We start from the raw sequence: 129,589 nt of genomic DNA, 5'->3' as shown, positions 1-129,589 counted from the left end.
CCCCTGCTTTTGCTTCCATCCTCCTCCATGGATGGGGCAGTGAGGATACAAACTTGAGTCCAGCTGGTGGTAGTTATTTGCCTTCATGTCTCTAATATTTCTCAACTCTTTTCAAACCATGGCCCCCTTCCCACCCGGTACCCTTTCTATGGGACCCCAGCCCCACCCTGCCCTACTGGTTGGTCCCTTAGTCTCTACTGTGAACTCCCCTCCACCACCACCACTTACAAGATCTCCACTGTGCCCCTTAGAATATACTGGTGGGGGCTGGAGCGATAGCACAGCGGGTAGGGCATTTGCCTTGCACGTGGCCAATCCGGGTTCGATTCCCAGCATCCCATATGGTCCCCCGAGCACCACCAAGAGTAATTCCTGAGCTCATGAGCCAGGAGTAACCCCTGTGCATAGCCGAGTGTGACCCCCACCTACCCCCAAAAATAAAAGAATATCCTGGTGGCCCCAGTTGAGCATTGCTGCTGTGTATCATCAGACAATCAATGTCAACTATTACCCAGCCCCCACTCTGCAAAGGCATGGCTGAGATGAGAAATTCACGCGAGAGAACCCTCTGTTCTTTCTATAGTCCAGATGAAGATTTCTTGTTCTCCTGGTTTTCTTGTTCTCTGGGATCCATTTCTTCCTGTTCTGTTTATTTTCATCAATATATCCCTTTTGCCATACTATGTATTATGTTGATTACTTATTTTCTGCCATAAATGCCCTATGAGCAGGGATATGTATTTGGTTTGTAACTGGAACCCAAATACCTGGGTTATAAGGATCAAAAATGCTGTAGAACGAATGAATGAATCAATCAATCAATCAACCAACTGCCTTTTGCCAGCAGGACTGGTATTTAGCCTGCCTTTTCACTAAGAATGAGTCTCTTGAGGATCTCTATTTTTTGCAGGGTGAACCACACCTAGAGGTGTTCAGGGCCTACTACTGGCTCTGCACTCAAGAGTCACTCCAGTGGGGCTTGGAGACCATATGGGGTGCCAGGGATCAAACCCAGATCAGCTGCCTCCAAGACAAGCACCCTGCCATCCTATATTTCCAGAAAGTTTCATTTCTAGGTCTTATCTTTTGTTCCCAAGGACCCTGTGAAACCACCTTCTTGGTCCTTGGTTTCATCTCTCTTTACTTCTGAACTACAAAGATTTACTCCAACTACCTACTGGGAAAGCTGGCATAACATACCTGGTACTTCTATGAATTTTGTAAGGGAGGATTTTCTGATTATCTTATTTATTATCTGATTTTCTGATTTTCTTATTTCCAGAAATGGCTCTTCCACTTAGCAGTGACTTTGCCTCTCCAAGACCCAGTTTTTCCATCTGCAAAAATAAAATTGGAACTATCAATTTTGCAGGATTTCTTAGAAACATAAATAAGAAGACATGTGTAGGTGACCTGGAGTCTGGTAAATACCCTGTTCGTCACTGTATCACTGTCATCCCCTTGTTCATTGATTTACTCCAACGGGCCCTAGTAACATCTCTATTCATCCCAGCCCTGAGATTTTAGCAGCCTCTCCTTACTCATCTTTTCCAATGATTGGAGGCTCTTTCAGGGTCAGGGGAATGAGACCTGTTATAGTTACTGGTTTTGGCATATTGAATATGCCACCGGGAGCCTACCAGGCTCTGCCTGTGCGGGTGGGATACTCTCAGTAGCTAGCCAGGTCCTCAAAGAATGAGGATAGCAATAATTCTGAAAGGCTGGTAGAAAACCAGGGAGCAGGGGCCAGAGAGAGCACTGGGGGGAAGGCACTCGCCTTGAACACAGCCGACCCAGTAGTGAGCACTGAGAACAGCCAGCCAGGGTGACCCAAAACAAAGCCCAAAGAAGCTGATTTATGAAAAATATGAGAGAAAAACACCCGTCTTTTTCTTATTTCTTTTGCTTCTTTGTTCCAGAGTCATAACTGGTGGTCCTTGGAACTTACTCCTGGCTCTGTACACAGGGCTCACTCCTGGTGGGGCTCCAGGGACCAAATGGGATGCTGGGGATCAAAACACATTTTATTTACCAAGTCAGCCATGTGCAAGGCAAATGCTTTAACCTGTCTATCTCTTCAGCCCCAACACAGGAACTTTTCAATAAGTTGTCTTGTGTATTACTTTTGTTATTGTTCACTTCATTTGACACAGTAATTGTGAGAGTCATCAATATTTTGTCCTTTTATGACTGGTTAATTTTGTCTTGGTTTTGGTTTTTGGGGCCTCACCCAGTAGTACCCTGGGTTTGCCCCTAGCTTTGTGCTTTTGGGGATTACTCAGGGGACCAGGTATCAGGTATTGAATCCGGTCAAACACCTGCAAGACTGGCCCGCTGTACTATTCCCTCACCTTCTCAAACTTTTTAACTATAAGACAAAGAGGCAGAGAGAAGTGACTTAAACAAGGTCACCCCACTTTGATGGCAGAGCAATGGTTTATACCCAAGCATATTAATTCCAAGACATCTTTTTTTTCCTTTTTCTTTTATGGTCACACCCAGCAATGCTCAGGGGTTACTCCTGGCTCTGCACTCAAGAATTACTTCTGATGGTGCTCACGGGACTATATGGGATACTGGGAATCAAACCCCAGCCTGCTACATGCAAGGCTAGTGCCCCTACCCACTATACTATCTCTCCAGTCCCCCAAGATGTCTTTTTTTGTTTTTTGCTTTTTGGGTCACACCCGGCGATGCCACACTCAGTGATGCACAGGGGTTATTCCTGGCTCTGCACTCAGGAATTACTCCTGGTGATGCTCGGGGGAGCAAATGGGATGCTGGGAATCGAACCTGAGTTGGCTGCATGCAAGGCAAACGCCCTACCCACTGTGCTATTGCTCCAGCCCCCCCAAGATGTCTTTTTACTGGACCATTCACCTGGCTGAGGGCACAAATCCAGTTCTACCCTTCATGTTTAAGACCTGTCCCTAAGAGCCCCAGATTTTTTCACTCCCACTTCAGACCGGATTCCCCACTTGTCTATTTAGTCACTCATTAATTTCCCAGACTCTGGCATTTTAATCTCCAGTGATTTCCTGTCCCTGTCCTGAGTCACTGTTTACAACACTCCCCCTTTTACTACCCGTATTGCCCTGGCCTCATCCACTGCCTTTGAGGAGCAGTGAGCCTGCTGTCCTCTGGAGGACTTTCTCAGGCCCTGGTCCTGATGCAGTCTGCAAATACATGTTTCACAGCAGTGCCAGCAGGTGCGCAGGAGGAAAGGCAAACTTGGGGTCCCTGCTACATCATGGCCGAGGGTCCCACTAGCTGTTGACCTCGACTTTATCCCAGGAACAGGACTTAGAAGGCCAGAGAACTATGAATTACTAATGCTGGCAGAAGCTTTGGCCATCCACCCCCACCCCTTTCTCTCTGCCGGAGGAGGGCAAGCCTATCTATTCCCAGGGTGCCAGAGTGCATTGCCCACAGCCAACCTGGGCTGGATCCACAAAGGGTCCTTCGAGCCCTGCCAGGAATGATCCCTGAGTCCAGCACCAGTAGTCAGAACTAAGCACAGCTGTATGTGCTCTAAACGAATCTCTCAGAGCAAAAGGGAATGCCCTGCCACGGAGGCAGGGGGTGGCAGCGGGGGGGCGGGGGGGGATGGGGGTGGTGGTGAGAGGGATACCGGGATCATTGGTGGTAGAGAATGGGCACTGGTGAAGGGATGGGTTCTCGATCATTGTATGACTGAAACATAAGCACAAAAGTTTCTAAATCTCTACTCCCAGGTTAGAACACATACACATGGCAGTAGAGCAGGGACCCATCACATCTTGGTTGCCCAATGCTTGCTCCAGGTATGGACCCAAGGGGTCTCCAAGAGACCTGCATGGAAGGGGGGGTGGTCTGCGGGGAGTCTGACCCTGCCTTAGAAAGCTGGACCCTAAAGGGAGCGGCTCTGAGGATTGAGTGCAGGGGTGCTTGGTGAGGACATTCTCCACTTCCAATGCCCATGGTCCATGATGACCCCATTCAGGAGGAAATGACCGGGTCTGAAGCACTCCATTTCTTCTGCACAGCAGACAATGGGGACTAAAAGAACTAGAACGAAAGGGCAGCATCCTACAGAAAATAGCTTCACATTATACCAGAATCCCCAGAACAAAGAACAGATCAGGCAGCTTTGATCTGGTGCCCCAAGTTCTATGGAAATTGAAGACTAATGCAGGGTGGGGGAGGGGAACCCTGAAGCCGGGTAAAAGAACAATGTCAGAGCTGGACTGTGCTTGCCCCAAAGCTGAATGATAAGAACAGTTTGTCCTCAGTTTACCCTTCCCCCAAAGCCTCGCCCTGTTTTGTTTTATGCTTGCAGATAAGATGGAGGGTGCACGGTGGACCTGCCCACAGGGGAATTTTCTTATTCACTCTGATGCCTCCTAAAAATGTGCTTCCCTGTCCTCTTTATTTTAAAATGCCTTCTTGCCACCTTGAAGACAAGGTGATTGCTTTGAGGATAGTCTGTCAACTTCCAACCTGCCTGCATGTTGCCAGTAAAGCACTTTTTGGACCCACTTTTTAAAAGAGGCCAGGGGGGGATAGCACAGCAGGGAAGGCACTTGCCTTGTACACAGCTGTCCTGGGTTCGATCCCTGGCACCACATAGGGTTCCCCAAACCTGGCAGGAGTGATCCCTGAACACAGAGCCAGGAGTAAGCCCTGAGCATGACCGGAATGGCCCCAAAACAAAAATAGAAAAAATATATATATATGATTCAACTTCTCCCCTGGATGTCCTTCTACCATTGAGCAGCAACACTAGCCGCATCTGGATACTAGATCAGTTGCCACACTGTGATTGGACCCAGGTGCCTCAGACAGGATGGGGGCAGTGTGGGAGAGCTGGACATGAGCTCCGCAGCCAGAGAACTTTCCAGGACAGCTTACACTCAGCCCAGACAGCCCCTGTGTGCCCTTGTTCTACTGTACTGTTCCTGAAAAATACTCACCCCTGCTATCTAAAACACTTTTGAATTGCCAAAAAAGAAATAGAGTGGAGTTCAAGCCCAATTCAGTCAGCTTAATCAGTGACTGAATAAATAGCAGTACTCCTACATTAATATATATATATATGTCTATATATATACATATATATCTGACTGTGCTCAGGACCTACTCCTGGCTTTGCACTCAGTGGTTACTCCTGGTGCTGTTCAGGCAGGTGCTTTACCCACGTGGTGCCAGGCAAGTGTTTCACCTCCAACCCAACTTACCTTCTTTAAAGTTTGATTCAAATGTTACTTTGCCCAGTACTGACTATAGGGCTGGAGTAATAGCACAGCAGTAGGGCGTTTGCCTTACACGCAGTCAACATGGCCATTCCGAGTTCGATTTCTCCACCACTCTCGGTAGCTTGCCGGGCTCTCCGAGAGGAGAGCCCGGCAAGCTACCGAGAGTATCTCGCCCGCACGGCAGAGCCTGGCAAGCTACCCGTGATGTATTTGATATGACAAACACAGTAACAACAAAGTCTCCAATGGAGACATTACTGGACCCGCTCGAGCAAATCAATGAACAACGGGAGGACTGTGATAGCGACCGTGACTACAGAAACAGACACAGGGGTCTGCTTCCCTCCCCTCTATCTTTTCTGGGTTTCACTCACCTCTAGAACAACTACATGAATGTTCCACCTTGTTCAGGGCGAAGGGGCGACTCCCAACACAGCACACGCTCGAAAGCAGGTGGGGGCCAGTCACAGCCCCGTCCCTGTACATGCTGTGCCGTGAGGAACGGTTACAAGGTCCAGTTGAAGGGGACCATTGATGCGTTTGTTCGCAGGAGGGAGGCCTCAGAATGGGCTACCTTCCAGAATGAAAATAATGGTTTAGTTTCCCCGAGAGCACAGCGCTGCAACTTTTATTGGAATTGTGGGTGTTCGTTGCCTCAGTTTCTCTAGTTTCAGCAGAAGGAGCCTCATCCACCCAGGTAAGAGACTGGGGGGGTTCATTAATTCATTCATGAGACCTGTGAGTCTGAACCACCCTCCTGCTATGGGCACTACTAATCTCTCATTGAAAGTCACCCCCATCACCAACACAGACTTCAAGGCACACAAAATCTATCACCAACAGAACTCAGTAATGCCCAAACGCCAGCCTCGATGTCTCAAACCAGCATTTATCCTCCTCCCTGCCATGATATTCTGATAGATATTTGGGCTAACAGTAACTAAAGAAGAAGACATCAGGGATAGAGCAAAAGAACAGTGGGTAAGGCACTTGCTTTTCATGTGGCTGACCTGGGTTAGATCCCCAAAGCCCTGATTACCATTGAGTCTGGCACTAAAACAAAACAAAACAAAATTAAAAAGCAGAAATTCCTCTGATGTCTGAACAGTTTTCCAGATAGATTTTTGATTGCTTTGTTCCTCTATGTGCTTTGTTTTATTGATCAGCCCGTTATTCTGGATGAACCAGAACAGCAAGGAGTTGGTCTATGGAACTGAGCTTACCATGGGAGGTGGGGAGAAAGGGGGTGGGGTAGGATAGGCTGAGGAGTGGTGCCCAGGGGAGACCCTGAGACAATGGTGGATGGAAGCGGGCACGCTAGTGGAGAGAGTGGGGTTTGTTACATACATGAAACCCTGTCATGAGGTTTGTTACATACATGAAACCCTGTCATGAATTGTGGTGTAAGTCATAGTGCCTAAAAAAAAAAAATCAGAAGCAGAGGAAGTGGCCGAGTGCTCCCATGGCCTCTTCACCCCAACCTGACACTCAGGCTCACAGCTGGTGCTGCTTTAAGGAAGCAAGGCTGTTGAGGTTGGCAAGACCGTGTCTTTCCCAGAGGAGGCGGGTGAGTAGGGAGTGGAAATCTTTGTATTTTGTGGGAGCTCTGCAAACAGGGGTGTTTGTGGAACTAACCACTGGCCTTCCAGCTGCCCTGGGAGTGGCTCCTGTTCGTGTGGACTTTCTGCCCTGCGAGTGTCCAGCGACCACTGCCCGCACGGCAGAGAACCAGGGCACAGCTCCAAGTCAGAGAACCATCACCAAGTGCTCCTGAGGGAACATCCCGCTCCAGGGAACGGCAAGAATGCACCGGGGGTGCCCAGGCTCTCACAGAGGCAGGATCGGAATGCAGCACCTGAGCCTCACTGGGCAGAAAGAGAAACAGTAACTTAGCAAACAAACAGAACCAGCTTGGGGGCCCACAGGCTTCCGACCCGCATCCTCAAAGTCCAAAGGTTCTGGGCCACCACTGTGACCAGGAACCAAAGAAGACTGAGAGGGGAAGGTGCTGACACCTGCCCCCAGATCTGCGCTGGCTCCCTCAACTGCTCTCCCACCACCACTTTCCCTATGGAGGGTAAAGCCACAGCTCCAGCACCCACGGAAGGATCTTGCAGCCCCACTCCTGTATTACCGCCCTCTAGCGGTCAGAACTCGGAGCTGCGGGGCCACGGACGCTGTGTGTCGCCCTCCAGTGGTCAGAATGTGAAGTTGCTGTGCCAGGTCCACCACGTGCAGCGCCCTCTGGAGGTCAGAGCACAGAGTTGCGGTGCTGTACTCTCGCGGTCAGGGTGTGGAACTGCAGGGTGGCGCTCTCTAGAGGTCAGAGCATGCCTGTTCCTTAGCCCACCTGAGTACCCCACACCAGACTTAGCTCTCTGCTCCAACTCTGCCTGCATGGTACCTCAGTCCCTCCCCTGCACCCCATCCAGCCCTGCCCCAGACTCTGCAAATGCCAACTACCCAGAGGCACCGAGACCTCTGGGAATCGCCCCACTTCGTGCAGGGTGTGGGGCAGGGATGGAAGCTGAATTAACCTCAACCTTCCAGATTCCCACTAGAAGCCTCTCCTCCCATTCGCGATCACTTTTAGGATCCAAATACTCTGAGTACAGCTGAGCCATTCTTCACCCTGGGGGGAGAGGGGCCACGGGAGCTAACATTAAAAAAGCGAGACCCACATGACTTGAGGGAAAGATTCCTAGTTTGGGGGATGTGATGGAAGGGAAACTCAGGACACTGGTGCTGGGAAATGTACACTGGTGGAGAGATGGGTGCTGGAACACTGTATGACTGAAGCCTAATCATGAACAGCTTGGTAAGGGTCTATCTCACAGTAATTCAATTTTAAAAAATGTTTAAAAGATTACTAGTTTTGGGGGTTTAAAAAATTTGCTTTGAGGTCTGAGGAGACATTACTGGAAGCCCAAAAACGTGAATTACACTTCTGACCTGCAATGAGAATGAAGCTTTGAGATGTAACTGTTTGCTTCTCTACGTAACAGGGATATTGCCTACTTTATCTTGATCCTAGAGGGATGTTTCTGAGGATCAAATAAAATACTGGGTTATAATTTTAATTCTGGAGGTCTTCGGCTGCCGGAGCGCTGGTCAGGGCGGGGAGGGAAACTCAACCCGCTCCCTCCAAGGGGCCCCTGCGAGGACAGCCAGGCACAGGGGCAGGAGACTCTGCCCCAGATCCTCCATCCTCCAGTAGGCAGGGGTCACACCCACCAACTGGCCCCCTGGTGCCGTGTAATCCCATCAACGGCCAAGACCCAGAGACTATAAAACCCAGCTCCTGGAAGCGCATTCGTGGCTGCGCAACATCTTATTATCTCATTCTTACTCTGGACAAAATGGCAGGCTATCAAATGTAACTGCCCACACGGCAGAGTCTGGTAAACTTCCCGTGGCATACCCAATATGCCAAATACCAGTAACAATGATGGGTCTCATTCTCCTAACCCTGAAAGAGCCTTTAATATGACACTTTTTAAAAAATCTCAGGGCTAGGACGAAGGAGATGTTACTGGGGCCTGCTTGAGGCAATCGACGAACAACAGGATGGTTGTGATTGTGATAATTTTCATTTGGGGGGGAGGAAGGTGTGGCTTGGGCCATACTCAGCAGTGTTCAAGGATCATAACTGGTGATGCTCAGTGACCGTATACGGTTTTAGGGAAAAAACCTGGTCAACTGCATGCAAGACAGTCACCTTTCCCACTGTACTAATCTCTCTGGCCCAATAATTTGAATTCTAACTTCAAAATCTCCCAAGCTTTCCCCACTACATTACTTTCACTTCGTTCCTTCTTACTCTATTATATATGTGTTTTGTGTTTCCAAATAAATTATAAGTTTACCTGGAAGATGACTTTTGTAATTTTTACTATTCAAAAAATATTTGAGGGGCTGGAGCAATAGCACAGCAGGTAGGCCGTTTGCCTTGCACGCAGCTGACCTCGGTTTGGTTCTTAGCATCCCATATGGTTCCTGGAGCACTGCCAGGAGTAATTCCTGAGTGCAGAGCCAGGAGTAACCCCTGTGCATCACCGGGTGTGACCCAAAAAGAAAAATAAATTGAGACTACTCAACATGATATAATCACTGGAATGGCCACAAAGAAGTCATGTCCAGCAATAGAGGTTTCCTCCACAGCACTAACCTAGAGTCCACTTACAAGAAGTTGCAGAGAGGACACTGCTCTGAGCATGCTCAGTGGCCCTGCAGCTGCCACACCTGCACTTGCTGTAGTCCAGAGGTCATCACACAGTGTGTGGTGGCACTGGGGATCCTGGACAGCAAGGCCCCTGGGATGCGACTTATCGCATGTGTGTGGCATGGGGGATGGAACTCATAGCTTCCCACTGTGGCCACTGAGCCACCATCCAGGCACCTGTTCCCCCAGATGCTGGCCCCGGGACGCATCTCCAGCTGCATACATGTGCCCACATAGTCTAGTTTATATCCCAGGGTGCAGCTCGATGATCTCAGACTGACATCACTGCCAACCCAGATTCCCTCCCAACACCTCACAACTGAAACCTGTGCTGTCTCCCCCAAGCCACTGCAACCCAACATATGTCACAGGGCAGGGAAGGGGCTCAAGGGGCAGAGCACATGCTCTGGTCCCCAGTACTGCACAGCTCCCTGAATAAACAACGACAAACAGCCTCCAGCCTTTCAGCTTTCTTCCAGAGGCCAGCAAGAGAAGTGCTGGGTAACCACTGAGTGGCCAGCCCTGCTCCTCGTCCTGGCCAGCTGGCTTCCCTCAGGCCAGATCAGCTCCTAGCACCTAATGCTCAAGTGCATCTCACCTCCAAGGCCCCAAGCCACTTTGTCCTTGAGGACAGAGACACTCCGATTCCCAGTTGATTAGCGTTGAGACCAACAGATTTAGAGCTGCTTGGAGAGCAAGGGAAAATAAACAGAAGCATGCAAAAAATTCCAAGACAAGTTGATTTGGTATCGATTTTAAAAAATTAAACAGTATCTCAGTTACGGTCCTCCCGTTGTTCATCGATTTGCTCGAGCAGGCCCAGTAACGTCTCCAGGCCAACCCGAGTTCGATTCCTCTGCCCCTCTCGGAGAGCCCGGCAAGCTACCGAGAGTATCTCGCCCGCACGGCAGAGCCTGGCAAGCTACCCGCGACATATATGATATGCCAAAAACAGTAACACAGTAATCTCAGTTACAGTAATTTTTTTTTTTAGCTGCCAACCATGTAAGTACATTTTTTTTTGATTTACAATTTTTTGTGCTTGGGTTTCGATTATACAATGATCAAATACCCATCCCTCCACCAGTGCCCATTTTCCACCACCATGGATAATATCCCTCCCACCCCCACCCCTCCCATCTCACCCTCCCTCTGTGGCAGGGCAATCCCTCGTGTTCTCTCTCTCCTTTTGAGTGTTGTGGTCTGCAAAAGAGGCTTTGAGTGGCAAACATGTTCAGTCCATAGTCTACTTTCGACATGCATCTCCCCTCCTGGGAGGATCCTCCAAACACCCTTTATTTGGTGCTCCCTTCTCTATCTGAGCTGCCCTTTCCCCTAGAATGCCCGGCTGGCCTCTAAGCTATGGAGTAATCCTCCTGGTGTTGATCTCAGCTATTCTTGGGTATTAATCTCATATTTTGTTTCTTTATATTCCCCAGATGAATGCAATCTTTCTATGTCTATCCCTCTCTTTCTAACTCATTTCGCTTAGCATGATACTTTCCATGTTGTACCATTTAGTTACAGTAATTTTAATACAGAAGCAATGGATGGTGAACACCCTCCCCTGGAAGTCTTTTTTTTTTTTTTTGGCTTTTCAGGTCACACCCAGTGATGCACAGGGGTTACTCCTGGTTCTGCACTCAATAACTCCAGGCGGTGCTCAGGGGACCATATGAAATGCTGGGAATCGAACCCGGGTCGGCCACATGCAAGGCAAACTCCCTACCTGCTGTTCTAGTGCTCCCGCTCCTGGAAGTCATTTATTTTTAATCCTTACAAATGACTAGGTTTTTACCACTAGTGAATCAGACTCTAAAAATATCAGACTACACTACAGGCTACAGAGAGTCCAGGGATTAAGGTGCACATGGCTGCCCTGGGTTCAATTCCTGGCATCGCTTATGGTCCCTAAGCACTGCCAGAAGTGATCACTGAGCAGTATGTGGCTCAGAAAACAATCAACCAAAAAGGTGGTATGCAACTGAGGGTCCCGCCTTCTGACAGAACTCTGCTCACTCTCTCAGTGCCTACTCTATCTTTTCCACTAGTGTAAAATGTACACATACTGTGTGTGCAAACACACACATACACACACTTGAATGTTCAATACAGCAATCTTTCTCCTAACGGCAGTTTAATCAAATTGAGAGCTGTGGGACAAAAATAATGCGTCCCAAATCCTTCTTCTATTCTGAAATCCAACTGCTGAACTCGAAAAAAGTTTTTTTTTTTTTTTTTTAATTTTTGGGTCACACCCGGCGTTGCACACAGGAATTACCTGCTCATGCACTCAGGAATTACTCCTGGCCATGCTCAGGGGACTATATGGGATGCTGGGAATTGAACCCGGGTCACTTCTGTGCAAGGCAAACGCCATACCCGCTGTGCTATCGCTCCAGCCCCTGAACTTGAGAAAAGTTCTGCCCAGGAAAAATTCTATCAAGAACTTCTCAGTTGATATATGGCAGGTGTTGTCAACTAAGTTCTATCATATGATTTAAGGGAGTTAATTTGTAGTCATTTCCTTATTTGTACCTGGGTAATTCCTTTTATTATAAATTAAGACATTATTGTAGGGAAGGAGTGAGAAGCTGTAACAAGGAAAAAATGTCATTCTTAACTCTCAATTCTTCAGAGGAACTGTGAGGGGAAAAAAATCCGTATTTTAGACCAGGATTATTGCTTTTCCCTGCTCCCAGTTCAGTCGTCTAGACACTTTTATTTACTGTTTCAAAGCACAGCCAGCAGTGCTAGGGGCTAACTTCTGGCTCTATACTTAGCTCAAGGATCATTCCTGGTGGGGTTTGGGGGACCAGATGGGGCTACTGAAGATGGAACCCAGCTTGGCTGCATGCAAGGCAAGCATCCTATTTGCTGTCCTCTCTAAGGTCTTAGCCTAGGAACTTAGGGAGAGTTATCAGTTAAGTAAATATTCCCCACACTACCCTTCCCATCAGCCTGCCCAGCTCTGTCCAGCCAGAACTAACCTGTATAAAGAGGAGTTACACTAGCCCTGTTGTATAATTTCTCAACTTCCAAGTCTATAATCTCTAGGATTGTTACGTTAGGTGCTAACAAAACTTTTCTTCTTAAATCATTTTATTTTATTTCAAATTATAATGGAGAAGAGAAAGAGAAGCTTGTCATGAGTCAGAAAAACCCACTCTTAGGGAGTCTGGGGGTATCTGGGGCAGGTGGGGTGGGTCAGCTGAGATGAGGAGAAAGGCATCATGTCCAAGGGATCTGGATGTGAAGTCCCCAAGTTTTGTCTCGTCTCCGCCGCATCACCTCTCCAGAGACTCCCAAAGGCCTGCATCTCCACCTCTGGGAAGGAAAGCACAGACCACCCCAGTCACCCTGTCCAGACTGCGCTCTCCAGCAGGGCGTTCTCACAAACAGCTCGGTTCCAGCCATGTTCTGGTGCAGGAGTTCTGGATCGTGATGTTTCTCCTGGAAAGGCAGGCTTCTTGGACTCCCGGGTGCATCCTGGCAGTGGGGGGACCTCAGACCTGACACGCACAGTCGCTCCTTCTCTGCGCAATCCTAGTCCCGAGCTCTCCGGTGAGGCGGGCATTTCTCAAAGTTTCCATGGCAAAACACGAATGAGAGGGGGCCCATACCCTGTGCACTGTTTTCGTTCTTGTGATGATAACCTGTGTCAGCCCGCCTGAACCAAGAACTACCTGGACACTGGCTTTCACATCCTGGGTGTGTGGAGAGAGAATTCCCGAGTCAGAAGTCAGCAGCAGAGGGAAGGCAGGCGCCTGCCCATGCAAGACTGGCTGGGCGGCAGCCACACTGGCCTTCGCCGGCCTTTGTGAAGTGGGGTCTCTGATGGGTCTTCTACCTCTGTCAGATTAGCACCCACATCCTGGCACCCCCACCACCACCATCTCCTGTGCAGGCCTTTGGAACTGAACTGGAACCACACCTCTGTCTCTCCTGCTGAACTGCCTCTGGACCCCGAGGGATTCTTGGCCTCCATAATCAAATGAATAAATTTTTTATAATAAATCTGTAAAATTCTCTCCCTCAATTCTAGAAAATTCTGCTTCCATGATCAAAACTGACCCTGCAATGCTTCCTATTCTAGAAGCACTGCAAATTTTAGTGAGTAAAAAAAGGGTGAGATCAACAGCAACATGAGCCTCAGATCCTCTATCAGGGAAGAGAATCTCAGCTAAATTAGACAATACTATCTGCTGTTCTATGTATAAAAAAGTGATTCCCACCCAACACTTTGATTCCTTCCTCCATGAGGTTTCTCATATCCTTCCCAACTCTCTATTTTAAGAAAAACTATGGCTCTGTTCTGGAATCTCCAGGCAGACAGAATTTGTTTCAGATACCGGAATTTTCTGAAAGTGTTAATATCACTATTCTTGAAAATGGCAATGGGGTCTCTGGAAAGAAAGATGGCGGCCGCACGGGAGCCTTGTGGACAGCAGGTTTGAGCCGCGGCTGGGGGCGGCAGGGACCTCATGGGAAGGGGGGCGTAATGGGCCGTCCTTCACGCCCGACCAAGGTCGCCAGCTGCCCCCCACGAGCGGCTCTCCTGCACGGCCACAGCCCCGGAAGCACAAGGACTTAGCACAGAGAACCACCCGCTTGGAGCAGAAAAGCAAATGTTAAATGTGTTAAACCGCGCCAGCATGCCTGCCCGGAGGGGAAAGGGTGTTGTCCCGCTCGCCCGCTCCTCTCTGCAAAGAAAGATGGCGGCCGCACGGGAGCCTTGTGGACAGCAGGTTTGAGCCGCAGCTGGGGGCGGCAGGGACCTCATGGGAAGGGGGGCGTAATGGGCCGGCCTTCACGCCCGACCGAGGTCGCCAGCTGCCCCCCACGAGCAGCTCTCCGGCACAGCCACGACTCCAGAGCACAGAAACCAATCTCTTAACTATCTAACTTTTAATAGAAATTCTTCCAGGGTTAATAAGTAAAACAGCAGAAATCCAAAACCGCGCGGCCGCAATAGCGGCCGCGCGACATCATTTTATTCTTAAACCAAGTTGTAGAAAGCAAATCATTTCACAATGCTGATGGGGGGGGGGGAGGGTCGTAAATTCTAAACAATAATTGTGCATTTTCTATCGAAACAATGTATCAAAGTAGATAGAGTATTAACTAGAACTCATCTGCCTCACAGGAATTGGGAGGGATGGGAGGTGGGGTTCTATTGGGGTTCGCGGTTAAAAATAAGTATTGGTAAAGGGAAATGTGTTTGATATTTACATGACTGAGACCTAAACCCGAAAGCTCTGTAACTTTTCCCACAGTGATTCAATAAAGAAATAAATTAAAAAAAAAAAAAAGAAACAATTACATTAGAAATAAAAAAAAAATGGCAATGGGGGCCAGAGCGATAATACAGCCGGTAGGGCATTTGCCTTGCATACAGCTGACCTGGGTTCAATTCCTGGCATTCCATATGGTCCCCTGAGCACTGTCAGGAGTAATTCCTGAGTGCAGAGCCAGAAGTAACCCCTGAGCATTGCTGGGTGTAGCCCAAAAAGTAAAAAAAAAAACAAAACAAAACAAAACAAAACAACGGCTCCAGTTTCAAAACAGAGCTCCATAAAAGTAGCACTGTAGCACTGTCTTCCTATTTTTCAGATTTGCTTGAGCGGGCACCAGTAATTTCTCCATTAATCCCTTTCGCGTGCTAGTGTAGCCCAATGGTGTCTGCCTGCTCCAGGAACATGAAGTGAGACTTGTTGTTATTGTTTTTGGTATATTGAATACGCCACGAGTAGCTTGCCAAGCTTTGCTATGTGGGCGGGATACTCTCATAGCTTGCCAGGCTCTCCAAAAGGGAAGGAGGAATTGAACCCGGGTCGGCCACGTGCAAGGCAAATGCCCTACCAGCTGTGCTATCACTCCAGCCCTCCATATAAGTAGTGGCTATAAAATATTCATAGTCAGGGCTGGAGTGATAGTACAGCAGGTAGGGTGCTTGTCTTGCCAAACCAGGTTCAATCCTCAGCATCCCATATGGTCCCCAGAGTCCTCCAGGAATGATGCCTGAGCTAGGAGTAAGCCCTGAGCACCACCAGGCATAGCCCAAAAACCAAAAATAAACTAAGATAAAATTAAGTATCTGTAGCCAACCCCACTACCCTCCCTCCCCACTGAGGAGGTTGGTTTTCTCAACCTCCATGCAAGAACCAGCGCGTGCTTCTGAGTTACATTTCAATCATGAGTGCAAACAGTTCACATTCTCTGAAGAGACCATCCTGGGCTGGAGATATAACTCAGGCGTTAGGGTGTTCACTGGGTCTTCTGAGCGCCACCAGATTGAGCCCAAGAACGGAGTCCAGAGTGCTCAGCTAGGTGTTGCCTAAGTCCCACGAACCTGTCCACCCCACCTACACACACACACACACACACACACACACACACAGAGCAAATAAAAAGAAAGAAACCATTTCAACAGAGGGATGACAAAGGAAGCATATCAATGAGAAAACATCTTTATTCCCTCAGCGCCCAACCTGAATCAAACCTTACAGTCACAACTCTTAAAAGGAAGGCTACAAATTTAGTAAATCCCTCACTGCGTGCCCTTTCCTCCCCGAGTCCTTACCCATCTACAGAAGTACATACTAAGATATATCTACACCCCTCTCCCCTCATCCCTAGGATCAGGTACAGGAGTCAGCAAACCTGATATGCAACGCCCCAGGACTGACATGACTCTACAGGGAGATGCCCCAGCACAGCTGGGGGCCCTGGCTATGGGTCATGTTTCCCCGTCATTTCCTTTTGAAATTTTGAAGTTGCATTAACATTCTTGAATTCATTTATTTTGTCTGAACCCTCTAAAAGCTCTCGGAGCGTGTCCACATGCACGGGCCCCATGGGGCAGGAAGGAGAAAGCTTCCCCCTCCTCCATCTGGGCCCGTCGAGCATGTTCCCGGTCAGCACGACTCCCAGAATAGCCAGAGCTAACAAGAGAAAAAGTTCACAGATGAAATCAAGGCTCTGAAAGTAATACGAGACCATGTAAAACCTGAACTCCACAAATCCGAGATATAATGAAAGACAATGACTTGACAAGGAGAAGCAGTAGTGAAGTGATTCTACTTCCATGTGGGCAATTCCTTTCATGGCCCCATCGACAAAAAAAGACCATCAAACAATGAACTTCAGAACCTTAAAAAGGTCATTTAAAAACCCTTAGAATTGAAGACTTCAACATGTCTCCATGTGTCCCTCTATGCTGCCCGTCTCGCCTACAGAAAGGGACCCAACTCAGACACTGAGCCTGAGGAGACGAAGCCACACTGGGCTGGTTTCTGGGGAAACTGCATTGTGGGAGCAGTCTATAAAAATGGGAATGAGAAAACCAAAGATCACAATGATACGCGATTCTCTCCTTCCCACTACAATCTTTCTTTGATTTTGCTCTCTGAGGAGTCAAGATAAAACAAGATCACTAGTCACAGATTCCAGAAGTAATCGGACTTTACCTCATGACTAAGGTGGCCAAGAGTAACTACTTTTGCACAATAAAAACAAAGGAACTTTTAGATCAGCAGGACTTTGGGGCTGTGGCTCCACCGTGGTCACTACGAAACGCATGAATGTTAGCAGACACTGCAGGAGGCGACGGGAAGGCCCACATTAGAAGGTAACATGGCAGAGCGGAGGACAAGCTAGACTTTAAGGAACAGGTTCTACTCTGGTGGGGGGAACCCACATAATTAAGTTTCACGCTTATAAAATCATCTGAATTCGGGAGTAAGAGGCATTTGGTTGAAGATACAATTCCATCTGCAGAGACTAACTTTAAATTTAGAGAAGAAAAACACTCATTGCATTAATATTATGGGTTGGGGTTTTATATGCAGTTCCTAGATCCACCTACTGGTTTTAGTTTTGATACAATTCATGGCCGTGAGGAGAGGCCCCACAGCCCTGGCTCAGACACAGTCTCTGGCTTCAGAAAGTCCATCGGTCGTGGAGCTGGCTGTCACTGCTCAGTCTGCTCCCAGCAGCTGCCTCTGAGCTCTGGCCGTGCCGTGTGGACGAATCCTCGCCATTTAAGCTTTTCCTACACACAGGACACGTGTCGTGCTGCAACAAAGAACAGTCCTTGTCAGTGATGGCCTGAGCAACTAGAAGGCGACACAGTCAGGACTGGCAGGCGTGAGTGAAAACGAGTGTGAGAACACCTTTCTGGGTTTCTACTCTAAAGCACAAAACAACTATTATGTCTGATGGCTGCCATCCTCCAGAGGCCATTGCACAGTCAGGTTTGGGCCCACAGTGATGAGACATGTGGGGCCTCACAGGATGGGGGTGGAGCTGGCCCTTTCCTCCCCGCCTCAATGACCCGCCTCAACGAGACCCCGAGCTGCCGCCCACAAATGGTCTCTCTGGCTCCTGATCAAGCTGTTTAATGGCCATGATCCCAGAGACTCAGGAACAAATCTCGGAACCCAGCAGGCATTGTTAGAAATTCCTCCAGATTTAATTGTTAAAATTTCAGAATTTCAAAATCGCACGGCCACTACTGTAGCCGTGTGACATCATATGTTATTCATAACCAGCAATAGAAAACAAATTGTCTATGGTTGCCTTTTTGGCAGATCTGAGTGTTGGGTTAAAATCCCAAACAATAATGGTGGGTCTGGGGTTGAAATACTGAATGAAATCAAAGTGGAGAGAGAGTAATGTGGAAATCATCTGCCCACAGGTAGGGGGAGGGTGTCGGATAGGGGGTATACTGGGGTTTTTAGTGTGGAAAATGGGCACTGGTGAAGGGACAGGTGTTTCATCATTGTATGACTGAGACTTAAACCCAAAAGCTCTGAAACTGCTCTCACGGTGATTCAATAAATAAATTTATAAAAAAGAAAAAAAAAGTAAGTGGAGTTCATGTCCAATTCAATCAGCCTAATCAATGGTTGAATAAATAGCAATACTCCTACATTAAAAAAAAAACAAAACAAAAAAAAACCTATTATGTCTATTTGTTTACTATAGAAGACCTAAGTTTTCCTCATGGAAAACACTGGTTTCCCTGATTGCATTTACTCAAAGAAATAAAAAAGCATTAAAATATTCATGCTTGGGGGCTGGAGTGAGAGTACAGCACATAGGATGTTTGCCTTGCACAAGGCCAACCCAGGTTGGATCCATGGCATTCCATATGGTCTCCAGAGCTTCACCAGAAGTGATCCCTGAGAGCAGAGCCATGAGTGAGCTTTGAGCATCGCTGGGGGTAGCCCAAAAACAATACGTAAATAAAAATATTCATGCTTTAGGTAGATTCATTTTCTATTCACCTGAATTAATTTGTACTGTAACACATTCTAAAGTAAATATAATTTAGAATTTTTTGTGATCTCTCCCACTGCTTAACAAAGAAAATCGAGGGGCCAGAGCAACAGGGTATGGGCAGGGTATTTGCCTTGCATATGGCTGACCCAGGTTCAAGCCCCAGCATCTAATATGGCCCCAGGAGGCTGCCAGGAGTGATCTCTCAGCATAAAGCCAGGGCCAAGTGGTGGTGGAAAATGGGCACTGGTGGCAGGATGGGTACTTGATCATTGTATAATTGAAACCCAAGCAAAAATTTTCTAAGTCTACAACTGTACCTCATGGTGTTTCACTAATAAAAATTTACAACACTACGTTGGGAGGATCCTCCCAGGATGGGAGAAGCATGCTGAAAGTAGACTATCGACCAAACATGATTGCCACTCAATGCCTCTTTTGCAAACCACAGCACTCAAAAGGAGAGAGAGGGAAATGCCCTGCCACAGAGGCAGAGTGGGATGGGGGCTGGGGGGTGGGAGGGATACTGGGATCCGTAGTGGTGGGAAATGCTCACTGGTGGAGGGATGGGTGTTTGATCATTGTATAATTGAAACCCAAGCATAAAAATGTGTAAGTCTGGAAAAAAAAATAAATAAAATGTTTTTTTAGTGGAAAAAAAATTTACAACACTACACAACAACACTGTCCTCCTGTTGTTCAATGATTTGCTCAAGCGGGCCCAGTAACATCTCCATTCTGAGATTTGTTGTTACTGTGTTTGGCATATCAAATAGGTCATGGGTAGCTTGCCAGGCTTTGCCATGTGGGTGAGATACTCTAGGCAGCTTGCCAGGCTCTCTCTCCGAGAGGGGCGGAAGAATCGAACCCGGCTTGGCCAGGCTGGCTGTGCACAAGGCAAACGCCCTACCGCTGTGCTATCGCTCCAGCCCATAATAAAAATTAAAAAAATAATAACAAAGCCCGGGCTAAGTCCTGAACATAATCAGGTGTGGTCACAAAGCAAAACAAAAATAAACTGGCAGGCTTTAAAAAAGGTTGGGGCATGTATTCTCATACTGTACACTAGATTCTCAGGTCTAACATACCAGGATGCTTGGGGAAAAAAGCCATAGTACAGCGGGGAGGGCATTTGCCTAGCACATGGCCAACCAGGGTTCGATCTCCAGCATCTCATAAATAAATAGCAATACTTCTATATTAAAAAATAAAACCAACTATTATGTCTATTTGTTTACTATAAAAGACCTAAGTTTTCCTCACAGAAAACACTGGTTTCCCCTGATTTCATTTACTCAAAGAAATAAAAGCGCATTAAAATATTCATGCTTGGGGGCTGGAGTGAGAGTACAGCATGTAGGATGTTTGCCTTTCACAAGGCCAAGCCAGGTTTGATCCATGGCATTCCATATGGTCTCCAGAGCACCACCAGGAGTAATTCCTGAGTTCAGATCCAGGAATAAGCCCTGAACATCACCGGTGTGACCCCAAAAGCAAAAAAAAAAAAAATTAAATGTGAAAAAAAACAAAAAACCAGGACGCTGTGCAGATCAAGCCTGAACAGATTTCCCTAGGGTGGGGATAGTGGGTTGTGTGGAAGGCAGAGGTGGGCAGGGCAGCATGAACCACACCCGGCAGTGCTCAGGATGGAACTGGGTCTTATGCACGTCACCCAGTTCCTGATAAGGCAAGATCATACCCGAGTAAGATCTCTCCGGCCCCAAAATCAAACTTCAAAAAGAAATGAGAGAATCTACATCTAGACCAGAAGCCCATGGGCTCTGACTTCCTGCCCCTGGTCAGAGCTGGTCCGAATGGAGCCATCAGGAACACAGGTTGTCTCAGCAAAGCCTCGCCTCCTCAGCGCCAACATCCCCGGGTGGCAGCCGCAAACTCACCAGCTCTAACCAGGGCACAATGCAGCTGCTGTGGAAGAAGTGATTGCAGGGCAGCTGCCGGACCTCCTCTTCCACTGTGTAATCTTCTTTGCAAACTGGACACTCCAGACCTGTATCTGGGGAAGGAGGAGATGCCTCTTTAGCAAGCAGAAAGGAAGGGAAAATGAATCCAGTGTCTTGAACCAACCAAGGAATGGCTACAGAAGGCACAAAGGGTCCCCAAAGTTTTGCAATAGGAAATGTAAGTCACATTTCAAAGAGAGGTGGGTGGGGGTGGGAGTGGAGATGTTAGACATGGTAGAGAGCCACAGAGAGAGGCTGGGGGACAGAGGGCAATCAGGGGACACAGGTGGAGGGTAGTGGGCACTACTGAAAGGATTGGTGTTGAGCACTGTGTGCCTGAAAATCAATCATATTTTTGTAACTTTGTGATTCATGGTGATTCAATTAAAAAAAAAAATTGAAATAACTGCTTGTGTTTTACCTAAAAAAAAAGGCGGGGGGGGGGGGGGGAAGAGGCCAGAAGATAGCACAGTTCGTAAGGGCTTGCTTTGAACATGACTGACCCAGGTTCAATTCCCAGCATCCCATATGGTCCCCTGAGCACTGTCAGGATGATTCCTGAGCATAGAGCCAGGAATAACCCAAGCAATGCCAGATGTGCCTCCCCACAAAAAACAAAAACAAGAACAAAAAGGAGGTGGAGGCTATAGCCGATAAGATTTAAAAAAAGACTGAAGGGGCTGGAGCAAGAGCACAGCGTGGAGGGCACTAGCCTTGCACACGGCCAACCCAGGTTTAATCTCTGGCATCCCATATGGTCCCCGAGCCCCACCAGGAGTGACTTCTGAGTGCAGACCCAGGAGTAACCCCTGAGCATCATTAGGTGTGGCCCTAAATAAAATCTAATGAATTCTTTTTTAAAGAAGAGAGAGAAGTGAGGGGTCTGAGAGGAGCTGCCCTGAATCCTGCCCAGCTGGTTCAACTCCCTGACACCACACAGGGGACCCCAAGCCTTGGGAGAGATCACTCCTAAGCAGTGTTGGGTGTGGCCCAAAACAAAGAGGGCTGACAAGTGGGTCAGTTCAATTTTCCAGCCAGGTCTAGCCAGAGCATGGAAGGACTCTTCTCCAAGGGGAGGGTGGGAAAATAAACTCAGATCTTAAGTGAAAGCGGGAGAGCATTTTACAAAGCTGTGCTCAGCTCTGGCAGCCACTGCCCCCAGAGGCAACACAGACCACTGTCCATCACAACCAACAGGCTCAGCAACCTTTAAGTGGTTTAACTGCCTCAAGCTCCTTTACCCTCGTGTTTTTTATGTGGCACATCCTGGCAGCCCTAAAGCCCACCTCACGTGTGCCAGAGGCTGGGGCTGTAGTTCGGCAGCAGAGCACCCACCCTGCATGGGGCAGGAGACAGTCCTCCCGGAGAAGAAACTGCTATAAGGCGCACCAGGAGCCAGGTCACCAATTGTGACACCGGCTGGACGCTACAGGAAGCCCAGCACCCAGGCGCCCTTCCCTCTCACCCCCCTCCTGGCTTTTTCTTACACCCCAGCTACTACAACAGCTTTCTGGGTAGCATCCCCGATTACAGGCCCATCTCCTCAAGACTTACGCTAATTTTCTAAAGAGTAATGTCAGAGTCATCCCCAGTTCATGTTTACTTGTATTTCAGCGTGTGTTTCCAAGTAAATAAGTTCAAAAGCAAAAACAGCACAGTGCCTCCTGACTCAACTCAGGACCCCTCAATAACAGCAACATCATTTCTGCTGCAGTAACAATGCACCGACTTTTCCCCCTTGGGTTTTGGGCCACATCGCAGGGATGCTGTGGACTATTCTCGGCTTGGTGCCAGCGGTTTACTCCCAGCCTTGTTTGGTACCAGGGATCAAGCCCAGACCTCCCACATGCAAGCCTGTGCTCTAACCCTTGGAGCTATCTCCCCAGATTTCAGCCCGTTTTCTAAACTGCTTCTAAACTAATCTCTGCGAAAGATTACTTGAATTCTTTCATTCCTCCATTTGGGAAAAAAATCAGAAACTCCAATCTAAAACATCCAGCTCTCACTACTCTGCCAGAGTCAGGTTCTCTACAGCAAAGCCCTTGCCCTCTGTCTAGCACGCCTTCTTCTACTCCTCACACAGATCTCCTCAGGTCTAAGGTCACTCTCCTGAAAAGGAACATGGGCGTTGCCCAGGAAATATCTGTTGACCGAGCCTTAAGAAGGAGTGGTTGTTGGGCTAGAGAGATAGGACAGCGGGTAGAGCCAACCCAGGTTCAATCCCTGGCATCCTATATTGTCCCCTGAGCACCACCAGGAGTATTTCCTGAGTGCAGATCCAGGAGTGAACCCTGAGCATGCTAAAAACAAAAACCAAAAATAGGAGGAGGTGCCCATTTCTAGCCCTCAAGTAGGAATTGGAGGCGTGTTACAGCTGTACATTGAGATTCCAAAGTAAGAAATTGTTGGAATTTTGAACAGAGACCAAAAGATGACCGAATCCGTATAAAAACAAACCTACCAACTTGTTCCTGAGTCACTGGCACTGTTGGCAGAGATGCGATCTTTTCCTTGTCAGCTGGCGGAGGGCCTGTGTTTTCCAGTTGTCCTAAAAGCTACAGAAAAAGAAAAAGGAAATGATGAAGCAGCAGACATCTGACCACCTCTTGGAGGACACTGCTCCAGCTGGGAACAAACAGTGGTGAAGTTAGACAGATTAGTTGCGCTTACTGTGGCCAGGCTCTGACAGGCTGTCTCCCTCTTTCCTGCTGCCAGAACACTCACAACTGCTTTATGATTTCAGCCAACATCAGTGCCAGCCCAGGGACAGACTCGACACTGGCAGGTTCACCTCTGGGCATAAAGCAAGAGGCAGCAAAAGGGCCTTAATGTTGTAAGACTAAAGCTTGTTGAAAAGTAACATAACTGGTTCAAAAACCTCATTCTGCTGGAAGGAAGGAAAGGATGGGCGTATGGAAAGTAGCATAAAGTAAGCCAAGAAACAGGTAAATCACTGCCTATCAGAAGAGTTGGATATAAATGACATGCCTTGTAGTCTCAGCAATCCACAAGGGAAATGGAAAAACCAATTAAATTAAAGTAAACAAGTGGAAGCACTTATACATGGCATGGAAATATCTTTTTCTCTGCTTCCTTCCCCTACTTTGCTCCATCTAGCAGAAATCCCTGCTTCAACATGTGAGCAGATCCTCCTTTTTGTGTGTGACATACAGGTAAATAGGACTGAACAAAAAGCCAAAAAAAATACCAAGTACTGTTTGTTTCAAAAGTGCTTTATTTCTGCGGAGGTGAAGCCATCTTCTAGAAAGTCTCTAGGCTCTACAAGGTACATGGATGCTGAGCTAAACCCATAAACCTTTGATCCTTTTAGTAAAACAGAAACCCATCAGCCCAAAACATTAGTGAAAGCAGAATGACTGCCATTTCCGAAAGTAGCAGAAGGAAAGCAGGAAGTCTGTGGAAGCGGGAGACACATGGACAGACACCCCAGAGGCAGCTCCTCACCTGGGTTACAATGGCATCAAGCCCTGTCTGACCCCAGGCATAGTCCCCAGGGTTGGAGTGCAGCGTCCCGCTCCTATACGGGAGATGAGACAGACAGCGTTAGATGGAGCGGCCAGGCCCCCGACACCACAGGGAGAGCCGGCAGAGGGTCGTGCTGGCTCTGAGCTGGAAAGTCACTTGGCCTCTAGGATCAAGGACCAAAGAATTCCCAGATACTTTCCAGGCCAAACTGATTATCCAGAGATTCTCTCATTCTCTAGAAGCATAAAACGTGAAATGCACCTACAGTACCATGTGACAAACTGCCGCAGTGACTCACTGCCTACTGGCTAAGAGAACTCTGTCTTCTTCGTTCCCACGTACTCTCAACATAGATGGAGCTGCTCCTACATAGTTTTCCCCTCATGACTAAGAGGAAAGTTAAAATCAACAGCTGGTGTCCCTCATTCGAAGAGGCTGTGTGGACAGTGAGATTTCAAGTTGAGAAGCAATTGCCCTGGAACAGTTAGCAAACAGTAGCAGCACCAGCAGTTACTATACTGTTAGCATCTCCTCTTCTTGGAGCTGCTGGGGACCCCTCTAGGAGTGCAGACTCTTGGTGTGGAATGTATTTAAAGAAACGAAAGGTTGGAAAAGAGGGCAAATGGATGGACAGAGGTCACTCTGAGCAAAGAAGTTTTCTGGGCAGACTCAAAGGCAGCAAATAATTGTACAGACAAGAGGAAATTCCTTCACCCGCAGCCTACTCTGATACTGATAGCCCTTTGCTTCTCCTCACCAACCTTACTTGGAAAAAGAAATCTAAGTGGTATGCTTTCAACTTCAGAAATCTCTAGCAAATAAAGCCTTCCTATAGGACCTAAAATACCCAAACATCAGATTCCAAACTAACAGGGGCCATCTTACCCCACCTCAACACCCTCAGACCAGAATCTGAACAGAATCATCCACAGCTGCCTGGTCCCCCTCACGGAGCAGGAGCCCCCTTGAGCTGCATGATGAAATCATGATCTGATTGCATCTGGGCTAGGGGCCTGCCACTTAGACCTCTGTACTCACCCATGCAGCTCCTTCTTATTCCTGCTATGGCACAGAAACTCTAGTACCTAAAATGATGCTACTCCGGCAGAGTAAGACAGAAGCCAATTAGCTACTTACCAGGAAAAGGGGTGTGGGGATCCAGGAATTGCAGAATTTGCAAAGAATTCTGCAAAGATCTGTTGTATTACTCTGTTGGGAGAGAAGAAATTGGATTAGACAGACTAATCAAAGTTCCTAGAGCTCTCCCTGTCTGAGCAATCATCGATTCCCTCCCCCAGACCAAAGTGGCGTCTCACGACCACATTTGTATATCTGGAAGAGCGTGACTCTGCTCACGGCAGGTTCCTGGGCTTGGCTCCCTTAGGGTCCCTTTTCCCATCCCCCTTCCCAGAGCAACACTGAGTCTGTGTGTTGTGCAATGGATTTCTGTGCAGGACACTACACTGAGCCTTTTAAAGCCTTCATCAAGAATAATTCTCATTTACAAGCACATATCAGCCCTCAAAGGATGCTTCTTCAAATCTACAACACAAACACACAGACACACCTGGCACCTGTCATACAGAACTGACAATGGCATATTTACCCAGTTCATTATCCCAATGAGTTGCTGGTGTTTATTCCCCAAAAGTAATAACAGGGTAAAGCCTCAGCAAAAGAAAAATACAAAGGGAATGTCCCCATTGCCCCCTCCCCATCCCCGGTCTCAGATCTCATTTCCTCAGTGATATACTCTCCCTCCCATCTAAATATAACAGACAAGCTATGCTTTTTATCCCGTTGGTTCCCTGTTCGTAGGCTAATCAATAAAACAATGCCAGCAGACAGTATTAGACTTCACCATGTCCTCAAGTTTCTCTAAAAACTACACTATACATCCTGGGTTGTACAAATTTGTACACCCACAAATCATACATCTTCTTCCATTACTGGTTAACTTAGTTCTTTTAATTTTGTTGGGGGGGGGGGGTTGATTTGGACCACACTCAGCAGTGCTGGAGGTTATTCTGGCTCATGTTTTCAGATTGTACAGTGCTAAACAATCAGGACCTCTGATGCTGGGCACATGCTCAGTCCACTGTACCCCAAATCTTCCTTTTCTGTTTTTGGTTTTGGGGCCGCAGTGGCTGTCTCAGGACTTACTCCAGCTTTGTGCAGGGGTCACTCCTGGCAGGACTCAAGGGACTGCGGCAATGGGAGATACAGAACCCAGGCTGGCTGTGTGTACTAGCCCTCATACTTCGCAAGTGGCAGAATAACTTCCCAGACTCAGCTTCCTCCTGGCAGTAAGGGATCCCTTGCTCTGGACAGAGCCAAATCAAGCAGCCCAGAAGAAAGGCCTTGCTGTAATGGCAGGCAGACCTTTCTCCAACAGTTAGCAGTGGCTGGCATCTCCACTGAAGCTCATGAGACCCTGGGAAGAACCACCCCACTAAAATAGTCTTAATGCACTAAAGCTGGGAAGTAGTATTTGTTGCCATTAGGCTCTGAGATAATTATGCAGCCAGTATAATTAACTGGGTCTGTGACACCCTGCAGAAGGTGCTACCTTAACAAAAACCTATAATATGAGAGTAACATTATAACCAGCTGGAAGAACCTTGAGAACAGTGTCTAGGACAGTTTAAAAAGCCTTGAAGAAAGATAGTACGACAGTGTTTCAGATTATGGGTGAGAGTTTAAGTAAAGTGGAGAAAATAATAGTGGAGAAAATATTACTGAAGACTAGAGAAAAAGAAGTCCTTGCTTCAAAGTGGCAAATGTTTTCTGCCTCACATAATGTGGAAGGCAAATTTGTGCTATGAACTGGTAGCCTAGCTAAGGAGAGTTCCTGTAGAAGAATTTAAGGTGTTGTACAGCTTCTTGCCACTTACATTTAAATACAAGAAGGAAAATAATTTTAAAGGATGGTCAAAAAAAAAAAAAAAAACCCAGATCAAAACTGGGTATTCTAAAAATCCCCAGTCTCTCCAAATGGTATGACTTCCAAATAAAGACCATTCCAGGAACTGCCAAAAGGAAATGGTTCAAGATGAAGGGTAGAGTGAGCTCTATAAATCCTGTGACACCCTCAGAGAGATCCAGTCATCTTCAACAGCATTTCCTACATAGCTCTCCGTGTGCCTTAGGATAGTCCAAGGCACAAATGGTAACAAGTTTGTAAACAGCACAAAACTTGGGGACCAACCAGCAGGACAAGGAGGCCATGGTCTTAAGAGGGCTGAGAAACCCTGACAAAGCAGCAGACTTCTAGGAAGCATTAAGAGTGTTGTGTTCACTTCCTGGGACTGCCATAAACTCCCAGATTAACAGGTTTCTCACAGCTCAGGAGGCAGGAGACAAAACAAGAGGAAGGTGCTTAGATCAGTGTCAAAGGCTCCAGGGTGGTGGCTCCATGCCCTCCTTCAAGCTCTAGGTCGATCCTGGCTTGCAAAGCTCTGCGGGGCTGTTTTGTCTGTATAGCCTGTGTCCCAGCATCTGTCTTCTCACAAGAATACTAATTTCGAACTTAAGCCTGCTCAAACCCAATCTTATTCTATCTTATTAAGATCTTATTCTACCTGGATTAAACTTTACATGACTACTTCCAAATAAGATCATATTCACATCTTAGGGGGTTATGATTCCACCCACTATAAGCACTGTAATTCAGCAATCCCAGCATAAGTCCAAAGTAGAAGGAAATTATCTAGAAGCCATCTGGGGTGTGGCTTTTGTCTCATGGTATGAATCTTATTCCCATTCATAGGAGAGTAAAGGTTAAAGAAATAGTTTCAGGGCAGGAGTCTAGTACAGCGGGTAGGGCGTTTGCCTTATACACGGCCGACCCAGGTTCAATCCCCAGCATCCCATACAGTCCCCTGAGCACAACCAGGAGTCATTCCTGAGTGTACAGCCAGAGTAACCCAACCCCTGAGCATCACCTGAGATTGACTCAAAAAGAAAAAAAAAAAGAAAGAAGAAGAAATAGTTCCAACTGAAAGGCACACTTGGGGCCCTCAAAAGTCTCCTGGCAAGAAGGCAGCTCATAAAACTAGGCAAGTACACATGCAGTCTGGTCCTCAGAAAGAAGAGGATGACAGGACAGCAGAAGCCAATCTAAGTTGTCCTACACTTGCCCAAATATCAGATTTGCTAGGGATCAATCAGTGATTTCCTTGTGCTTTTCCCCTCTCTGAACAGAACTCTCCACACTAATCAAAGAAATGCCTGTCACTTCTCTGTGTTCAGGGCAGGTGAGATAGTAGAGTGGGTAGGGCACCTGACTTGCAGTCAACTTGGATTTAATTCTTTGTACCACATATGGTCCCCCATGTACTAACAGGAAAGATCCTTGAGTGCAGAACCAGAAGTAAGTTCTGAGCACAGCTGGATATGGCTTACCCCCACCCCAACATAATAAGTCTTAATGTAGATGCAGACTAACAGCAATAGCACTGTAGCACTGTCCTCATGTTGTTCATCGATTTGCTCGAGCGGGCAACTGTAACGTCTCCATTGTGATACTTGTTGTTACTGTTTTTGGCATATCAAATACGCCACAGGGAGCTTGCCAGGCACTGCCATAACAGGCAGTATAGCTCTATTAAGCTAGACAAGTACAAATGTGTTAATACCCAATAAGATGCAGCAAAGAGAAAGAACGACTGACAAATATGAACACTAGTGAAATATAAATGAATCCTTAGGCTTATCACAATCTGAGGAAAATTTCTCCCATGCAATTTTTCTTTGTTTTTTTTCCATAAACAAAAAACCCATCTGATTGCTCATGAGATCATGCTGAAAAATGCAAACTCAGCAGTATACAAACAAGCAGAAATGAATTTCCCAGTCACTGAAACAGAATCTCCTCAGTTGTAAACTGATAAATGAGTCTCCCGGCACAGGTCAGGTTCATTTAACTTTAGATAAAAATGAGTCAGTCTTTTCAGGACAGGATTATTAACCTGGATAAGCCACAGTATCATCAAAACCGCAGATTAGGGGGCAAAGCAAACATTTTAGAGACACACTCAGTATTTGCAGAATGAATACACAATGTGAGATATATTCTTTTCTACCTAAGCAAAAAAAAAAAAAACCATATAAGTTATACTGCTGTCAATGAAAACCTATCTTTCAGGAGCTCTTTACTGATCCCCTGGAGACACCCTGACATACTAGATCTACTTCTCATTACTTTCATTTTCGGCTGTTGTTCTAAGGTCACACATGGCAGTGCTGCAGGCTACCCAGCTCTGTGCTGGGGGCCAGGCAGGGTACTGCTCCTGGTGGAGTTCAGATCTACTTGACCTCCCATATGCAAAGCATGCATTCATCATTGAGCTGTATCTCTCCAGCCCACATATGACTCCAAAACACTCCGCACGTGTTCTACTCTGTTATGCAAGAGGGCTGGCACTGGTCTCAGAGAAAGTGCTCAGATATAAGTTGTTTTGTTTCAGGGGGAAGGTTTTGGGCCTAACTTGTCAGTGCTCAGGGCTTACTCCTGGCTCTGTGCTCACGGATCACTTGGTGGGACTCAGAGAACCAAATGGGGTGTCAGGTACTAAACTCAGGTCAGCCACATACTGTCGGATAACACTGGTTTGTCCTTTCTCCCTTGCCACAGGGAGCTTAGGTTTGTCAGGTTACACCCATCAGTCACTCCCATTCCTCTGTTTATCTGTAAACTCTTTTGTGCTCACCTCCCCAACCAGCTAACCACCTTTTCCCCCAATCATATTCTGTTAACCTATAAGATCAGATCCTTCTAAGGACACTGAACTTTTTAAGTTATGTCTTTTACATAGTTTACCTTAAAGCAATGTCCTTTCTGTATGAACACAGGAAGAAAGTCAATATTATGCTTTTGTAACTTGGGAGTTGATTGACTCCGAATAATATTTACTCCTGGGCATCTGCTTTCCTGACTCAGTTGCCCTTAGTTCCTAGCACCCCAAAAGCTGACGAGGGTCCTGACGAGGGACTGAATGGACCCAGGACAAGCTGTGAGCTACCCTGGCTTCAAAATGGGCCAAGGCAAAGCACCACAATACTCAACTATAAGTTGAGGGTATGATCATGGACAAATGTTGCCATGATCCAAAAGTAGCGACAAGATTAGGACCCTGCTGGAGTTAGGAAGACTAACCTGGTCTGAGGACAGCTCTATATATAGAGAGAGAAGCTGGTCGGTATCAATTGCAGTATATATAGATATAGATATAGATATAGATATAGATATATATGTATATATATATATATATATATATGCACACATCATTATCACTATCCTCCCGTTGTTCATCGATTTGCTCAAGCGGGCCCAGTAGTCTCCATGGTGAGACTTGTTACTGTGTTTGGCATATTGAATATGTCACGGGTAGCTTGCCACGCTCTGCTGTGCAGGCAAGATACTCTCGGTAGCTTGCCGGGCTCTCTGAGAGGGGAGGAGGAATTAAACTCAGGTCGGCCGCTTGGGCCACGTGTAAGGCAAACACCCTACCACTCTGCTATCGCCACACACACACACACACACACACACACACACACACACATATGTATATACTGCGGAATATATAGTGAGATGTCCTCAGGAAGAACCAAACCTTAAGTTTATATCTCTTACTGTGCTCAAATAGAATGACATTGCTAGAAATATTAAAAGTAGATTTACTACAACTATTTAAGTGGATTACTAGCTGAGGAAATAAGAAAGTGACACACCCTCCTTGGGATCCCACCCTTGAGTGGATTTCCTAGTAATCCAGAGTAATCTCTTTAGATGAGATTTTATCCTTGAGTTAATCTCCTGCAGGAGAGGCTTTACCCCTCTTGGGTTTATTTGTTAATGTTCAACCCACCTTTGTATCACTACGTGATTGCTATTTAAACTAAGACTGTGAGAGAGGAGGGAGGCAGAGTCAGATTCGAAGGCTGGAAGGAGAATGAGGGGGAAGCAAGAAGGAAAATGAAGGGAGCTGGAGAGAGAGGGGAAAGGGAATTGGAGGAGTCTGGAGAGGAGATTGGAATAAACTGCAATTGATACCGACCAGCCTGGCCCTCATTCTTCCTTTGCCTACCCATCTCTGTCGGCCTCCTGGAGTGGGGAAAACGAAGATCACTGAACGAAAGCAGCAGGAGAGACAGAGAACATCACCGCTCTTTAGAAAATACACAGCATACTGTACTATCTTGACAGATGCCCTCCCCCTTCTTAAAAAAAGACAGCTACTTACTAATTTTTAAAATATATTTTATAAGTGTGGCTAGAGCGATAGCACTGCGGTAGGGTGTTTGCCTTACAAGCAGCCAACATGGCCGACCCGAGTTCGATTCCTCCGCCCCTCTTGGAGAGCCCGGCAAGCTACCGAGAGTATCTTGATAAGCCAAACACAGTAACAACAAGTCTCATGATAGAGATGTTACTGGGCCCGCTCGAGCAAATCGATGAACAACGGGAGGACCGTGATTTTATAAGTATGCTTTGTAAAACCTACATTTTATAATTCACTATGACGTGATAGCTTCTGAAGCACTCACCAGTATTCATTCTTGGCTTATTTGGACAAACACCACAATATTCACTCATTTGACATCTCTCTTTTCCTTGGGTTTCTGTTTTGCTTTGTTTTGTTTTGTATGACTGTGGGGAGGTGTGTGTTTGGGCCACATCTGGTTCTTCATAGGGCAGATGGAATTCTTTGGGTTGTCGGAAAAGGAGCTCAGGTCAGCTACATACAAGCCCTACCCACAGTACTATTGCTCCGGCCTCCCTCCTTTTACCTAATTTTTGGATCCTGTTACAAAAATCTCCCTTTTCACCTTTTCTCACTCTAGGAAGCTATCCATCTAATTTAGCTTCAGAGAAAGGAGAAACACTTGTTCTTCCCATGGATATTTCCTGTTAATAATCAAGGGATTTTCATAGTTCAAGAATAACACTGGAATCTAATTTCCTTTCTACTTCACAGTTTTATACAGAACACAAGTTAACAACACATATTTCTATCCCCACAAAAAAACAACTTTCATGACCATTTATGAAATTCTCTTAATAAGCACGAACTTGACTCAGACTGATGGGTCGGACGCACATCACCCAGTGACTGTGTAGTGGCTGACCATTGCTCTGGGATAAATTCTTTCATTGTCATCTCAACACTGTGCCAACTGCTTAATAAAGTGACTATTCTCTCATCTTTTCAAGAGCATTGGCTTATTTATAAGCGACCATCTACTTCTCTAAAAACTCTGGGGTTCCTTACTCCAGTAGAAAACCTTTTCTGTTTATTTTTATAAATCGGTAAGTGGCACCTCAATTTTAATTCCTCAGGTAAAGTGATGCGAGTTATGCCAGTGCAGTAGGAATTCGATCCAGCAACTGCTGCAAGAGTGTACCATGATTCTAGTGCTCACCAGCAATCTGCCTGGTACAATTTTCTGAAGTGATACTTCCACGCCATGAAAGAATGAATGCTATGTATAGGGCCTGCTTTTGAGTCTGCTAAAACAAATATCCAAATACCCCACTTCACTAATTCACAAGGGTTGTATACAATAAAGCTAATTTTGACTTTATAATAAATAAATTTTACAATTAACAATAAAGCTTAATTTTACTATGGGTTTGTCAACACAGTTTTCCCCAAAGTGCAATATAAAATTCTGGCAAAATGAGTATTTCTGTTGATACTTCAGCTGCCTATTATTGACTGCTGGAGTTAGTTTACTGTCATTATATTATTTTATATTGCATCTTTTTTGATAAGATTTATATTTTGTATTAATAATTATAACTGCTATGTTGAATAAATGTATAAATGAGTCATTAGCATGTTGTTTCCCCCATTAGAATATAAATTGACATGGAAATAGATGATTCATCTGATGAATCTATAATTGCAAGCTAGAAAAAAAATTAAGAACCAATAATATTCTCATCCTCTTCAGAAGAGAATTGCTAATGTATCTAAGTACAAGGAACATAAAACTGTCAATGAAATTTATTAATATACTGGCAAGGAAGAATGTTTCAAATGTGGTTCAGGAGATGATCATGATGAATAATGGCAGCTAATAAGAGAAAGTGAACATGAGGATTTTCAAAAAAAAAAAAGAATATTTTGATCGAAAACAATGATAAAAATGACTCCTTTGAGGCATATATCATTCTGGACAAATTAAATGCACAAATGATAGCTAAATAAACCAACAAATATGGTGTACAATGCAAAATTACTTCTGCATTCAACAGCAGAGGACACCACAGTCCTGGAAGTCTGTTACGACAGATAAATGCCACCCTTACAGGCACATTACTGAGATATGTCTCCAGACGCTACACCAGGGTGAACCTCACATCCGGGGCAACATGGAGGGGGACGGATGAGTTCCTTCACCCCCTAACAGAGCCCTGACAGCCAAAACCTTCCAGAACTCAACAGCCACCAGGCTCACGGCCGATCTACACACACAGGTTCCAACAAGCCTCATCCATGAGTTAATCTGCTGGAAAAACTCAGGTATGTGAGTTTTGTAACAGAAATCTCCAGGTTCTCACAGAGTTTGGAATGGGTGACCTCCCCCTACTCCCAGTGTTTCTGGTAGCGTGGCAGTCATTGCCTCTGGTGCCACATAAACTCATTCATGGTCATAATCCAGAGACTCACAAAAAATCTTGGAAGAGATCAACAAGTTGCAGAGATACTTCCAGACTCCAAAATCACTATCCAGTTGAAAATTAAACTCCAGGGACTAGAGCAATAGCACAGCAGATAGGGCATTTACCTTGCATGTGGCTGACTCGGGTTTGATTCCCAGCATCCCCTATGATTCCTCAAGCTCTGCCAGGAGTAATTCCTGAGTGCAGAGCCATGAGTAAGCCCTGTGTATCGCTGGGTGTGACCCAAAAATTAAAAAAATAATAAATAAAAAAAATCAAACTCCAGCTGTATCACCCTATTTAAAATTTTAGAATTCCTGGCATACAAGGCCACAAACGACATCTCATACTTTACAACACTGATATACTAGAAGTAGCATACCACACTGGATGGAGTATAAAGTAGAAGGTAACTGATCATGATAAAAAAAAAATTAAAAAAATATATAAGCACACATGGCTCAATCTGTAACAGCATGTTAGTAAATCTCTTATACAAGGGTTTAGATACAATGATCTTCACACACTTTCTTCCTCTTCTTTTTTTTTGGGGGTCACACCCAGCATTGCACAGGGGTTACTCCTGGCTCATGCACTCAGGAATTACTCCTGGCGATGCTCAGGGGACCATATGGGATGCTGGAAATTGAACCCGAGTTGGCTGCGTGCAAGACAAACGCCCTACCCGCTGTGCTATCGCTCCAGCCCCTCACATGCTTTCTTCTAAGGAAACTTTAAAGTCATTTTAGCGGATTATTCATAACAAGCAGTAGAAAATAAATTATTTAGGGCCTGATATTAGGGCAGGCTTGGGTGGTGGTTGGGAAAATCCAAAATACTGGTGGTGGGAAAATGTAATGGTAGTGGGATTGGTGTTGGAATATTGAATGTAATAAGTTATTGTGAACAACATATATATATTTATGTAGGAGTCCTGCTATTTATTCAACCACTGATTAGGCTGATTGAACTGTACATGAACTCTACCTTACTTTTTTTTCCATTTTTTATAATTTTATTTATTGAATCACCATGAGAGCAGTTGCAAAGCTTTTGGGTTTAAGTCTCAGTCATACAATGAAACACCCGTACCTTCACCAGTGCCCATTCTCCACCACCAAAAACCCCAGTATACCCCCATCCCACACCCTCCCCCTCTCCCCCTACCTGTGGGGCAGATGATTTCCAAATTACTCTCTCTCCACTTTGATTACATTCAATATTTTGACATGAGACCCACAATTATTATTTGGGACTTTACCCCAACATTCAGATCTGCCAAAAAGGCAACAGTAGACAATTTGTTTTCTATTGCTGGTTATGAATAACATATGATGTCATGTGGCTGCAGTAGTGGCTGCGTGATTTTGAAATTTCAAAATTTTAATTAAATCTGGAGGGATTTCTTGCCAAAACCTGCTGGGTTCTGAGATTTGTTCCTGAGTCTCTGGGATCATGGCCATTAAGCAGCTTGATCAGGAGCCAAAGAGGCCATTCGTAGGCCAGTGACTCGGGGTCTTGTTGGGACAGGGAGGAAAGGGCCGGCTCCATCCCCATCCTGTGAGGCCCCCCGTCACTCGTCACTGGGGGCCCAAACCTGACTGTCCAGTGGCCTCTGGAGGATGGCAGCCACCGAACCGCCAAGGGAGAGCAGGTGGAGGGACAGCACACTTTCCCCCCGGGGTATGAACAACTTTTAAAATTAAAATTTAATTTTATAAAAAGGCACATTACTTACTACAGGTGTGATGCAGGTACCAGAAATTAATTTATATTGGTCCAAAAAGGAACCATATATCAAGCATGCCATGAAGCATGACTGGTTTTTGTCTATTCTGAAGTATTTATATTTTTCTGACAATACGTAGAACTGAGCTGGAGCAATAGCACACCGGGTGAACATTTGCCTTGCACGCAGCCGACCCGAGTTCGATTCCTCTGCCCCTCTCGGAGAGTCCGGCAAGCTACCGAGAGTATCTCGCCCACAAGGCAAAGCCTGGCAAGCTACCCATGACATATCCGATATGCCAAACACAGTAACAACAAGTCTCACAGTGAAGACATTACTGGGTCTGCTCGAGCAAATCGATGAACAATGGGAGGACAGTGCTACAGCTCTACTTAGAACTGAAGATTGAACCCAGATCTGGCACAGCTTGGCAGAGCATGAGGTATAACAAACAGCATTTCTGGGTGTTTGTTCCCAACCCCCAAACACCCGAAGTTCCATTCAAAGAGAAAAGCATGAGGTCACTAACATATTTTATAACCACAGAGACTTCATTCATTGATTCACTCACTGAGTATTCTGGGATGGACAAGAATGACATGCCTGTCTTCTTAGGGGGGCGGTTCTCATGGGGAAGAGCAGCTAATCAAGCACATCAAAATCCGCTGAGCTCTGCAACTGTGAGCCCTCAGAGAGGACATGCAGATACCTGACTGCCGTGGAAAGGCTGCTGGGCTGGGGGAGAGCCAAGAACTGAGTCTCCTGCAGCCCCAGGAGACCAGGATATAATGACAGATCTATTTAGTAACTTAAATGAGTCTATTTAAGCACAAGTGCTGGATAATGAGGACAGAGGAAAACCCATCCAGACTATTTCAGTAACATGTATAGAAAGCAATGGGCTTGGGGCACAAAGAGGCAGGAAGTCTGGGTCTGATCCCCTATACTGCATGCAGTTCTATCCCTTCCTGAACACTGCTAGAATCGCCCAAAAAAACAAGCAAAAAACCAGAACTTATGACCCACACAAATTCAAGAGCAGAAATATGTCCATGGTTTATGCATTTAATGTGATAAGATTAAAATCCTCAAAAAAATTGCTAAAACGTTACAGAACATAAAACGAACGTTAACGATCCTATGCTACAATAAGCTAAAGTAACAAACAATTTATTCAATTAGCTTAAGTAGCTAAAAAAAATCACTAATTAACACACACTGCCTGACTCACACCAAACCAATTCTGTTTTGTTTTGTTATTTTTTGAGCCACACCCAACAACAGTGTTCACAACTTATTCCTGGCTTTGCACTCAGGAATCATTCCTGGCAGTGTTCAGAGGACTATATGGGGTTCCAGGGATTAAATTCAGGTTGGTGCCATGCAAAGAAAGCACCTCCCCAGCTGTATGATCTCTCCCACCCACAACCCTCTCCCCTGCCATCTCTCAATGCAAAGGAGAGAGCAGCCAAATCCGTGCTGACCCAACTTTCTTTACCGAAGCGGATGGAAAGCACTTGTCACATTATCTAGTGAGTAGGATCTTCTTGGCAAGAGGCACAGAGGTTGGGGACCAGAGAAATAGTACAATGGGAAAGATGCAATCACTGGCACCCTGTATGGTCTCCCAAGTCCATCAGTCCTAGCACAGAGCTAGAACTAAGCCCTGAGAATAGTTGGATGTGGCCCAGAAACAAACCAAAAACCCGGTGGATTGGGGGGAAATGTTTTAGAGTTAGGTACAGGACTATGAAAAAGACTTCCATTTCCTTGTAAACTGTGCTACATAAATTACTTTCCCCTATCTCTTCTGAGTCAGTATGGCATGAACATGAGAGACAGAGACAATCATCAGAGAGAGCCAAGCCTGATAGGGCTTAGGTATACGAGCTTGACGCAATACTTACTGAAACCTTGTTAAGTGCAAGAAATGGACAGAACATAAACTATTCCAAGAATAATCACATTGTGGTGGGATTTTTTGGAGAGGAGGGGATTGGATCACACCTGACAGTGCTCAGGGCTTACTCCTAGCTTGGAGCACAGGGATCACTCCTGGTGGGGTTCAGCAGACCCTATAGGGTACCAGGTATCGAACTCAGGTCAGCTACATGCAAGGCAAGCAAGCACCTTCCCCACTGCACTATCCCTCAGGCCCTCGTGTTGTATTTTAATGCACAGAATAGAAAAGAAAAATTAGAGTAATTCTCCCCATTCTCATTTGGCATTGAAAAATAATCTTGAAAACATTTTGTTTCTAGTAAAGGAACCCCAGCAGAAGCTGTATTTATCTAATAGACAAATATTATCAAGTGATCTGTCACTGTCACTGTCACTGTCCTCCCACTGTTCATCAATTTGCTCGAGCGGGCCCAGTAACGTCTCCATTTTGAGACTTGTTGTTACTGTGTTTGGTATATTGAATATGTCATGGGTAGCTTGCCAGGCTTTGCCGTGCAAGCGAGACACTCTCAGTAGCTTGCCAGGCTCTCCAAGAGGGGTGCAGGAATCGAACCTGGCTCGGCCAGGCTGGCTGTGTGCAAGGCAAATGCCCTACCTACCACTGTGCTATCAAGTGATAATCAGAAAATACAACCTGATCACTTTACTCTGACACCCCAACTCTCTTTAGGCACTGTGAAAAAAGGTTGCTTCCTGAAATGCTTAGATTCTAGAACTATTCGGACAAAGTAAGATTATTTGCCTATCAAAATGAATGAGGACTTAAAACAAAATCCACGACAGCCAGAAAGATGTGACAGGGGTTAAAGTGCTTGCCTTGTATACAGCTAGCAACTCAATCAAGTTCTATCCCTGGGCACCACATATGGTCCTCTACCAATGTCAGGAGTGATCCCTGAGCACAGATCGAGGAATAAACCCTGAATATAGCTGGTTGTGCCCCCCAAACCAATCACTATATCACTGTCATCCCGTTGTTCATCGATTTGCGCGAGCAGGTGCCAGTAACACCTCCATTCGTCCCAGCCCTGAGATTTTAGCAGCCTCTCCTTACTCGTCCTTCCCAACAGTGCCGTATTGAAGGCTCTTTCAGGGTCAGGGGAATGAGACCCATTATTGTTACTGTTTTTGGCATATGGAATATGCCACGGAGAGCTTGCCAGGTTCTGATGTGCGGCCCCAAACCAAAACAACCAAAAATTCATGATGCCTTGTAAAAGTCATATAAATAGCATTATTTTAGTCATTATAGTAGTAATTCAGGCAAGAATTGCTAGTTTTAAAGAAAAGTCAATATTCTGTCAGTAACAGTATTGTGAACCACCATGATTAGTAGGTAAAAAGAAAAAAGTGCCTGTGACAGGAGGCGACTGGAAGGCAGAAGGAAACTGGGGACATTGGTCAAAGGAAGTAGGCATTGGTGAAGAAATTGGTGTTGGCTCCTGGGAATATATCCCAGAGAGGCAAAAATGTATAGTCGAAGTGACATCTGCACTTGTTTGTTCATTGCAGCACTCTTTACAATAGCCAGAAACTGGAAGAAACCTGAATGCCCAAGAACAGATGACTGGTTAAAGAAACTTTGGTACATCTACACAATGGAGTACTATGTAGCTCTTAGAAAAGATGAAGTCATGAAATTTACATACAAGTGGTACAATATGGAAAGTATCATGCTAAGCGAAATGAGTCAGAAAGAGAGGGATAGACATAGAAAGATTGCATTCATCTGGGGGATATAAAGTAACAAAGTATGAGATTAATACCCAAGAATAGCTGAGATCAGCACCAGGAGGATTACTCCATAACTTAGAGGCCAGCCGGGTATCCTAGAGGAAAGGGCAGTTCAGATAGAGAAGGGAGCACCAAATAAAGGATGTTTGGAGGATCCTCCCAGGAGGGGAGATGCATGTGGAAAGTAGACTATGGACTGAACATGTTTGCCACTCAATGCCTCTTTTGCAGACCACAACACCCAAAAGGAGAGAGAGAACACAGGGGATTGCCCTGCCACAGAGACAGGGGGGATGGGGGGATGGGGGTGGGAGGGATATTATCCATGGTGGTGGAAAATGGGCACTGGTGGAGGGATGGGTATCTGATCATTGTATAATTGAAACCAAAGCACAAAAAATTGTAAATCTACAACTTTAAAAAAAATAAAAGAAAAGAAAAGAAAAAAAAAAGAATACAGTTATGTAAAAAAAAAAAAGAAAGAAATTGGTGTTGGAAGGGATCAGTATTGTAATTCATGGTGATCCAATTTTTTAAATCATTAAACAGAATATAGGCCAGAGAGATTACGTAGAGTGGGTAGGGCACTTGCCAAGTGATCCTCCGAGCACCACCAGGAGTAATTTCTGAACGCAGAGCCAAGAGTAATCCCTAAGCATTACCAAGTGTGATTTCCCCCCACCCATTCATTCCCCAAAAATAATTTTTTTAAAAGAATAATAAAAGATTTTGAGGATTGGGTGATAATGTATTTATGCTAATTATCTACATTTTTTAACTTTAAAAAATTAAATTAACGAACGGGCCCTTTGGCTACTGAACAAGCTGCCTAAGCCATGATCCCAGAGACTCAGAAACAAATCTCAGAACCCAGTGGCTTTTGGCAGCCTGCATCTCTACATTCTGTGTGTCCTGTGTACCGTGAGGTATGTCTCCCCTCATCCCCATCTCAAAACTAAAATTTCATGACTAGTTTTCTAAACTGGATAGAGAGATACCCAAAGTCAGAGATAAACCAAAAGGATAAAGTTTGAAAGAAAAGTCAGTTTTCATTCTTCCTATGAATTTAAAGCATCTTTTGAGACAAAATGCTGAACAGGTTATGTATTCAAACCTTGAATCAGAGGAAAGATCAAACTACAACTAGAGATCTAGGAGTCTGTGGCAGTATTCAGCCATTGTCAATGGCAATGCAGGAAAAGGGGACCCCAGAACTGGGGGTGGCGGGGGATGGGGGAAGATGCAAGAGAACAGTGTAGGCGAACAGTAGTTGAGGGGTTCAACAACAGGGTCCCAGTCAGGCAGTGAAGTGAAAGGAAGCTACAAGCAGTTTGCTGAGCAAAGGATTTGCCTCTGAACACTGCAGATCACTGAGAGTCTAAGAATTCACGATCTTTGTCCCAGACAATCCCATTAAATCTGATTTCCCATATTCTATATTTGTTCAAAGAAGTAATGTCTGCAACTGACTCTTAAAATTTATGAAACATAAGATGAGCTAATGGAAAATACAGCTGTTTCAAAGCCCTGGCGATCACTTATGGAGAGTAAGGGTAAGAGAGTGCCACGTGGTGGGAACACTTCATGGCCTCTCATACACCCCCTCTCCAACAGGACTTTCTCAGATGATGGAAATGTTCTGAGACCTGCTCAAAGACAAGTACAGTGGCTACTGAGTTATTAAATGGGCTACTGTAATGTAAAATTTTTGAGTTTGGGGTTAGAAAGATAGTTCATTAGGTAGGATATTTGCATTGTATGTGACTGACCCAAGTTTGATGCCTGGCACCCCATATGGTCCCCTGAGCCTGGCCAAGCGTAAATCCTGAGCACAGAGGCAGGAATAAACCCTGAGCACTGGCAGGTGTGGTCCAAAACCACCACTAACCCCCTATCCCCCCAAAAGAATTCTGAGTTTTATTTACTTTTGATTCACTTAAGTTGAAACATATACATGTGGTTAAGTGCTGTTGTATTAGGTAATGGAACACATGAGATTCACATGTTCCTGAGTTCAAGTTTTGGCTTGGCCACTGATTCCGGTTACTTTATTCCTCGGTCTCAGTTATTTCTAAACAAAATGAGAACAGCAATAGTACCTAATAATTCATATGGATTAAACAATTGAGCAGAAAAACATGAAGCACAATCAGATGTATAAGCCTTTCTAATAATAATAATAATAAACCTTTTTAAATGAATGTTTCCTGATCCCACTAAATGGAACTGATGGAATCAAGAGCTGTCATCTGTTGTCACCATATTCTCAGAGTCCAATACAATGTCCCAGCATAAATAACACTTAATAAACATTTTTTGCACAAATATTTCTACACTCACAAACTGTATTTACCCTTATGACATTGAATATTAGGTTCACCAATACAGACCCCCACTCTGTCGAGGTCTAATGCCAGCTAATATAGTTGGTATCCCTTTGAGTATCTTCAGAGATTCTGATAAACAATTTAAAAATGTTTGTTTGAGACCCATTTTGTTAGTCTTTAATGACCCTCTGTCATGGTTCATTAACTGGTAGCAATTGAATATCGTGATTCACTTTCATTTTCACTGTCTCCAACTTATATCAAAGGTAGTCTAAGAACCTTCTGAAGATTGGTTGTGCCAAATGTCATTCATTAAGAGAACTTAAAGAGCCAGAAGTGTGGTTCAGTTGGCCATGTCCTGCACCCCCTCTTGCCCTACCCCCAGCCCCTCCATCCCCAGGACCTCAGGAAGTGGTTCCCGAGAGGACTCAGGATGTGACTCAACAGTATAGCAAAGGTTTCACATATGTGAGATCTGGGCTCTATGCCCAGATCTATAAAACACACACACACACACACACACGAGAGAGAGAGAGAGAGAGAGAGAGAGAGAGAGAGAGAGCGCACAAACAAGAGGGGGGGCATGGAGGGGAAACTTGGCACTTACCTTTCAATAGCTGGCGATCTCTCTGGACGAGTGCTTCCTCGCGATCTGTATCTCCGAGTCATTGGGACCCGTGGAGGTCGACTTGGTACCCAAAAGTCAGTGTGAGTTTGATGGCCCCTCTCATTAGCTCTATTATCTTGGTCCAGTGGATTGCTACTTAAAAATGGTCTAAAATCTTGGAAAAACATGGTGTGGTCCAAATGGTCCCAGAGCTAGTAAAAAACAAAATAAGCGTTTTACTGGTATCAAGAAGGACAAAAAGAGGAAAAGGAAGAAATACTGAAAAAAAAAGAGAAAAATGACTTTAACAATTCAAAATTCAAATGTTCTGCACTTGAGAAGTATGCTTCCCAATTTCATGGAAAACAGTCTTTAAAGTTTATGTGAACACTGGTGGAGGGTTTGGTGTAGTAGCTCTGCAAGTATAAAATAGCACCTTTGAAATTATTGTAAACTATGACACCTCAAGAAAAAATAAAAACGTTCAAAAATAAAAACAAAAAAATTAAGATGTATGAGAGGAAAAAACATATTGAGAAACATAATTTCCCACATAAACAAGTCAGTGGTCTAACTCTTCCATTAATATTGAGACCACAGACACTCTCTCTGATCAGCTTCTCCTAAATAAAAATATAAGTCTAAAGCATGGACAAAGTCACACTCACTGTAAGATAATCTGACTGAAATAAAATGGATATGTCTACACCCTTTTTTAAAAAGACTTCATCACCACAAAGTGGAGTCAAGTGTCAATAAAGTATTTTCCCTCATCTAAATGTAGCAACAGAACAAGGTGCAAGTCACGCTAAAGCAGGGCAGGGATGTCTAATTCTGTTGGACAACCACTAAGAGTATGGGGATAACTGGCACAGCAGATGTAGTCAATGGGGAAAGGGGCATGGGAGGAGATTCCCATAAATTATTTTAATTTTCACTAGTACCCTTTAATTTAAGAGTTCCACAGGAAACTATTTATTTCATTCTATCCAACGACTTACATATACTAATCTTTCTGTTTCATACCTAAAGGAAAATTCCAAATAAACATTTAACAACAAGGACATAAAGCTGCTCAGCTTATGACCGTAAGTCTTAAGGCTTCCCAGTTCCTCCGCTCCAGACTGATCCTTTCCCCTGGGAGACATGCAGCTGTCTCATCCTCATACACTGTTTATCCTTGCTGGCCTTTTTAGTGTCAGTGAAAATGTACACAGTGAAATAAAGTATGAATTATGAAAGTTCCTTGTGGAAAGCTCCTGCTGTTTTGGCTCTACGAGTTAGTGCAAATAGCTGCTAGCTACATTTATTTTCACACATTTAAAAAAAAAAGTTTGGCCCACATCCAGCACCGAGTGGTTCAATGGGCAGCAGCGTGCAGGGACCAATCCTAGGGTGCAAACTATAAACTCTAGTCCTTGGAGCTCTCTCTCCAGCCTCACATTTTTTTTAATTTATATTTTCTTTTGAATAAACATCTAGAAAGTATACAGTTTTTTTTTGTTGTCACAAATAGCCAGTATGAACATTCTTGTATGTGTTATCTATGGCAGAAGTATAAGACTTTGTCTATTTGTCATCTATTATCAAATTGTTTCCATAGTGTTACACCAATTTATACATTCACTGAGAGCATAGTTTCCAGTGTACCATATCCTAGCACTTACTTTCATAAAACATGTGTAATTTTTAATTGTTTGGCATTAGGGCCCAGAGAGATAGCTCGATGGGCTGAAGGCAGGCTTTGTAGGCAAGAAGCCTGAGTTCGATCTCCCAGACCACACAGCACCCCACCACTGCAGAGTGACTACACTGAGCCAGGAGCAGTCTCCTGGCACCATGGAGTGGGACACTAAAACAAAACCAAATAGTGAAGAGAAGTCCAGCTCAGGGAAGCTTCTCCATCAGGATGAGGCATTGTACTGGACCCCAGCACTGTACAAGCTCCCCAGAGCAACACCAGACAGGAACCAAAAACAAAACAAAAAAAAAGTTTTGAATTAGTATAGGGCTAGGTAGTACAGATATTTGCACAGAGTAATGCTATGGATGGAGCCTTGGCTTGCATGTGGTTAAGGCCATTTCAAATCCCCGGCACCACACAGAGTCCTCTAAGCACTGCCAGGATTCCTGAGCATAAAGCCAAGATTGTAAACCCCAAGTACAGCCAGCATGACCCTCCCATCCCCCCACAAAAAATAAGCAAATTAGGACAAAAAATAAATAGTTAATATATTTGTCCCAAAATAACAGTGTGCACTTACCACAGACCACAAACTAAAAAGGCACACCACACAAGGCCAGAGAAATCGTACAGGAACTTGGGCACTTGCCTTGCATGCAGCTGAGCCCCAGTTCTATATCTGGCACTACAAAGGGTCCCCAGAGCACTGCCACTAGTGATCCTGGAGCCCATGGGTGTATGGGCACCTCCCCCTCACACACACCTCCAAAAAGAAAAGCACATCACACAAATATATATCAAATCAACACTAAGGATAAGAACAGCTTCAGCTCATTTGCCTCTCAGCAGACTTAGGTAAGTATAAGGGGGAGGGGGGGCGAGGGGGGAGCTCATAGAACAAAAATGGGTATTCAGGACATGGCTTACATAAACAGAGAAATATAGAAACAGAGAACACTATTATAGAGTTTTGGTGAAACATTTAAAAGGACTCACAGAGACGATTAATTTTGATAAATTTTGTTTAGAAATGCTACCTGAGAACAGGTAAGAACAATACTTCTGATATACTTCTGAAAATATGTAGACTGAAATGTTAATATATTGCAGTATTTTTTTTTTTAAGGTATGGATAGTAGAGGCTTGAGAGACAGTATACACAGTACAGCAGGTAGGACGCTTGCTTTGCATGCAGCCAACCCAAGTTCGATCCCCAGCATCCCACATGGTCCCCTGAGCACTGTCAGCTAAAAAAGCAACATTCACAGCATGGCCTTACAGGTAACAGGTATAGTGAATACAACTGCATAGGATACAACTGTAACCACTTCACAATTCTGGCTGGAAAAAAAAGAAAATACAGCAAAAGTGAGCATACATCTTTGTTTATATTATTAATTAAAATATTAACTGGTTTCTACATATAACTTTTCTCTAGGAACATAGCATAAAACATTTTAGTCTGTGAACATTATCTTAAGTTTTTCTAAGCTCTTTGCTTATCTAAAATAACAACCTTTCAAAACTCTATTACTTCTTGACATGGTGGTAATACTGGCTGAAATTTATTAAGAACTCTGCATAGCAGGCCCGCGGACCTACATACCAGGCACAGATCAACTATTCCAAATCTTTATAGCAACACTAGGAAGCAGGTATGATAATTTTCCCCAAATCGCAATTGAGAAAACAGAGGCACAGAAAGACTAAATGATTCTGCCCAGGTTACACAGTGAGTGGGAGAATCAGGATTCCAATTCACGTCACCTGTTCCTACCATATCTCCCTATCACATTCATTACCAATTTTCCTAAAGAGACAAAATAATCTTCCCAAAGATGAAGTCATCCAATCTCTCTAGCAGTTCTTGCTACATCCCACATCATCCCACATCCTACATCATTTAACCATGCACTCTTTCTTGCTTTCTTGTCTCCTCTATGGGAGCATTTGCTTGTCAGCTAAATGACAAATCCCTTATAGGCAAAGCAACCAGTCCATTTGTTTCTTGCTGTTACATCTAGAGAGTGCTAGTCTAAAATAACCCAAGATAAACGTCATAGCTATTTTTTTAACCCTTGGCAATTTTTATAATATTACAAAGACAGGTGATGTTTTCCACTTTCTAAATGTAAAGAAAGTACTAAGAGAGGAGAAACCGGAAATACTTAGTCATGATGACAAGAAAATCCACAGTGGAAAAACAACCACACCCTTCACACAAACCTTAAAGAACATGAAGACACAGACTATGAGTTGGCAAACTGCTTATATCACCTGAAAGACAGATGGTTCGCACCAATGTCCGATTTAGAATTACTAAAGTTAGGAAACTGACTACATGTATTTATTTTTCTTTCTAATACATCTCCTGGTGATTCATAGCTAAAAACTGACATATGAATGATGCTTCCATTTCCCAAAAGAGAACTAACACTTAAGAAAAATCAAATGGCATTTCTTCTGCATGTGTACCAATAAGAACAATTTATGGAATCAGAAATCACACACGGCGGGGAGGGGGGGGAGAAGAACACTAAAATCAGAAAGGCTTCCAGGCCTAGTGAGCAGAATAAACTCTTTAAATGATCTTTTTAAATTCATTAAATGAGAAACTCAAAATGTGAGTTCAAAGACAGGCTCTACTTTGAATTACATGCAAATCAACCCTTGGAGCAAGGCACTTCAGTGCTAATCCCCAAAAAACCCAATACTGCCAGTATTAGAAGGTAACACAGAACACAAATAAAAAAACAGGATTATTACCCAAACATGTTATCAAGCTGTAAGTGTAAATAGAAAAACAACATGAAAATATGACATTTAGATAGTTCCCAGAGCACAGTGTTGTCTGAGCTTCCAATTAACCCTCATTTTCAAATACTGCAAAACACTTTTATACTCAAATGAATACTAAAAACAAACAAAAACCAATCCTGATAGCTCTCCAGGAGGCACTTGAGATATCTCTGGGAAAAGGTTAACTTAATCCTAAAACACAAAGAAATTCTGATTATGGAATTTAACTTTGGTTTTTCTTTTAACATGTGCTAACTTTCTATATACCAAAGCAAGTTGTGCAGGAACAAAAGGACAAAAATCTATGTTGTTTGTTTTTTTTTTTAATTTTTCTCAGAAAGAGCGAGTGTGTCCCCAAAAGTTTAGTCTCTGAATGATTTTAAAAAACAACAAAACTTATTCGATCATTGTATAACTGAAACCCAACCACAAAAATATGTAAATCCACAGCTGTACCTCATGGCATTTCACTAATAAAAATCTAAAAAATATAAAATAAAATAAAATAAATAAAATAGAGGCTAAAAAAAAGCCAACAAAACTTCATGTCACTGCACTGTATACTTAAAAATGGTTAAAATGTTAAAAAATAAAATTTTATTTTGGGAAGAAGCACACCTGGCAGTGCTTAGGGCTTCCTCTTTACTCAACATTCAGAGATCATTCCTGGTGGACACAATGGCCCATCTGGGGTACCGGGGATCGGATATGGGTTTGCAAGACGCAAGGCAAACACCTTACCTGCTGTACTATCATTCTGGTCTAAACATAAACTAAAATTTTTAAAAAAGCAAACCACTAAAGCCTAAACAAGAGACTTTTGGGTCAATAGATAAAGTGGGGGGGGGGGGGGAGTAACATTGAATATAAAATTATATTTTAAGGATATAAGCTGTCTCATTTTGTATCATTTAAGATTTTATAATACATGTATTTGAATTACATGATTTGAATTACATGTAAATCAACTGTTGTAGCTTTCCCCCCAAAAATGCAGATGCTATTTTATATAAGCACTGGGCATTAAAAAAAAGGTTCCATGTGGAGAGCAAGTATGGTGTCCTGAGGCTGGTCACTCACTGCAGTCACACCTGATTCCCACAGTCACGAGCAGCCACTGTAGGTATCCTGTACCCAGTAGAAGACCCAAGGCCCTTTCACTGTGACTTCTGTGACAACTCATCCTGCTCTGCTCTTTTCTTTACTGTCCTGTCACTAAAGCAGAACCTGCAACATGGTTATATCACAAACAACAGAAGCTTTTTATTCTCACATAATAAAGTAGTCAAGGAGAGAACTGAAAACATTAACAGGTGAAAAGAGGACTTTGAAGCTGTTAATGTCTCCAAATCCAAGATTTACCAAATACCTCATGCAAAGTCCCACTATCAAAAACACAAATCTCTCTAAGTAGCCCTGGCTACTCTGGCCCACATTCTTCCATACATTTTGATGTGTTGTTGCACTGGGAAGTAAAATTCTATCGTCATTTTAATACCTACCCACTAGCTAAAGAATTCCTATACCCAAAGGAAAACTTACCTCTGCAAAATGTGTTGCTGTGCTACTGTCTATCCGGCTACCACCACCACCTAAAAAACTGAAGCGAAAAAGAATGAGTAGTGATTCTATTCCCAGGAACAAGCTCCCTCCCAGAGGCTAAATATAGAATGGTTCAACAAGAACAAAACCCAATAAGGAAAGACAACTCAGCCCAACATGACACCTACAATTCAAATTATTAAGAACTGGCATGTGGATTAATCTATAAAAATCTATGAAAATATTACAACCAACTTTAAAGGCAAGGAAAAGAAGTCAAGTGAAAGATCAGACAGAGGTGCCACAACATCTCAGTTCCAATCTAACCTCCGAGGAGGAAGGAACATTCTTCTGAGCAGATGGTGCTCAGGCCTACAGCCCAACCCTGGGGCCTGAGGAGGTTTCACTGTAGGCCTGAGGGTTGAGGGTCACCTGGGACACTCCTGCAGTGCAGGATCTGGGTAGAACCTGGGAAGCTACATGCTCAGGGACAGATTCAATTCCTGCTGTTCTCACTCCCAGCTCCAAGAATAATATATTCTTAAAGGGGCTGAGAAATAAAATAGAATTTTCAAAATGGTGTTTTACTAAAAAACCCTTTTATCATCAGATAAACACAACATTTGAGACCAGTTAATATACTGGAATTGTCACTGTCACTGTCCTCCTATTGTTCATCGATTTGCTCGAGCAGGCCCACACATGTCTCCAATCGTGAGACTTCTTGTTACTGTGTTCGGCATATCAAATACGTCACGGGTAGCTTGCCAGGCTTTGCCGTGCAGACAAGATACTCTCGGTAGCTTGCCAGGCTCTCCAAGAGAGGTGGAGGAATCGAACCCGGGTAGGCCCGGTCAGCCACATGCAAGGCAAACGCCCTACCCACTGTGTTATCGCTCCAGCCTTAAATGTAACCACACTATGGGGTCTGGTTTGACATTAAGAATTCTTCTCATAGACAGGGCTGGAGCAATAGCACAGCGGATAGGGCATTTGCCTTGCACGTGGCCAACCTGGGTTCGATTCCTAGCATCCCATATGGTCCCCTAAGCACCACCAGGGATAATTCCTGAGTTTAGAGCCAGAAGTAACTCCTGTGCATTGCTGGGTGTGACCCAAAAAGAAAAAAAAAAGAATTCTTGTCATAGTTAATCCTATTAATTTCTCATCTTTAGCGGGGATAGTTTCTCAAATGCATTTTCTTCCACTGAGTCTTTTCTGAACTCACCAACCAAAAGAAACTCCTCCATACCATTCTAAATTCTGATTTTGGGTTTCAATTAACTTTGTATTATAAATATACCTAAGACTTGTCTCAGCCATGGCCACCCTTACCCTCCTTTCATAATGATAAATTCAGAGGGGAAAGAGTGCATCTGATCATTAACACAAATATATCTAGAGTATTTTTACCTCAGACACTACCAGAGGCCTCATCACCTGTAATTTAAATCAAAGCCCTTTAATTCAGATCGTATATTGATAACTCAAAAAGGTTATTAGTTAATATCACAAACGTAAGTAATAAATACCTACTTGATCCCAAAGGCTAAGAAGAAATAGTATATCCCACTGTCCCCCATGAAGTATGTAAAGGAGAGAGAAAATCAAGTGAACACACTGGGGGAACAGAGATAGTAAGAACTACAAGAACATCAAGCTGTTACATTCAATTCAAGAGATAGACATAAGCAAACAAACATGTACTCTCACCCCAGAGACATAAAGTCTACAAACTACTACAAGCATCTTCCACTTCAGAACTAAAAATACGAATTTGAGCAATGCCTAAGTCCACTGAGGAAATGAAACACCCCAGTTAGTCTGAAATGGAAACTGAAAGAGCCAAGCCAGTGTCACTCTCTATGCGATCAATTGCAAGAAACAGCGTAATTAGAAAACATTTCACTCCTGCATTTGCTTCAGAAACTAGAAACAGTTTTGTGAAAACCTTCAAACATGGAGGAAACCTCTAAGTAAAAACCTATCTACAGTAAACAAAATAAGTGAACGACCACAAATTGCTAGGAGCCTGACCAAACCCGGGGCTGACCAAACTGTGCTCAGGAATGGCAGGCTCATTCCTTCTTGTCTCCAGAAGGAAGGTTCTCCAGGGCCCCAACACCCTTGACAATTAATGCTGCCTTCTGGAGTTCTTTTACCCATAAGCTCCCTCAACATTCCTTTTCCTTGATCCTTTGTATATTAAGAGTGATAGGGCTGATCATAGGAGGGACAATGAAAGAACCAGAATGCTCTGAAAATTATCACAACACATGAAAACTTGAAGGTGCCCCTAATACTGAACTATTTAGTAACAAATAGGGCCCCTACCCCAAAGTTAAATATAAGGACCACTTCTTGTTAATACTTAACATCAAGGGCTGGCAAGACAGTCCAGCAGGTAAAGTGACTGCCTTGCACATGGCAACCTGGGTTCGATCCCCAGTACCACATATGGTCCCCAGAGCATGCCAGGAGTGATCCCTGAGCACAGAGTCAGGACTAAGCCCTGAGCATCTGATCATTACTACAAATATATCTAGGGTATTTTTATCTTGGATATGATCCACAAACCAAATATGCATGTATATTTAACATTTACTACTTACCATTATAATTACTAAATATTAGGATCAACAAATATTTATAAACTTTTCTGAAAGAAATGATTCATTGCGCTGCCTCTGAGACACTAATTGTAAGAAAAATCTTTAACTCTTTAAAACACTAATCTTTCAAAGAGACATAAAAATTTATGCATGTGAGTATTTGCACAGTCAGTCTCTAACCTACAAAGGCACAAATTAAAAAGAAAATGTTAAATCATGGGAGAATCCATAGAATTATAGTTCCCTGCTAGAAAAGACTCATCCTACAGTGAATCACTCCCCCTCATTTACAACTATACTTTGTATACAGGCCTCAAGAAACCAAGATCACTATTTAAAAACTCAGAAAAAATAAACCCATTAATTGCAACCCCCACCCCAAAATCAATAACAAATATGACCTTTAACACGTGCAGAGTGTAAATTCCTAAAATAAATGTTTGATGAAATTATAAAACCACAAACACAAAGCTATTTCAAGTTAGTATGCCATCTACACAAAACCACTAATTACACTATCATGCTAATTTATGGATTTGGAGTTGGTAGTTATTTAACTGGATCCTGTGCCATATACTGCCCTAGAAGCTCTAGCTCTTTGGATATACCACCAGTCATTAATAAACTTAAATAGTACATACTGTAAAATGTGTAGCTTTTCCTAGTTGTGGAAGGGACCTTCAACTTTAGGTTCTGCCAATAGCAACAGTTAAGAAGAAATCATTTACTGTCATTGAAATCCTCAAAGTCAGTCCCAAAATAAAAGAAGTTCCAGATTAGTCGGTACTTCAATTATCCATGCAATGTTCAAGCAGTCACAAAAGAGTAATTGTGGGCTGCAGCAATAATACAGTGGGTATCATACTTGCTTTGCAAGTTGCTGACCGGGTTTGATCCCCACCTCACCATATGACCCCTGATCCCACCAGGAGCACAGAGTCAAGACAATGCCCTGAAAACCAATGGGTGTGGCACCCCCTCTCTGAACCATCCCCAAAAAGTCCTTTCTTTCAATACTAGTCTACTTTTTTTTTCATAGCTTGATTCATTAGCCAAGAAGTTCTATTTGGTATTGTCACTCTCAAAAGTATTTCTTTTTATAGGTTCTATACCTTTACTAAGACTAATAAAAGTCTATTTCAAGTATTACAACCCAAGTTTCTGTTGAATATTACAGTAGTAAAACAGCATCTACTTGACTGCAATGATTGTAGTGAGAAAGGAGTCCTGGCCAGAGAAAAAACTCAATAGGCTGAAAGTTTGCAAGCCCAGATTTGATTCCTAGCACCCATCATATTGGCTGCTGGAACACTGCCATGCGTGACCTCTGAGAAGAGAGTCAGGAGTAAGCTAAAAATAAAAATTTAAAAATTAGTGTCATGGCCTGGGGATACAGCTCATAGGCAGAACACTTCCCTTGAATGTGTGAGGTCATGGGTTCAATCCCCAGCAAAGTAGAAAAAAAAATTTTTTTAAAAATGTCATACAAAAAAATAAGAGTCCCAAAGCTTCCTCATAGCTAAATGGGGACAGAGAGACAGCACAGGAGATATGGCAGTTGCCTTGCACATGGTTGAACACACTTTGATCCCACGCACCACATATGGTCCTGAGGCCCTTCAGGAGTGATCCCTGAGCACAGAGCAAGGAGTAAGCCCTGAGCACTGCTGGGTATGAACCCCAAACCAACCAACGAACAAAAAATACAAATAACTGTTTCTCTGGCTAAAGCAGTCACCACTCCCAGTCTACCAAAAACATCACTGTCACTGTCACTGTCCTCCCGTTGTTCATTGATTTGCTTGAGTGGGCCCAGTAACATTGTGAGACTTGTTTCTGTGTTTGGCATATTGAATACATCACGAGTAGCTTGCCAGGCTTGGCCATGTGGGCGAGATACTCTCAGTAGCTTGCTGGGCTCTCTGAGAGGGGTGGAGAAATCGAACTCAGGTCAGCTGTGTCGGCCGCGTGCAAGGCAAATGCCCTACCCACTGTGCTATCGAAATATGGACCTGTAATTTATCCTCAGGCAACAAAGTGGTCACTGAAAGCCCATCAAGAGTCAAAACAGGAGCTGGAGTGATAGCACAGCAGGTAGGGCGTTTACCTTGCACGCCGACTCTGGTTCGATTCCCAGCATCCCATATGGTCCCCTGAGCACCACTAGGAGTAATTTCTGAGTGCAGAGAGCCAGGAGTAACCCCTGTGCATCGCCGGGTGTGACCCAAAAAGAAAAAAAAAAGAGTCAAAACAGGGGTCAGAAAGATAGTGCAGTAGGGAAGAAACTTATCTTGAATGTGGCTGGCCCTGGTTCATACTGCATATTATCCCCAAGTCCCACCAGGAATGATCCCTGAGCAAGATGCCAGGAATAAGCCTTGAGTACTGCTAGGTGTGGCATAAACACTAACACCCCCCGCCCCAATAAAAAGATTTTTAAAAATCCCAGAAAACAGATGAAAATTTACCAAATTTATTCTGAATGTAAATGCCAAGAAATGCCACAATCACAAGCAATGGGTCCCATCACATGCCCACCGCATCCCACTTTCCTTTCTTTTGAGAGGGGAAGGGGATTTTGAGCCACACCTGGTGGGTACTCTGTACTCAGGGATGCGTGTGCAGTACCAGGGATGGAACCAATGTCAGTCATATGCAAAGCAAGTACTTTTCCCTTTGTACTATCTCTCAGCCCACATTTCAAATGTACATTTTTTTTCTTTCCCTTCCATCTGTCACTAGCCTGCTCACTCTCACATCCTCCCCTATCCCTCAGCAGAGAATAGGATCATAAAACACATGCATCTCTATTCATTCAGGTGATTCTGAAAGAAAATGATTTTTATACCAATGTGGCTGATTTATTCATAAGTTTATACATTACCTGGAGTCATCTGTCACTTCTTCAATAAAGCCTGATTCACATCTGGGACAAATATATTCCTAAAAAAGAAAAGTCAATCTTTCATTAAAAATATTCACTATACATGATGCTGCTGTTTAATGTTCTACGTAGTCACTAACTCCCAGGATAGTTCTTTCTATTATATTTGGTAAATAAAGAATTCCCTAAGATGTCTTCAGAATTGCTTCATTAAGTGGTTCACAATGGGAGCTAAATGGGAGGAAGGCAAAGATATTTTTTTTCATTTCTTTTTAAGTTGAATTTTTTAAGGCAGAATAAAATCATTACTCATTTTCTTTTTAAACTTAATGAAAAAGCCCCGAAAGATATAAAGCAATAAAAGATTATAATTATGATGGTTTCAAAAACTGCTACTTCTTACTACATATATATTGAAAACAAACTAAATCAGGAACAAATCAACCTGTAGACCAGAGATTTGTAAAGAAGTTTTGTAACATTTCTATTCTACTTTTTGATTATCAATGGTTCCAAATAAAACCTAATATCCTCAGATATTAGTCTATAGAAATTTTTATTCAAACAACCAAAACAATTCCATTAGTTTTGTATTTCTTTCAGTACATCTGTAATGAAAAATGTAAAATTCTAAGACTGTTAAGGGTATATATAACTGTTGCATTCGGAGATGGTGGTTCTGTTGAGAGCAAATGGAGCGTCAGGAACAAGGCTGTTTCTCATAAACATTGTCTTCGTAAGATTCAGCTGTAGTCCGACCTTTCCACATTCACAGTCAAAGTCGTTCAGCATTTGTGCCGCTTGGCTAATGTTTGGTGTTATTAGAACGATGTCATCAGCAAAGCGAAGGTGGTGTAGTTGCCGACCATCTATCTTCACTCCCATCAGTCGTCGCATGATGTTCTCGAGGGTGACACTGAAGAGTTTTGGTGAAATGGTATCACCCAGCCGAACCCCTCTCTTGATATGGATGATTACTTCTTTGTAGAATGGTGAGATCTTGGTAGTGAATCTGCAATAGAGCTCACGAAGGATCCTGATGTATTGAGTTTGTACGCTCTGATTGGCTAGGGCTTCCATAACCGCTTCCATCTCAACAGAATCAAAGGCCTTCTTTAAATCAATGAACGTTAGACAGAGCGGCATCTTGAACTCCCGAGAAACCTCAATGAGCTTAATAATCGTGTGGATATGGTTGATGGTACTGAATCCTTTTCGGAATCCGGCTTGTTCACATGGTTGTCCTTCATCTAGTGTTCTGCTAATCCTATTCAGGATGACTCAAGTGAACAGTTTGTAGATGACAGACAATAGGCAGATTGGGCGATAGTTGCCAATGTCGTGGATGTCTCCCTTCTTGTATAGTAGTACAGTCCTGCTGGTTTTCCATTGGGATGGAATCTTGCATTCAGACAGGTAGCGTGTGAAGAGTCGAGCCAATGTATTGATGAGTACTGATGGTAAGTTCTTCAGGTGTTCAGGTCTGATCTTGTCTGGGCCAGGTGCCCTTTGTCTCTTTACCGACGAGATGGCATGTTGGATTTCAGAAGGGAGAACACTGGGAACGACATATCCATCATGTGGTATGTGGTATGTGGGCAAGTGGACGTGGCCATTAAAGAGATCTGAGTAGAAGTCATGAATAATCTTCTCCATTGCCCTTCTGGAAGATGTGATAGATCCATCATGATGTCGGAGGGCAGTCATCTTGGTTTTGTAGTTGGTGAAGGACAGGCGGGCATTACGAATGCTTTTCCCAGCTTCTGCCGCATCTACCAGTACTGCTGCTCTCCTGTTTTTGAGGTCATCCTTGATGGCTTTTCTGCACTGTTTTGCCAGTTCGGATGTTCGCTTGTGGTTGCCTGAGGCATGTGCCAAGCCACGTTGGCGAATAAGTTCAAGAGTGTTCGAAGAAAGGCGGTTTTTTGTGGTTATCTCTCTCTTGGCATTCCTCACACAATCATGGAGGTGCTGAATCATTCGATCGTATTCCTCATCAATGTTGTCAATGACGGCATCTTCCCATGTTGCCGCAACAGAGCCAAAGAGCTCCCAGTTGGTGGTCGTTCTGGGAGTCCTCTTCTTAAACCTTGCATTCTTTTCTCCTCGTTCTGTGAGGTAGAATTTTGCACAAAGAAGACGGTGGTCTGATCCCGTTTGGAATTTTGGGACAACAGCAACATCAGTTAGGCAAAACCGCCGATTGAATATGATGTGGTCTATTTCATTGTGGAACCGTCCATCGGGAGACTCCCATGTCCAACGTTTAGATTCAGCCTTTTGGAACTGTGAGTTACCATGGAAGGTTTTGGTTGACATGATGAACTCAGACAGTCTGTCACCCTGTTCGTTCCATTCCAGGCCATGGGTCCCGATGTGGAGTTCATCGACTGATCTTCTTGGTCCTATCTTGGCATTAAAATCACCGACAATGACCTTGTAGAAGGTGTGATCTTCTTTATAGAACTTCTCCAGCTCCATGCAGAACTTCTCAGTTTCTCTTTCACCATAACTGGATGTTGGTGCATAGACAACAAAGATAGAAACTGCCGAATGCAACAGTTACATATACCTAGGTCGAGAAATCAACATGATAAATGACCTGGCACCTGAATTGCGCAGGAGGAAGAGAGCGGCTTGGAATGCCTTCAAGAGCGTTGAAGAAATAACTAAAAGGACAAAGAACCTCCAGCTACGAGCACATCTCTTTGATTCCACTGTTCTTCCTGCATTAACATATGCCTCAGAGACCTGGACCCTACGAAAACAGGATGAGAACGCTATTCGGGTCTCTCAAAGAGGAATCGAAAGAGCTATGCTTGGAATATCACGATTCACTCAAATGAGAGATAGAATCCGGAGTTCTGATCTTCGTCAACGCTCAAGAATCAGGGACGCTGTCTCATTTACCAAGACATCAAAAATCAGATGGGCTGGACACATAATGAGGTTTACAGACAACTGCTGGACTAGAGCGATTACTGATTGGATTCCACGGGACATCAAAAGATCACGTAGACGCCCACCTACAAGATGGTCAGACTTCTTCGTCAAGACCCTGAATGATCGGTTTGAGGCTCTGCATGTTCCTAGAACGAACAGATACCATTGGGCTACGCTAGCACGCAACCGGGATGAATGGAGACGTTACTGGCACCCACTTGAGTAAATCGATGAATAACGGGGATTAAGTGATTAAGTGATAAGTTAAGGGTATTCCCTTCAGAGATAGTCCTGTTGTTGGTTGGGGGGAGATAGTTTTGGTAGATTTAAATCAATCTAGGGAAGACATTTTCAAGTATTTTCTTATTCCTTATACTTTGAGAAATTTGATTACCATATGTAAGCTCTGTTTGATGATTCACACACAGTCAGAATAGTAATTCAAACAGCCCAATGCTTTCTTCAAAGGGATAGAAAGAGGGACCAGAGTAAGCCCAAAGGGCTGAAGCACATGCTTTGCACACAGAAGGTCTGGGTTTGACCCCCTGTCCCACCAGGAACAGAGTTCTGGAAATCAAGCAGGCATTGCTCAAAATAAACAAAAAGGGGTAATATGAAAAACAAGACCAAGGTGGGAGAGAAGCTGGCAGCTGAGGTATTCCAGGTAGGTTTGGTTGGCACCAGTCCCAACTCTCTGGAGCCTCTGCAGAATGGAGGTAGAATGAGTTCCCTGCAAAGGCCCAGTGTTCCACCCACCCACATCCAGTGCCTGCTGCCACCAGATAAACAGCCTGGCTTCATGACTGATCTCGGAGAGATGCCAGCGGTTGATTGTCCCAGTTCTAAAGCTCCTGAAGTACAAAGCTACACACACAGCAGTGCAACATCTCCAAACATTACAATACTGACAAGCCCAGTGGAAGCAAAGAAAATTAAGTGGGAAAACTGCGTAGAAGCCCAGTAAGTTCAATGAGTTAAACCAGTAACACAGAAGTCTCAACTAGCATGTAACAGCTCAGTAAATCCTCAACAATTTTCGTAAGACCATTAAGAGATATAAGCTGTCATAAGCAACATAGAGTAAAGTGATTAGTGTCTCTTAAGGGAGCAGGCTTGGGGAATAGGTGGGAAACTGGGGACGCTGGTGGAGGTAAGGGAACCTTGATGGTGGAACTGGTGTTGGAATACTTAATATCTGAAACAACTATATTGTGAATAACTTGTAAATCAAAAGGTTTAAATAAAATTTTATAATGTAAAGAAAAAGAGAAAGACCAATCCTTTGTGTCAAGACAGTTTGGTAGGAGTCCAAGACACAGTCAGCAGGGAAGGCTCCTGCATTTCATGCAGCCAACCATGGACTCTGTCCAAACCCCAGCACCCATACAGCCCCCACGCACAGAGCCATAAGTAAGCCCTGAGCACAGCTAGGTGCACCCCAGCCCACAACCCAGGAAAGATTTGTTTGATAAAAAAAGATAGTCTTTTAAGTAATATTTTATTTAATAAAACACCTGCTATAATTCATGCACATTGGCAACATAAACAAATGTCGGTTTGCCTGAAAGTCTCAAGGCAGGAGTTGTCTGATAGTGTGCAAGAGAGCTGGAGGGGAGTGCTGGGCTAAGTGCAGACAAGGATGTGCCAGATCACAGAAAGCTCTGAACCACTAAGAATTTTCTACCCTGTGGATCTGAAGCTTCCAGTCTTTCTCTTCACTATATTTAAGGGCAGAATATACTCATAATGAGCATGCTGCAAACTACTCCAGAAATAAAATGATCTGGAGACAAAACAGATCCTGAGTCCTTCCCTTGACTCCTTTACCTCCCATCTACACAGGCAGTAAAATACCACCTTTACTCACACTAAGAAATTCATCAACCAAATTCAAGTGAGATTGATTTAACAAGTTGACACTGAGGCTGGAGCAATAGCACAGTGGGTAAGGCACTTGACTCGCATGTGGCTGACCCAGGTTCAATCCCTAGCATCCCATATGGCTCCTGAGCACCACCAGGAGTGATTCCTGAATGCAGAGCCAGGATAACCCTGAGCATCACCAAATACAGCACAAAACCAAAAAACACAAAAAAGGTGACACTGAACTCTGTCTTACACAATACTCTGATCAGCCACCATCACTGTACTGAACCTTCATTTCTTCCCTCTCTCACATTCCTATTTCTTTAAATATTCTGTTTGCAACAATTCCCAAATGCTTATCTCCAAACTTAGAACACTCTTTGAAATGTGAAATTTCTACTCGCCTTAAGTTTTATCAATACATTAACAAACACACACAGAACATCACTGTGCTCATACAGGCACCTCATCTCCCATTCTCTTCCACATTCGAACATCAAATGCTGGCATGAACCCAACACCTTTCGCCCATCTACTGGTTCCACTGCTCCACCATGTTGGCCCAGACCAGTACTAGCTCCAGGCATTGGCTAACTTCCTCGAAGCATTCCCTTCACGCCTTTTCTGATCTTTCTGCATACTAAAGTCAGTCAGACTGGGCTTTTTTATTTTTTTATTTTTAAATGGGGTCAGAGAGTCCCAGGTATCAAACTCACACATCATCTACCACTCAACCTATCTCCCCATCCCCCAAATTAATCTTTTGTAAAATATAAAATGAATCATATCATTCTTCAGTTTTAACTATTTTTAACTAACTTTTAACTATTTCCCAGGGCTAGGGAGATAATACAGGGGTAAGGTGCCTGCCCTACAAGCAGCTGATCCCAACTCTGGCCCTGACACACACAGGGTCCCGAGCACTACTAAGAGTGACCACCCTGAACACTTCCAGGTATGGCCCAAACCAGTCCCCTTAGCCCCCCAAAATTTTTCAACTATTTCCCAAAACCCTTTGTACACTCCAACACAAGTAATTTAATTCCCTTCATTCATCAAGTTTGTTCTTACCTCTCAGTTTTCCTACACACCTGAAACACTGCTCTGAAACTTTCACAACCCTGTCCCCTCCTGTAACTGTTCATACAGTTAGGACACTCATCAGGTAGGCCTCCATTTAAACATCAGACCACAGGGCCAGAGAGAGAGTAAAGCAGGTAGGGCACTTGCCTTGCACTTTGCCAGCCAGGGTTTGATCCCTAGCATCCCATGTGGTCCCTCGAAAACCACCAGAAGTAATTCCTGACTGTAGTGTCAGGAGTAACACCTGAGCATCGCCAGGTGTGACCCAAAAACAAAACAAAACAAAACAAACAAAAAATTTTAAATATCAGATCCAAAGATCCAACACTCATCACCAATATAAAGTGATTTTCTCTTAATATTTATGTCCACAAATCCCTCTTCATTCCTTTAAAGAATATAAGAATTTGGGATCATTTATCTTAGTGCCCTTTTCTAATGTGCCACTCAATCAGTTCTAAGTGTCCTTATACCAGGATCACATCAGTCTTATTCTCTGCTACATGCTTAAGACTGATGTGTCCAACCAGTACTTATAGAGTAAATGAACTCAAGACCACTAGCTACACACCTCACAGCCAGGAACCAAAACACATGCATGTGATACAAGGAAGGGCTGAGTGTGCCATCCAGAAACCAGTGGGAAGAGCAGAAACTCCATGGGTGAGGTGGGGGCTCTGCATGCAGGAGGCTGGGTGTGACTTCACAGCACCAGAAGTGGGCCCCAAGCAATGAGCCAGGAACCACCCCCATGCACAGCTGGAGTGAACACCCCCACCCTCTCCCCATCACAGAGGTAGCAGCAAAGAAAGAACTATGGCCAGGCCCACTGAGGAGTCAGTATCCAAGGGAGGAAGGGCATGTGCCTTCTCTGCTGAGCAGAAACCATGGCCCAGTGCTCACCCAGATGCAAGTTCAGGGACGAAGAGGTGGCTCCACATGGTTACAGGCACACATGCACACTCCTGACCACAAACCTCGGCAGAGAACACAAGGAAACATCCTCAGAGCCAAGATACTGAATGATGAGAGGAACTGGGTGCTCTGTGAGCCAGGCTCAGGGATCCAAGACATGAAGGAGGTTGGACCCAGCATCTGGGGTTCTTGACAATACAAAGGAGTTTGCAAAACTCTTGGTCTACTCAGAGCAACCACAAATCTCTGGTCAATTTTCTTCTTTAACCCTAAAAAGTCTGTTTCAGCTTTAATAAGAAGGAAAAGGGGTGCCAGGTAGAGTTCAAACAACTAGAGCACTAGTGGGCATACAGACGCCCTGGATTTCATCTCTGGCACCACATTCCTCCTTCAGATGCTCAGCATAATAAGTGTGGACCAGAAAAAGAAGAAGAGAAGGGGAAAAAAGCACAGAGTTGCAAAGTTTGGGTATTTGTTCAAGTGGAAGCAGAGAACTCAAAGTGCTAGAAAAGTAAAATGCGGCCTGATCACAATCTAGCAGAGCCTGAGATTTCAGAAGTTTGTTCAAGTTGACCACAAGTCCCAAGGTATGGCTATGGAGTAGGACTAAATCGCAACTAAAGGTTCTGAAATGAGTTTGGTGGTGTGGTAGGCAGAAAGACATTTCTAAAAACCTGCAGCACAATTGGGAAGACCAAAAGCCAGACACAAGGACGCTGGCTCCAAGGAGGCTGATTATCTCACTCCAAGAGGGCTGGAAGCTCTCCTTTCCATCTGCAAAACCAGAGCACAATTCTTCAGGAAAACAACAGTGCTGTCATGGCTCATTAATGTAGCCAGCAACTCATTTAAAAAAAAAAAAAAAGAAAGAAACATTTCCAGCCCAAGCATTTTAAAAAAGAATAAGGAATGAAGGAGCCAGAGACAGGGCACTTGCTTTGCATGCACCAATACAGGCTCAAGTCCCCAGAACCCCATATGGTCTCCACAGAATTAGGGATCACTCCTGAACAGAGATCCAGAACCATCTCCTTGAGCACAATTTGGTTCCCCAAAAGAAAGAATAAGGACTGAACTCCAGGGACTGACACATACAAGGCAAGTGCTCTACCACTAAGCTACATCCAGAGCACTGGCCAAAAATTATGAAATTAGTTACCTGAATTCAAGAAAGCTGAAGTGATTGTCCCCCTGCCTATTCATCAGAAAGAAAACCAGTTTACAATACACTCCATTTTCAGTATGAGTCATATCTACATGACTTCAACACTGCAAAGATTCAGGTCTAGGCCAATAAAGCTGCCATGATTGATGGGCGCACTCACTCAGCAGTAATAGCCACAACCTTCATCATCTTTTTTCCTCCATTCCCTATGTCTGAACTCTAACATTATCAGGAAGTACAAACAGGAGTGCCTAATCTACTAACCTTCTTTAGCTTATTGTGCAACAGGGCAAAAAGTCAGGTCACAGGACAAAGCACAATTTGATACAAGCCTGATCAGATGGGTAAAAAATTTTCTAAGGAAAAAAAAATAAACAAAAATTATTAGAAAAAATTAATATCATATAACTTGATACAGTCAGAACAGGTTTACAGTGTTATTTGCTTGTGCACAGCAAGGGCAGTAAAAGAGACTGCCAGCAACAAGGGCCAGAGAGACAGTGTGGCAGGTAAGCTGCTTGCCTTGCACGCAGTTGACCCACGTTCAATCCCTGGCACCTCATGCGGTCCCTCAAGCATGCCAGGAGTGATCCCTGAGAGCAGAGCAAGGAGGAAGACCTGAGGACCACTGGGTATACACCCCGACACACATACAGAAAGAACACAGAGGCACAGATATAAAATGATAAATGATCTGAAAAGTTTTAACTCTGATACGTTCCATCACTGTTCAAAGGAAAAAATTAATTGTTATATTCAACCTGAAAAATCCTCTACTTAAAAAAGTCCTACTAGCAGATAGAATCATCTTGTATAAACTGACAACATTATTCACTCAGCAAATACATCCTAAGCCCTACAGTCTAGTCTACAGCAAGAGAAGCATGCTTGGAAAAACATGCATACCACTAGGATTAAAATTCAGTGAGATCATGTACAAAGTTTATGTTCTTTAAAACCACTGGACTGGAGAGGGAGTACAGCGGGTAAGACTTGCACAGGGCTGACCTGGATTCAATCTCAGCATCCCATATGGACACACAAGCTCCACCAGGACTGATTCCAGCCAGGAGTAACCCCTGAACATAACTAGGTGTGGCCCCTTTTCACCAAATAAAAAAAATACATTGGTGGAGAAGGGCAAAGAGACATCCAGGGCTTTAGGCACTCACCAATAAAAACGGAAGGGAAATAAATTTAGTACACTACCTATCAAGTTATTTTTTATTGTTATTGTTTTTATTATGCCAAGGCCTGAACCCATAGCCTCACATATGCAAGGCAGGCACTCTACAATAAGCCACATCCTCAGCCCTAGTGAATATTTAAAACAAGTCTCCCCTGAGGCACCTACATTTGGCACAAAATAATAAACTATAATTATTTGGTTTTGCAATCAGTAAAACGTTGTAAAATTTAGGAAATTAAACACTTATGATTCTCACGCTCAACTATTTTTTCTAAAAGGAAGCTGAGCCAGCTATGCTCAGGGGTTATTCCCGGCTCTGTGCACAGAACTGACCCCTGGTCATGCTGGGCAATCGACTCTATGTGCTGCCAGAAATTGAAGTTAGGGTTGGCTGCATACAAGGCGAGGGACTTACTCACTAGACTATCTCTCTGACCCCCTTTCAACAACTATTTAATCTAAAAACACACAAATTAAGATCAAGAAAAACTAATTTGCCTCTTACATGTTATTAAACAAAAAGCACATTAAGCACCATTATAGTTTTCATACTAAGTTCCCTCCCACCCCCACCCCCCCACCCCCGACACACAGTTCATTAAGTTAAAATTCTTTAAAACAACCTTACATCAAAATAATAATAGGGGACTGGAGCAATAGTACAGCGGGTGGGGCATTTGCCTTGCACACGGTTGACCTGGGTTCAATCCCTGGCATCCTTATGGTCCCCCGAGCACGACCAGGAGTAATCCCTGAGTGTAAAGCCAGGACCTGAGGACCTCCAGGTGTGACCCCAAAACAAGTAATAACAACAACAATAACAAATCTAGAGTGACAAGGGATAGCTTAACACAGAGCACCTGCAGAGCAAACTTGAGGTGGTAAGGCCTCAAGTTAGAACCCTGGCACCGTGCCACTGACTATATGGGAACAACCCCATCAGCTCTGTTCTTAAGGATACCTGTCAAGTATGCTGAGTGCCACAAATAAAAATGCTCCTCCAAGCAACTCTTAACTGAAAAGGTGAACACCACAGTCAAGTGTGTGTGTGACACACTAGTCATTACAACAGGAACAACAAAGGAAAGAGAAGGGGAAAGGAAAATTTTTAAAATTAAGGCACATACAGATAATTAGGTGAAAAATAAAACTTATAATAAAAATTAAACAGTCAAGGGCTGGAGCGATAGCATAGAAGGTAGGGAACTTATCTTTCACTTGGACAACCCAGGTTCAATCCCCGGCATACCTTACGGTCTCTTGAGCACCTGGGTGCAGAGCCAGGAGTAACCCAGGAGTAACCCCTGAGCATCGCCAGTGTGACCCAAAAAGCCAAAAAAAAAAAAAAAACCCAGAGATTCAACTAATGAAAAAGTAGTTCAACAGAATATTGCCTTGTGTCATCAATTTCTTTAAGCCAACCTTTTATTCTTAAATCTACAGGGGCTGGTTTTGGTTTTGGTTTGAGGCATACCTGGCTGTGCTCAGGGCTTACTCTTGACTCTGAGTTCAGGGATCACTCCTGGTGAGCTCAGGGGACAATATACGGTGGCAGGGACCAAGTTCAGGTAAGTCACATGCAAGGCAAGAACTCTACCTACTATACTATCACTCTGATCCCTCATTAGTCTATATATTTGTCCTATAGGTTGTCCTATTTTTATGAACACTGGGACCATGATTTCCAATACTTACAAAAGGAGAAAGTAGTGAGAAGAAAATGCCTAAGAGTTACTATTTTCGTTCAATGAATACTTATTGAATGAATAATGCATAGCAAGCACTATACTAAACACTAAAGAAAATGGAAAGAACAATAATTAGGTGGTAAGGAAATGAAAAACTTAAAGGCATACAGGAAGAACTAAATTGTCCTTTAATTTAATTGTCCTTTAATTGCTAAAGGACAATTAAAACAAGTCTAAAGGGCAAAGACTGACTCTTACATGTGAGGTCTACACAAAAACACTGAATCACTTGATCACTTGATATCCCGTTACTCATTGATTTGCTCGAGTGGGCACCAGTAACGTATCCATTCATCCCTGTTGCGTGCTAGCGTAGCCCAATGGCATCTGCTCATTCTAGGAAAATGAAGAGCCTCAAACCGATCATTCAGGGTCTTGACGAAGAAGTCTGACCATCTCGTAGGTGGGCGGCCATGCAATCTTTTGATGTCCCGTGGAATCCAGTCAGTAATGGCTCTAGTCCAGCGGTCCTATCTAAATCTCATTATGTGTCCAGCCCATCTGATTTTCGATGCCTTGGCAAACGAGACAGCATCCCTGATTATTGAGGGTTGATGGAGGTTGGAACTCCAGATTCTTTCTCTCATTTGAGTGAAGCGTGATACTCCAAGCATAGCTCAATCAATTCCTCTTTGAGAGACCCGAATAGGGTTCTCATCCTGTTTGTGTAGGGCCCAAGTCTCTGAGGCATATGTTAATGCAGAAAGAACAGTGGAATTGAAGAGATGTGATCAGAACTGGAGATTCTTCGTCCTCTTAGCTATTTCTTCGATGCTCTTGAAGGCGTTCCAAGCCGCTCTCTTCCTCCTGCGCAACTCAGGTGCCAGGTCATTCGTCATGTTGACTTCTCGACCTAGGTACACATAACTATTGCATTTGGAGATGGTCATTCCGTTGAGAGCAAATGGAATGTCAGGAACAAGACTGTTTCTCATGAACATTGTCTTTGTGAGATTCAGCTGTAATCCGACCTTTCCACATTCATGGTCTAAGTCGGTCAGCATTTGTGCCACTTGGCTGATGTTTGGTGTTATTAGAACGATGTCATCAGTAAAGCGGAGGTGGTGTAGTTGCGACCATCTATCATCACTCCCATTCCTTCCCATTCCAGTCATTGCATGACATTCTCGAGGGTGGCACTAAAGAGTTTTGGCGAAACAGTATCACCCTGCTGAACCCCTCTCTTGACATGGATGATTACTTCTTTGTAGAATGGTGAGATCCTGGTAGTAAATCCATAATACAGCTCACGGAGGATCCTGATGTATTGAGTTTGAACGCCCTGATTGGCTAGGGCTTCAATGACCGCTTCTATCTCAACAGAATCAAAGGCCTTCTTTAAATCAATGAACATTAGACAGAGCAGCATCTTGAACTCCCGAGAAACCTCAATGAGCTTGGTTATCATGTGGATATGGTCGATGGTGCTGAATCCTTTTCAGAACCCGGTTTGCTCGCCCTCCGACTTCCCGCCGATGTCCCAATGGATCTATCACATCTTCCAGAAGGGCAATGGAGAAGATTATTCATGACTTCTACTCAGAACTCTTTAATAGCCACGTCCACTTGACCACATACCAAATTCTGCAGGATGGATATGTCGTTCCCAACGTTCTCCGTTCCGAAATCTGATACACCATTTCGTCAGTAAAGAAACAAAGAGCGAGCACTGGTGGAGGGATGGGTATTTGATCATTGTATAACTGAAACCCAAGCATGAAAATTTGTAAGTCTACAACTGTACCTCATGGTGTCTCACTAATAAAAATTAAAAAAAAAAAAGAAACAAACAAAGAGCACCTGGCCCAGACAAGGTCAGACCTGAACACCTGAAGAACCTACCGTCAGTATGCATCAATACACTGGCTCGGCTCTTCACACGCTACCTGTCTGAATGCAAGGTTCCCTCCCAATGGAAAACCAGCAGGACTGTACTACTATACAAGAAGGGAGACATCCATGACATTGGCAAGTATCACCCAATCTGCCTACTGTCTGTCATCTACAAGCTGTTCACTCGAGTCATCCTGAATAGGATTAGCGGAACACTAGATGAAGGACAACACACTGAATAAGAGGAGAAAATAATGAAAAAAAAATGGGGGGGGTGTATGTGGAAGAAAATCTGGTGTCAGAGAAACAGTACAACCTTTGCCTTGCCCAGTCAACCTATGATCAATCCTCAGTTCCCAAAAGGGTCTTGAGCCCTCAAGAAATGATCCTGAGCACAGACAGGTGTAAGCACAAAGCACTGCCAGGTGTGCCCCTCTCCCAAAAAATATGGTGGGGGAAACTTGACAATATTCTCAATGAAGATGGTACAATCATCTTCAGGTGCATTATAGATATTGAGGAACAGTGTGGGCTGTCACTGTGATTAGGAAACACAGGGAGGGGCCAAAAATAGTACAGTGGGTAAGGTGCTGACTTTGCATGCAGCCAACCCAGGTTTGATCCTTAGCATCTCATAGGTTCCTCAAGCATCACCAGGAGTGATTCTTAACTGTAGAGCTAGGAGCAACCCCTGAGCATCGCCAGGTGTGACCCCAAAAGCAAATAAAAGGAAGAAACACAAGTTGAATGGGGGCAAAATGACAGTATAGCAGGTAGGGCACTTGCCTTGCACTGAGCAGACCCAGGTTCTATGGTCCCCTGAGCACTGCCAGCAGTAATTCCTGAGTGCAGAGCCAGGAATAGGAGTAATCCCTGAGGATCACCAAGTATGGCCCAAAAAGTTAAAAAAGAAAAAAGTTTTAAAAACTTCCCACATATAAGAAAGATCATTCTGCACCTGACCCTCTCCCTCACCATGTGTGTGTGCATGCAAACACCAGAGAGCACAACTACAAAATGTTCAAGTACCACCACTGAACTCATACACCCATCCTAGAATGAGATGACCTTCTCTCCCCCGCACAGTGTGTGTGCAGGTGGGCAAGCACTGAAGCCTGACATGTGCGCAGGAGAGCGCACCAGCACCAAATTCACACATCCCACCCGAGAGAGATCCATGTGTGGGAAGGTGAGCAGGCACTGCAGCCCGGCCTGCACCCAGAGAACAACCATGGCCAACTCGTGCAGCAGCAGCAGTCAGGCCTAAGCAGGCCTTCAACATCCAGCAGCGAAAAAAAAAAAAAAAGTAAAGGGAGGGAGAAAGGGGAAGGAATAAACGAAAGTCCAGAACAAAACTTAGCTGTTATCTCAAATTTCGTATAAGCATGTAAGTAAATTAGACAGTGAAATTGTAATTACCAAAGCCTAAGACCTAACAAAATTCTACACGTGAAAATCAAGGTTTTCTGAATTCTAATATGCACCGAATGTCCAGAAAGCAACTAATGGAAAAGTGAAGAAGAAAACTGGGCTTATTTGTACCTTTAAGGAGAACTAGTCACTATCCCAGTGCCTTGCCATTCATGGTATTAAAGTTGCAAGTATCTTGTTTTGTTTTGTTTTATGTGCCATGCACAGAGGTGTTCTGGGGATACCAGATCTATACTCAGGGGCTGCTCCTGGCAGTGCGAGGAGAACATGCAGTTCTAGGGACCTAACTTGGCCTCCCACAAAGCATACACTCAGCCTCTGAGCAGTATCTCCATCCCTGCAAATACCTTTAAAGTGGTCTGCTTGAGGGCCAGAGTGATAGTACAGCAGGGAGGGCTTTGCATTATACACAGCTGACCCAGGTTTAATTCCCAGCATCTCACATGGTCACCCAAGCACCACCAGGAGTAATTCCTAAGTGAGAGCCAGAAGTAATCCCTGAACATCACCAGTTGTCACCCAAAAAGTCAAAGTAAATAAAAATAAAGTAGTCTGCTGGGAGTCAGGGAACTGGCTCATGGGACTGGAGTTCAATCCTGGCCAGTGCATGGTCCCCCACACAGAGTCAAGTATGTCCTCCATCTCCACAAAAGAAGTCACTTGGGTAGCTGTTTGGTCAGTGATGGTGTCAGTATCTACTAACATAAATTAGTGTATGTGCACATATACACACCTTTTTCCTGTTCTGAACAATTATTTGCAGACTGAAAATTGTGTTGCTTTGGCATGAATTGTTTTCTTTACTTGTTCTTTACCTTACCTCTAAAAATTATTTTATTTTTTAAAGTGTGTAACAAAGCTAATTTACCTTTAAATATCATTTCATTAAAGGAAGCATTTCAAAATACTTATGGGGCTGGAGCAACAGTCCAGCAGGGAAGGTGTTTGCCTTATATGTGGTTGACCTGAGTTTGATCCCCGGCATCCCATATGGTCCCCCAAGCACTGCCAGGAATAATTCAGAGTGCTGAGCAAGGAGTAACCTCCGAGCATCGCTGGGTGTGACCCAAAAAGCAAACTGTGAGGGCTGAGAACTACAAGCTGGAAGAGCAAAGTCTCTATAGACCACCAGCAAGTTTGACCAGAGAAAGGGGGAAAAGGGGAAAGTAACCAAGAAGCTTCTTTTGAGAATACAAATTCTAAATATGAAGGGCCGGAGAGACAGTACAAAGATTAAAGCACTTGCCTAGTATGCAGCTTTGGCCACAGCAACACATCCCTAGCAGTCTACAGGGTCCCAGGCAAGCCCCACCAGTAGTAGATCCTGGAGCACAGAGCCAAGTGTAAGCCCTGAGCACTGATGGGTTTGGCCCAAAAAAACAAAATTAAACAAAACAAAACGAAACAAAATTCCAGAAGCTGCTCTGAACTTCACTGTGTGAAACGCTAAGAATTTGAACTGTTATTTGAGAGATGCGGACTTTACCTGTCTCTCTAAAATAAGTAAAGTAAACTCATTCCTCTCTAAAATAAACTAAATTCATCCATAGTCAGCTTACAGTTAAAAAATCACATAGCCCCATTTCTCTGAATACCTCCAATAGACGAACCTCTGTATCACTTTGAAATGGGATATACTTCAGGAAACCTGGAGGGTCTGATATCTCAGCTCCAGGCTCAGGACGAAGAATGAGTAGCAGAATAAGGAATGATAGCTTTGACTCGCCCACTTCACCAAGAAACAAAGTTTGGTGGGCCAGGGAGAAATCGCATGGGACTAAGAACAGACTCTGCATGCAGATACCTAGGCAGTCCCCAGCACCACCGAATTCCTCAGCCACCACTTGAAGCATCCGCACACTATATGAGGATGTGCCAGGAATAGCCCCTGAACATCAATGGCTGTGTCCCCCAAACAAAACCAAAAAAAGCATACAACCTCTTGAGCTTATAAAACTTTTAAGAAGCATAAAAGAAATACTGAAAGTAAATCTTGATAAGCTATAGAAAAATTTGAAGTTTAAGCTTGCTGCCTGCTTTCTGCTTTGTTTTCAAACTGGAATTCCCAGCTGTGTGACCAGGCACATGCAGTGTTGCTACCTCAGTTAATTCTCAACTAACAAAAATGTGGATACTTTCCTGAGAAGTTGACCTACATGTGAAACTTGAGAGGAGTTCTCCAATTCCTCCGGTCTCAGTGACTGCAAGAAGAGAAAGTGACCCAACAGATACTGCAACACTGGAACCACAGTCATTCACCACTACCCTAACAAACCCCAGAACTTCGCTAAAATTCTATCATCTCTATTACCGTACTGAAAATTCTCATCTGGATCACAAAATTAGAAATCAAAGTTATTCCAGAAGAAGTTTTTCAGCACCACTGATACTAAAAGACGATGATTTGCCCTCTATTCCTCTCCATCACAGCTCAGCCAAGGCACTATAACATTTGGGGCTCCAAAATTCTTTGCCCCGTGCATGCTGGTCTGTTCCGCAGCATCCCCAGACACTATCCACTGGGGGCCAGGACAATTATCTTCCTCCCCAAGCTGCAACAAGCAAAAATGTCACCAGTCACTACCAAATGTCCTCTTGGGAAGCAAAACTGCCTCCTCCTCTACTCCAGCTCCTTGTCAACTCATTTCTTAGGCTCTGGGAGATGGAAAAGTAGCAGTATCCATGGATTCTTCATTCTTAGACCCCTTCTAATGTGACATGAGAACAGAAAGCAATCCTTACCTTCTCTACTCTTGCAGAAAGATACTTTCAGCTCAAGTCCGCTCAATAACAAGTCAAGGTCACAAAAAGCCAAGTTAAAAACTAAAAATGGAAAACATTAGCATACATTTGGTATTTTCCCCAAAAATAATAGAAATTTCATCCATAGTGAGTTCAATGTTATATGATTTTTTAATTCTCTGTCCTTCATATTAAAAAAGTCCCAAAGATTTTCCCAACAAATACGAATGTTTACCATCAGATTTTTAAGAGTAGAACTGGACTACCAAGATTTACATATATTTCTTTTTCTAGATCCTTGTAGAAAATATATTTACTGACACTATATTCAAATATCAGCTGTTAGCACCTATGTTCTGAAGACATTTTTTTAAATATCAACAGTAAATCCACTTTTTAAATATAACTCTTATGTACTCAACTCATTAAATTATATATTTACTCAAGAAATATTTAATAAGCAACTGCAAAATAGCTTTATTATACCAATCAGACTTTTATTCTGGTAAACAGCAGAATTAAGATACCTAATTATTAAAACCTCTCAAACCCAGTTCAACTCACTAATTCCTTCCTCTGATTCAACAACACAAGTAACAATACTTAGACACTGCTCTCGGACCTTTCTAAGAATCATGCAACTTAAAAGCAACTTAAGGACTAGCAGGTAAGGAGCTTGCCTTGCATTACTGTCAACCTGGGTTCGATGGCTGATATCCCATACAGTCCCCCAGAACACCACTAGGAATAATTCCTGAGCACAGAGACAGGAAGGAGTGACACCTAAGCATCGCCATGTATCCCCCCCTGCCCCCCCAACCCACACACACACAAAAGCAACTTAAAGAGTTAAATGAATCACAAAGTTTTGTTTGTTTTTCCAGAATCTGTGGTGGGAGTTGCAGGGGAAGGAACCCAGGGTCTCAAGCACAAGTGAGACTCATGCTGTCCCACACCCCCAGCCCCTTCTGCAACTCAGTATGGGGTGCTAGGCAAGTTTTCCCATATACGGGACACTGAAAATACAGCAAAATGACAATGACAGGTATAAGATCCAGGTAAAGAAACAAACTAGAAGGGCTAAGAGGCAGAGCATCTGTTCTGCATACAGGAAGCCCAGGGTCCATCCCTAGCACCACATGGTCCCCTGAACACTACTAGCTCCAACCCTAAGCACTACCTAGTGTGGGCCAAAAACAAACAGAAAAAAAGGCAAACTAAATAACATTAGTATTTGATAATGATAGCAAGTTATTAGATCAAACAAAAGTTAGAGATACTGAGAGGGACAGAGAGAGAAACCTGGAGTTCCGCCAGGCAGTGCTCAGGTGAAAAAGCTAGGAGCTCTTCCTCTGACAGATTCAGCTTATCTGAACTACCCAGACCCCCAGAAATACCCAAGAACCCCCAAAACAGTGCGCTCAAAATATAATGTACCTTATCTGTCTTAAGTTGCTGCTACTGTAGTTCCTTCCATGTATTATTCAATCCAGACTTAGAAGGCAAAGGATAGGGAAGGCAGGCACGGCCTCTCTCGACCTCCCTAGGCAGCAGCAACTTGCATGCCTCACCCAGAGACACCAGCTGTCTCCTAGAAGCTTCTGCAGTGTTTTGAATCATTCTAAACTACCTACTTGGCCAGCACCTGGAGATCAAAAGAGATACGCCATTTTACCCAACCACATGTGAACATGAAATCCTAGGGTTTCAGCCCACATAGTCAATATCCTTAACTTTCAAATCCCAGAACTTCACAAAAATTATTCCCACTGTAGGGGCTGGAGTGATAGTACAGTGGGTAGGGTGTCTGCGTTGCATGTAGCCAATCCGGGTTTGATTCCTGGCATCCCATATGGTCCCTTGAGCACAACCAGGAGTGATTCCTGAGTGCTGAGCCAGGAGTAATAACATGAGCATCATTGGGTGTGGTCCCAAAAGAAAATTTAAAAAATGTTTTATTGTAAATAGGAAAATACTTTCGATCAAAGAAGTTCCTCTGTAACTCTTTACTGCTTGAACAGATCCATTTTTGAAATCTACATAATGGTGTCACTTAACATATTTGCATTCTCAATGTTCTTTCATGACATCCCTTCATTCCTTGTCTTGCCTTTGTCTCTGGGTCATGAGCAGCAGAGTTCAGGCATTACTCTGGACTCTCTGTGTGGGGATGCTGTTCCCGAGGGACGCCAGTGGGGATGAGCCCAGGGATCCCTTTGCAGCTCCTCTCATTTCTGAACATCTTCTTCATAACTTTCCTTCAAAGCAGATGTGGCATCAAGCACACTCCAGACTGTCTCAGGAGCTAGACAGAGGAGCAGGAAAAACCGAAGAGCCACTGCTCAGAATCCACCTCGCATGTCATGTCCACAAACTCAGAGGCCCAGTCACTCAGTCCCATGCCGGGTGTGACCCCAGAAGCTCACTAGAGTTTAGCCCCACCACAGCCACGTGCACAGCACCACTAAAAGGCAGGTAACCCTGATGACACCACAACCCAAAAACCCATGTGAGGCCCACGAAAGACCTTCTGCAAGCACCAGAGTACAAGGGCAGCACCTTGTCCACAAGTGTGAGGACCTGGTCATAGCTACAATCACGCACCCACCAGCAAGAAGGAAGTGGGTGGTGGAGAGGCAGACAAACAAAACTAAAGACAAGATACAATGAATGAGAGTTACTGAAGTGTGTCAAAATTATAACCTGATATTAAGCAAGTTTTTTGCAACCATGTTGATGTTAATGCTTTTGGTAGGCAGTCTTCACCACTACCAACATGCCAAAAACCATCTGCCAATAGCCTCGTGTCATATCCAGTGCAGAAAATTACTAGACACAAAAGTAAACTGGGTCCATGGGTCTTTAGAGTCAAAAAACAAAACAAACAAAAAAAAAACAGGAAAAAACAAATAAAAACTAATAGTCATTTCAGGGCTGATCTTGGGGTAAATACTGCTATTATCTATGAAAACTTTGGAATGAATCAAAAGTGCTGGACTCAGGAACTGTTCAAGGCAGAGATGGCAGAGCTAGTCCCTAGAGCACAGCATGGCCCACCTCTCAGCCTAGCTCTCAGCAGTGCTAGTGGCTCTGTCCTCCAGTTCTGCTCCACAACCCACCTCTCATCCCTGCTCCTCCATTCTGTTCTGAGCGTACTTCATGGTACACCAAATATCAAGAACTAAGTCAGTTCAGAGGAGGCCGTTGTCCCCTACCCGCCCCAGCCACACCCCACCCCCACTCCCAGCTGGGGGAAGGAACATCAAGATCACTTACTCAAAGCCAAGATGAAACCAAGTCACAGTCTCCTGTATTTGAAGGAGTGACACGATGGTCCCTGTAATTCAGTGTAGACAAAGGAAAACCTTATTCAAAACAAACCAGGTCTGGGAGCACAAGGGATAGGGTGCTGCCCATTCTGAGGCTAGATACACACACACCCGCAAGCTCACACGGGTTTCCCATAACATTTGTCCAGTTTAGAAAGTCATGCTAATACATGCTGGGTACTTAGAGATAGGGATTCAAGTTGATACAAAGTATTACTTTAAACTCAAGTTTACACAAAGTATCATTTTTAAAGATTCCTTTGTAACTCAACTAATAGGACGTCTTCTCTTTCTCCACATTACCAGCTGCACTCTATCCATCCTCACTTCCTTTATATACTGTTGTTCCTTCCGTGTTTGTCTTGTGTTTCCAATAAAACAGGTCCCTTAAGGCAAGAACTACTTATGCCTCCAAACAGCCCCCAGGAATTTTAACAGAGAATCTTATGTATATGCAGGAAATACTTCTGTTAGGCCTCAATTTACAAATCAGGCATGACAGAGTAAATCAGACAGAAAGATCAATAATTTCTCAAGGCATCAAAGCAAGGCTTAGAAGATCTCCTGAAAAGTCTTACTAAATTACCCTTCTTCAAGAGCACTTGGAAGGGAGGTTCTGAGGTAGTAAGAAAAAATAAAAGTGTGGAACGTTAAACTGACTTCTTACTCTAAAAGCAAATAGTGAATAACAAGTCAGATAGAAAAGCTAAGTGTGGCCTGAGCGATAGTACAGCAGGTAGGGCGTTTGCCTTGCACGCAGCCGACCCAGGTTCATACCCAGCACCCCTGAGCTCCGCCAGGAGTGATTCCTGAGTACAGAGCCAGGAGTAACTCCTGTGCATGGCTGGGTGTGATCCAAAAAGGAAAAAAAAAAGAAAAGTTAAGTATTCAACACGGTTGGAGAGATAGTACAGGGATTCAGGCACTAACCTGGTTCCATACCCCAGCACCTCCATAGGATCCATCTACCAGGAGAGATCTCTAAGCACAGAGCCAGAAGCGAGCCCTCTGCACCACCAGGTATGGACAAAAACATAAAACAAATAAAAGTTGGGTTTGGAGAAATGGTGCGGAGAGAAGTTAAGGCACTTGCCTTGGTGGGGTAAAGAAAGAGGGGGGTGGCAAGCAGAAGGGAAATGGGACAGTGGTAGTGGGAAACGAACACTGATGAAGGCACAAATCTTGGAACATTACATGACTGAAACCCAATCATGAACAACTTTGTAACTGTGTATCTCACAGTAATTCAATTTTTAAAAATTCAACCAATTTTTAAAAACTATACAAAGCAGCAGCTTTTAATTCAGCTATAAAACAGAATCAGACTGAAAACAAAACAGAAAAAAAGGCACTAGTCAAACCCTAACTATGGTCTCCTGAACCCCTAGGAGTGGCCCCAGCATAGTGCCGGAGTAAGCCCTGAGCACAGTCAGATGTGACTTCCAGCCAAAAAAAAAAAAAAAAAAGTCAACATTAACTTGTCACTGTGCGATCGCACATACAATCTGAGTTACAGACTGCCTCTGTGGGGAGAGAGACCTCGAGGTTCTGATGTCCGCTGCGGATGGAAAGGAGAAAGTGTGTGCGTGGGGGGGGGGGGGGTGTGGAACACCACGACGACAAGGCTCTGGTGGCACTGAAATGCGGCAAAAAGACACACACAGAGCCGGAGTCAAATCGAAAAGCAAAACCCAAAGCACGAGCCACTGAAACTGCAAGTCTGACACTGGAGACAGGCAAACGGATGGGGGGTTGGGGGAGAAAGGGAATGCCAAGTCTGGAAAAGTCCAACTCTCCGTACAAAGGCTGGAAAAAACAGCCTTTGGGCACTTGCCTGGCCGGGCTGCGTTTCTGGTCCTACGACCCGAGCCCTCAGCAAGAGGCCTTTTCGGGTTTTCTCCCGGGCTGCAACCGGCCAGGGATGGCACCGGTGCGGGTGCCAGGCCGGTCCTGACGAGGGCAAGGCCAGTCCCGGGGGAGGCGAGCGGGGCCACGTGCCGGCCCGCGCCGGGACCCCACTTCCACCCCACGCGCGGGGCGCCCACGGCGCTCTGCACTGCGGGGAACGGCGGGTGGCGCAGGCGGTGCTCCAGCAGCGGTGGCATCACGACCGGAGGACACCGGGTCCCCGGCACCGCACAGGACACGCACGGAAGCGGCGCTCAGAGGTTCACCTGCGCCGGGACGCGGCCTCCACGACCCGCTCTTCGGCGCGGCCGGGGTGGGGTCGGGGGTGGGGTCTTCGGGGCAGCGTACCGGGGGGCTGTCACGGGAGCCGGCGTAGAGGAAACCGCGGACAGCCGAGGCCGGAAGACCCCGGGGAGCCGGGCGGGGTCGCAGGGCGCACAGCGGTTCCGTGGTGCCCGGGTCCGGCCCAGCCCGGGGTGCGACCCCGCCCGGATCCCGCCCCGGGGTCGCCGTTCCGGCCCGTGCCGGGGGCCGACGCAGGCTCTTACCGGGAGCTTGGGGCTGACCTCGCCCTTGCAGATGTGGCAGAAGAAGCGGTGCGCGGCCACCGTGGCCCCCGCGCCCGCCCCGGCCGCCGACGCCTCCGCCATCTTCCTCGGCCGCCGCCGTCCCGAGAGCTTGGCCGGCGCGTCCGCAGCCCGGTGCCCGCCTCCCGCCGCCGCTCGCCCAGGGGGCCGGCGCGGCCGAGGCCCGGCCCCCGGCGGTCACGTGAGCCAGCGCGGCCTCGGCCCGCCTCCAGGCTCCGGAGACCCGCTGGGAGGCGCGCGCGCCCGCTGCTGCCAGCCTGACCGCTCAGCCCGCAGCCTCTCGCCAGTCCTCCCGTTTCCCAACGAGATGCGAGCAAGAGCGGCCCGAACACCACCGAGAGGCTGGGGCAGAGCGGCGCTTCCTTCCCTCACGCTTCCGGGTCCTCCGGAGCCGGAGATCTGTGGCTGGCGCTCTGGACTCGCAGACCGTCGCACGTTGGCCCGAGGTTCGTGGGAAACGCTCGCCCAGCTGAGGGACTCCCCTCCCGCGTAGGCCCTAGGGCCGCGTCCCTAGCTGGACTCGACAGGAACCAAGTTCCTTGGGAGCTGTAGGGGAGTTCTGGGATGCAGGGTCCGGGGAAGCGGCCCCCGACGCGAGGAATGGGGGGACCCGGGCTGGGGCATAGAGAAGCGTGCCCACGTTTGTCTCACTGCCTCCTTGTGCTGGTGTCGCTGCTGTCTTGTGGGAGAAAAGCGTCAGGGTCCACTGTTGCCCCGATTCACGTGTCACCCCAGTCGAGACCCCCCATGGGGAAGCCGCTTCCTCCACCCCCCCCCCCCCGGCAAATGTGTGGTGGCCCTTCTGGACGGAGTGTGGCACAGTGTCCATCCCGTTCCGTCCGTCGTCCCTCCTTCCCCTCCCCCCCCTACCCGCTCTACCACCACCATACTGAGACCTGAGCCTCCCCGTTCTTTCCAGCTGCGCTGCGTGGAATATGAAGTCAGACGTTAACCCCAGACCCACAAACAACCCTAAAAAGAGCTATTCTCTGTGTGTTTCCAGCGTTTTTTTCCTATGCATCCTTGTTTTTCTTAACCTTTTTTTTTTTTAGAATTACAGATTTTCACTTAATCCATGATGAACACCGTTCTAGTGAACAACTTTCTACACTTTATATTGTGTCAAGTAAATGAATGCTGGTATTGCACTGGTTTATAATGTTGCTGTATGCACCAGCATAAGCTGATTTATTAAAACATTACTGTTTACCAAACTTGTTACTTCAGAGTCAGGTGAGATTTTCATGCCTTTGGTGATCATGTCAGATTGGGCTGCAGAAAGCTCATGAATTTAAACTCAAAAGCCTTACTGCATAGGCAAATGAAAAACTTGACATAGTTTTTTACATGGGCTTTTTTTTTTTTGTTGTTCTAGCTCTTAAAGTCCTCGGTACAATGACTCAAGCAGAAATTAAACTTTGTTCTTTACTGCTGCAAGAGCATTTTGGGGAGATCGTAGAAAAAATTGGAGTCCACCTCATCAGAACTGGCAGTCAACCATTGAAAATAATTGCCCGTGACACAGGAACATCACTGGATCAGGTGTGTTGGGGTGACACTAACTTGTTTCCATTTCATTCATTCCTCATACCTTTGAATGTTGGCTGCGTGCAAGGCAAATGCCCTACCGCTGTGCTATCGCTCCAGCTCCTGGAGCGATAGCACAGCAGGTAGGGCGTTCGCCTTACAAGCAGCCAACATGGCCGACCCGAGTTCGATTCCTCCGCCCCTCTCGGAGAGCCCGGCAAGCTACCGAGAGTATTCGATATGCCAGACACAGTAACAACAAAGTCTCCAATGGAGACGTTACTGGGCCCGCTCGAGCAAATCGACGACCAACGGGAGGGCCTTTACCTTACCTTACCTTTACCTTTGAATATTTGTTTCCCCCCCACTGAATGGCAAAGGGGAAAAAACTGCCGTTTGTGGGGAAGGAATATGAGCCATAGACCCCCAAGCCTGAGCTTCTTAAAGTGCCCCTAGGCAGATCTTCACATTTCCCTCACGTACCTCATTTGTTCCCACTGAGTACTACCTTGAAGGAATAGGAATAATAAAGGGGAAGAAATTTGTGCTTTGAGAGATAAGGATCATATCTAGGAATCTTCCTTTCTGTCATTGACATATGATTCTTATTTGCTATTTCTGTGGAGGGAGGACAGAAGCACAGATTTTTATCCAGTGTCCTCTCTTCAGACCCAGGACTTGGGTTTCATTTCTAGCACCACATGGTTCAGCAGTATCAGAGTCACCCCCAAGCGTTTACCAGATACTTGGTAAACTTGTGAACACAGCTTGCCAGCAATATTGAATTATGCCTTCAGATCCCACCTCTTTTTTAATCCTCTCTAGGTAAAAAAAGCCCTTTGTGTCCTGATCCAACATAACCTGGTACTGTACCAGGTGCACAGACGTGGCATAGTAGAGTATGAAGCCCAGTGCAGCCGGGTGCTACGCATGCCTCGGTACCCCAGGTATATCTACACAGCCAAGACTTTGTACAGCGACACTGGGGAGCTGATCGTGGAGGAGTTGCTCCTGAATGGCAAGATGACAATGTCAGCAGTGGTGAAGAAAGTTGCAGACAGGCTCACAGAGACCATGGAGGGTCAGTGCGGTGCCCACAGCTGAGCTGGCTACAGGAGCGGGCCCACAGCTCTATGAGGCCACCTCACCTCCTCTCTGCTCTTGTTGTACAGATGGCAAGACCATGGACTATGCAGAGGTCGCAAACACATTTGTGCGACTCGCTGACACACACTTTGTGCAGCGTTGCCCCTGCGTGCCTGCCACCGCCGAGAATTCAGACCCAGGGCCACCGCCACCCGCCCCATCTCTTGTCATCAGTGAAAAAGACATGTACGTGGTTCCAAAGCTGAGCTTGATAGGTAAGGAGCTTTGCTTCCTGGAACTGTCCTGCCCTGGTTGTTCCTTCTTCAGCGGTAGTACAAGAATAAACAAGTCACTCTCATCTCTTAGAGGATTTGCTCTGGGTCACAGATGGTGTCATCATGATCACAAATTATACTGGGCACCAGGGAGGTGATGCGGTGACTGGGGACATACCTTTCCTGTGTGGGGCCCTGCCCAGTCTCAAGTACCACATGGCTCCATACTTGTCTAGATGAGCTCTGGCAGTTCACCAGCACCACTGGGATGCCCTGGTGGTCCCCTGCCCCATGGGGGCTAAGCAGCTCTACATCCTTGGACCTCACATACAGCCATCCAGCCCAGATGGTCAGGTATTGCCAGGAGGTCCCCAAAAGTACAAGTTCAGACCCAGAGAGATGATATAGCAGGTCAGGCACGGGTTCAATCTGTAGCTCCACGTATGGTCTCCAGGAGCCCCCGCTGGGGGTAATCCCTGAGCACGGCCAGAACTAAATCCTGAGCACTGCTAAGTATGGCCCAAAAATTTAAAACTAAATATCTTTTTAAAAAAGAATTTGTTCCATTGCTTACACACCTTTAATCTAGGAGTCTTGAATTAAATGTTTACAAGTGATCAAGTACTTCTCTCTCTCTCTCTCTCTCTCTCTCTCTCTCCCCCCCTTTCTTGTTGTTGCTGCATGTACTTGTGGTTGAGGTGCCTCCTGAGGCGCGCACACACACACACACACACACACTTTAGCTACAGCTTAGGGTCTCCGGAATGTCAAGGACTCTACTAGGGCATGTGGGCCTGGCCTCACACCTGCAAAGCAGCCACATCACAGAGCCCATGGTAAGTCCTAGTAAGGAAATACATGAGACTCTATGAAAATATGTGGAAGAGGACTGGATTTATCTGACGCTTTACAGAACATACTTTTAGGAAATGGGATAAGAGCAAAGACTTGAAGCAGAAGTAAGAGTCTTTCAGTTAGGTGAGGGACACAGAGGGAAAGCACTTTTAGCACAGTGATAGTTTAAAGGGAGAACAGAATCTAGTCGGGGGGTAAGGAGAAAGAGGGTGTGGTAAAAACTCAGTGAGCAGAGGACAGAGAGCCGGGAAATAGACTTAGAGAAACAGGCAGCAGCCCCATCAGGCAGCACCTTAGTGGCGGCTCTTGACCCTGAAACACTGGAGACAAGAGTCTAAGCAGGCAAGTCACATGATCTGATTTGCATTTTTAAAAATATTTTCTGTCTTTGAAGCTAGAGTGATAGTACAGCAGGTACGACACTTTCTTTGCTCATGGCATATCTGTGTTCATCCCTGGCACCAAGTGTGGTCCCTAAGTACTGCCAGGAGTGATCCTTGAGCACAGAGCCAGGAGTAAGCCATGAACACCTCTTGGTATGGGCCTCCCCCAGCTGCAAAAAAAAAAAAAAAAAAAGCTTTTTCTGGGGCAGGAGTAAGTGTGATGGTTGGGGAAGGGTGTCGGTCCTGTATTAGCACAGTGTCACCTCTGGCTTGCACAGTGGAAGATGAGACTGCCATTTGCTCTGAAGCAAGCTCAGAGCAGGAATAGCTGGAGGAAGAAAGAGGATGAACTTCCTTTGGAGCATGTTGAGTCACAGGTTATGGCATCATGAACTTGGGCAGCTACTCACTCTCCTTAGCAGCTGTGATTTGGGCCCAGCTCTCTGGGGTGTCTGGAATGGACACAGCTGCTCATGTCTTCTGTCATTTTCTGTCACGGAGAATGTCATTCTGCGGGACCTCACTGAACTGTTCGAACTTTATGTTTGGCAGGAAAAGGTAAAAGGAGGAGATCATCTGACGAAGATGCTTCTGGAGAGCCCAAGGCCAAGAGACCCAAACACGCCACAGATAACAAAGAGGTAACATCTTCCTGATTAGGGGCTGCGCCCAAATACTGCCAGACGGTGCCCCGAGATAGCATGGAGCCCAGGGTGCCAGCTTAGCAGGCTTATGGGTGTCATTGAATTCTGGCCCTGCATAGCCTCACCAAGAGTGAATTCCATCCCTGTCTACTTTTAGAGGCTTCTCTGACTTTTTTTTTTTTAATTTTTTGGTGAGGGTCACACCTGGTGATGCTCAGGGCTCACTCCTGGTTCTACACTCGGGAATTACTCCTGGCAGTGCTCAGGGGACCATATGGGATGCCAGGGATCAAACTTGGGTCAGCCGTATGTAAGGCAAATGCCCTACCCACTGGACTATCGCTCTAGCCCCTTCTCTGACTTCTTAGATTAAATTTATGTGAGCTGAGGGAACAGTATATGGGAAAAGATGGCCCAGGGAAGGTTTGGGTCACTTACAATGACTAAGTTGTGGGTGCCAGTGGGAAAAAAATGAATCGAGAGAGAGAACAGAGCTCTCTTGCTCCAGTGACTTCTGTCATCCCCAGAAAGATGTCTGTCAAGCAACTCAAAATCATTCTAGCCAAAACAAAGCCATTGCTTTCCTCCTTCCAAAAATCTACCTTTGTGTCATCTCAGTAGACAGCGCCACCCCCTGCAGAAAGATTGCAGCCCCAGTAACAATAGGGACAGAGATGGGGACAGCCTCCCATCAGGGCCCTTTTGTCTGAATCAGCAAACACCCCAGTACTTTCTTATGGGGGCCACATGGAGAAAGATGGGCAAGAGGCCGAAGAAGTGTGAGTGCCTCTGACCTAGACCAATTCTCTAGAGCCCCATTTGCTTAGCCCCAAATCCTAGGAACCATCAAGTTATCCTTTCAGCCTAATCGCCAAATAACCATAAATCCAGATGAGTCTTCTCCTGTCCTCCCTTGTCCAAGCCGCCATCATCTCTGGTCAGCTCTGGGCCAATACTTCCCTGCCACTCTGTCTGCCTCCTGTCCCCCTCCTGCCCGCATGGTTGGTGGCAAGGGTTGGGCAGCGCTCACACATAACCACTGCTGTGCTCCTGAGAACATACTCTCTGGTCTTTGGTTTCTGGGCCACCCTGGTAGTACTCAGACTTTCGTCCTGGCTCAGGGGACCCTAAGCTGGGGATTCAAAATGGGGCCGGTTGAAGTGACCACCTATAAGGCGAGTGCCTTGACCCCCTGTACTATCTATGTCTCTCTGTCTGTCTCCAACCCTTCGGTTTTTTTTTCTTTTTGGGTCACACCAAGCAATGCGCAGGGAGTTCCTCTTGACTCTGCACTCTGCACTCAGGAATTACTCCTGGCAGTGCTCGGGGGACCATATAGGATGTTGGAAACCAAACTGGTCAGCCGTGTGCAAGGCAAATGCCCTACCCGCTGTGCTATCGCTCCAGCCCAGACTTCACATTATTAACTTTAGACAGGAAGAGGAATATTTTTCACTATGATAAAACGGGGTAGAGGTATATATATATATGTGTTTGTTTATATATATATATATATAAAAAATACATATACATATATATATGTATTTTTTTCCAAAAAAAAAAAAAACAGAAGATGGTGAGGCTCAGGCCCTGCAGCAGGATGGGTCTGATGGTTTCAGTTTTCTCTGTACAATCATCTGAGAGTGAAAAGGTCGAGGGAGGTGGGAGTTCTGAGGCTTAACAGACTGGCGCTAAATCAGGGACCCCCCCTTCATCCCCCTGGAGGTGAGCTTAGAGAACCTGCAGGCGTCAGGCACCGTGAGTCTCTGCCAAGACATCCCAACCCACAGGATCCAATCATTGTTTTCCATCCCTTTACTTGCCCCTGCATAGGAAAAGAAACAGGGATGTGTGGGATCCTCACTGCTCGCCAGAAAATGCTCCTCTGTGTCTCAGTGCTTCTCGATTCGTTCCTTCCTCAGCCCACTCCAGACGATGGGATTTATTGGCAAGCCAACCTGGACAGATTCCACCAGCACTTCCGTGACCAGGCCATTGTGAGCGCAGTCGCCAACAGGATGGAGCAGGTGCTGCCTCCCAGGGTGGGCCAGTGACATCCGGGACAGCCCCTGTTTGTCAGCAGTGGCCAACGCTGGCCCTGCTGAACAGGTTCTGAGTCCCCCTCCCTGTCACACACAGACCAGCAGCGAGATTGTGCGGACCATGCTCCGGGTGAGTGAGGTCACCACACCTTCCTGTGCCCCTTTCACGCAGCCCTTGTCCTCCAACGAGGTGAGTCTCATGGTCCTGCTCTAGATTTCCACCACTCTTGAATGTTCCAATAGAATTCTTCTCAGAGGGCCAGAGCAATAGTACAGCAGGTAGGGAGGGCATTTGCTATGCACGCAGCCAGCCTGGGTTCCATCCCTAGCATCCCTGAGCACCTCCAGGTGTGACTCCTGAGCATCGCCAGGTGTGCCCCCAAAACAAAGGAAATAAGGCATTCTTCAGAGAGCCTTTGATTTAACTGGAGGAGGCCTGGGCCTGGGTAGGAGGTTTAGTTGCTGGAGACAAGAAAGGAATCCTCCTGGCATGATCGGCCCTGAAATGCCTGATCTCTGGCAACTTGAGCATTGAGAGCGGCCTTCCTTATTAAGTCAGGACAAGCCTTTGCTGGGGCCCCTGAGAGCTCAGCGGGCTCCCAAACATACATTTGCAGAAAACCAGCCAGTTCCATTCCTGCCACTGCACTGCCAGGAGTGACCCAAAAACAAACTCACAAAATGGCCAAGATGCTCTGAGTCCTTCAGAGCAGCAAAAATTAAAACTTGAGAACTTTAGTGCTCAGAACATCAACTCCATATGTTTTAGTTTTTGCCGTATATTCATGTTGTGTATTTTACATTTGTTTTTAATATTTCTGTTCCTTACGGAATTGCTGTTGAGGCATGAGAAGTAGCTCAAAGGGCTGCAGTGCTTGCTTTGCACTATTGCCCTTTTTTTTTCTTCTTTTTGGGTCACACCCAGCGATGCTCAGGGGTTACTCCTGGCTCTGCACTCGGGAATTACTCCTGGCGGTGCTTGCGGAACCATATGGGATGCTGGGAATCGAACCCAGGTTGGCCGCATGCAAGGCAAGTGCCCTACCCTGTGCTATCACTTCATCCCCACAGTGTTTTATTTTTATATTTTATTACTTTCGTGGTGGCTGGGTTAGTGATTGACATCACACCCAGCTGTGCTCAGGACTGACCCTGGCAGTGCTCAAGAGACCATATTGGGTGCTGAGGATCGAACCTGGGTTGGCTGCTTGCAAGGCAAGTGCCTTACCCGTTGTAGTACGTCTCTGGTCCCCAAGACCACATGGGGTTCTAAACTTGCCTTTCTTCACCTAGAGGGAGCTAGTCTGGCTTTACATGTGAGTTTTTATATCAGGCTTTATACCTCCCAAGGGTGAAGTCGCTGTGTATAAGATCTATTCTTTACTAAACATTGCATTGTTTCTAGTTTGATTCTATTTTAGGAGGGGCTGGGATCAAACACAGGCCAGCCACATGCAGGCAAGCACCTTAACCCCTGAACTAGCCTCTCTGATCCCATGTTTCTAGTTGGTCTTTACTGTTGGTTGTTTTAGGGTTAGGGGGCCATACCCAGCGTTGCTCAGGGGAGACACTGCATTGCTGGGAATTGCAAAGCATAAGACTGACCTTTGAACTATTTCCCTGGCCCCCATTTTTTATTTTTTCAAACTTACAAACAGAACTGCTATATTAGTGGACATGTTGAACTTATGCTCACTAAAAGCAAAATACTTCTGTTTCAGCAGTTCTGAGTTCCCCAATCCCATTTGTAGTGTCTTTTTGCTCTGTAGATCTTCAGATCCCTGCCTGTGGGCTATAATATCTCTAAGCAAGTTCTTGATCAGTATCTCACTCTCCTGGCTGATGACCCGGTAAGTATGGGTTTGCCTCTTGGGGGCCATTTTTTTCCTACTGTGTTTACAGTGATTTCTGCCAGTGATGGTACCTGGCACCTCACTCTCTGCCTGTCCAGCCCTGTGACAGTTTCTCCACTGTCGTCTGATAGGATGGCTCTCTTCTGCACACTCATGGCCACCAGATTTGCTCACTCAGCAGCAGACTTGCTGGGCTTCCCGTTCTTTAACACTCTCTTTTTCCAATAGCTGGAGTTTGTTGGAAAGTCTGGCGACAGTGGTGGAGGAATGTATGTCATCAGTATCCTTTCAAGTCATTTCATTCTAGCCTGGCAGTCCAAACTCAGAAACAGAAAGGCAGCTCTTGAAAGCCAAGGCATGCTGGTCTGTGGTACAATAAGTAAGTTCAGCAGGGTCATAGATACATGAGTCTGACAGTGAGAAGGATTTTTAGTTAAGTAAGATGTAGCTTTAAGAAGTACTTGCTTTGGGGCTGGAGCAATAGCACAGCGGGTAGAGCGTTTGCCTTGTACACGGACAATCCAGGTTTGATTCCCAGCATCCCATATGGTCCCCTGAGCACCGCCAGGCATAATTCCTGAGTGCAGAGCCAGGAGTAACCCCTGAGCATTGCCCCAAAAGATGTGACCCAAAAGAGGGAAAAAAAAAAAAAGAAGTACTTGCATTGGGGCTAGAGCAGTAGCACAGTGGATAGGGTGTTTGCCTCGCACAAAGCCAACCTGGTTCGATTCCCAGCATCCCATAAGGTACCCCGAGCACCGCCAGGAATAATTCCTGAATGCATGAGCCAGGGGTAACCCATGTGCATCATGGGGTGTGACCCAAAAAAGGAAGAAAAAAAGAAGTACTTGTGTATTGTGAGCTGAATTGATATGGAAACAAAGTATTTAAATTTTAAGCCAGGGACTTGAGGATAAAGTGATGATCACAGTGAGCAGGCCAAAACTTTACCATGTGACCTTAACACTCTCCCTAACGACTTGCACAAGGCTCTGGCATCCCTGGCCACTGCTACTCTGGAGTCTGTCATACAGGAGAGGTAAGGGATCACCTGGTTGGGGCTGGGGTCAGACCTCCTTTTCAAACCTTATTTGAACATGGTAAGGTGGTGATTTTGTCAATCAGTGTATCTTAGCCAGGGACGCTACAGCTCTCTGCAGGCCCCCAGGATACCCCCAGGGTAGGTCCTAAGTAAGAGAAACACCCGGGGTGGATATCTTGAACCTCAAGCAAAGTAAATGCAGCTCTGAAATGGAGGAAAAAATGATTAAGATATAGCCATATCCTGGGGCTGTCACAGTTGATAACCGTTTCCAGGGGAGGCCACGGGGTGAGACTTGGGGGCTACAGGAAAGAAAGAAGGTCCAAAGAAGCCATGGTTGGGAAAAGCCGGGAAGCCCCCGAGTAAACAGTATAAATCTCTCCTTGCTGCATTTACCCCAATTCCTCACTGGGGCCCTCTGGATTCCATCTGTTACTGTTCGTCATTCTCAACGCCCTTCCACCCACAAGCAGGCCTTCCTGGAGCCTGTGCCACTCCAGGGAGTACCTGGAGCCATCATCCTTGTGTGGAATCAGAGAGGGATTCTCTGATTTCTCTCTCTGGTCCTGACTCCACACGGGGAAAAGGCAAGCACTGCTTCTCTACCTAGGTCTGAGGCTCATTAGTGTTGACCTTCATTTGTTTTTTTTTTTTTTTCATCCCTTTCTAGATTTGGGTCTCGCTGTGCCAGAATATTCCGTCTGGTTTTACAAAAGAAACACCTGGAGCAGAAGCAGGTGGAAGACTTTGCAATGATTCCAGCCAAAGAGGCTAAGGATATGCTTTATAAGATGCTCTCAGAGAATTTCATATCACTCCAGGTAACCAGTGATATATGATCACCAACCAGAAGGCCAGGCCCCAAGTGAGAGAAACACCCGGGGTAGATATCTTAAACCTCAAGCAGAGTGCATCCAGCTCTGAAATGAAGGAAAAAAATGTTTAAGATATAGCCAGCATTTGAAAGATGCATGACCTGGGGGCTGAAATGATAGCACAGCAGGTAGGGCATTTGCCTTGCATGCTGCTGACCCGGGTTTGATTCCCAGCATCCCCTATGATCCTGTGAGCACCGCCAGGAGTAATTCCTGAGTGCAGAGCCAGGAGTAACCCCTGTGCATCACCAGGTGTGACCCAAAAAGAAACAAAAAGATGCATGACCTAATAAAAATGAGACACCTTTCCTTTTTCACATTTCTGTCCTTTAAGCTTAAGTTAAAGTTAAATCTAAGTTTATCATAGATTCCGATTTTTATTTTTTGCAGTGCCAGAAATCAACTGTAAATTAAACAGCATCTGTTACTTCCCACTTTGCACAAGGCCATATAGTAGGCTCTTTGAGGAATAAATGGAATTGAATCTGGAATCAGAATCAGCCCTGCCACTTACCCAGTTACAATTGAGCACATTTCTTTTTGTCTTTTTTCCTCTCTATATATTGAGGGTGGATGGTGGGGAGAAGCAGTATTGTTGGTTGTGGAGATCCCAGAGAGTCTGTCTGATGCATGAGAGGTGAGAGGCAAATGGTACTTGGCTTCTCTTTCTTTCCCACTCAAGGTATAGATGATGTAGGGGCCAGTGGTACAGGCTGGCGAAGACTGATGATTCAAGGGGCTGGGGACAGGGTCATGAAGGCATGGGTCAGGCTGCCCTGAACGGAGGCAGGAGTCCGCTGTTAGTGCTGAACCATCATCTATTTTTCCTGCCTCTCCTTTCTTTGAACAAATAGGAAATTCCCAAAACACCAGACCATGCCCCGTCCCGGACCTTCTATTTATACACCGTGAACATCCTGTCCGCTGCCAGAATGCTGCTGCATAGGTGCTACAAGGTAACATCAGGTCTGTACCTGCACCACTCCTGCTCAAGCCCCCGGAGCCATGACAGGTCTCTCATTTCCTTCACAGAGCATAGCCAACCTGATGGAAAGGAGGCAGTTTGAAACCAAAGAGAACAAGTGAGTAGCCCCTTCCAGTTGAGTCTTTGCTCATTATTTTGGAGCAGGTTCTTCCACGCAGTATTGAGGAGGCCTGGGTCTAACCCCTGTCGCGGCTTTTTTGGCTTTGGCACCATACCCAGTGATACTCAGGAATTGCTCCTGGCTCTGCACTCAGGAATCACTCCTGGTGGTACTCGGGGGACCATATGGCATGATGCTGGATATCAAATCCAGGTTGGCCGTCTGCAAGGCAAGTGCCCTGCCTACTGTGCTATTGCTCCAGCCCAACTCTGTCATTCTTGGTCCTCTCGCCCAAGTGCCAGTGCCCAGCATATAGTGCTGATCTGGTACCTGTCCTCAGTGCCAATGACTGACCTCAGGTGTCTGTACATGCCAAGTGTGCATGTACTTGCCTTGCACACAGCCAACCTGGATTTGATAGCCAGCGTCATGCCGTATGGCCCAAGTGTGCAACAACCCCTGAGCTGTGCCCTAGCCCCAGCTCCCATTTTCTTTTTTTTTTCTATTCAGTGAATTTTTTTTTTTTCAAATTTTTCTTAGTGAAACACCATGTGGTACAGATGTAGATTTACAGATTTTTGTACTTGGGTTTCAGTTATACAATGACCAAGTACCCATCCCTCCTCCAGTCCCCATTCTCCACCACCACTGATCCCAGTATCCCTCCCAACCCCACCCCCCGCCATACCCTGCCTCTGTGGCAGGGCATTCCATTTTGTTCTCTCTCTCCTTTTGGGTGCTGTGGTTTGCAAAAGAGGCATTGAGTGGAAATCTTGTTCGGTCTATAGTCTACTTTCAGCATGCATCTCCCATCCTGGGAGGATCCTCCCAACACCTTTTATTTGGTGCTCCCTTCTCTATCTGAGCTGCCTTTCCCCCCAGCATGTGCAGCTGGCCTCCAAGCCATGGATTAAACTTCCTGGTACTTATCTCAGCTATTCTTGGGTGTTAGCCTCCTATTTTGTTACTTTATATTCCCCACCCAGATGGATGCAATCTTTCCATGTCTGTCCCTGTCTTTCTTGCTTTTTTTTGGGGGGGGGGGTCAAACCCGGCAATGCACGGGGGTTACTCCTGGCTCTGCACTCAGGAATTACCCCTGGCGGTGCTCAGGGAACCATATGGGATGCTGGGAATCAAACCTGGGTCAGCTGTGTGCAAGGCAAATGCCCTACCTGCTGTGCTATTGCTCCAGCCCCTGTCCCTCTTTCTGACTCATTTTGCTTGTAGTGCCACTTGTATGTAAATTTCATGACTTCATTTTTCTAACAGCTAAGTACTACTCCATTGTGTAGATATACCAAAGTTTCTTTAACCAGTCATCTGTCCTCGGGCACTCAGGTTTTTTCCAGATTCTAGCTATTGTAAAGATTGCTGCAATGAACAAACAAGTGCAGATGTCACTTTGACTATACTTTTTTGCCTCTCTGGGATATATTCCCAGGAGTGGTATTGCTAGATCAAATGGTCAGCTCCCATTTTCAAGGTCAGAGACTTCCCGGGACTTTTTCCGACAGGGTGGACACCACTTGAAACACTAACCAGACTAGTTGCATTGGACACTGACTTAGCTTGGCCTAAACCATTAGCCTCTACTTTTCTAATAGATACCTGGGAAATGATTTTGTAGGTTCACTTTATGAGAAGCATACAGAGTGACCTCAAGTTTTACATACAAATGAGAAGCAATAACATTTTTGAAAGTGAAATCATAATTCTAGTTTAGTGAAGATTTCTCACCATCTGAAAGTATCTTCTTTTTTTTTTCTTTTTTTCTCTTTTAATTTTTGGGTCACATACAGCAGTGCTTAGGGCTTACCCTTGGCAAGCTAGGGGGATCATTTGGATGCCAGGGATTGAACCCAGGTCTGCTGTGTGCAAAGCAAGTGCCCTACCCTCTGTACTGTTATTCTAACCCTGAAAATATCTTTTTCAGCTTAAAATTTTAATACAGATATCCTTAGAGATGGGGACATGATCCATTTTTGACCAAAAATGGCGGGTGGGCTCCCCAAGGACCCAGTGCTGAAAGGTTTGTGTGAGAGTCCCCCAGATCAGAGTCATGCCCTCTGACAGGCGCCTACTGGAGAAGTCTCAGCGGGTGGAAGCCATCATCGCGTCCATGCAGGCCACAGGTGCCGAGGAGACACAGCTGCAGGAAATAGAGGAAATGATCACAGCCCCCGAGCGCCAGCAGCTCGAGACCCTGAAACGTAACGTCAACAAGTAAGCAGGCCACAATTGCCTCAGTTTACCTTTTGCGTTTGTTTTGGGGCTGTACCCTGCGGTTGCTATGTCTGTGATGCCAGATATCAAACCCATGTCTCCTGCAGGCAAAGCCTGAGTGAGCTCCTCAGCCTAGTGTCATAAACTTCATATGTTTCAAAGCACTTTCCCGGGACCAAAGAGAGGGCCACCGGGTAAGGTGCTTGTCTGGTTGGATCCCAGCACTGGATAAGACCCCAAAGCCCTGCTCCCCTTGTCCAAAAATACCCCAAGGATCGCCTCAGAGTCCTGCCTGCAGGGCCTTCAACTAAGTGAGAGCTCACCTCGCTCTTCTCCAGCCTCACAGATAGAATTCAGTCAAACTTTTTTCCTCAACTTAAAAACTGTCAAGGGCTGGAGTGATAGCACAGTGGATAGGGCGTTTGCCCTGCACGTGGCCGACCTGGGTTCGATTCCCAGCATCCCATATGGTCCCCTGAGCATCGCCAGGAGTAATTCCTGAGTGCAGAGCCAGAAGTAAACCCTGTGCATCACCGGGTGTGACCCAAAAAGCAAAAGCAAAAAAAAAAAAAAAAAAAACTGTCAAATCGTCCCTCACCACAAACACTCTGGCTGTTGGTTTTCGATTACATGCCTTGAATCAGGCCTTTCATCCTGGGTGCAGTGCCCCTTACTCCCATCTTTATTTCTTTCTTATTTCTTTTCTTTGAGGTTTCTTTTGTTTCTGGGGGGTTTTGGTTTTGGTTTTGATGGCCACATCTGGAGGTGCTCAGGGATCAGTCCTGGTGGGCTCAGAGTACCATATGGGATGCTGGGAATCAACCCAGGTCAGCCTCATATGAAGCCAGCGCCTTCCCCACTGTGCTATGGCTCTGGCTCGTTACCTTCTTTTCATGCCTCACTATTTATCTTCAGAGGCATTGCTTTGAATCTGAAGATCACCATTTTAAGTCTTCCAACCCAAGAACCTGAGAAGCCTTTCCATTTGTTTACATCTTCTTTGATTTTTTTTTTTTATGTTTTTCAACTTTTTTTTTTTTAATTAATTTATTGGGTTTGGAGGCCACATCCAGCAATGCTCCAAGGGCTCCTCCTGGCTCAGTGCTTATTATACTCAGGAGACCATGCAGAGTCGGGGATCCAATCTAACCTCTTGCGTTCAAAGATGCACTCTGACCCTTTAAGCTATTTCCCTGGCACTGTGTGAATTCTCTGAAAAATTATTTTTAATATGGCATTATATTTAGGTAAGTGGAAATCACTTTTCTTTTTCAGTGGAGCAGGGAGGGTGTTGACCCACACCTTGCAGTGCTCAGTACTTACTCCTGACTCCGTGCCCAGAGCTCATTCCTGGCAGGGCTCAGGGACCCCATGTGGTGCATATGGGCCAGCTGCATGCAAGCACATGCCATAACCCATGTACTATTCTCCAGTCCCAACTTACTTTTTTTTCCAGATTAGATGCTGTGTATTTATTTTTCTTGCCTACCTCCCCAGCTAGAATTACCAGTAAAGTACTGAGTGAAAGTAAAAGAACGGGTATTTTTGTCATGTTCCTGATTGTAAGGGGGGAATCTTTCAGTATTTCACTATTTGGAGCGAAGCCACACCCAGCACAGCTCAGGGGAACTTATGTGGGATCAAACTGGAGCCAGCTATGTGCAAGGAAAGTACCTTTGTCCCTGTACTCTCTCTTGCCCTCAGTCTTTCACCATTAAATATACGTTAACCTTTGAGAATTTCAAAGGTGACTCATATCAGGTTGAGGAAATTCCCTTCTGTTCCTAATCATTACTCATTTTAAGCCTTAGTCTTTCTCAGTTTTTTTTTTCATTTTTCTTAGTGAGGGGGCTGGATTTGGGGGAACTGGTGCTGAGGTTACTCCTGGCTCTCAGGGGTCACTTCTGGAAGGACTTAGGAGACCATATCTGGTGTCTAGGATCAAACTAAAGTCTGCCTCATGCAAGGCCTTCCCCACTATGCTATTTTCTCCGGCTTCTAGTTCTATGTTAAAACACACTAGATACTTTCATACCTATACCTTGAGACATGCAGTTCTCTCTCCTGCTTGCTGGTTAGGCTGAAATTTCCCCAAAGACAGACGTCTTTGAGTTTCCAACAGTCCTCATAGTGCCTGTAAGAGATGCTGATTAAATAGGAGAATGAGCTAAAGGTTCTCCTGCTTCCTACTCACTATTCTTGGGGCTAACTAACCAAGCAGTTCTCATGGCTATGCTCAGCCAAGCTCATTTTAAATATGCTAAAAAACATTCAGTCTGGGCAAATATTTTTTATTTTATTTGGGACCCACACCCCTTCACTCTAAGCACAGGGATCTCTCCTGGTGGGGCTCAGGAGACCGAGTGTGGTGCCTGGGATTAAACCTGGTTGACTGTGTGCAAGGCAGGCACCTTTCCCCCTGTGCTATCTCCCAGCCATAATATTTTTACTTTTCCACTTAGGTTGGATGCCAGTGAGATCCAGGTGGATGAAACCATCTTTCTTCTGGAATCATACATCGAAAGCACCATGAAGAGACTCTGAGCCAGAAGAAGAGGGATTCTAAAGGACAATAAAGAATGTCTCTCAGCCAGAGAGAGTGCAGCAGACAGGTGCTTGTCTTACATAAGGAGGACCCTTTTCAATCTCCGGCTTTGCATAGGGTTCCCTGAGCACCACCAGGAGTATTCCTGATTGTTGATCCAGGAATAAGCCTAGTTCTGCCCATAAAATAAAGGATATGTAGGAATATGTTCTTTGTAGTGGGATAAGTTGTAGATTCTTGTACTGAAGCTAAAACTTGCTCTGGGGGGCTGGAGCGATAGTACAGCGGGTAGGGCATTTGCCTTGCATGTGGCTGACCTGGGTTCGATCCCTGGCATCCCATATGGTCCCCCAAGCACCACAAAGAGTAATTCCTCAGTGCAGAGCCAGGAGGAACCCCTGAGCATCACTGGGTGTGACCCAAAAGGCAAATAAGTAAACAGAACCTGTTTTGGGGGACATGGAGGGGTGGAGTTTGGGCCACGTCCAGCAACTCTCAGAGATTACTCCTGGCAGGGCTCAAGGGATGCTGAGATGCTGGAGATCAATACCACGTTGGCTGCAGGTAAGGGAAGCACCCTATCTGCTATACTATCTCCAGCCCCTGAAGCTAAAGCTTTCTATCTCTACCACCAAGAATTCACCAGAAAAGGTGTTTTTAGTCTGCTGACCCCATCTTAAACCCATAAAATAACTATATTCTCAGATTATCTGAAGGCCATACCTGTTGTTAAACTACTATTAAACATACATATACATACATCGGTAAGGAAAATTGTTAAGACTGCCATGAAGGAAGGTTTAAGAAAAGCCATTTTCCTTTTTTTTTTTTTTTTTTTTTTTTTGGTTTTTTGAGTCACACCCAGCAATGCACAGGGTTTACTCCTGGCTCTGCACTCAGGAATTACCCATGGCGGTGCTCAGGGGACCATGTGGGATGCTGGGAATCGAACCTGGGTCGGCGGCATGCAAGGCAAATGCCCTACCTGCTGTGCTATTGCTCCAGCCCCCAAGAAAAGCCATTTTCACTAATAAAAATTTTAAAAAAACCATTTTCATGGCTAGCAGGTGGGCTGGGACAGTCACACTATGGAATCTATGGCTGGAAGACCAGTTTGCCAGCTTCCCAAGCACATGAAATTGTGTATGGACAACACTTCACATGATGACTGCACATGATAAATAATAAATCACTGCCTTCCTCTTTAAGGTGCTTAATGCAGCAGTTCAGGGCCAAAGAATAATGCCTTGCATTGCAGCTCCTCTGGCTTCTACCCTAGTTAATCTCCAGCACCATAATGGGGTCCCACAAACCCCACCAGCACCACAAAGTGTGTACACCATCCTCCACACTCCTGCCACCCCCAAAAGTTTTCTGAAGTTCTCCCTTCGAAGACATGAATGGATAAATCAAGTCAGTATGTCTCAGTGACTGCAGTTCAATTACAGCCAGTGTTTCACTATTCATTAAATATTTGTATGCCAATTAATAGGCCCTACACTAGATCTGATATATAAAGTATCTCCACCTTCACACTACCACTTGGTGAGCCCATTATGTGATCAGACTTGGTCATACCTCCAAGGCAAATGCTGTCCTGCATAGTTGTACTTGGGGGCCTGCCTGCATCTTCGGCTCCCCTGGGTCCATCCTCATCTGGGCCTTTCAGACGGTGCTTAGGAGCCCACATGTACCTCCCTCTCCTGCCCAGGTGCTGAGCCAGAGCCCGGGCAGACCTGGACTCTGTGCTGGCCTGCTCCTTGTGCTGGGCTGGCTTGGGGTGTGGTTTCAGCCATGTGGTTGTGGGCGGGGGCTGTGGTGGAGCTCTTCTGTCCTTGCCACTTCCGTGGCTCTGTATGATCATAACTGTGCAGTGCCTTGGGCTTAGCCCTCTTGCCTGCCCACTGGGCCAGTGGGGGTCACTTCACAGAACACCTTTCCAGGTTGTCATCGACTTGTCTTTGGGGCAAGAGAAATCTGTGGGTGACGAGCAGTGCTGACTGACCCATTCCTTAAACCCACCCATGACACTGACACTCCCAGTGGAGTCCAGGACTGCCCCGGGCAGCCGTGGTTAGAAGCCTCCATCCAGCAGTTGCGAATCTGGGCAGTCAGTGAGGGCACAACCAGGTCCCTCAGGCCTACAGCCCCAAGCCCCTGTGTGCCCCTGTCCCAGCAGCCTCAGACAGAAGGCGTAGTATGCTGGGCCCACTGGTTCTCTCTTCAATGAGTCCCACATGCCACTGCAGGAAGTGGGGCACAGTAGGCAGGAAGGGGTGTGTGTGTGTGTTAGGGTGGGAGCTGCTTTATGTCTGAGAGGTCACTGAGGGTACCAGGTTGAAGACATGCAGGTGGCACATTCTTGAGTCTTCTGCAGAGTCTGGTCCCTGGACTGCAGGACGAAACACCCAGGTGCAGAGTTGCGGGTTGCCAGGGACTCCAAGGGGTGGTGGGTGGAGATGGCGTTCCATGCTGGGCCACTGGTGGCCACAGCTGACTCACAGCCCACTTCAGCCTTGCCCTTTAGTCCTGTTCCCTACAGAAGTGGACCAAACAGTTTCACGGAGCATCAGTGGTCCAAATGCCCCCTGCCAGCCACCTGGTTCAGCCCCCACCCCTGGTGGCTGCACATGACTTTAAAAGAGCACCAGGGGACAGGGGTGCCTTGTTGACTTCTTCAGCACACCCAGAAATGTAGCCTGCAACTTGGGTTGGGTGTTTATCATGAACCCATCTGAGACTGTCCAATAGCCTGGCCAGGTAGAAATTAGGGTTACTCCTGGCCTGCTCAGGGCTCTCCCCTGCTGGTCCTGGGAGACTCTACATGATGCTGGACATCAAACCTGGGTCTGCTGTGTGCAACAGGCCTTCAACCGTGGCCTAGTTCTTCAGCCACTCCCCACTTTCACCTTGTTGGCAACCAAGTGCAATAGATCGGACCTTATTCAAGCCCCCAAATAACTCATGCACTGTGTTACAGCTGAAAGGACCTTGGGGTAATTTGATTTTTTTGGTAACTGGGGGTTGGGGGTGACGCCTGGCTCTGCACTCAGGGATCATTCCTGGTGACGCTCATGGGACCATATGGGATGCTGGGGATCAAACTTAGGTGCAAGGCACCTTGGCCCCTCTATCTCTGCCCCACTCTTCTTTTGGTCATGCCACCTGTGTTCTGGGTTTATTCCTATGAGGCTCAGGAACCATATGGGATGCCAGGGATTGAATCCAGGTCCATCACATGTAAGGTGAGTGCCTTGCCCACAGAGCTATTGCTCCGGCCCAGCATGATGGATCTAAGACACAAATCTGGTCACTGGCTTGCCCTTGCGCTGGAGGATAAGCCACTTAGCAGACCGGCAAGGACCCACCAGCTTCAATTCAGCCAAGACATCTGCTCCATTTCCTAATCAGAGCTTACTTGCCACTTCAAGAGCCAGGCTCTGCTCTCTTCATCCCCTACCTGCCAAACCTTTATTGTTCATACTGAACATTAGATGTCTTTTCTGGTCACCTTTCTTGCCTTTGCCTGGGGCCTCGGTGACTCTGTCACAGCCCTCTGGTACTGCTTTATACTGGCCAGTTCCCACCAGGCGTATGCTCAAGACGGTCTCATCTTTATATCTCTAGAGGCCTGACCCGCCCCGTGTTTGCAAGCAGGCCCCCCTCCCTACCGCCACCCCTGTGACACACACAACATTCACAACTTTTATTGTGGGTAAAGACTTTGCTACAACTTTGGGAATGAAAAGTAAAAATTACAACATAGATCTGAGGCTCTGGAGGAGCCTGAAAACAGAGATGGGGGGTGGGATCAGGAATGGGGGCCAGAGTCCTGGCTCCAGCCCCAGGAAGGTGCAGATCAAGCCCGGCCACCTGCAGGGCCACGAGCTCCAGAAGCTGGGACTCGGGCTGGCCGGCGTGAAGAGCATCATGAACTTAAATATATAAATAGAGACCCGAGGAGCAGCCAGACCCTGCTCCCTCTCCCCTCCTCAGTCACTCCAAGAAGGCAGGGGCAAGGGGGGAGTCATCTTTGGAGTATTTGGTTTTTCTTGTTTATGTACAAAAACTGCAGCCCAAAATAGAGTTCTCTGTCCACATGGGTCCCTTCTCTCACCTGAGGGCCAAGAGTAGGTAGGGACACGCAGGGCCCGTGGCACCATGACCACGAGGAAGGGCAGCACCGTGGATGAGTTGCAGGAGAAAGTTCCTTCCCGACCCTGAGCCTTCCAGGCCAAGCTGAAGGCTCCGCCTCCTCCTCCCCTCCTCTGCCTCCACAGCCTGGATGGACACCCCCAGAGAGGGTGAAGCCAGCCATAAACAGTCCCCAAAACACACCCCAGGGTCCTTTAGCAGGGGTTAAATATTAACCCTTTGTTGCTGGCCTGGCCCAGCAGAGTCTCTCTGGCCCAGGCTGAGCCCCTGGGAGTGAGCACTGGGTCCCTGCAGGGAGGCAGTACAGACACCTCAGCCCTGGGCGCTCAGTCCAGGGAGATGATGTCTGGCCGGCGGCCCGTCAGAGATGGGCCCGAGGGAAGGGGTCCCCCATGAGCCTCCCTCAGGGCACCCCCAGGAGTTACAATGCTGCTGACACGACCAGCAGGGGGCACTGGTGCGGCACTGCGGTGCGAGCTCCCCAGCGCAGGGGCCAGAGGGCCCAGGAAGTGGGATGGGGTCCCTCGGAACTGGAAGAAGTGTCCAAGGGCATCTTGCTCATCGATGGAGGTGATGACAGAGGGGCCATAGTGCTGGAGGATCAAGGGCGGAGCTTAGGATTCCACCTCCCATTCCCACCATACCCCCGCCCCGCTCCCCATCTTCATCTCCCAACCTGGCCCTCTACACCCGGAGTGCTTCCTGAGAAGCAGGAGCCCCTCCATTCCCTCCCCACCCCACCAGGGTCTCAGTTCCATGGGTGCCCAAGATTGGGGGGAGGGTGTCAAGTTGGGGCAGCCTTGCCAGCTCAAGAACACACAGGTGGGCTGGAACAATAGCACAGCGGGTAGGGCATTTGCCTTGCACGTGGCGGACCCGGATTCGATTCCAAGCATCCCATATGGTCCCCTGAGCATCGCCAGGAGTGATTCCTGAGTGCAAAGCCAGGAGTAACCCCTGAGCATTGCCGGGTGTGACCCAAAAAGAAAAAAAGAAAAAAGAACACACAGGTGTGTGCGTCGGTGTGTGTTTGGGGGGATAGGAGGACAGGCACCAAAACTCTGACAGTGTGACAGTGCCTGAGACAGGCCTGAGGGTCTCAATGGGGCCTTGAAGGGAGGGAAATCAATGAGCTGGCACAGGAGAAGCAGATTTAGGTCCCAGAGGTGAGACACAAGGGCCATGAGCACCTGGAAAAGTGGCTTCAAGAGTTAAGAGTGCCTTGGAGCAGGGGCCACTTACCTGACTCTCGGTCTGAAGGAAAGAAAATAAATCCAAGCCTGGTGTGAAGAGAAAGTAACAGTTAGCCTCCTCTCCGGCCCCTTCACTACCCAAACCACTTGCACTGTCACTGGGACCCTTTGCAAGGAAGCCAGACAGCTTTGGGGGTGGGGGGAGGGGCAGGGACATGGAGCGACAGGTCAAGGGTTAAGGTTTTTTCCTTGCATGCAGCTGACCCACTTCAATCCCAGGACCACATCATCAGCTCCCCCAAGCACCACTAGGAGTGATCTCTGAGTGATCGCATGATCGCGGCCAGGTGAGGTCCCCATCACCACCACCACCACCAAAAAAACAAAAAACAAAAAAAAAAACCTCCCAAAAACTAAACCAAGAAATTAAAAGGGAAGAAGGGGCAGGGGACTCTGGGAGAGGGCACCCTATGACATGCTACCTACCTTGGATCTCAGCACCGAGGGGGAAGGCAGGAGGGTACTCCTGCAGCGGAAGTGCAGATAGGAAGTCCCCACCCAGCGTGCCCACAGCAGGGCTCCGAAGCACGGATGGTACCTGCTGAGTGGACGTCAGGACCCTGTGGGAAGGAGGATGTGCTCAAGCAATGCCATGCCCACCCAGCCGTCAGCATCCCCCTAAGTCCTCCCCCTGCCTGCCCCCACCGCACCCCTGCCCCCGCCAGCAGGCCTGCTGATGTGAAATCACACAGCTTCCTCCCAGGCCCTTCTGTTCCAGAGCTGGTGTTTCCACATACCCTTTGCTCCCAGGCAGGGCTGGGAGGGCTGTCGAGGCACCGGTACAGGGCTTCTTGGCGGGGGGCAGGTCCTCCTCATCGGAAGAGCTCTCGATGGTCAGGTCAATGACCTCAATCTTCTTCTTACTCTCCACGGGGCTGGCCTCTTGCACAGGGCTGTACTGGAGGCCTGTGGGCGGCAGAAGTGCTGGTTCAGAAGAGAGGACTTGAGGTACGGAGCTCAGCTGAGGGCCAGGGCGGCACTCACCATCCAGCCCATACCCTGACGGGGGGCAAACCTCAGACGCCTCTTTCTTGGGTTTCATTGGGCACCAGGATCCGTCTTCCATGAACTGAATCTCATCACAGTCCGAGCAGGAGTTAAGAATCTCCATGAATAAACTGGGGGAGGTAGAGACAGGAATTTGTGGGGGGCTGAGAGGAGACAGGAACAGTAGAGATGTTCAGCGGGGGTAACACCAGCTTTATCTTAAGGAGCAGGGAAAGCACCCACCTGAGGCCCTCTGTGACCATATGGCTACTATAAAGTGACAGAAGGCGTGAAAGGCCCGGGTCAACTTTAGACGCTACATTTCCTGAATAAAGATATTCTAAGCACGGGTTTCGTGTAGAGTGGGGCCAGGACAGGACACAGAATTACAGGATGCCATAACTGTCCCATAAGGGCTGAACCCACGGCCTGGGCTCTGCAGAGGGTGGGCATGCCAGAAGCAGTACATCGAGGCCCTCAGAGCTACTTGGCTGTTCAGTCACTAGGCTGGTCGTGGCTGCATGGTGACAGCATCTGACACACCATGATCATACATGCATGTGGTCCTCTGCCCACGACGGGCACTATACTCAGTGTCCTCACCCAAAATAGGAGCCCATGTCATGAGGATTTGGTAAGAAAGAGCTGAGCAGATCTGGAGGGATAGCACAGCGGGTAGGGCATTTGCCTTGCACATGGCCGACCCAGGTTCGATTCCCAGCATCCCATATGGTCCCCTGAACACCACCAGGAGTGATTTCTGAATACAGAGCCAGGAGTAACCCCTGAGCATCACCGAGTGTGACCCAAAAAGCAAAAATAATAATAATAATAATGATAAAACTTTAAAGTTAAAAAAAAAAAAAAGCTGAGCAAAGTGCTAAGCAAGACTCAGTAGTGCCTCACTGGAGGAAGAGCACTCGCAGGGCGCGGCGACCCAGCAACTGTCCACCAGCAGAGCCAGAGGGAGGGGTTGCCAAGTCCAGCAAGTCCAGGAGCCGGCTGAGAAGCAGAACAGGGGCAGCCTTACCCGTCGATGATCAGAGACTCATAGGGGGCCTTCTTGTCACACACAGGACACGTCCACGTGGGCTTCTTCTCATTCATCTGCAGGTAGAGGGCAGCATCGAAGCTCTGCAGGTGGGCGCAGGTGAGGGCGCGGCAAGGCACAGTCAGGCGCATCTTCCCCAGCTGACAAGAGAAGCCTGTTCTGGTCAGAGTCCCTGGGAAGGGTGGAGAGGGTTGGCCCAGCCGTGTCCACCCCTGGCACCCACCGGGCACATGAGCGACACGCGAAGGCTGGTAGTGGCCACCTCGCTGTCAGGGTCAGCAGTCAGCTTCTCCTTAACTGAAACAAGAGGCGGGTGATGTGGTCAGCAAGGCTACAAGAGAGTGCCAGAGCCCCAGGTGCAGCTGGGAAAAGCCTCTGGTGGAGGGGGGGGGGGGGGGGGGGGGCGGGGGGGATCTTGTCAGAAAGGGCCTGGATGGTGAACACTGGGTCAGAGGGAACTTCCCTGCCCCTGAGGAGATGAAAATGTCACTGGGTAACTGTGACAATGCAGGGTGACAGTGTGTGAGCCTTAGGAGCATCTTTAGACCATCAGGGTTGGGACTGCAGGGACTGAACAGGGAGAAGGCACTGGTCTTGCATACGGGAGACATAAATTCAATTCCAGGCAGCCCACAGAGTTCCCCAAGCCCCACCAGGAGGGATCCCTGAGCACAGAGCCTGGAGTAAGCATTGAGCATTTGCCTGGTGTGGCTCAATTCCCCACTGCCGCCCCAGAAAAAAGGAAAAATCAGTAGGGAAGAGGCAGAGGATTGGGTGCACGAGGGGAGCTGACTGCCTGTGGCAGTGTCATGAATGGGTGACACTCACTCAGTGCTCTGGAGTGGTCTGGGTTCCGGATGCCCTTTGCTCTCAGTTTCTGGAGCAGTGTCCCCGCCGTCAACTGCCTCACCAGGTACACAGACAAGGAGTAATTCTGTGTGAATGAGGGGTGACAATCAACCTCTGCATCGCCTGTGCCCCAGAGCCAGGTACAGGCAGGAAGCAGGAAGCAAGAAGGCTACCCCTCAGGCACTGCCTGCCCCGCGCTCACCCGTCCAAACTCAGATGACCAGTTGACCACGATGCTGTTGGGGACGGTGGCCGAGAGCCGGGCCAGGGGCGTGAGGTTGATGGGGCGGCTGGGCCTCTTGGGTTCAGCCCCGTTCTTGGTGGGGGGTAGGTAGCCCTAGGAAGGGGAGGGGTCAGCTGTCTGCCCCTGGGCACTCACTCCCCAGGGGACGTGCTCACTCAGGGCCAACCATGGGGCCACGTGGCAGCTCCAAGGCCCACAGATTGGGGCAGTGACCTGCTGCTGGCTGTCTGGGGAATGAGACCCACTCCTAGATCAAGGGTCAGACCCGCTCACAGTTCCTAGGGGAAGGACGGGGTATCCACACTCCCCACTCTAAGCTCTGGCCCCATCACTTCTATGGGGTCTTCCCTGAATCCCAATGCATTTTGTATCCTCTGGCCCTGACAAATACCTCTCCTGCCTATTGTGGCTCTCTAGTCCTCCCCTGCCCTCTCCCACCCTCCCCTGCCCTTCCCGTCCTCCCTCACCATCCCCCTCCCCCTTCTTCCCTCCCCAACTTCCTCTCCCTCCCCCCTCCCCCTCACTCCCCCACCCTCCCCTGCCTCCACATCCTCTATAGACTATGGAGAAGTGAGCACCAAATGGAGCAGCACTGTACAGCGGGCCCTGTCCCTCCCGGGATCGTGCACTGACCGGCAGGGGACACAGTTTCCCATTGACCTTGACGAAGAGGTTGGGGGGGAAATAGTCCTCCTGGGGGCAGCTGGTCTCACAGAGACAGAACCTGGGAGAGAGGAGAGGAGAGGAAGCGACCTGCAGGGATGCCTATGGCCCTCAGCAAGCAACCCGGGAGGGGTGCAGAGTGGGAGAGACACCCCCCTCTCCCCCAGGCATGGTGGCTCACCTCAGCTGCACCTGTATGGTATAGTCACACTTGGCCCCCGGCAGAACCTCTCTGTAGCAGGAAGAGAGGGACAGGGGTGAGCAGGGGCCCCCTGAGAGTAGGGCTGGAGCAGGCCTCAGAGTGAGGAGGGAGAGAGCAGGCGGGGGGCGCGGAACGGGGGGGAGGGCCAGCAGCAGGTGGGAACAGCGGTTAGGCCAAGGGGTACCTGGATGTGAGGATCTGTTGCACCTGCTGAGGCGTGAGCGCAAAGGTGAAATGGGCCTCCTCAAAGCGCTGGCCAGAGGCGGACGCTGTGAACATAGGGCAGTTACTTGGCGCCCGCCCACAGCCCACACCGCCAGGCAGAGGCTGGGGAAGGGCGTGGGGGTAGGGAGGAGAGCCCCCAGGAGACCTACCAAGGGTGGTGGGCCGGATGAGCTCCCCGTAGACCTCATAGAAGGGCAGGGGCTTCATGGTGACATCGGGGTGCACAGGCTGCGCCAGCGGGGGGTGCAGATCCGCTTCCCGCTTGGGGCCCAGCAAGGGCCCAGGGGCCAAGAGGGCCGGGGCCAAGGGGGCCAGAGGCCCTGGGGAGCCGCTGGGTGTCCCAGGGGGCAGGGCCAGCAGGGAGAGGTCGGTGGGCCCCAGGCTCTTGCGGGGGAAGCGGCGGCGGTAGAGCTCCTTGATCTTCATCTGGACGCCGGGCGCGACGCTGGGCCTGAGCAGGTGCAGGGCCTTGGCCAGCAGCTCGTGCTTGCGCCCACTCTTGTTGCGGCCGGCGAAGCCCAGGAGCACCTGCAGCTCAGACACCCGGAAGCTCATCACCATGTGCTGCAGAGAGACGCCTGTGGTCAGCGGGCGCAGCCTTCCCACGGCGCTCTGCAGGTCTAGGGCCATGCCACACAGGACCCCAGAGGGGCCTCGTGTGCCGGCCTAGCACCCTCCACAGCCGCCCACCCTGTCTCCAGGCCTAGATACCATCAAAGCACCAGGTTCAGCTGACCCCCAAGGACACAAGGTCCCCTGTCCATCCCTGCCTCAGTCCTGCCCCTTCACTACCTCCCTGCCTCATCCTTGCCTTACCTATGCCCCGTACTTGCCTCAGTTCTGCCCCATCCCTGCCTCACCCCTGCCCCATCCTTTCCTCACCTGTCCCCAGTACTTGCCTCAGTTCTGCCCCCTCCCTGCTTCACCCCTGCCCCATCCCTTCTTCAACCCTGCCCTTTCTCTGCCTCACTCCTGCCCCATCCTTTCCTTACTTGTGCCCCCTACTTGCCTCAGTTCTGCCCCACCCCTGCTTCAAGCCTGCCCTATCCTTTTCTCATCTGTGCACCACACTTGCCTCAGTACTGCTCCATCCTTGCTTCACCCCTATCCCATCCCTTTCCTCACCTGTGCTCTATGTTTATCTCACTTCTGCCCATCCCTGATTACCCCCTAACCCATTCCTGCCCAATCCCTACCCAATCCCTACCCCACCATATGCCCATCCCTGGTTTCTCCTTTAAGCGCTGACCCCTCTCTGTGGCTGATAGAAAGAGGGCTAGAGATCAGGAGAGGGAGAAGAGGGTTCGGGCTGGATGGCTGGAGCTGGCCTCCCTGTCCACCCTCTATACAACTCAGTTCATTTGGGGGGAGGGGCGGAGGGCACATCCACTGTGCTCAGGGCTTACTACTTGCTCGGCTCTCAGAGATCATTACTGGCAAGAAGGTATGGGGACATGCAAGACAAGTGTCCAACCTGCTGTACCACCTCTCCTGCCCCTATACCTCGGTTCTTAGCCCAAGGCCTGCAGCTTGATGGGGGGCAGGGGTGGGAGGGTGAAAGGCTGAATCTGCTGCAAATGCTGGTGGGGGTCGCCGGCATGACCACCTTCTCCCTGTTTCCTGAAGAGAAGTGGGGCGATAGAGGATTTCTAGAGTATTTTGGCCCAGAAACTCTCCCTAGATACCTGCTCACCCATCTGCCTGGAGCCCTCATCCTTGACGTTCTTCCGAAAAGAGAAGTTTCCCCAGCAGGGGTGCAGGTCGGGGACCCCATGGGGATGCAGGGTCTGGGGCGACCCGGGCGGTGGTGCTGGATACGGGAGACTACTCCCGGGGATTTAGATTTGGGGGGCCACGGCCTCAGGTCAGCGCGAGGCCGCGCCCCACGGCAAAGAGCAGAGCGCAGCCGGGGTGCGGGGCCGAGCTCGCTCTGGGGGTCCACCTGAGGACCAATGAGGGGTCCTCAGAGGGCGCCGGGACGCCCATCTCAGCCTGCCTCGGGCTCCGCCGCCTCCACCCAACACTCGGGGCCCCCGTGCCCCGATCGCCCCGCCCCCTGCGGCGGCCCCAGCCCCCGAACCCCACTTGGCCCCGCGGCCCCGCCCCCGGCGCCCCGGCCCCGCGCCCCCGGCCCCGCCCCCGGCCCCGCCGCCGCCCGGGCCGAGCGCGCCACGTCCGCACCCCCCGCCCGGCCGGGCCCCGCGGCGGCGCTCGGGGCCGGGGGAGGAGCCGCTACCTTGAACTCGCCCAGCTCCGCCATCTTGCGGCCTCCCGGGCGCTGCCCGGCGCTGCCCAGCCCAGCCCAGCCTAGCCTGGCCCGGCCCGGCCCGGCCCGGGCCCCGGCCCCGGCCCCGGCGCGTGAGTCCGCCCCCGGCGCCGGCCGCAGCGGCCGCCCGCCCCGCCCCGCCCCGCCCGGCCCGCGGCCCCGCCCTCCGCCGCCCGCCCCCGCCCGGCGCTCAGGGGGCCCGGGGCGGGCGGACGGACGGGCGGACGGACAGACGGCGCCGGCCTGGGGGAGGGGCGCGAGCGGGCGCGCACGGCGACCCCCGTGCAGCGGCCCGGCGGGGCGGCAGCGGGCCCCGCTCGGGCGCTCGGGGAGTCCCGGGCCGCCGGCCGCACGCGCGCCGCCCGGCCGAGGCTCCGAGTGGCGGCCGAAGTTCTGCGCGGGGCCCGGACTCACCGGACGGGGGCGCGGGGCTCCGCGGCGGGCGCCGCTCCCGGCCCGGCTCGCTCGGCCGCCGGACGCTACAGCGCGGCACGGCCCGGCCCGGCCCAGCCCGGCTCCGGCGCGGCTCCGCTCGGCCTGGGGCCGCCCCTCCCGGCCGAGCCCGCCCGGACCGCGAGCCGGGGCCGGGGCGGGGCTGGGGGCGGGCCGGGGAGGGGCTCGGGACGGGCCTGGCGGGTGGGCTGGGACGCCGCGGGTGTCCGGTTCGGCAACTCCGGCTGCGCCTGGCGCGGCTCGAAGCTCCGGGTCCGCGGGACCGAGCCGGGGCTGTCCGTCTCGGGGCGCGCCGAAGCCTGCATGTCCCTGCACCCCGTCCCACCGAGCGCACGGGGGGCCTGCTCCTGCCGGCCCTCCAAAAGGCGCCTTCTACCCCCAAAGCTCCCGCGGCCCAGCCTGGGCTGTGACCATTCCCCTCGTGAGCAAGTTCCTGGGAAGCGTCCGCGTTCGACCCAGGCTCCTCGCACCGCCTGGGGGGGTGGGGGGGCTCGATCTAACTGGGAGCCAAGTAGTAGCGTGGTTTATTCGGACATGGTCAGAGGTGGCTCGTGGTGAAAGCGTCACTCAGTGTAGCTGCAGGTAGGGCCGCGCAGAGCAGGTGGGCAGCCACAGCACAACTTCACCAGTAATGCTATGCCCCTCAGCCCCTCTCTGCGCTCACACCTTTCCACGTAGGCCTCCCTGGAGTTCTCCTGGAGTTCTGGTCCAGGCCAACCCATGCACACTGCCTACGCCTGTGCGGCAGCGCTTTTTCCCAGCGCCGGTTGAACTGTCCCTGCGCACTCACCTGGTGGATTTGGTTCAGGAGGAAGGTGTCAGCTTACCTGATGCTTCCCTTCTCATGGCCCTGCTGACAGGATCTTAAGTTTAGGCATTTGAGTGTCATTTCCAGTTCCGTTTTCATGAGGGCCTGGGCTGTTATTTTGTACTACTTAATCTCTAGATCAAAAGTTACTGTTGCACCAGGGATGTGGTTGAGCCTTAGAACATGTGCCTCTCCTGTGTGAGGACCTGGGTTCCATCGCAGTGTGGGAGGGTCAGGAACAAGTCCCTTACAAAGGACTGCGTAGTGTCTCCCAAGATCTTCCTCTCCGGAATCTTCAGGAGAGGAAGGATAAAAAGTGGGGGTGGTGGTAATCAGAGATATAGTACAGCTGGTAGAGCATTTGCTTTACACAGGGCCCACCAGGGTTCAATCCTTGGCACCCCGTATGATTCCCTAAACCCCACCAGGTGTGACCCCTGAGCGCAGAGCCAGAAGTAACCCCTGAGCATCACTGGGTGTGATTCCCCCCAAAAGAAACAGTTTATCAAGGAGCCATGCAGTAAGCTTAAGCTCGATATGATATTACATATATTTTTTCCTCACTAAAGGTTTTTTAAAAGGAGTTAATTGAGAGGCTAGAGCAATAGCACAGCTGGTAAAGCGCTTGCGTTGCACACGGCTGACCGAGGTTCAATCCCCAGAATCCCTTATGGTCCCCTACGGCCACCAAGAGTGATTCCAGACTGCAGAGCCAGGAGTGACTCCTGAGCATGGTCGCTGGGTGTGGCCCAAAAAACAACAGCAAAAAGTGAGACTACTGAATTCTAGTATCCCAGCAGTAACAGAGAACTAGGAGACTGGATACCTGAATCTGCTCCCACGTGAGTTCTCATGAGGTCAACGTGCTTTTCTATCTCTGGTACATAGCACATCTTCCTGAATATTCACTTTATAAAGTATGTCCCTGAGAAAGGACGGAAACTGCAGAGCAGGAGCAAGTTTTGTTGGTGGTGGGTTTTTGTTTGTTTGTTTGTTGGCTTTTTGGGGATCACACCCAGCAGTGCACAGGGGTTACTCTGCACTCAGGTGCTCGGGGGACCCTATGGAACGTTGGGGATTGAACCTGGGTTCTCAGTGTGCAAGGCAAACGCCCTGCCCGCTGTTCTATTGCTCCAGCCCCCTGGAGGAGCAAGTTTCTGAGGACACTATTTTGGGGGACGGATGTTTGGGTCATATGTGGTGGTGCTTGGGGGAATCAGACTCAGGTGGGGCGCATCAAGGCTAGTGCCTAACCCCTAGTCCTAACTCTCCAGCCCTCCTGAAGGCATTTGGAGATGCAGTCTGTACTCCATACATAGCCTGTAATCTTCCTATGTTCACTTGTCCACTCGAGTATCTGAAGCCTGCGGAAAGTGGCCCTATTAGGCAGCCAGGAGGAAGGGGGCAGAAACAAATCTGAGTTACTTCAGGAAAGATGTATTGATGAAATCAGGAACCATTTCAGGATTTAGTGCTGTTGGACTAAAAATCCACAGGGTTGTGTCGAGGGAAATGGTTTACAGAGACCAGAGCCCAGGAAGGCTGCCTGTGTTAACATTGACCTTCCCTCTTCCCACCATCACTGGCGAGGATATCCTGAGATCAGCTTCCAGGAGCCTTAGCAGGCCCCAAGACTTTTTCCTAGCTAATGCATAAGCGTCTCCAAACTGTCTCCCTTCTCCCCACCCTGTTCCAGGCACTTACTTCATTCTTCCATACCACACAGCTTACATATGTGAGTGGTGCAACATTTATATTCTTTGCAGCTTCAAGATCAGGAAGGAAAAGGAAGTTCTGTTCCCCTTAGCAGAAACCATTTGGACATTTCTATGACTCTTTCTCTGCCCCTCTCCTTCAGTCCCTCCTCTCTAATCCTCACAGCCTTCAAACAGAGCCTTCTTCAGCCATAAAGGCCTCCAGGAAGACCCTCCCCTTGGCTGGACCCCATCTCTGTAGCTGCTTTCCCAGCGGCCTGGCTTTGCTGCCCTGGTGCGGCCCCAGCTTCCAAGGCAGCTCCTCCCCCCCCCCCCCCATCCTCCCAGCCCTTCCTGCCGACGCTGCCAAACCTCGTGGCTGACCCTGCGTCACCCGACAGCCGGCTGGGCCAAGGCAGTGGGAGGGACCTCGTGGGGCCAAACCCGAGGGACTCAGCCTCGCTCTCACCTCGCAGTGGGGGAGGGAGGAGGGTGGACAGCAGGAAGGGGAGGAGCTCTGGGGAAGTGGCCAAAAGGGACTTTTGGGGGAGGGGGGACAATCTGAGAACTAAGCAGGAGAGCAGAATCCAGCTCTGAGTAGTCATTCCTTCTTCAGAAATCAGATGTCTTTTGACTTGTGTCACAAATCTAGTTGCCTAGTTTAAGCTTGCTCTTTAAAAAATAACATGGATTCAGGAATCCCAGTAGAAATGAGAAAAATGAGAGCTGTGTAAATAGGCCCTTCAGAGATGGGTTTGAGAAAATAAAAGAGTGTTACTCCCCATTTTCAAAAGGGCTGTTTTAGGACTGGAGCAGTAGTACAGCGAGCAGGATGTTTGTCTTATACATGACCAGCCTGGGCTTAATCCCAGGATCCCATATGGTCTGTCCCCCAACCCCCTCCCCCCAGGCTACCAGGAGTGATCCCCAAGCACAGAGACAGGAATAAGACCTGAGCACCACTGCTGTGACCCGAAAAACAAGTGGAAAAAAAGGGGGGGCTGTTTTTTAGACTGTAGGACTTGACCCACTAGTGAATGTGTTGACACTAGTATTTTTCCTTTGTTTATAGTTTGTTCTTTTGGGTTTTTTTCTTGACTTCTTCACTTCTTTGTAGCTTTTTCTTGGTGACCAGTATCTTTTAGTAGTATATAATGGCATAAAATAGGAATAATAAGGATTATTATTATTTCAGGTATGCACACACAGGACTAAAACATATGCCATGGACCATAATAAAGGTTTGAAAGCAGCTGACTTCAGATTTCCTCCCCTACTCCCCTCCGACAGATCAGACAGACACCATCCTGCCTCCGGCTTTATTGCCCAGGCGCTGGCATCCACACCTCCTGTGGCACACGTCTTGATTCCAGCTCTCAGGCTCAGGTCTTCATTCTGGGGTCCACCCCTATGACACCCCTAGAGGTCAATTCCCCAGCACCAGGGCCTGATGGGGTCTTGGCAACCAGGGAGCCTCTTACTTTCTGAAAGAAGAATATTAAAGGATGAAATGCACACACTGGCAGATCTCTGTCTCCTCCCACACATGCCCAGATGTTGGGGGGGGGTGGGGAGGGCCTCATTCATCTGGACTGGAGAAGGTGTCACTTTCATAGGGGAGAGGAGATGGGCTAGAGTAGCTATCCTCTGGTGCAGGAGCCAAAGTGAGACCTTGGTGTCTTCAGAGTCTAAGTTAGAGAACAGCTTTGCACCACGAGCTCATCTCCCACTGTTTGGGTGGCCAAATGTGGTACTTGCTGGGAACTGAATCCAGGCCAGCCCCATGCAAGGCAAATGCCTTAATCTCTGTACTCTCTTTCCTCCAACCCCTGCCCCTGGCCTTCTCAACTGTCCTGACTCCAGCCCTCTGCCCCGCAGGACTCACGGGTGCCAGTCACCACCACCACCACCATCACCAGCCAAAGGAGTCTTGAAATTCATCCTCCAACCTCCTTCCCAAAGTCCTTTCTCCCAGGGCCTTCCCACATCACCCCCAATTCGCAACTTACAGCAGAAAAATCCCATCTCCCTCGAGGCACAGACGACCTCACTCCTCCTGCTTGCTGAGTATGCGCAGTAGAATATTATATACCTCCTGATCCATATAGCCCTAGAGGTGGCAAGAAAGAAAGAAAAAGATGAAAAGTAAAAACTGGGGAGAGACAGGCATGGTAGAGCTCTTAAGGCATCGTAGAATGTGTTTGACTATGTGCTTTATTTTTGAGGTTTGACCTCCTTCTGACCAGTCTTCACAAGGAAGATCATGCTGTGAATGACAGTTATGAATATGAGTTCAAACACCTGGTACACAATAGGTGATTGATTCTTGGTAGTTATTACTAATGAAGGAGCAAACCACCTACCTCTTCCTTGGAAATAATTGTGGAAAGGCCACAGCCAGTGGTACTCAGGGTTTACTCCTGGATCTGTGTTCAGGGATCATTCCTGTGCGGTGCTGAGCACACGACTGAACCTGGGTCAGTTGTGTGCAAAGCAAGCGCCCTACCCACTGTACTCTCTCTCCTGCCTAGGAGGGATAATCTGGCTCCAAAGGAAAGTGAATAAAGCCATACAGAACAGGAGAAGGCCCTAGAGCAGATCAGGCAGTTATACAGATCAAAAAGGAAGCCAACACCTCTGCCCCTTTTTTTCATACAGAATCTCTCTTCATCTACCTGGTGAGTCCCAAAGTCTTCTCTCATCCAAAGCCCAGATCTCAGGAACAAAAGTTTTGGGTGGGTGAGAGAAGGGGCTCCAGTTCTGCCCCCCCGGCCCAGCTTTATGTTTCTCCCTTCTCCAAATCTCTGCCATGCTCACCTGAGCTGCATTCAGCAGATGGTTCCTGTAGGTGGAGATGATCTCTTCATGATTCTTCTGGGAATCCTGGGAGCGAGCACCAAAAGAGGCTTTGTGCCCACCCTCCCACACTCACCCCGAGACCCCAAGTCCAGGAAACGGTGAACTAAGGGGGTCTGCTGTGCCCACAACCTCCACCCACCTACCTACCGGGGCCTCCCTCACACTCCTTACTCCCATCCTGTACCCTTTGCTCTGGCCAAAGCAAACCTGCAGCTGCAGCGTCAGGCGGGCATTCTCCCCCCTAACTGCCAGGACCTCCTCAGAGAGCTGCTCCAGCTTCTTCAACAGCTCCTTGATCTGATGCCAGAGGGAAAGAAAGGGGTTTCGTCAGGCTTGAGTCATTTCCCACCACAGTGACACCTGGGGGTTGGGTTTCACTTCCTGTATTGGGAGTGCAATCTGCCAGATGCCTGACCTGCAGAGACTCCTTCATTGCCCCACACAGTGCTCTAGTGAGAGGAGCAGTGCTTTTCCCAGGCAAGAATTCGTTCACGTGATGTAGATAAGGTCCCTACATTGGATGACTTGTCAAAATCATGCTGCTAACAAGTGATGAACTCATGATCTGAACCAGGATCCTCTGGGACCCCCGCCTGTGATTTCAGCTCTGTGTGTGTGTGGGGGGGGGGGGTCCCTGTTCTGCTTCTGTCATCAGCCTGTGATAGGGAAGGTCACCCTGAGTGGAGTTTTTGTGCTTTGTGAGGTTGGGACATATATACAGTTAATGACAACCAGCAGTCACAGGAACAACAGCAGTAGGAATAATAACAACAGCTAACCTGTTTGTTTGTTTGTTTGTTTGTGGGACACACCCAAGCATGCTCAGGGCTTAGTCCTGGCTCTGCACTCAGAGTGGCTCCGGGAAACTATCCAGGGTGCCTGGGACAAATCCAGTTCAACTATGTGCAAAGCAAACACCCTACCAAGCACTTTTCCTGGGTACTTATATGCCAACAACTGTCTGTGTATGTTAAATATGACACCTTATTCAATGTATTATTCAACACAACAATGTATTGTCATTCCCGTGTTATAGTGAAGAAGAATGATGTGAGTGAGGGGGCAAAGGGGCGCTCTAGGCTCCTGCCTAGTCTACTTTCTCTCTTTTTTAGGGGAAGGTCACACCTGGTGATGCTTGGAGGCCACTTCCCTGCTCCAAGTTTAGCAGGTCTCTAGTAGTGCTGGGGTAGCATGTGGTGCTGAGGACCGAACCCCAAGTTCCAGACCATAGAAGCTAGCTCCGTGGCCCTCTCTTCCTTCCTCCCTCCCTCCCTTCCTTTCTTCCTTCCTTCCTCCCTCCCTCCCTCCCTTCTCACCCTCCTTTCCTTCGTTTCCTTCTTTCCTTTCTTCCTTCTCTCCTTCCTTCCCTTCCTTCCTTCTTTCCTTCCTTCCCTCCCTGCCTTCCTTCCTTCCTTCCTTCCTTCCTTCCCCCTTTCCCCCTCCCTGACCTCCACCTCTCCATCCAGGCCGAGCTCAGGAGCCATTTCCTGCTGTCCAGTGGAGCAAAACCCCAGCAGTCTTCCCAATAAACTAACGAGCCAGCGTCCTCGCAGCAATCACCTGGACACCCTGCTTCCTCAGTCCTGGGGATCCAACCCAGGACCTCCCACACGCAGGGCACGTGCTGTCCCGCTGAGCTCCAGCGGCTGGCCATTCCCCTGCTCCTGCACCCGATCCCAGGCTCTACTGCCAGGCCACTTGTCCCTTCTACTCAAGCCTTTTCTCTTCTCGGACTCGGTCCTTCGCACCACGCGAAGTCTGGGCTAGGTCCTGAGCCCGCGCCTCGCGCTCACCTTGGCCTCCTTGTCGCGGCAGGCCCCGAGCAGATGCTCCACTTTGTCGCGCAGCGCCGCCGCAGTCTTCTCGAACTGCTCGGAGCGCGCACGCAGCTCCCCGGCGCGGCGCTCGTGCTCGGCGGCCCCGCGGCGCTCGTCGGCGGCCGCGGCGCGCAGGCGGCTCAGCTCCCGGCAGGCGGCGTTGTACTTCTCCAGCAGCGCCTTCAGCTCCTGACCCCACGCCTGGGCCTGCGCCACCAGAGAGCCCCGTGTCCTCTCGTGCTGCCGCAGGCTGGCCGCCTCCCGCGCGCGCAGCTCCGCCACCTCTTCGGTGGCCTGGTAGAGCAGCTGCTTCAGCTTCCCGATCTCCTGGCTCTTGCCGCGCATCGTGGCCTGCACCGCACGCAGCTCTTCCTCCAGCTTGCCCAGGTCTTGCTCCAGAGCGGCCACCTGGGGCGCGGCCGCAGCCCCGGGGGAGGCTCCGGGATCTCCCTGAGGGCCAGACAAGCCCCGTAGCTGCTGGTTTTCCTCCTGCAATCGCGCCAGCACCTGTTGGGCTTCGCGGTGCCCTTGCACCAGGGCGCGGACGCAAGCCTGCAGCTGGTGCAGGGGCTCGGCGGCCGTGGGGCCCGAGCCCACCAGGTCGGGTGGCAGGCAGTCCCAGAGCCCCCGCAGCCCACTGCTCTGCGAAGCCAGGCGCGCCCGCAACTTCTCCGTGGCCTCCTTCTCCGTGGCCAGCTCGTCCGTCAGCAGCCCCACGCTCTGCCGCAGCTGCTGGAGCTGAACCTGTGCCTCGGGCTTCGGCACGAACTCGCGCTGCAGCCGTTGGCTCATGGCTCGCAGCTCCCCTTGCAGCCGCTGCCGCTCACGCCCCAGCTCCCCAAGCTCCTCCAGCAAGTTGCTGTTGCTCAGCCTCAGCGCCGACACCTCCTTCTCCAGCTGCCCCTTGCCCAGTCCTCCTCCAGGCCCGTGCTCAGCTCCAGGCGCCCCCAGAGGCTCTCCGCGGACCCCCGGGGCCCTGTCCTCTCGCTCCTCGGTTTCTTCCGCCACGGTTCCCGTGGCTCCCTTCCCCTCAGCGTTCGCCTGCAGCCCAGCCTTGGCCCGATCCAGCCTCGCCAGCACCCGCTCCAGCCTCGCCTCCATCTTCTCCCAGGCTGCGGCGGCGGCTTCGGCCCTGGGGCTGCCCACAGCTCCCTCCTGGCTCGACCTGGACAGCGCGCCCCGGGCAGCCTCCTTTTCTCGCCAGACGGCCGCCAGCTCTTCCCGGAGCTGCAGCAGGAGCTGGTTCAGGGCTGCGGAGCCCCCAGGCTCCACTGCGGGGGCCGCCCCTGGGGCGTGCGCTCTTCCCTCCTGACCTGTGCGCACATGGTGGGCGCGCTCAGGACTCAGGGCAGTCACTGGCTGTGCGGTGACTTCCCTGGGGGTCTCAGACCTTGGGCTCTGCAACGATCCCTCTTCTTCCGGGCGGACCTTGCCACGGGTCTGATGTAGGTTCTCCTGGGGGCCTGCATTCTCCGCAGTGTGCGCCGTCAAGGCTGGTGTTGCAGCTGCCCCTGTGGCCTGATGCTGCCTCTTCAGCTCCTGTATGCGCTCAGCCAGAAGATCCAGCGGCCCGCTGCCCTGTTCCATGCCATCCCCTCCAGGCCTGTCACTGCAGCCATGGCTATCCCCGGCTCCAGCCTCCCGGGATAAAAGGCTTCCCAGCTCTTGCGCTCGCTCTCGTATCTGGTTCTCTAGGCCCACGTAGGCTTCTGCCTGAGCCCTGCACGCTTCTGTCTTCCTCTCCAGCTCCTGCTCCAACTGAGACACTTTCCTCTGCTCCTCTTCGTACTTGCTCCTCCACTCCTCCAAGCAAGGGCCATGGCTCTCCTCCTCTCCCTGCTCCTCTGCGTTGGTCTCCGCTCTCCGTGAACTCTTAGGCCTGCAGCCAGCCTGAGGCTCAGAGGCAGAGGCCTAGGTGAAACACAGAACAGTGATGCTTCCCGAGCTGCCGGCCACTCTCTCCTCTCCTAGGACTCCCTGGAAGGCCCTTTCCTGGCAACTCTGCCTGGAGCTCCTGGAGGCTATGCTTGGGAACCAGGCGGTGCCCGGACTTAAACTCAGACTGTCAGGTGCCAGGCACACCCTCATTCCCTGAGACTATCTCCCTGGCCACTCTCTTCTGGGATCTTTTTAAACTTTGATTTTATTTTGTTTTTTTCTGTCTTTAGGTCACACTTATTGGTACTTGGGGGTTGCCCCACCATGTAGTACCTAGGATAGCACCTGGGCCTCCCACTTGCATAACCTGTGTTGTCCTTTCAGCTCTCTTCCCAGTCCCTAAAATGTGTTTTGTTGGTGGGTACACCTGGCAGTGCTTGGGGGACCCCATGTGGTGCTAGGGATGGAAACTGGGTCGGCTGCCAGCAAGGCAAGCACCTTAACCTTAACCCCTTTACTATCTCTCCAGGCCCCTGAAAATGGGGGGTTTGGTGTTTTTTTTTTAAGTTTTTTTTTTTGCCACACCCATCAATGCTCAGGGTTTACTCCTGACTCCGCATTCAGGAATCACTCCCAGCAGTGTTTGGCAACCATATGGAATGCCAGGGATTGAACCAGCACCTGAAAATGTATTTTTTGTAGAGACTACCCTCATTTATGCTTGGGAGCTCCCAGGGTTACAGCCGGCAGTGCTGGGGGACAGGGCATATGGTTCCAGTGACTAAACTCAGGGTCCCGCTCAGAGGGTGTGGTTCAGACTATGTGACCTTTGTCCCAGCCAGCAGAATTCAATTCTCTCAGCCACAGGGTCACCCCTCAGAGATACCTTATCTGGGGGCAGGAGCAAAACCAGGAAGCACTTAAGGTCTTACCTTGGATGCAGCATCTGGGTGTTGAACTAGCCCCTGACCTGTAGAAAAAGATGGCGGGTAGGGGTGTGAGAACCTGACCCTTTGGGTGGGGAGCAGGGAGGTGGTTGGCTCAGATACCACTCTTGGTGGAGCTTAGGGGACCATATGTGGTACTTGGGACCTAACCTGGCTCAGCCATGTGCAAGGCCAGCACCTTCCCTTGTAGTGCCACTCCAGACCCACTAACTCTTTCTTTAGTTCGCACACTCGACACTGTGCCAAACACTGGCATGGGCACCAGGACTTGAGTGGCAGGCAAGGTGGAGTTGGTCTGTCATCTGAGGGACTAACAGTGTGGGAGGGCAAGAGGGATCAACCAGCAATCACACAAATGGTTGTACAAGGACAACTCTGTCATGCTGGTTATCGGGCCAGAGTTTCCTTCAGCAGAGACAATGATGTGACCATGTTTTGAAGGAATTTGAGATATTTTTGTAACCATGGCAAGAAATAACTAAACTTGAAAATTATTTGTCAGATGGATTATTTCTAGGGGAACAAATGGGATTCTAAGAAGTTTTTTTGGATTCTCAACCATTAGGGGAACTAGTTTTGCTTTGGGTTTTTTTTTTTCTTAATCTTCCCTCCAGCTTTCAGTTTTTGGGTCACACCCAGAGGCACTGAGGGGCTACTCTTAGCTTTGATCTCAGGACTCTGGTCTAAGGGCCAGAAAGGCCGGGAACTGAAGCTAGGTGTGCAGCACGCCGAGTTCCTACTCAGCACCTCCAGCACCTCTCGGCCTGCTGAGGAGATTCTTGAAGCCAGGATGTAGAAGCAAGTACTACCTCCCCGCCGCCGCCGGTCCAGAGCCTGCTGCAGCAGCCCCCACAGCGCCTGGTCCTGTGTGCGCAGGGCATAGTGCAGAGCATCGTGGCCAGTGCTGTCCAGGGCCCCTGCATCAGCCCCGTGGCTCAGGAGCAGTTCTGCCACCTCTGCACTGCCTCTCTCACAGGCTAGGATCAGCGCCGACCTGGAGGGGAGAGAGATGGGAACTAGGCAACCCCTGTGAGGCCCTGGGGTCCTGCTTCCAGGCAGTACACTCACAGGCTTTGTGCTCTTCGTGCTCCCGGGACCCACAGATCCACAGGCATGGAGGGAAAGCATGAGACCAGACTTTTTCATAGGACATGTCTTGAGCTGCAGCCTTCAGAAAGCCAGGGACCAATTGGAGCCAACTGACCACCATTTCCACTTGCATTCTGTCTTAAGCTGCTACCTGAGTTATTAGAAGTAAGTCTTCCATTGCTTAGAAGATTGCTTGAAAGCGAGTAAATGGAGGACTGGAGCGATAGTATAGGAGGTAGGGTATTTGTCTCGCCCATAGCCAATCTGGGTTTGATCCCTGGCATTCCATATGGTCCTCCCAGCACTGCCAGGAGTAATTCCTGAGTGCAGAGCCAGGAATAATCTCTGAGCATTGCTGGGTGTGGCTCGGAAAAACAAACAAACTAAAAGTGAATAAATGGAACCAATGGAGCAGAGGTTCAGATTCGACTCTGGAGTCATCGCCACGACACAGACCGTGATGGTGGCAGCTCAACCTGAAAGTCCAAGAAAAACTGGCTCAGCTCAGCTCACCAACAAGAAATGCGTCAGGGAATCTTCTGACCCACCATGTGGAGGAAGTTCTCAAGTACACAGACCCACTTTCTTCCTGTACCCACACATAGCACACACACACACAGAGATGCACACAGGCATGCACAAGCATGCACATGTGTGTTCACACACAGACACACACGTGAGCATGCACACGCACTCTTTGCCTAGCAGCTCCTTCGGGGCCTGGGTCTGGGGGCTCACTTGTCATCCTTGTCAGTGACGTTGACGCGGGCACCTCTCTGCAGCAGTTGTGAGCAGATCGCTGCGTGACCCCCCAGGGAGGCAATCATCAGCGGGGTGCGTCCGTCCTGCACACATTGTGGGAAGGGGTTCATGAGCCAGAGGCCTCACACAGGCTTACTAGTCCCTACTCCCTGCTCCTTTCCCAGAGAAGAGGGTCAGTGTGGGCTGTGGGCTCCAAGTGGGGGAATGGATGCCTCAGTTTTTTCTAAGCTGGGGGCACTAGAACGTCCAGATCTGGGCAGGGGCGGGTGGTAGTAATGTCTCAGGTGCACTTGCAGAGGAATGTTTTCTGTCTTTTTGTTTAAAGAAACTGTATATCCTGGGGGCCGGAGTGATAGCACAATAAATAGGGCATTTGCCTTCCATGCAGCCAACCCAGGTCTAATCCCTGGCATCCCATATGGTCCCCCAAGTACGGCCAGGAGTAATTTCTGAGTGCAGAGCCAGGAGCAACTCCTAAACATCGCCTGGTGTGACCCAAAAAAAGCTAAACAACAGCAGCAAAAAGTTTATATCCTGGGGAACACTGAGGGATTTTTTTGGAAAAAGGAGGCATCAGGCCAAATAAATTTGAGAACATGAGTCAGGAGACAAGACTTCCTCTCTCCTCTCTGGGAGGAAGAGGAGGAGGATGAGGAGGTCCTGCTGCAGAGCCAGCCCTGGACACAAAATCCACCAGCATGAAACCCGGTGGAGCAGCCGCGGCACTTACATTATCCAGGACGTCCAGGAAAGCTTCATGGTCACACAGCAGAAGCACACTGGAAGCACAGCCTGAGGAGGCTGGGAGGGCAGAGGCAGAGTTGGTGGCAAGCAGTGAGGCCCCTCCTCAGACCCTCTTAGCAGTCAGTCCTGGCCCAGCCCTCATACCCCGTGTCCTCCTAACTCTTTCACGCATCTTGTCACACACCTGCCCAGTGCAGTGGACTTCGGTTCTCTGCATCCACAGCATCTTCATTGGCTCCGTGCTGCAAACAGCCAGAGAGGGAAGCAGAAAGGAGCGATGGATGCATCCTGGATGCAGCAGCTTCCTACACCATGAACTCACTCCACCACAACCCACAGCAGGATGGTGCTTCATTGAAACCCGCTGCCATCTCCCACCTCCCCAGCACTCTGGGACTTCAGCTAGGCGGTGGAGATTTTTGTGTCCACAGGGATACTTCGACTGTGGCTGGCTGGCCACGCTGTCTTGTGATTTGCCATCAAGGGCAGCATTAAAGCTAGTGCTCACACCCATGAGCTGTCATTCATACACACGTGAGCCCTTGAATATATGATTCCCTTCATGTTAATTGGAGATGAGAGGGATGCACTTGACCGAGCATTTCCTGGGACTACAAGACAAGTTTGGGAGACTCTGGGTCCATGTCTGCCCCTCACAGCACACTAGGAAGGTTCTTACCTGCAGCAGGACCTTGACACACTGAGGCTGGCAGGAGATGGTAGCCAAGTGCAAGGCGGTGCTGCCTGAAAGGAGAAGGAGGGAGAGAGGGAGGAAGGCCTGTGCTTGTCAGTGACTCACCTGGACGCAAGATAATCAGAGGGAGATTAGACAGAGAAGCTGCAGCTATGGATTCCTGTTCCCCTAGAAATTCCTGTTCCCCCAGTGCCTTGTCCCTGGGTGGAGAAGGGAGTGATGATGATGTGGACCTGGACTGTGGGGGAACCCCAGCAGGAGATTCGTTAGAAAGAAGGCAGAGAAGCTGGGGTGATTGTTGGAGCAGATCCAGCACAGGTCCCCACCACTGCTGGACAGGGTGATGCGAGTGGTTGGACTCACCATCCTCATTCTTGCTGTTGATATCAGCCCCATTGGCCAGCAGCAGCATCAGACATTCTGTCAGGCCCTTGGAGGCTGCGAGATGGAACCTGCCAGAATCCAAGTGAAGAGGCAGAAGGATGAAGGAACTAGAAGTGGGACAATCTTTTTTTGTTGCTGTTGTTTTCTTTTGAAATTTTACTTAACTATTTGGTTTTAGGGCCATACTCAGCAGTGCTCAGCAGTACTCCTACTTCTGCAGTCAGAAATTACTCCTGGAAGTGCTTGGGGGGACCATGTGGATGCCACAAATTGAACCCTGGTTGGCTGTGTACAAGGCAAGCACCTGCTCAGGGGACCTTGTAATGCTGGGCTGAAGCATGCAGAGAGCCACACATGTGCCAACACTGTGAGTCACCTCTCTTGCTAGTGGGACAATGTTTTTTGTTTGTTTGGGGGCCACACCTGGCAGTGCTCAGGGCTTCCTACTGACTCTGTGATCAGGGGTTTGGTGGAACTTATGCAGTGCCAGAGATCAAATCTGGAGTTGGCTGCATGCAAGGCAAGTGACTTCTTTCTGTCCTATGTCACCGGGCCTGTGGGAGACACTTAGAAACACTGCCCTGCTATACTTTCTCACCCAAAAGCCAACCTCAGAGGTAGAGAGGGCAGCTTCTGCTACCTGTGTGCCCTGCAGAGTGCAGAGAAGTCAGGGACAGCACAGACAGACATGAGAGTTGCAGGTCCCTAGCCATTTTGACCAATGACAGCTGCCCAGAGAATGCATAGTCTTCACACTCTGATGCAGGCCCCTTAGCTGTATGGCTGTGTCACTGAAAGAGGCAGTCAGTGGGAGCAGAGGCCTGGGGGTATGGAGGCTGATGTAGGTGGAGATGAGGTAATATGCCACTGTTCGCTAACCCAGAGACTCGCAGACTGTCATTCCATTCCTGATCCCCGGCAGTCTCCCTTCTACCTGGGTAATGAGAAAAGATATGAGTGGCAGATACTTGTCCTGCATCCATGTATGAGGCCCTGGGCTGATTCTACCCTGAGCACAGGAGAGTGTCACCAAAAAAACAAAGAAAAAAAATAGGAGTCTAGAAGTCCCCAAATGCATTTGTCCTGTCCCCTCTTTTCTAAAAAAAATATCATTCAGGTCTAGAGAGAGAGTAGAGTGGTAAGGTGCTCGTCTTACACCCCTGGCACCATGCAGGGTCCCCTAGTCCCCACCGGGACTGATCTCTGAGCACAGAATCAGGAGTAAGCCCTGAGCACCACCAGGTTCATCAGCAGCCCCCGAACATCCCCTTCTTGAGGAACAGAAAGCACCACCTTCCGGCTGCCCCACTGCAGTCTTAGTCACCAGTGAATGGTTCAGTGCCCCCCATTGGTAAGTCCCAACGAGTGCAGGAAACTGCTCTCCTGGGAAAACTAGTTTTTTTGTTTCTTTCTAAGGCAGGTACTGTGTCTTGTTTTGGTTTGTTTGTTTGTTTGTTTGTATGTTTGTTTGTTTGGGGGGATTTGGGCCACACAGGAGATCATGTCTGGTGAGTCTCAGGGAACCCTATGTAGTGCCGCAATCGAACAGGGAAGCAGGATGCAAGGGTACTGTGTGCTTGCACCCATCCTGTCTCTCTGACCCTTTGTGTCCTGTTCTCATCAGTATTGTTGGTCTGAGCTGCGAAGTGGCTGGAATCCAGGGACAATACCTTCTTCATTCTTTTGTACGGCCCATGGAAGAACATTCTGGAGTGTTTGCTGACTCAGACAAAGGGCCCTGACGTGGAGGCTGTTGTTGTCCCCATCGTTAACTGGACTGGGACCTTCCAGAAGGAAGCACATTGAGGGTGGGTGCGGGGGGGATGGACTTACGGGGACTGGCCACTGGGGTCCAGCTTGGTGGGTCGGGCTGACTTCCTGGAGGCCAGGGCTGCCACGCGTCCCACATCCCCCCGTTGCACGGCCTCCAGCAGCTTCTGGTCACGGCGGTTCCATCGCTCCACCTGGTTTGTAGCCACACACGGGTGCCGTAGAGAAAGCACAGAGGGAGACATGAGGAGGGCAAGTAGAGGAGAGGATATCTAGGATCTTTCAGTGTCCCCCTGGATGGCTTCATTCTCCATGAACCAGATGTTCTCCAACTGGTATTCCACCAGGAACAGCTGCCAGGGATAAGCTTCTATGACACAGGCCTGGAGCCAAAGGTGATTGTGTCACTGAGAGAGAAATCCTAATGGAGACTGCGAGTACAGGACCCCACACAACTGCTTCATGGTCCCTGTGAGTGGGGCCAGGAAGCCCCTGCATGACTCCTTCCTCTTCAGCTCTCTAGTAGGACCCACACAGGTTCCTCCTGCAGGACTCACCACTCCTCTCCCCTCCCTGCCACTGTGCCTCAGTATGTCACAAACCAAAATGCTAGCTCTAGGTTACAGCTGTAAGTCTGAATTCTGGCCCTCCATCTCTGCCCACTGTTTGTGGGACCCATCTTGAGTCTGAATGCTGGGCCCTCCCAGCTCTGTCCACTGTGTATGAGCTCCACCTCGAGTCTGAATGTTGCCCCGCATTTTCCATCTCTGCCAACTGATGGTGGGCCCCACTGGCTTTGAGGAGGCAAAGTTTCCTTCATTCTTCCTTTCTTTTTCTATTTTCTTCTTTATTTTTTTTTTGGGGGGGAGAATGAGGTACACCTGGCGATGCTTAGGGTTTACTTCTGGCTATGCACTCCTGGCAGTGCTGGGGGACCATATGGGATGCCAGGAATCGAACTCAGATCAGCCCCATGCAAGGCAAACACCCTACCAGCTGTACTGTCTGTCTGACCTTGAAGCAGTTTCTGTTCTCTCTTCTGTGCCTGTGTCCTGTGACTTGTTGATCTTCCTGCCTTGGTTCCAGCAAGCAAAGGGCAGATGGGATCTCTGCCACCCAGAGGACGCGGCCTCCCCTCCTCCTGCTACCACTCCCTCCTGTGTTCCTGGCCGGGAGCAGCTGTCCCAGACAACAGCCACACCTGGGCCAGCATTGTTCTATTGCTCCAGCTAGAGTTTTGCGGGTGGTGGGGTAATTACAATAATTGAAGTATCACAGGGCGTGAAAGAGAGAACCCTGGAAACACCCAGGGTTGAAAGCACACACACACAAAAAGCCTGCTTTGATCCAGAAATGGGAAAGGAATGGAAAAGAGATGAAAAAAAATTTTTTTTAAACTGCAGCACGTGTGGCAGGCAGAGAGATAGGACCGTGGGTAAATCCCTTGCCTGGCACACAGCTAACACTCCTTCAACCCCCAGTACCACATAAAGGTCCCTTGATCCCAGTACCAAGAATAACCCCTGAAGACTGTTGGATGTGGCCCCAAAACATAACCAAACAAAACTTTGCTCTTGGGCCCAGAGAGTTAGTACAGTGGCCATAGGGGTTAAATTTGCAGCACCCCATAAGTTCCCCTGACCCCACTAGGAGGGATCCCTGAGTGCAGAGCCAGGAGTAAGCCCTGAGCACTGACTAGTGTGACTCCAAAACTAGTTATTATAAAAATAATAATAAAAACCTGTAGTATGGGGGCTGGAGTGATAATAAAGTGACTAGAGAGTTTGCCTTGCATATGGCTGACCTGGGTTTGATTCCTGGAATCCCATATGGTTTCCCAAGCATCACCAGGAATGATTCCTGAGTGCAGAACCAGGAGTAGCCCCTGAGCATCACCAGATGTGTTCTCCCCAAAAGAAGACTGCTATATGGGGAAAAGGGTCACAGGTGAAGAGTTGGTCAGTAGGCCTGTGTCATGGTGTAGTTCTACTACTTTCTCATCAATGTGACCTAGAGTAAAGCCATATTAAACACCTCTAACCTGTATCCTCATCTATAAAGTATGGGAAATAATGACTACCTCATCGTGCTATGAGTGTTAAATGAGCTAATGTATATAGAAGCTCTCTGTGAACTATCAAGAGTCATGCCAGTGTATGCCATCCTTGGGACAAAACAGGAAGTGGTGGAGGTTGCTTTTATGAGGTGTCATCTCAACAAGAGGCTTGGGAGGAGATAGGGAAAATGGCGTCCACAGAAGCCAAATAACTTGGATACTATTTACACAGCCAGGGAAAACTGTTCATCAAAAGTAGGAAAGATCTTCAATGGGTCAACCATAAACTTATCTGGGGTAGGTGAATTCTAAGAAGATGCCCCTGGAAAGTTCTTGTAAGTCTTTTGCTTTCAGTGCTATGGAAGTAGATGTCAGGGAGGGAGGATATTCTTTTATCTGCCTGATAAAGGAAGAACCTGACGCACACTGAGGTAAAATCATTGACCAGGGTCACAACACAAAATAGAGGTTAAAAATGAGACTAGAGAGGCCAGACCCATAGTACAGCAGATAGGGAGCTTGCCTTGCACATTGCATCCCCAGCCCTCCATATGGTCCCCTAAGCCTGCCCAGAGTAATTTCTGAGTGCAAAGTCAGGAACTACAATTGAGCATCCTTAGATGAGGCCTACCCCTCCCCCTAAAAAGAAAAAGAAAACAAATGAGATTAGAACCCTGATGCCCAATTCTAGTTCTTCCCACCAGAAACCACTGTGACTGAGCTCTGAATACACTTCCTGGCTTCTAAATAGTTTAAGATTGCCTCTAGGGCAAAATCTCCTGCTTTGAGTCTACTCCCTGTGTGAAGACTCTCCAACATGTTGGTTCTCAAGGGACAAAATAAGCAAAACAATTCCCCCACATATCAACAGATGCCAAGGAGTTAAGAATACATTAACCACATCTCTTGGGAACCAAGAAGCCCTAGGGAAAAGCAAAGCATTCGAATTACACCTCTGCCACCCCGTGGCACTGCTATCAGCCAAACTCAACTGAAATCTTCTATCTAAAATCCTGATTTGGGGGGGGGTGCCAGAGAGATTGTACAGGGGTGAAGACTCTTGCCTTGGAGGTGTCTGACTCTCACTAGATCCCTGATATATGGTCCCCCAGCCCTGTCAGCAGTGATTCCTGAGCACAGAGCCAAGAGTAAGCTCTGAATATCACTAGGTGTGTGTTACCCCCTAAAACCAAATTGAATAAATAAATTCATGATTCTAGGGCTGGAAAGATAGTACAAAGTGTTAAAGCAGTTGACCCAGGTTCGATACTCAGCATGGCATATGGTCTCCCAAGCACTTCCAGGAGTAATACCTGAACACACAGCCAGGAGTAGCTCCCCAGCATTGCCAGGCATGTCCCCCAAATCCAAATTTATAAATAAATAAAATCCTGATTTCAGAGATGGATGCAATGAGTATGGCTAGAGACAGAGTACATGGCTCACACGTGAGAGGGCATACTCAGCCCCCAGCATTGGGCTAGGAATTACACAGCAATTATAAACCCCATACCACATGGCTTCTCAGCACCACTGCACATGGCCTTAAACCAAAACTGATTATTTGATTTAAGAAACAATAAAGAGGAACTAGAGTAATATTATGGCAGGCAGGGCATTTGCTTTGCACATGGCCCAAACCCCAGGACTACCTATGGTCCCCTGCACCCTGCCAGGAGTGATCCCCAAGCACAGAGCCAGGAGTAATCCCTGACCACTGCCAGGTATGGCCCCCAAACAATAATAATAGTAAAGTAAAGTAAAGGCCTTCCTGTTGATCATCGATTTGCTCGAGCGGGCCCAGTAACGTCTCCATTGGAGACTTTGTTGTTACTGTGTCTGGCATATCGAATACTCTCGGTAGCTTGCCGGGCTCTCCGAGAGGGGCGGAGGAATCGAACTCGGGTCGGCCATGTTGGCTGCGTGCAAGGCAGATGCCCTACCCGCTGTGCTATCGCTCCAGCCCTAACAATAATAATAATAATAATAATAATAATAATAATGATAATAATAATAATAATGATAATAATAATAATAATGGGCTGGAGCGATAACACAGCAGATAGGGCATTTGCCTTGCACTCGGCCAACCCAGGTTCGATTCCTCCACCCCTCTCAGAGAGCCTGGCAAGCCACCGAGAGTATCCCACCCATACAGGAAAGCCTGACAAGCTACCCATGACGTATTCGATATGCCAAAAACAGTAACAACAAGTCTCACAATGGAGACATTACTGGGCCCGCTCAAGTAAATTGATGAACAATGGGAGGACAGTGCTACAATAATAATAATAATACATAGCTGGGGATATAGCATAGTGGTACATTGCTTGTCTGGCAATTGTGAGGCCCTGGGTTTGATCCCACACACACCAAGAAACAATGAAAAAACTAACATAATTTCTGTCACATAGTAGGTGCAGAATAAATATCACTTCAAATACCCACTCTTCCTAGCCTTACTGGGCAGAGTTTGAATATTTCTGAAAGGGCCCAGAATTCTCCACCTAGGGGCATGTAAGGAAGGGATCACACCTGTAATCAGCCAAGACAGAGCAGACAACGTATGAAGATGGTAAAGGTGCTTCTTAGCATACGTCATTTCTAGCTAGATCTATGATCACCCAGTCTACTCCCTATACTCTTGTAATTCTAGAATTGAGAGTGACTAGAGATCCTCTTTTTCTAGGGGTTTCCCAAGTAGTACTCAAGAGGCTCAGGGGTTCTCAGTTCTTGGTCAACTGGGCCTGTGGCTCAGTCTGAGGACCCAGGATGCAGTGCTGCTAATGTGGCTTGAGGTCATACTCATATGTGCTCAGAAGACCTCCAGGCTTCAACCTGTGATGCTTAGGGACCATCTGGTACTGAGTAGGGAATCAAACCAGAGTTGGCTGCATACAATGCATGAACCTTTACCATTATACCATCTCTCTGACCCATGGATGGAAATTCTTCATGGTCAAAATTCAACAGAACTGGGTGAAGATGTTCAAAGTAACACTTTCAAATTTCAAGATGTGATCCATTGTTCATCCCAGTGCTTTGGAACAGAGGCACTGGGTTCCCATCAGAGATTCCAGGGAGTGATCAGCAAATTAATCAGTAGACTCATAAACAAGTATCATCTTTGTGTTTCTGTAGCTAAGATTAGGGGGCTTTTGTAGAAATAATAGCAGCCTCTCCTTGTCTCTGGCTGTGTGCCTGAGCATTCCATCAAGATGAAACAACTTAAGAGAGAAAGAGTGGCTACTGCTGGAGGGCAGGAGATGGAACGGAAAGCCTGCCCTGGGGAGCCAGGGGCTGACTTTCCATCTCTCTTTGCCATTGACATTTCTCTGAGCTCATATGGTGCCAACTGTCCAAAGCTATTTTCTGTGGTAGTGAGGGTGGGCTGACACATTGTGATCCACAAGGCGTCCTCTGCTTGGCTGAGCTAAAACGAGTTTATAGGAGCCAGATTTTTTGCTTGTTTTGCTGATCTTTCTGATTCTGGATAGCTTAGATTACTTTGAAAGTAATCACTAAATTTTCCATCTGCATCTCAGTCTCAGGGTGCAGGGCGCTGGCTCCAGACCCAGGGGAGCGAGAGGGGCTGCGCAGGCTAATCTTCCAGCATGACTGGAAAGTCAGACTGTGGGAGTGACCAGGAAGACAGCCACATGCTTCTCTGTCAAACAGGTCCAGAGTCCTTAGCCACCCAGGGAGCTGAAGAATCTCATGAGAAGCTCATGAGAAGCTCATGAGGAAACAATTAACAGCTGGGACTGGCCTATTTTCAAGATTTCTGTGATCATAACCTGACTTTTTTCCCATTTAGCTCTAAATCTCTTCCAGTGCACTTTCTATAATGTTGTTACACTAAAGAGAGTTCAGAATTCATGCAAAGTCTTTATGGTCAAACCTCTCTCTGGAGGTGGGGGGAGGACAGTGGTTTGCTTTCAAATTCTGATATTCAGTCCAGTACCCACTCTAGCACCTTAGAAAGGAGATACTGACCAAGGATTGGATTGGAGAGGCAGCAGATAGTCTCCCCATTCCTAGGAAGAGAGAAGACTCGACCAACCCCAGGGAAAGGGCAATGTGGAGTACATTCAGTAACTAGGGAAGAGTTCACATGAATAGAAAAAAATCACAGTGAAATCAGGCAGAGTCTGGCCAGCTCAGTTTCTGGTACCTCAGGTAGTCACTCCATAAGTGCCTTTTGATTGGTTGCTGGAGGTGTGGAAACTCAGCTGAGAAGCAGATGTAAGTGGGACAAGGACAGGCTTCAACGAGTCCCTGCTCTTGCCTCATATATCTCCCTTGCAGGTGTCTGTGACTTGCAGAATGAGCTGAGCACTCCCCTCTTGGCTTATGAGCGAGGCCACAAAGGGCAAGTCAGGCCAAGCAGTGTTGCTGCAAAAGGGGCCACAATCACTTCTCCGTGAGCGCAACCCAGTCTCTACAGAAAGCTCCATCCAGGGACGGGGATCTGCAAGAGATCTTTAGAGGAGAAGCTGCAGACTCCCTGAGTCACCACTTTCTGTAATCACCTTCCTTGTGCTTCCTTCCAAGAGAACTGGGGCAGTCAAGTGATGTCTATGGAGGACTCTCCCCATGAGTCCCCCCATCCCTTCTTCCCTCATCATCACCTTCCCCCTCTCCAAGGAAACAGAGAACAGAATGGGTGAGGGCTTAAGGGCTTAAGGCTCAGGAAGATTCTGGGGAGTAAGTGGTTAGATGGGCCCAAGAACCAGTCTGATGAGGAGAAACTGCAGTGAACTGGCTGGGGTGGATTCTGCAGGAACTCACCCAGCTCTCTGGGGAGCGGCCAGACCATACCTCTCTGGCCGCGCCTGTCAGCCTGGCCTGGCTATGAGATTAACCCACAGAGAGCAGGCAGATGGAGGTCCAGGCAAAGGGGAAGAGAGACACAGGAGAACTCTGGGCAGAGGTTGAAGGGGAGAATGGGAAGAATGGGGGGTGGGGGGGACAGCTGTTGTGGGAGTGTTGAGTGGAAAGACGTGTGGAATGGCTGGGTGAGGTTTGGAGGGCCCGGGTGATGGAGAGAGAACAGGAGTGGAAGTGCCTGGAGGAGAAGACATCAGGGGCTCCTCCTCTAAGAGGGGACTCTGAACAGAGGGGTTGGGGAAGGCAAATGGGAGAAAGTGTGGGGCAGGATTGTGAGGACAAGTCTGGTCTGGGAAATGGGATCATGAGAGAAGAAATGCATCTCGGTTCTGCTCAGGTTTGGGGACTGCGCAGGTGTTTGGGAGACAGCTCTGCACCAAGCAGAACATGAGTACAGAATCTTCAGGAGCGGGTAGGGACTGCAGGAAACGTACCAGAAGTTGGGGCTGTCAGTTTTGAGTACAAAAAAGGGCAGAGGGGAAGGAGGACAGAGTTAGAAAGGCAAATCGGAGCCGGGGTACAGGGTCTAGGGGAGACAGGACTGCAGAAGCGGGAGAGCTGGGAAGACTGGTCGAGAAAAAAGGCGGTGGCGCATGGAGATGGGACTCAAGACTTCTGTCACCTAGGGGCTAGACCCCTGCCCCATTGCCCATCTTCCCAATTTGGCACCTACCGCCACCTGTGAGCTGGAGCAGGAGAAGATGCGCTTCATGGCCGAGGCCAGGGCCACGGGGGGACGGGGACGCGCGGAGAGTGGGGCCACGGGTTCTCCGACCCACGGGACTCGCTGGGCTGCAGCAGGCAGTGCGGGAGGGAGCTGTCAAAAGCAAAGCAGGACCGCCCCCGGGCCCGCCTCAGGGCCCGCCCCCGGACACGCCCCCGGGTCCGTCTCGCCAGTCAGGGACAAAAACCCTAGTACTGGGACTGAAAGCTCCGCCCCTAGTCCCGCCCCACCAGGTCCCTGCGGAGGTTAGAAACCCGCAGCGGCGGCAGCAGGAGGTCTGTTCTCAGCCCTCTCCCTCCCAAACTGAACCAGCCCTCAGCTTCTACCGACGCAGTGGGAGACTATCCCTTGGACTCTAGGTAAAACTCTTTCCCTGGCGCCTCCGCTCAAGCTGAGGCCCCACCCCTCCCTGCCGGTCAAGGCCGAGGCCCCGCCCATTTCCTTGCCGGCCCAGCCTTAGGCCCCGCCCCTCCCCGCCGGTCCAGGCTGAGGCCCCGCCCCATTCCCCGCCTCGGCTCCGCTCCTGGAGGCAACCAATCGGGATTTCTCCCTTATGCTTCTATTTTACCGACAATCCTATCAATTATTAGTTATTGTTATTAATACTGTTGTCAGTAACGACGATTTGTTTATATCCAGAGACTCTTGGCTAACTTAGTGACCTCCACCTTCTCCCCGCCATGTCCCCAATGGAACTCCAAGCTTGAACAGGAAACAGGTTTGATGCTGAGCAGAGGACACAGACGTGAGGAACAAAATTCAAGGGAAAGGAATGAGACTTAAAATACTAAATTAGAATGGGGAGAGGAGGAAGCGAGTGTTGAGGGACGAGTTGAATTTGAGGACCTCTGCGGTATTTGAAGACCAGGTGGAACTCTAGTACTTGGCAGGAACCAGGCAAGTGTCTGAGGCTTTGAGCCATCTCACCAGCAGACACATAAGCAAGTGGGGAGGGAGGCTAAAAACAGACCACAAAACCGTCTGTACTAATTCCACTGACCCTTGAATTCAGGTTCTCAGCAGTTCCCGCTGTGTGTCAGGCATTAGCTACTGGTCTGCTTCTTTCCCTGTTGCCAGTAGCAGGAGCCATCCAGATCCACATGAGCACCATCTTGGGACAGCCAAGTTCTTAATGCGGCTTACAAGGCCCCTTAGGAGCTGCTCCATGCCTTCCTCACTTCACTTTGCTCTACTTTGGCAAAACTGTTCAAAG

General features: G+C 47.9%; 4 protein-coding genes across 5 annotated transcripts; 1 reads left to right on the top strand and 3 right to left on the bottom strand.

Annotated features, from left to right (window-relative positions):
* Positions 1–15,910: 15,910 nt before the first annotated feature.
* On the bottom strand, positions 15,911–76,744 carry RNF115 (ring finger protein 115). Its single transcript, XM_056123483.1, has 9 exons — positions 76,436–76,744; positions 53,736–53,794; positions 48,240–48,297; positions 42,215–42,426; positions 25,323–25,394; positions 24,165–24,237; positions 23,161–23,254; positions 20,637–20,752; positions 15,911–17,532 (listed from the first exon to the last, which is right to left on the bottom strand). Exons 1-9 carry the CDS (start codon positions 76,535–76,537, stop codon positions 17,398–17,400), a joined length of 921 nt encoding a protein of 306 aa, XP_055979458.1. The 5' UTR covers positions 76,538–76,744; the 3' UTR covers positions 15,911–17,397.
* A 793-nt stretch (positions 76,745–77,537) lies between these two features.
* POLR3C (RNA polymerase III subunit C) lies at positions 77,538–93,144 on the top strand. Its single transcript, XM_056122965.1, has 15 exons — positions 77,538–77,707; positions 77,850–78,016; positions 78,827–79,082; positions 79,174–79,362; positions 81,153–81,241; positions 83,167–83,271; positions 83,384–83,476; positions 85,056–85,136; positions 85,368–85,419; positions 86,118–86,178; positions 86,852–87,002; positions 87,911–88,012; positions 88,089–88,138; positions 90,218–90,367; positions 92,830–93,144. The coding sequence occupies exons 2-15, from the start codon at positions 77,870–77,872 to the stop codon at positions 92,909–92,911; spliced, it is 1,608 nt and encodes a 535-aa protein (XP_055978940.1). The 5' UTR covers positions 77,538–77,707; positions 77,850–77,869; the 3' UTR covers positions 92,912–93,144.
* A 3,472-nt stretch (positions 93,145–96,616) lies between these two features.
* Positions 96,617–105,356, bottom strand: PIAS3 (protein inhibitor of activated STAT 3). 2 transcript variants are annotated; one of them, XM_056122964.1, is made up of 14 exons: positions 105,222–105,356; positions 102,691–103,105; positions 102,501–102,585; positions 102,296–102,346; positions 102,085–102,175; positions 101,410–101,544; positions 101,187–101,292; positions 100,582–100,655; positions 100,338–100,498; positions 99,305–99,438; positions 99,058–99,226; positions 98,747–98,880; positions 98,310–98,347; positions 96,617–97,660 (listed from the first exon to the last, which is right to left on the bottom strand). In XM_056122964.1, exons 2-14 carry the CDS (start codon positions 103,100–103,102, stop codon positions 97,394–97,396), a joined length of 1,857 nt encoding a protein of 618 aa, XP_055978939.1. In that variant the 5' UTR covers positions 103,103–103,105; positions 105,222–105,356; the 3' UTR covers positions 96,617–97,393. The 2 variants fall into 2 exon arrangements, with proteins under 2 accessions (XP_055978939.1, XP_055978938.1); XM_056122963.1 differs by lacking the exon at positions 105,222–105,356 and adding an exon at positions 104,778–104,879.
* Positions 105,357–108,933: 3,577 nt separating this feature from the next.
* ANKRD35 (ankyrin repeat domain 35) lies at positions 108,934–128,464 on the bottom strand. Its single transcript, XM_056123055.1, has 14 exons — positions 128,326–128,464; positions 120,770–120,900; positions 118,916–119,004; positions 118,538–118,602; positions 118,043–118,100; positions 117,845–117,915; positions 117,091–117,197; positions 116,073–116,257; positions 115,249–115,286; positions 112,415–114,349; positions 110,829–110,918; positions 110,580–110,645; positions 109,772–109,872; positions 108,934–109,246 (listed from the first exon to the last, which is right to left on the bottom strand). Exons 1-13 carry the CDS (start codon positions 128,362–128,364, stop codon positions 109,810–109,812), a joined length of 2,937 nt encoding a protein of 978 aa, XP_055979030.1. The 5' UTR covers positions 128,365–128,464; the 3' UTR covers positions 108,934–109,246; positions 109,772–109,809.
* Between the last annotated feature and the right edge of the window lie 1,125 nt (positions 128,465–129,589).

The sequence above is a fragment of the Sorex fumeus genome, unplaced genomic scaffold, assembly GCF_029834395.1.
Source record: "Sorex fumeus unplaced genomic scaffold, SorFum_2.1 ptg000047l, whole genome shotgun sequence".
In the NCBI taxonomy this organism is placed as follows: Eukaryota; Metazoa; Chordata; class Mammalia; order Eulipotyphla; family Soricidae; genus Sorex; species Sorex fumeus.
Note: the sequence above shows the minus strand (reverse complement) of the source record. Positions and strands in the feature narration are given on the sequence as shown.

Bases quoted from the DNA above. Each gene is read 5' to 3' on its own strand.
- RNF115 (XM_056123483.1), bottom strand. From the start codon at position 76,537: ATGGCGGAGGCGTCGGCGGCCGGGGCGGGCGCGGGGGCCACGGTGGCC. The intron at 23,255-24,164 runs GTGAGGAGCTGC...CTTTTTCTGTAG, and splicing joins TTGATGCCATTGTAACCCAG to CTTTTAGGACAACTGGAAAA. The intron at 20,753-23,160 runs GTAGGTTTGTTT...CTCCTTCCCCAG, and splicing joins AGTGACTCAGGAACAAGTTG to ATACAGGTCTGGAGTGTCCA.
- POLR3C (XM_056122965.1), top strand. From the start codon at position 77,870: ATGACTCAAGCAGAAATTAAACTTTGTTCTTTACTGCTGCAAGAGCAT. The intron at 79,083-79,173 runs GTCAGTGCGGTG...CTTGTTGTACAG, and splicing joins GCTCACAGAGACCATGGAGG to ATGGCAAGACCATGGACTAT. The intron at 85,137-85,367 runs GTAAGTATGGGT...TTTTTCCAATAG, and splicing joins CTCTCCTGGCTGATGACCCG to CTGGAGTTTGTTGGAAAGTC.
- PIAS3 (XM_056122963.1), bottom strand. From the start codon at position 104,801: ATGGCGGAGCTGGGCGAGTTCAAG. The intron at 100,656-101,186 runs GTGAGTGTCACC...CTCTTGTTTCAG, and splicing joins AGACCACTCCAGAGCACTGA to TTAAGGAGAAGCTGACTGCT. The intron at 100,499-100,581 runs GTGGGTGCCAGG...TTCTCTTGTCAG, and splicing joins GCGTGTCGCTCATGTGCCCG to CTGGGGAAGATGCGCCTGAC.
- ANKRD35 (XM_056123055.1), bottom strand. From the start codon at position 128,364: ATGAAGCGCATCTTCTCCTGCTCCAGCTCACAGGTGGCG. The intron at 119,005-120,769 runs GTAAGTCCATCC...GGATTCTGGCAG, and splicing joins GACCCCAGTGGCCAGTCCCC to GTTCCATCTCGCAGCCTCCA. The intron at 109,873-110,579 runs GTGAGCATGGCA...TGCCACCTCTAG, and splicing joins ATCTGCTGAATGCAGCTCAG to GGCTATATGGATCAGGAGGT.